Source organism: Hyperolius riggenbachi, chromosome 4 (assembly GCF_040937935.1).
Source record: "Hyperolius riggenbachi isolate aHypRig1 chromosome 4, aHypRig1.pri, whole genome shotgun sequence".
Classification (NCBI taxonomy): Eukaryota; Metazoa; Chordata; class Amphibia; order Anura; family Hyperoliidae; genus Hyperolius; species Hyperolius riggenbachi.
Genome location: NC_090649.1, coordinates 366030074 through 366159324, shown reverse-complemented (window position 1 = coordinate 366159324; position 129251 = coordinate 366030074). Strand labels below are relative to the sequence as shown.

Below are 129251 nucleotides of genomic sequence, written 5' to 3'. Positions count from 1 at the left end.
ACTACTCTGACCTCAACCACAGGAACAGAAAACATTGGCCATGTTTACTAAACATCCACGGTCCTGCATCTGGGTCAAGTGCCTCATCGATTATTAATCGAGTAGGCGGGTATGATGACACCACGAGTGGGTCCACCAATAGACTGATATAGGGGGTGGCGAAGATGATGTCATATTTAACTCTTTCCTAGTCGGTATTAAATCTGGAGCGAGCGATGGGGAACTCACTTCTGCTTCTTCCTTCTGCACTAGCTCGCAAGGCCGACTTGGACCTCTAAGCATGTTCTTCCTTTATGTAATCTGATATAATGTTTGCTGTACATAGGTAGTTAGTGGAACGTAGGTTAGCAAGAAGTGCCTGAGTGACTTCAGTAGGGAGTCTAATCATGAGCTTGTAACGCAACATGAAGATTGGCATGGCTAGGATATGATGAATGTATCTATCTGTATTTCTGTAGTCCTGAATAAATAACGTAAACATTTAAGAAGCCTGAGAAAGTCTATCTACTGTTTGCTGTGTGGAGAGTCAAGTGATCTCACAGTCTGTGAGACGATGGTGTCGAAGCAAGGTGATAAGAACAGTTTATAACAGTGGTGCCTGAAATCCTTCCCTGCCTAGCAATACAGGCAGACGGGGCCGGGGCCGAAGTAAAATGGTTTCAAGATATTCCACAGCAAAACAAGCGGAATAGAAGGACACGGACTGTAAAGCTTATCAAGCTGAGACTGATAAGCTGGTGTGAGTAGTGTGTGGGAGCCGAGCACACACGGGCTGCAATTCGAGAGAACCAGCGGCGACACTCGTGGATGTTAAACTTAGACTGAAAGTGCACATCAGTCCTAGCCTAAACCGGATCGCAGGTGTCTGGAAGCTCCGAGGCCGGCTGGCAGCTGCCGCTGGAGATTGATCCGCTGAGCCAGTGTGGGTACACAGAGCTGACGCTCAGTAGTTCCAGAGATCCACTCAGTGTCGTGGAAAGTTGCCAAAAGCTGGTCGAATTCGCAGGCTTACAAAGTCTTCTGCTCAGGCAAGTATGTTTTACGTTGTTATATGGCGTTATCTGTGTTAATGTGTACATTCTGTGTTAATTGCAGAGTGGAGGCTGCGGGCTTCTCATTTCTCCTGTGCGTGAAGGGAGGGGTGAGGAGAGGTGTAGCTCCGATGTAAATACAGAACGTGTTTTCAGAGTTTATGCGCTTTGATTGTTTCTTAGGATTCGATGTTCCTGTGTGGCAGATGTTTTGTTTTCTCTCTCTCTCTGGGTTTTGTTTTGTTTTTCTCTCCCTGTCCAGAGACTGGGCAGGATGATAGATAAGGGGGGGGGGGGGGTCCCCCGCGGCAGAGGGAAACCAACAGTGTTAGTGGTGGACAGGGGGGAGAGGTAGCAGAGTAGACAGGAGAGAACAGTTGTAAAACTTAGAAGTAAGTTTTTCTCGGGGAGCTGGGTGGACAGCCCTTGTCTCTGGGTAGCTGTGGAAGTTCGCAGAGGGACAGCTGAGATAATGGGTGAGGTTTTTGTTTGTCTTTCCTCCGCGCGGTTCCAGTCAGAGTTGCTAACATGCTTGTAAATATCTGCATCTGTTATGTTGTTCAGCCAGCTCGTCTGTTGTTCGTCTCAGTAATGGCGCTGTAATAGTTCTGAGTTATGGCTGAGATAAGCTGCAGATGAGTTGTGGAGAGAGGGGATAGAGGGAGAGAGGAGGAAAGCGAGTGTCTTTCTGTTTGTGAGATGTTCTGCACGTTTCTCGCATTTCCAGTCGGTGCTGCTGCTAACATGTTTTTTCAATGTCTGTATTGTGTTGAAGTTCGAGCTGGGATGTTAACAGTTAAAACAGTTACAGTGGTTTGGAGTCGTATAGCTCGCTCGGGCGGTTCTTAGTTATGTCTGTGATAGAGTGAGAAAGATTCCTACGTCTCTGGGGATCCGTATGTCTGATTGCAGTTCGGATTACAGCTGAGACGTGAAGGAATGCTGAGGCTGATTTTTGTGCACTGTGGATAGATGCTGTGTGTAACTATGCATAAAAAAAAAAATGTATGTTCTATTTGATTTTGTTCTTTCCTAAGGTATAGGAACGAGAGGCTGTTATGGGAGCAGCCATCTTAGCTGGCAGTCCAGGACTCAAAATGGCGGCAGTGGAGAGAGCCCGCCCCCGAGAGTCATGGCCCCCACACGTCATGGCAGGGGGGGAGGAGGGGCTGGGGGGATCCACGTCACGTCAGGCTGTGCTCGCGGCTCCGGGCAGAGCAGCTGAAAGGGAGGGGGGTAGAAATACAGAGACATTCTCCTGTGTGTCTCGGTTCTCAAAGTATTTCCCCAGAGCTTTTCCCTGGGTCCATGGACAGGAATGCCAGAATAGGAAGTGTTTCCCAGCTGGGTGCAGGGACACACGTAGCAGTACAGATCAGAAATGGATCTGTACTGTGTTGCTTATGGGATTATTCCTGTAAGTGGGGCACCTTAATGGGTGGTGCAGCATGAGTTCCCAATAGAAGGAAAGGGGGACAGCGCATCAAGGGGGGTGCCGGAGTTGGAAAAAAAGGGAGTTGACCAATCCGGGTTTCCGGTTTTTGTCGTGGACAGGGCCAGAGCTGGACTGAGAGGTCTATGCTGGGCTGGGGCTGTTTTTTTTGTGTGTTTTTTTTTTCGTCCACTGATTGGTCAAATATGTTTTTTCCAGCTCCTATCAATTGTAGCACAAAGAACAAGGACTGACAACAGTTCATGGGGCAATTATACAGATGATAAAATTGCCGTTTACAGAGTGACCGTGTATCAGTCCGCTGTTTGCCATGTGACTACCTTCCATGTGGGCATTCAGGGATCTGCATACAGGCATGTGACGCTGGTATGCTTAGCCCTGCACCCTGTGTAGTTTAAGTGTAAAGTGCTCCTTCCTACAGGGAGGCAGCCGTTTTTTTTGTGAAGTCTGGGGGTAGTGGCACGGCAAACATGGATCAGAGGGTACAACACACAGAACTTCTAGCAGAGCTGGTATCGCGATGAAGTTCTAGATAAATAAATGCGATAATGAGTAAGAGCATTGCAGGCTCACCTGCAAAGCAGCATCAGGTGTGGCATCCGTAATCTGTGCATGCGACGGCCGCGCATGGACAGATAAGGGGGGATGTAGAGTGAACTGCAATGGGGTGAGAGCTTCCAAAGGTGAAGCGAGCTTCCAAAGGTGAAGTCCGCGGGAGCATATTTAAAACAGGTAAGTACTGAGGATAGTACTGAGGTAGGGGGGTGAAGTTTAACTCCAATCTACCAATAAGAGTAAACAGAGTTCATGAGAACCATAAAGCAACGAGATCAATTACGATATATATTGATCAATCTAAAGTGTAAAGAGTACAAGCCGCAGGGCGAATCCCAAATCATTAATAAGAATTGATTTGTTTGTATTTCGATTTCAGGTGTTTGGCAATATGGATTTGAGACAGATGCAGTGCTGGCAGCAAAGATGGAGATGTCAGTCAGATAAGCGAAAGGTTCCAGATGCCGATCTAAGCTTGGAGGAACACGAGATTCCTGAAATCGGAAAGAGACTAAAACACGAGATTCCTGAAATTGGAAAGAGACTAAAACACGAGATTCCTGAAATCGGAAAGAGACTAAAACACGAGATTTCGGAGATCGGAAAGAGACTAACAAAACTGTCGGAGCAAAGCATAATGCAAAGTGCTAATGTTTTTCTTTCCCAGGGTGGTGCTTTTATAATGAAGAGTACCATGCTGATGGTGATCCTAGGTTGCCATTCCGTCCTAGGAGAACGAAGAGAGGACATTCTCATGTATAATAAGGGGTTAATAAGGGGTTAATGAGAATGCAAGGCCCAAGCATGTTAATGTTGGGTGACAAAGGTACTGATCCTTTCACACCTCCCTCCGCTTGGCACAGATGGACCATGCAGGGACGGAGGAAAAGAGCACTTGTGCCAGGAGAAAGCAAATTTCATGGCACAAGGTGGGTGAAAGGTCTGAAGGGTCAAGTGTGCGGGCAGTGGGAATTTAATGGCAGTGTAAATCTGCTATTGAATGCCACACTCCCAGAATCGATGCACCGATCCAAAGGTTTGTTAAAAGGTACATTGCAGTACAATGGGTACATGCAAAAGGTGGAGTGTGTGATTCAGGGGTACCTTGTCTTGGTTATGCAGAGTGAGATGGGTCCAGATTGGAGAGGAACGAGCAGGAGGTGTCAATTCTCTTACCAGAGAGACGCAGGGGACCACATCACACTCTGGAGCTACCAACAGAGAGTGCCTCTGAAACAACTATACACACGTAAAGGCTGGAAAGCCAAGGGTGGGTGGTTCTCGAAACAAGAAGTAACAATCGAGATCAAGCCACATTTCCAGGTGACAAAGAGGGTGGGGAGAGCGGTCCCGGGGGAGGGAAAGCCCACACAGGGAACCCCATTCACACCACACGGGTCACAACAGGGGACGATATTACACAGTCCATATGCAGCAGCTTATCCTCAGGATAGTTGGGTAAGTGAAGAGGTACTCTTAATCGAAAGATTGCAGAGAGTACAGTCTTCCCGACCTCAGGTACATATTGTGCCTCAGGACGTAAGGGGGGAAGAGGTCCAATCAGGACAGCTGGGGACATATTATATATATATAACAGAGATTGGACAAGGGGAGGTATATTAATTTTTCTGGAGAAGGATCTTTTGCATGGCAGCTTCGAGATGTTTGGGTGAACAAATGGAAACGGTGCAACATTCCTTTAGGCACCGCTACTTCCTTAGTTCCCACCTCAACCCGTGTCTTACACCAGGACCTGAGAGGTCAACCTTTTTGGTGCGAGACGGGGAGGTGAAGCAAGTAGAGTTGTCCTCATGTGGGCAATTCTTGCAGAAGTATCTGCGTTGGCCGGGGCAAGCCAAATTTAGTGAAGAAGCCTGCAGGCTCAATAACGCAGAATGCGAGGCTACCATTTAAAAGATCCACCCTGAAGCCAAACCAATAGTTCCGGTGGCTGAAGGAAAGGTTTGGTTTTTTAACATAAGGTCTAGTGATACATTCAAGGTATATTCTCATAATTGTTCCGATAAGGGGGAGTTTCCAAGGGGAACATATTGTGTGAGTGGAGATCCCATATGGATCCTGTCATCCAGGTTTGATGACGTTGTTTCTCAAATTGTTAAGAGAACTCTAAAGGTCAAAGTTTCACGGGTAGTTCCCGTCCTGAAAGAGAACCCGACATGGGACAAAGGGGAACAGGGTGTGATCCAAGACGACCACATTTTGTTACAAAGGTTAAACAAACAGTACACTAAGTTAGAGGTAAGATTTCACCATGATACAGGTGATCTTAACGAGGTAGAACACAAAAATGAGCAGGTGAGTTCCAGTCTGCCCTGGTGGACAAAGGTTCCGGTGATGTTCCAGGGACACTCGGACGGGGCATCTGCAGTTCCAAAGTTATTTCTACACCCACTGGTCGTCTGGATGGGGATGACAACTTTAGGCATCATTGTCCAGGTGAGGTTGTGGGTTAAAATTACATAAAATAAATTAACCTGGTCCAGAGATTGGTGCCTCATAAACAATCTACTGAACCAATAGTTTAAATTAAGGGATCTACAGGGTTACGGGTATAGGTTTAGTAGTACCTGTGATGGAGCTGATTGTATAAAGGCGCTCTTTTAGAAGGCACCTGGCACTGCTCCATCGAGTAACAAACAAACGAGTTTCACTTTTCTGTGGTCATGCAAGTTTGTGAGTGATACGCAAGTGACGCAAATGCTGAGCATGTGGTATTGAGGGACTTAGAAGTAGGGCCTCCCCAGAGAGCCTGGTTACAGGAAGACCAAGAGGTCTTGCTCTCTCTCTTCCAGGGGTAACCGCCTAGAGCAGAGAAGTTGTGTGAGCACGAACATCGAAAAGTGAAACATACAAGAAAGAAACCAGGTACTGGGAGGTTCAGACGCTGGGATCTGCGGGTCAAGCCGTTTTAGGGGGGATTGTTATAATTTAAGTAGGCCTCAGTTACTTGGCCTGAGTTTTATGTAAAAGGCTTGTCCGCAGTGTATGCCTTTAAAATAGATAGAGGTTTGGTGATGCAGGCAGAGGCATCTCAGGGTCTGCGTGTAGCAGAAGATACACGCAGATACTGAGAACATGTTCCTAAAGAAGGCCATCGGACTACTCTGACCTCAACCACAGGAACAGAAAACATTGGCCATGTTTACTAAACATCCACGGTCCTGCATCTGGGTCAAGTGCCTCATCGATTATTAATCGAGTAGGCGGGTATGATGACACCACGAGTGGGTCCACCAATAGACTGATATAGGGGGTGGCGAAGATGATGTCATATTTAACTCTTTCCTAGTCGGTATTAAATCTGGAGCGAGCGATGGGGAACTCACTTCTGCTTCTTCCTTCTGCACTAGCTCGCAAGGCCGACTTGGACCTCTAAGCATGTTCTTCCTTTATGTAATCTGATATAATGTTTGCTGTACATAGGTAGTTAGTGGAACGTAGGTTAGCAAGAAGTGCCTGAGTGACTTCAGTAGGGAGTCTAATCATGAGCTTGTAACGCAACATGAAGATTGACATGGCTAGGATATGATGAATGTATCTATCTGTATTTCTGTAGTCCTGAATAAATAACGTAAACATTTAAGAAGCCTGAGAAAGTCTATCTACTGTTTGCTGTGTGGAGAGTCAAGTGATCTCACAGTCTGTGAGACGATGGTGTCGAAGCAAGGTGATAAGAACAGTTTATAACACCCAACACCTTAATATCTAGTTATCTGGCTTGCAGTCACTGCTATGTACCCCTTTTCTAGGGATGGGACGAATCCACAATTTCTTCGAATCCGGATCCGAATCTAAAAAGGTTCTCGAATATCTCGAACCTTTCGAATCCCGAATGTAACGAATCCTGCACATAAGAATTGTGTGATCCGTGGTATAGTTGCCCGCAGTATAGGTACCCAGGCATAGGTGCCCGCAGTATAGGTACCCAGGCATAGGTGCCCGCAGTATAGGTAGCTAGGTATGGGTGCCTTCAATATTGGTAGCTTTCAGTATAGGTAGCAAGGTATATGGGCCTTCAGTATAGGTAGCAGGGTATATGGGCCTTCAGTATAGGTAGCAGGGTATATGGGCCTTCAGTATAGGTAGTAAGGTACATGTGGCTTCAGTATAGGTAGGTAGGTAAAGGGACCTTCAGTATAGGTAGCAGGGTATAGTGCCTTAATTATAGGTAGGTATGTAGGTAGGTAGGTAGGTATAGGGGCCTTTAGGTAGGTATAGGGGCCTTTAGGTAGGTAGATAAAGGGACCTTCAGTATAGGTAGCAGGGTATAGGGCCTTAAGTATAGGTAGGTATGTAGGTAGGTATAGGGGCATTTAGGTAGGTAGGTAAAGGGACCTTCAGTATAGGTAGCAGGGTATAGGGCCTTAAGTATAGGTAGGTATGTAGGTAGGTATGTAGGTAGGTAGGTATAGGGGCCTTTAGGTAGGTATAGGGGCCTTTAGGTAGGTAGATAAAGGGACCTTCAGTATAGGTAGCAGGGTATAGGGCCTTAAGTATAGGTAGGTATGTAGGTAGTTTTAGGGGCATTTAGGTAGGTAGGTAAAGGGACCTTCAGTATAGGTAGCAGGGTATAGGGCCTTAAGTATAGGTAGGTATGTAGGTAGGTATGTAGGTAGGTAGGTATAGGGGCCTTTAGGTAGGTAGGTACGTATAGGGGGGGCCTTTAGGTAGGTGGGTAGGTAGGTAGGTAGAGGGACCTTCAGTATAGGTAGCAGGGTATAGGGCCTTATGTATAGGTAGGTATGTAGGTAGGTAGAGGGGCCTTTAGGTAGGTAGTCTAGTGCCCCCCAGCAGCATAGGTAGGTAGTCTAGTGCCCCCCAGCATAGGTAGGTAGTCTAGTGCCCCCCAGCAGCATAGGTAGGTAGTCTAGTGCCCCCCAGCAGCATAGGTAGGTAGTCTAGTGCCCCCCAGCATAGGTAGGTAGTCTAGTGCCCCCCAGCATAGGTAGGTAGTCTAGTGCCCCCCAGCATAGGTAGGTAATCTAGTGCCCCCCAGCATAGGTAGGTAATCTAGTGCCCCCCAGCATAGGTAGGTAATCTAGTGCCCCCCAGCATAGGTAGGTAATCTAGTGCCCCCCAGCATAGGTAGGTAATCTAGTGCCCCCCAGGATAGTTAGTTTAGTGCCCCCCCCACCTGCATAGGTAGTTTAGTGCCCCCCAGCAGCATAGGTAGTTTAGTGGCGCATAGGTAGTTCAGTGCCCGAGCCCCCCCCCCTGCCCCCATACTGTACCTGTCTGTTGTTCTCTCTCCCTCAGTCCGTCCGTCCGTCTTCAGTCTCAGCCAGGTCTTCTACGCGAGAGCGACGTCCACACCGTCCACACCTCGGGCCTTCACTGAACTATAGGCGGAGCGGCGTCAACGTCATCACGCGGCGACGGAACGCGAGGTCGTCAGTGGTCACGATGACGTGTTGGCGCATCACACTGCGATGGAACGCGAGGTCGGCGGAGGTCGCGATGACGTCACAAGCGGCGCAGGTAATGTATACACAGCGATCGCGGCGGTGAAACGTTGCGGCGGATGCGGCGGATTCGTCGGATTCGTATGCCCTAAAATGGCATGGGGATTTGAATCCACGAATCTCGAATCTTTCTTAAGATTCGAGGGATTCATGGATTCGCCAGATTCGAGGTCCCATCCCTACCCTTTTCTTATCTCTTTCTGCTTCAAACACAATTAGGAATGACAGCTGAATGAATTGTGCGCCCCCTCCTACACTGCGCCCTGAGGCTGGAGCCTCTCCAGCCTATGCCTCGGCCCGGCCCTGCGTTCCCGTATTCGGCCTAAAGCGCAAAGCTGACCCGAATACGAAAACGAGGATTGCGCGCTAAGGACTCGACAGCAGAGTGGAAGTGTCTAGCGACAGCTAGTGGTCGCAGTGAGAAGTGTTCTGAGGGGTCCCAGCCTTGTTTTAGCTTGACTAAGGCTGCTTCCCCTCTTGATCTGGTCAAACCCGCAGTCAGGAACTGTATATGCAGGTGTGCCGCGGGCCGGTTCCTGACATAATTGGCTGGCAGTGGTGGGAACGTTTAGTACATTAGTACGCAGTTTAGCTCGCTATTCTGAGTACTTAAGGCTGGAAGCTTGCTAGAAGCGACTAGCCTACAGAAGTCTACTCAGTGCAGAATCTATATACTTTTTTTTTTCAAAGATACACACTTGGTGTTTTGCTTTCCCTCCCCCCCTTTTTTCTTTTTCTTTTGCAACACGATGGCTCAGAAAGCATCCAGCTATGCAAGGCAAAGCAAAGAGATACTACTCAACCTGTGTGAGCACAAAGGCATCAAGACGGCGAGCGGCCAGACTAAGGAGCAGTTAGTTTGTGCCCTCAAGGAGTATGAGGCAGAGCAAGCCCGTGCTACAACGCCAGCGGATGCAGCTCACGACACGCCAGAGGAGGAATCGCTCCCGCCACAGAATGCGAGTGGAGACGATGTCCTGGACGATCCACAGAGCAGGGAGATACCATCTCTGGAAGCTGATCTACAGCTACTGAACTCGGCTGATCCCGAACTGCGCCTAAAGCTGATCCTACTGCACCGACAGGCAGAGGAGGGGAGAGCTGAACGGCAACACCAGGCCGAGAGGGAAAGTGCTGAACGGCTACACCAGCTGGAGATGGCTAAACTTCAGCAGCAAAACCGGTCTGCTGGACCCGCAGAACGCGAAGGTGAGCGAGTCCACAGAATCCCCCTGGATAAGTTCCCCGCTATGGACAAAGACTCTGACATAGACACTTTCCTACAGGGGTTTGAAAGGACTTGTCGTCAGTATGGGGTGCCCCGTGAGCAGTGGGCAAGATACCTCACACCAGGGCTGAGAGGCAAGGCCCTGGAGGCGTTTGTGAGTCTCCCCCAGGAGGAAGAAACAGACTTTGAGGCAATTAAGAAAGCCATCATTGCACAATACCACCTCACGCCAGAGGTGTATCGCAAACGTTTCAGGACAGTGCAGCGAGGTCCTAATGACAGCTACCTGGATCATGCGTGCAACCTGCGCACTGCCTTCCAGCAGTGGGTAAAAGGACTGGCGGTTGAAACCTTTGATGCCCTGCAGGAACTGATAGTAAAAGACCAGTTCCTCCACACTTGTCCTGTTGAGGTCCGGCAGTTTGTACGGGACCAAGAGCCGAAGACCGTGGATGAGGCCGCGAAAGTCTCTGATTCCTACACGTCCAATCGTGCATCGGATTTTCGGAGGACTACGGTGCCCAGCTGGAAGGGAGAAAAGCCCGCGAGACTTTCTCCTCTGAGCACCCAGTGAAGCCAAGCACCGCAGCCTCCTGGAGGTAGAACAGCCACCGTTGACACTCGGAAATGTTTTGCCTGTAACAAACCGGGTCACATCATTGCTACGTGCCCAGAAAAGAAGAAGGAAGCCCCAAACTCTGACGGGGCCCGGAATGCATTGTGTGCCACCAGGAATGCAGGTAGCTATGCAGAGAATCTGCAACCTGTCACGGTTGGGGATACGGGTACCACCGGTCTAAGAGACGCTGGAGCAGAGGTGACTCTAGTGCACCCCCAGCTTGTGAACCCCGAGGAGTACATTCCTGGCAAGACTATGGCTGTCAAAGGAGTTGGGGGTGTCAACCCTGCCATACCCACTGCCTTGGTCCACCTGGATTGGGGGGCCGGCAGCGGAATGAAAGAAGTGAGGGTAACGGATGCCATCCCCACGAACGTTTTGTTGGGTACTGACCTGGGATGGTTAGTGGCCCGATATGAGCCTACTCCAAACCCCGTGGAGCCTGCATCCCCAGCAGAAGTTCAAGACTCTTGCAAGGTACTGTTTGATAATGCTGTGCAAGTGGGGAGCACTGGTGAGGCCCCAGGGGCTACGGACTGTGTACTAGGAGCCAGCCCTAGTGAGTCTCTAGTGCCCAGGCCTGGAGGGGGACACGTTGTTACCATGAATGCAGATAATGTTGATGTAATATGTGATGTGTTGCATAATGACATGGCCAGGCTCTGAAGTGGAAGAGCCCGACCCAGTGACATCAGCCCCTTCAGTGAACGCTCCGTCACTGCAGTGGTGACCCGCAGTGCTCACCGGGCTGCAGCAGACGAATTGTCCACTGAAGGGGCTGATGTCACTGGGTCGGGCTCTTCCACTTCAGAGCCTGGCTCTGAGGACCCAGAGGCCTCTCAGTTTGCCACCTCCCTGGTGCCTGTGGCCGACAGCGCTGAGTTCTCCGAGGCTGTACAACTTAATAGCAGCCTGGAAGAGCTCAGGAGTCTGGTGGACAGGGCACCGGTGGAGGGCGACAGAGTGAGGGTGTACTGGGAGCAAGGCAGACTGTACAGAGAGGTTATTCCCTCTGAGCCGTCTGAAGTGGAGGAGGCAGACCGGCAGTTGATTGTTTCCCACAGGTACAGGGAGCAGCTATTAAGAATAGCACATGAGGTGCCCCTGGCTGGTCACTTGGGGATCCGCAAGACCAAATCCCGGCTTGCCCACAATTTTTATTGGCCCCACATGGGGACAGATATTGCCGATTTCTGCCGGTCTTGTGTTGCATGTCAGCGGGTCGGCAAAGCAGGTGACACAGACAAAGCCCCACTGAGGCCCTTACCCATAATAGAGGAGCCCTTCCAAAGGGTTGCTGTTGACATAATTGGGCCTCTAGCAATACCCAGCAGCACAGGGAAACGTTTCATTCTTACAGTGGTAGATTATGCCACTCGCTACCCTGAAGCTGTAGCCCTGAGCTCCATACGGGCAGACAAGGTTGCGGACACATTGGTGCGCATTTTCTCACGGGTCGGTTTTCCCCACGAAATGCTCACCGATCATGGCCCACAATTCATGTCACGCCTAATGGAATGCCTCTGTAAGCAAATGCAGGTAGAACACATCATGGCCAGCCCTTACCACCCCCAGACAAATAGGTTATGTGAGCGGTTCAATGGTACTCTGAAACAGATGCTAAGGGTGTTTGTTGAATCACAAGGGAGAGACTGGGAGCGATACCTGCCCCACTTGCTTATCGTGAGGTGCCCCAGGCATCCACTGGGTTCTCGCCCTTTTAGAGGAGGGTACGCGAACCCCTCGATCTCATTCGAGAGGCCTGGGAGGGGCAGGATATGGGTCCCGGGGTCTCCATAGTGGAATACGTTCTAAAGTTCCGGGAAAAGATGGACACCCTGGTGGGGTTAGTGCGAGAGAATCTTACTCAAGCCCAGGCCACCCAGAAGCAGTGGTATGACCACGGGGCTAGGGAGAGAGTTTATGAGGTAGGTCACAAGGTATGGGTCCTAAACCCGATGCGACAGAATAAGCTGCAGGCCACTTGGGATGGGCCCTATACCATACATAGGAAGATTAATGATGTGACCTATGTGGTCGCGCTGGATGACCGAGGTAAGCAGCTGAAAACGTACCATGTCAATATGTTAAAGGAACATCATGATAGAACCACTTGCGCTCTCCCTGTCTGCAGTTTGCTACCGGACGGTGAAGCAGAGGCCCTGGTTGACATCCTGGCCTCCACCCAGGAAACCGACTCTGTTACCGAGGTGCAGATCAATCCGGAGTTGACAGCAGAGCAGCAGGCTGGGCTATCTGATGTGCTGACCCTTTACCGTGGTACCTTTACAGCCCGCCCTGGTCTGACCAGCCTGGCTGTACACCATGTTGACACCGGAAATAACAAGCCGGTTAGACAGTCAGCATATAGAGTCTCCCCTGAGGTTCAGGCCCACATTAGCAAGGAGATTGAGGAAATGCTGTCACTAGGGGTGATCCAATGGTCGCACAGCGCATGGGCATCACCTGTAGTGCTAGTACCCAAACGGGACCAGACCACTCGGTTCTGTGTAGATTATCGAAAACTAAATTTGATAACTGCATCAGATGCTTGCCCAATGCCGAGGGTCGACGAATTGTTAGATAAGCTAGCTGGCGCGCAATATCTAACAATCGTGGATTTGAGTCGGGGATACTGGCAGGTCCCTCTAACAGCTGAGGCACAGGAGAGGTCTGCCTTTATCAACCCCTCAGGTCTGTTTGAATTTAATGTAATGCCTTTTGGAATGAAAAACGCCCCAGCCACCTTCCAAAGGGTTGTAAATGGTCTCCTGGAAGGTTTGGAACACTGCGCTGTCGCCTACCTAGATGACATCGCCGTGTTTAGCGCCAACTGGGAAGACCACTTAGCGCAGCTGTCACAGGTTTTGGGACGCATCACTGCAGCAGGACTAACAGTCAAGCCTAGCAAGTGTCAGATAGGTATGAAACAGGTACAGTACCTGGGACATGTGGTGTGGGGGGGGGGGGGGGAGCTTCGTCCAGATACTGGGAAGGTAGATGCCATTGTGTCCTGGCCCACCGCCCAAATGAAGAAACAGATTCAGTCCTTCTTAGGAACTGCTGGGTACTATAGAAAGTTTGTCCCCAACTACAGTGCCCTCGCCAAGCCATTGACAGATCTCACCAAAAAGAAGCTTCCCAAGCAGATTCTCTGGATGCCAGAATGTGAACAATCATTCACAGCTCTGAAAAGGACCCTAGCCAGCCCTCCTGTGTTGCAAGCGCCAGACTTCAGCCGACGGTTTGTAGTCCAGACGGACGCCTCAGCCTTTAGCCTAGGTGCTGTGTTAAGCCAGGTAAACCAAACTGGGGAAGAACATCCGATTCTGTATTTAAGTCGGAAGCTGCTACCCCGGGAGGTAGCTTACGCCACCATAGAGAAGGAGTGCTTGGCAATTGTATGGGCCCTACAAAAGCTGCAGCACTATCTCTACGGTCGCGTATTCACGGTCGTCACCGACCGCAACCCTCTTCGTTGGTTACAGGGTTTCTGGTGACAATGTCACATTGCTGAGATGGAGCTTAGTTCTCCAACAATATAGCTTCACTATTCAACACAGGAAAGGGAGCAATCATGGGAATGCTGATGGGCTGTCCCGTCAAGCAGAACCAACAAGGTAGGCGCTGGCAGGATAATCTGGGAAGATCATCTGCCTTGCCCCATTCTAAAGAGGGGAGGTGTGGTGATATATTGGGGTGCTGATAATGTTAAGGATAATAACAGAACATATTTCTGTCCTGTTTCTGTCTACTGGGTAAAACCTCAGATGTGTATTGTGCTTGGGAGTAATTGGTCACCTGGCCAGAGTAAACTGAAGGCTAATGTGAGTCTGCATGTAAATATACATTACCTCTGCCCTCATTGTCCAGCAGGGGAAACTGTGTCTACTGCTAATTAGCTGCCAATTGAGGAAGAATAGGCTGGTCAGCATGGCTTTTGAACTCTGGAGTCAGCCATTGTCCCATTATACAAAGCAAGCCTACCAGAGTCTTGGGGACAGGGGAAGCTGACACCTGAAGGTTTGAAATTTACATGACAGCCGGCTGGAAGGGGTTGGAAATCTCTGCAGACTTTAAAAACGGAGACAGGAAAGCTTTGATGCTAGGAAATAATGTTGAGGAAGCCTTTTGATGTCTGTTAGGATACAATCTTACCTGTTGAATTCTGCAACCTTTAAAAAGCTAAAACAGGAACCCTTTAAAGTTCGCATATCACAGGAAGACTATGACAAGCGTTCGGTGATGTCACAATCTAGGAGATTGCATTAGTTCCTGGGGGCTGGACATTAAATGCCCCACACTTCGGACTATTTAAGTTGGTCCAGGACAGTCACAGGGCATCTTCTCCTGGAGATAGCGCATTTTTTCGACTCCTGGTCGAAAAAATGGTGTGCTCCCGCCAACAACGTTTAGACCTTCAAGTTGGTAACGTTTTAACCCCCATTTTTATTTTTACGCAAATATCCTTGTGTGTATTTTTGTAACTTTTACCTTGTAACTTTTTTGCTTTGTTTTTTGTACATCTGTTGTATATATTACTTTCTGCATTGTTCCACTTTTTTCCTGGAATATTAAATTGTTATTTAATAAGCTTGGCTTCTGCTGTACTAAACTAACACTCACAGCCTAGAAGAGACTGCAGTGTAACTGTGTATAAGTCCATGCCTAATTGTATGCTTGAGCAACACTACCATATGAAATTGTAATTGCATTGTGTGTATGGGGCACTTCTGCGCTTGACAGCAGAGTAGGAGTGGCTAACAGTATCGTTCGGAACGACTGTTAGTGGTTTTGCTGCACGACAGTGTAACTTGCATTACAAGTCAGTTTCTGATTGTGCTGTGTGTTACTGTACAACTGTACTGTGTGTGTGGGTGCGAGTCGTTCCCGTATTCGGCCTAAAGCGCAAAGCTGACCCGAATACGAAAACACGGATTTCGCGCTGAGGACTGGAAAGCAGAGTGGAAGTGTCTAGCGACAGCTAGTGGTGGCAGTGAGAAGTGTTTTGAGGGGTCCCAGCCTTGTTTTAGCTTGACTAAGGCTGCTTCCCCTCTCGATCTGGTCAAACCCGCAGTCGGGAACCATATACGCAGGCGTGCCGCGGGCCAGTTCCTGACACTTACACTTTTTAAAATCTCTCCCAAAAGCACCGGAAAACGCTCATGAAATTGCTTACAAAACTCTGAATTAAAACGCAAGCGATTGCGATAGCGTTTTGAGATTTGTAGTGGGTTCCAGGCCTTAGAGGCTGCTATCAATAACATGTGGATGCTACAAATAATAGGCAGATATTAATGACTAAAAATGATCAATGAGATGCAAATGATTCTGAGTTAATGCAGGATTATGTAAATTTGTATGCAAAATTATGCAGCATGAAAAAGCAGGCCAAACAAATTCCACCTTGCCAGGATTTAATTAGACCTTTTTCAGGCTGGGTTCACATATGGCATAGCGTGAAAAAGTAGCATTTTAGGATGGTGCTTTGCCATTTGCTATTGCGTTTACTGCATTTTTGGTGCGTTTTGAGTTTGCGGTTTTTTTTACGCAGATGAGTTTTTCATGCATTTTGTGTACATGTTAATGCGTTTGCGGTTCGCTAATGGAAAATGCATATGCATTTTGTATGCGTTTCTATTTTTAATTTATGCAAATTAGAGGCCTGCAGCGTGTCGGGTAGCCACGGGTACCCACAGGTTACCCAAAATGCGGGTTGGGTGCGGGTACCCGAATTGCGGGTACTGCGGGCGCGGGTTGGGTCGTGGGTAGAGAGTTGCGGGCGCAGTTCGGGTGCGGGTAGCGGGTCTGCGGGTGCGGGTAGTCAAAACAAGCATAAAATGCTGACACCAGAATACTTTCTTGCTGACTTTTTTACTGCTTCTCATCTTTAATGCCAGCAGACTCCTTCCTGCTCTTAAGTTGAGACCTCCCCTCCCCACATACTAGTGCATATACAGTGGAGGAAACAATTATTTGACTCCTCACTGATTTTGTAAGTTTGTCCAATGACAAAGAAATGAAAAGTCTCAGAACAGTATCATTTCAATGGTAGGTTTATTTTAACAGTGGCAGATAGCACATCAAAAGGAAAATCGAAAAAATAACCTTAAATAAAAGATAGCAACTGATTTGCATTTCATTGAGTGAAATAAGTTTTTGAACCCCTACCAACCATTAAGAGTTCTGGCTCCCACAGAGTGGTTAGACACTTCTACTCAATTAGTCACCCTCATTAAGGACACCTGTCTTAACTAGTCACCTGTATAAAAGACACCTGTCTACGGAATCAATCAATCAAGCAGACTCCAAACTCTCCAACATGGGAAAGACCAAAGAGCTGTCCAAGGATGTCAGAGACAAAATTGTAGACCTGCACAAGGCTGGAATGGGCTACAAAACCATTAGCAAGAAGCTGGGAGAGAAGGTGACAACTGTTGGTGCGATTGTTCGAAAATGGAAGGAGCACAAAATGACCATCAATCGACCTCGCTCTGGGGCTCCACGCAAGATCTCACCTCGTGGGGTGTCAATGGTTCTGAGAAAGGTGAAAAATCATCCTAGAACTACACGGGAGGAGTTAGTGAATGACCTCAAATTAGCAGGGACTACAGTCACCAAGAAAACCATCGGAAACACATTACACCGCAATGGATTAAAATCCTGCAGGGCTCGCAAGGTCCCCCTGCTCAAGAAGGCACATGTGCAGGCCCGTCTGAAGTTTGCCAATAAACACCTGAATGATTCTGTGAGTGACTGGGAGAAGGTGCTGTGGTCTGATGAGACCAAAATAGAGCTCTGTGGCATTAACTCAACTCGCTGTGTTTGGAGGAAGAAAAATGCTGCCTATGACCCCCAAAACACCGTCCCCACCGTCAAGCATGGGGGTGGAAACAGTTTGCTTTTGGGGTGTTTTTCTGCTTAGGGCACAGGACAACTTAATCGCAATAACTGGAAAATGGACGGAGCCATGTATCGTGAAATCCTGAACGACAACCTCCTTCCCTCTGCCAGGAAACTGAAAATGGGTCGTGGATGGGTGTTCCAGCACGACAATGACCCAAAACATACAGCAAAGGCAACAAAGGAGTGGCTCAAGAAGAAGTACATTAAGGTCATGGAGTGGCCTAGTCAGTCTCCGGACCTTAATCCAATAGAAAACCTATGGAGGGAGCTCAAGCTCAGAGTTGCACAGAGACAGTCTCGAAACATTAGGGATTTAGAGATGATCTGCAAAGAGGAGTGGACCAACATTCCTCCTAAAATGTGTGCAAACTTGGTCATCAATTACAAGAAACGTTTGACCTCTGTGCTTGCAAACAAGGGTTTTTCCACTAAGTATTAAGTCTTTTATTGTTAGAGGGTTCAAAAACGTATTTCACTCAATGAAATGCAAATCAGTTGCTATCTTTTATTTAAGGTTATTTTTTCGATTTTCCTTTTGATGTGCTATCTGCCACTGTTAAAATAAACCTACCATTGAAATGATACTGTTCTGAGACTTTTCATTTCTTTGTCATTGGACAAACTTACAAAATCAGTGAGGGGTCAAATAATTATTTCCTCCACTGTAACTGGGAACGTGCCAGTGTGAGATTAAAGATGTGTTTTTCATAGATGGCCAGAAATCACTGGGGTATGCTCTGTTAGAGGAAAAAGGTGTGACAGGAAAGCTCTGTCTGTTAGTGACTGGGGATATTTGAAAGAACAGGAGCTAGAGAATGTTCTGGCATGTTCTCTAAAGCTGGAGGGAGGAGGCAGAGAAGCACATGGCAGATAGAGAAGCACATGCCTCATGTGACAAGATCTGCAGACAGTGTAGCTGCATCCACAGCCATCTAACACACACACAGTGGCGTAACAATAGGCCCTACAGCCCCTGCGCCCGCGGGGGGGGGGGGGGGGTTATGCAGCCCCCCCCCCCGGGGCAAGCTTGGGGCCGTTTTGTGGGGGCTGGAGGGGTGGCAGCATGGGGGAAAGCCTTAGCCACAGTCGGCGGGGAGAGGAGAAGTTCCCCCCCTCTCCCTCACCTCGGGGCTCTCCCCTCTGCGCTCCCCTCCAGCTAGCTACAGTGTGCGGGCAGCGGCGGGCAGATACATACCTTCTTCCGTGCGTTCCATTGCAGACTTCTCGCTCTAGTGGCTGACATCACTTCCGGAAGTGACGTCAGCCGCTAGAGCGAGAAGTCTGCGATGGAACGCACGGAAAAAGGTATGTATCTGCCCGCCGCTGCCCACACACTGTAGCTAGCTGGAGGGGAGCGCCTCGAGGTGAGGGAGAGGGGGGGAACTTCCCCTCTCCCCGCCGACTGTGGCCAAGGCTTTCCCTTCATGCTGCCACCCCTCCAGCCCACAAAACGGCCACGAGCGGGCCCCTGAAATTCTGCAGGGGGGCCCGGTGGGGACTAGTTACGCCCCTGCACACACAGGTATGTTTTTGCTGCATATGACAATAATAATTAAATACAGGATTTTATCAGACAGATACAAGACAATGAGGCAGATTTATCAACACAAGTGCATGCAAAATGGAGGGAAATCTATTGCAAAAGTTATACAATTGATGTGTTCTGGTTTTTATTTTCTTTTGGTTGTGATATATCTGTTCCAGTTAACTTTGATTCTGACTGGTAAGTCCTGAGTAGGTGTGCACATACAGTATATTTGTTCTTCCTTCCTGCTTTAAAGCCTTGTTGTACTCTTATGTAGAGTGACCAGATTTTTGTCTGTTCAACCTGGGACAGGGGTGGGGGGGAGCGCACCGAAAAATGGGGGGGATGCACAGCGCGCCAAAAAAACGGTGTAATAGCGAGGCATAAGAAAGCAGTGTGTACACCATGATGTGGTCAAACGAGGTTTCGCATCATGGGTGTGCAGAAACTGTGTGATGCTATTTAATAGTATACCGTAACCCCAAAGCAGCAAACATAGCCAACTATGACCATTAAATAATAATGCAGCAACAGTTACCCCAGACACCAGAAAATAAACGCAATGTGGGCAACATGTCAGCACAAAATAAACGCAATGTTGGCAACATGTCAGTACAAAATAAACACAATGTGGGCAACATGTCAGTACAAAATAAACGCAATGTGGGCAACATGTCAGTACAAAATAAACGCAATGGGGGCAACATGTCAGTACAAAATAAATGCAATGTGGGCAACATGTAAGTACATAATAAACGCAATGTGGGCAACATGTCAGTACAAAATAAACGCAATGTGGGCAACATGTCAGTACAAAATAAATGCAATTTACTCACCTGACAGAAGTCTCCGGCCTCTGGCGCGCTGCTCCCCGGACCATCTTGCTCCTCCTGCAGTCTCCCGCACTGGAATGTAATAGCAGGGCTACAGGAAGATGGCGCCCGAAGCCCTGTACTGGAGACACAAATAGTCTCCAGTACAGGGCTTCGGCAGCCATCTTCCCATAGCCCTGCTCTGCCTGCCGGAGACTATGCAGGCTGGAGCGGGGCTACAGGCTATGAACTGTCGCAGCGCCTATCAGACACTGCGGCCAGTTCATTCAGACCGGTGGGCAGAGTCCCGAGGCCGGGACGTTTCCCGGGACCTCATGCAGCCTGGGACAGCGGACCCCGAAGGCGGGATGCATCCCAGGTAAAGCGGGACGTATGGTCACTGTATCTTATGCAATCCTGATTTTCTTAATGAGGTACCGTTTATTTTACTGTTGAGCTACTGTAATAAAGAAAAGATAATTTAGGGTGTATATACACATTCAATTTGGATTGGCCAATTGTCTTTCGATATTACATCTCCCATGTAGTATGAGAGATTACCTACTCAATTTGCTCATAGTCGTTACAGCTGCACGATGCAAAGCGATCCCACATACTCATATCCTAGTTGACAAGTTAATTTTGGCACATAACAATATTTCTTCTCAATCCTACACGTTTTTGCACAGGTAGATCTGCCAAGCACCTTCATTCAGCAGTAGTTCATCATTAACAAATAAAGGTTCTAATAGAAGTAATTGCACTTTGGGTGCATACACATACACACACACACAATTTTGATTGGCCCTCATACTACATGGAAGATCAAGATTCTGTGTGTATATTCACTCTTAAATATGAAAATTATTTATATGAGCCTGGACGCAGTGACTATTACTTGCAACTCATAGCTGCAGTGGTGAAAGTGTCACCCTGGCCACCACAATGCATGCTGGGAGATGTAGTACATTAATGTGCCTACATCTCCTGTGATTACATTAATGTATTGCATTTCCCAGTGTGCATCGCAGTGACCGGGGGGGCACTTCCTCTAGATGTAGTGTAGATGGGGAACAGCATACAGGGACAAGGATATGGGTGCTCTGCTAAGCTATTTGTTGTTTGAGCAGGGCTGTTACTTCTCGGTTTTTATTGATTTAAATAAGAGTATAAAAAAAAAATCTTTAAAGCACTTCTTTGGCTTTGGTTTGTGTATAAAAAAAAAGGTTTTATTTACTTTACAGCTCCCCAATGTTGCTTTAAATGTGTACTTTAAACGAAAATGGAAAAAGTGGGTTGCGGGTCGGGTAGCGGGTCGGGTGCTGGTAGAGGGTGTGCGGGTCGGGTGTGGGTATTAACCACTTAAGCCTATCTGGACAGATATATCCATCCAGATAGACTCTGCTGCTGCCACTGTGCCTTGCTCGCGATCGCGCACGCTCCCACCACCTGCCGTTAGCCCCAAGATCAATGAATGGGAATATAGTTCCCATTCATTGATCTAAGTCCCCTGCAGAAAAACAGACGGCCTCTTATCAGCGGCCGCGGTCTTTGTACAGAAAAAAAATTCCCGTGCTTCTAATGCTTCCTGGAAGTGAGATTGTTCGCTCCTAGGACTTTTTGACCGTGGTCATCTTGTGGCCAAATAGTAAAACTACACCCACATACTTTTTTTTATTAAATAAATACATTATATTACATTTAAAATTAGCTGTTTACCTCCCACACCAAAAATTACCCAAATAATTTTTTTTTCAATTTCTTTCTTAATCTTCCTGTTAAAATGGATTCAGAATAAAATAATTCTTAGCAAAATGTACCACCCAAAGAAAGCCTAAATGGTGGCGGAAAAAACAAGATATAGATCATTTCAGTGTGATAAGTAGTGATAAAGTTATTGGCGAATGAATGGGAGATGAAAGCTGCTCGGATGCACAAGGTGAACAACACTGTAGGCTGAAGTGGTTAAATTCAGCAGAAAAGCGGGTTGCGGGTCAGGTGTGGGTAGCGGATCTGCGGGTCGGGTGTGAAAAATTGGATCCGCGCAGAAGACAACAGGAAGCGGAAACACATCAGAGATCTTTATTTTTTAATTAAAAATGCATTAAAAAATGCATATGCGTTACCATAGACGTTCATTATGTGCGTTTTGGCAGCCAACCTGCATATTATGCAACACTACGGCCCCATTCACACTTGAGTGGGAATCGTGCGATTCCCACTCAGCGCAAAACGCTAGCGCTTTTTTAAAAACTGCTAGCCCATGTAAGCCTATGGCTAGCGTTAACCACAAACGCGTAATATGCAGCATTTTGCCGGCGATTCGCGATTAGCATGCATAGCATCGCTAATCGCGATCGCTCCCAAAACGCTGCAGTGTCCAGTGATTTTTCAGAAAAGCATAAGTAGTCCCGTTTGCAGTTTGCCACAAGCCATGTGGGGGACACAGCAAACATGTGGAAGAAGGTGCTCTGGTCAGATGAGACCAAAATGGAACTTTTTGGCCAAAATGCAAAACGCTATGTGTGGTGGAAAAGTTTACACTGCACATCACTTTGAACACACCAGCCCCACTGTCAAATATGGTAGTGGCAGCATCATGCTCTGGGGGTGCTTCTCTTCAGCAGGGACGGGGAAGCTGGTCAGAGTTGATGGGAAGATGGATGGAGCCAAATACAGGACAATCTTGGAAGAAAACCTCTTGAAGTTTGCAAAAGACTTGAGACTGGGGCAGAGGTTCACCTTCCAGCAGGACAACAACCCTAAACATAAAGCCAGGGCAACAATGGAATGGGTTAAACAAGACATATCCATGTGTTAGACTGGCCCAGTCAAAGTCCAGATCTAAATCCAATAGAGAATCGGTGGCAAGAGCTGAAAACTGCTGTTCACAAACACTGTCCATCTAATCTGACTGAGGTGGAGCTGTTTTGCAAAGCAGAATGGACAAGGATTACTGTCTCTAGATGTGCAAAGCTGGTAGAGACATACCCTAAAAGACTAGCAGCTGTAATTGCAGCAAAAGGTACAAAGATACAAAGTATTGACTCAGGGGGCTGAATAATTACGCACACCCCACTTTGCAGTTATTGATTTGTAAAAAATGTTTGGAATCGTGTATGATTTTCGTTCCACTTCTCACGTGTACACCACTTTGTATTGGTCTTTCACGTGGAATTCCAATTAAATTAATTCATGTTTGTGGCAGTAATGGAAAACTTCAAGGGGGCCGAGTACTTTTGCAAGCAACTATATATATATATATATATATATATATATATATATATATATATATATATAATTTTAGCAGCACATATCAGTCCACCTGGTCAGTCTCAGCTGGGCATGCTCACAGGTATACATCTTGCATCGCACGAGAGACTGAATAATGACTTTATTTTATACAAGCATTTAAGACATTCAAAATGAAATAGGGAACCATCTAATACTAACTAATATGTGCAGTATTTTGCATAGTTTATCATCTTTCCCAGTTTTGTTCCAGCAAGACACTCTTCAAACTTTGCATCCACCTCTTTGCTCTGTTCTTTAGTAAAAAGGCTCTTCCAATCCCCAACTTCACCTGCAAAAAATAAATAATTAGATACATTTAATAAAATGTTAAAGTACAACTGTTTGGGGCTCGGCTCAGTCGTGGACTCTGCACATGTGCAGTCCCGGCAACTCAGCTGTAACAAAAAGGCGGTTTTGGCGCTTGGCGCAGAGTGCCGAGAGCCTGAGCTGGGCGCTGCTATAGCACTGATTAGTGATGGGCGAACAGTGTTCGCCACTGTTCGGGTTCGCCCGGATTTTGGCCTGTTCAGGTTCGGTTCGGCACCCCCCGAACACCTCATGGTGTTCGGGAGGGTGCTCGGGCACGCTGCCCGAACCCGAATAGGCCTTCTTTGTTCGGCCGAACACAGCCGTGTCCGGCCGAACATAGCCCCCTATAGGGTCCCAGCATAAAGGGAGAGCATGCCCCGAGCGCGGGGGGGGGGGTCGGAAATGCCCCCCACCCCTCCCCGCTAAGCTCTCCCTTCTGCCGGTACCCTATAATTAAATTTAAGTGCCCAAAAGTACCTGAGGAGGAGGAGGGCAGGAAGAGGGAAGCCGGAGTTCTTGGGCGCTAGTACCATCTGGTACTTCCGCCCTCTCTTGACGCACTTCCTGTTTACATTTGAAGTCGCGTCAAGAGTGCGCAGAAGTACCGCGATGACGCGTACTAGGGTACGTGTCATCATGTTAAATGCAAACAGGAAGTGCGTCAAGAGAGGGCGGAAGCACCAGATGGTACTAGTGCCCAAGAACTCCGGCGAAATATGGAGCTAGTGTGTGCCCCTAAATAGCGATCAGGCCCCCGCAGTCTGAACTCGGCTGCTCCCGTTGAAAACACTGTAGTGGAGATAGAAAGAGAAGAGGGGCGCTCTAAGTCCGCTGCACCACTATACTATGCATCAATAGGACAGGTCTCACCTGTTTACGATGGGGCTGGCACAGCGTACACAGCCCGGATTCGCCTTGTCCCTCTTAGCCGAGCCGGGGACTGAGCTCTAGCGCGGGGCGGAAGTGACGTCACTCGCTCCAGGAAGTGGTGGATCAATAGCCAGACGACGCTAGGCAGCTCTATACAGAGCTTCTGGTGCTGGAAAGCGTGTGTCACCGAGTTATAAACTTCACAGGAGTGAAGATATATGGACAGGGAAGTAGTTGGGATAGAAAATTTTATTAAAACAACGCGTTTCGCGGAGATACAGTCTCCGCTTTTTCAAGTTAATGCTTAAATGACAAAAAGTGCTCTCAGAAATAAATACCCTCCCCTCCCTACAAAAATCCAAATTGACCAATCCGCACTGCAGTAGGTGTGGTCCAGAAGTTCATATTACCTCTAAACAAGGAGAAAGGTGCCGTAAGGTACCTAAGGTATGAACTTCTGGACCACACCTACTGCAGTGCGGATTGGTCAATTTGGATTTTTGTAGGGAGGGGAGGGTATTTATTTCTGAGAGCACTTTTTGTCATTTAAGCATTAACTTGAAAAAGCGGAGACTGTATCTCCACGAAACGTGTTGTTTTAATAAAATTTTCTATCCCAACTACTTCCCTGTCCATATATTTTCACTCCTGTGAAGTTTATAACTCGGTGACACACGCTTTCCAGCACCAGAAGCTCTGTATAGAGCTGCCTAGCGTCGTCTGGCTATTGATCCACCACTTCCTGGAGCGAGTGACGTCACTTCCGCCCCGCGCTAGAGCTCAGTCCCCGGCTCGGCTAAGAGGGACAAGGCGAATCCGGGCTGTGTACGCTGTGCCAGCCCCATCGTAAACAGGTGAGACCTGTCCTATTGATGCATAGTATAGTGGTGCAGCGGACTTAGAGCGCCCCTCTTCTCTTTCTATCTCAAGAACTCCGGCTTCCCTCTTCCTGCCCTCCTCCTCCTCAGGTACTTTTGGGCACTTAAATTTAATTATAGGGTACCGGCAGAAGGGAGAGCTTAGCAGGGAGGGGTGGGGGCATTTCAGACTCCCCCCCCCCCCGCGCTCGGGGCATGCTCTCCTTTTATGCTGGGACCCTATAGGGGCCCCAAAGGGACATGTTCGGGTTGGGTTCGGGGTTTGGCTCGAACATGCCGAACATCAGGGGCATGTTCGGCCGAACTACACTGAACCCGAACATCCAGATGTTCGCCCAACACTAGCACTGATCACTGGACCCCAAATTACTTCTTCCTCTGAGTTAGCCACTAGGAATTTGAGCAGCAGCAGGGTGAGCCATCATTCAGCTCACCCTGCTCTCAAGTCACCGGTGGCAGTATAATATGTATGCAGCTGTAACTGCGCTTGTGCAGAATTCTCCTGGTCACGGGAGTGCAATGGAGGAGGCATATGACCTGTAGTGATGGTCATATCTAGGAGAACTCATGGAGAAGCATGTGATCAGTTTGGTCAGGTGATAGATATGCAAGCCTCTAATTTGGTAGTCATGACCATGTGCTAAAGCAGGAAGTGATCACAGAAAATCTAGAGTCTTGCAAATTTATCATGTAATCAAACAAATCACATGCTTCTCCAATGGGAGTGCTGTAAAAACAGTGCTGCCGCTGCCATAGCATAGACCTTAATAGGAATTACGGCTATAGCGGTGCTCAGTGAGTAATTTGAGTGCCGACAGATGACAGAGCAATAATTACAATAAAAACACTGTAATTCGACAACCCGCCAGCAATACCTGGAAGCCGAATTACATCTTTCCCCACTATCCACGGTGACTTGGAGAGGGAATAGTAAATAACGCCGCCGGGACTTTTGCAGGAGCAGGGTGAGCCGTTTTTCAACTTTTCAACTATCCAGTTCATCTCTGGTTTACTTTAAAGTTGTGTAACCAAAATGAACAGCATTGAGAGCCTGCTCACATAGGCAGCACTGCTGAGTGGTGCACAGTAGCTTGACACTGCTGCTGGCTATTGTAGGGCAAAAAGCCACATGGCCCCATTCTCTAGTGAATGCAGGGGCAAACCCAGGATTTTCAAGGGGGTATTCCTGAAGGTCTCCCTCAATATAGTATAATATTATGGTAGGACATCATGCTAGGTACACATAATGCAATTTCCCATCCGACTGACAGGATCTGACAATTATTTCCTAAATGTCTGATCTGCTCCCTATTGACAGCAGGATCGACCAGGAGCAGTTTGGATACAAATAATAATGAGGACATCTGACATTGCTAATGAAGGGGAAAGTGAAGCACTCACACAGCAGGGCACAGGGTTGTGCTCATACCTGACTCTGTCAAGTTCCCCAGAGCTGCTGCATGCTCTGTACACATGCCGCTGCTCCATGCTCTGTACACACTGCTGCTCCATGCTCTGTATAAACACTGCTGCTACATCCAAAGTCAACTGTAGCAGGTAAAGAAAGGGGGCGGAACATAGTACAGAAAGCAGCATGGTACTGAGAGCTGCAGGATGCCTAAAGATACTCTGGTATCTCAAATTATGCCTGTCCCCAGACACTGCACCATCCCTGGTCTGAGGGGGGATTCTTGGCAGCTGTAATCCCCCCTCTGTTTGCCAATGAATGGAACTTCTAGACACCACCACTTCAAAGTGATCTCAAATACATTTTTGTATTGTATGTCGCCACACTGCATAACTTGCATCATCTCAGTGAAGGACTCTCCGAATCCCTGGGCACCAGAAGTGATGAAGTGGTGCAGAACAAGGTTAACAGGAGCTAATACTAGTATTAGAGCCAGTAATCTTTTAGAAAAAAATTCTTGCTTTCTTCAAATATCATTGACCGAGAGCACGCAATTATCATAGTAGAAGCCCTTTTTTCCACTGCTGCATTTATATTTTTTAATTGGATTTAGGTTAGGTAGCATGGAGGCAAGTCATTCGTATTGATACCTTCATCCTCCAAGAACTACCTGCGTACTCTCGCCACAGGAGGATGGGCAGGAAGAGCCCAGAGTCCACTGTGTAGTGGATAGCCCTCATCTTGCAGCACTGGGTCCCCGGTTCAAATCCCAGCCAGGGCCCACTGCACAACCAGTTTGGTGGTGTAGTGGATAGAATTCTCGCCTTGCAGCACTGTGTCCCGGCTCACATCCCGGCCAGGACACTATCTTCATGGAGTTTGTACATTCTCACCCTGTCTGTGTGGTTTACCTCTGGGCACTCCAATTTCCTCCTACACCCACAGTGTCCTTCCCCTAAAATTGGCTCTAGACTGTGATGGACATATGGCTATGGTAGGGATTAGATTGTGAGCACCTTTGAGGAACAGTTAAATGACAAGACTATATACTCTGTACAGAGCTGCAAAAGATGTTGGTGCTAAATAATAATAAAAGTGGGGTCTGGTAATTTTTTCTGCATCTGCAGTCAGTCAATATTGCCAACCCAGTCCCACAGTGTGAAAGTCAGATATGTGCAATAATCACACGTGCAGTGTATAAAAAATGAATTACGATCCCACTGCATTTGCAATGCTGCTCACACATGATTATTGGTGGAAAAGAGCCCTTTGGCATCCATGCCATTTAATGCAATCCAATATATATATTATATATATTTTATATATATTTTCTAAGCCCGTGCAGACAGTGCGACTGGCTGCTTTGAGCGCCGTGCGGAGCGATAGGTGGGGGGGGGGGGGGGACGCAGCGGCGGGAGAGTGGGTATAGTGCTACAACTCACCTTCCTTGATCCTTGCATGCACACAGCCTCTATCTTCTTCCTGTTCTGGCATCTGTCGCGTTGGTAACAGCGCCCCCCTGTGATGAAGTGACCACATGTCATCACAGGGGGCGCTCTTACCAATGCAATGGACACTGGGACAAGAAGAAGTTAGAGGCTGTGTGTGGGAATCGAAGAAGGTGAGTTGTAGCACTTTACCTGCTTTCCCCTGCCCCTACGCTAGAGGCACCTACCTATCTAACCTATACTGCGGGCAGTGGCGGACACAGGCAGCAGTGGGCCCCTGTGCAAAATATCAATTGTGGGCCCCCCTGACCTGCGGCGCGCGAAGCGCGCCGCGCCCAAAAATGGGTGCAGCTATAACCTGCGGCGCGCGAAGGGCGTGGATAGAACCTGCGGCGCATAGCGCCGCGGCAAAAAAATGGGCGTGGCAATGACCGGATAAGGGCGGAGCTAACTGTAATTTAAAGTGATCCCGGGGTGAGAGTGATATGGAGGCTGCCATATTTATTTCCTTTTAAACAATACTAGTTGCCTGGCGGCCCTGCTGATCTATTTGGCTGCAGTAATAAACTGAATTACACCAGCAACAAGCATGCAGCTTAATCTTCTCAGTTCTGACAATATTGTCAGAAACCCCTGACCTGCTGCATGCTTGTTCAGGGTCTATGGTTGAAAGAATAAGAGGCAGAGGACCAGAACGGCAACCAGGCAACTGGTATTGCTTAAAAGGAGAGAAATATGGCAGCCTCAATATTATTCTCACCTCAGGTTCCCTTGAAAAGTGCAACGCAAAGACAGTGGGCCCAAGTTTTGGTGACCCTTTCCCCAGAAAATTCACATAATTGTGCAGGTTTTCTCAAGAAAATACACATAATGTGAGCAGATTTGCCCAGAAAATACATTCAATCATGTCGGCAGATTTGCCCAGAAAATACGTGCAATGATGTCGGCAGATATGCCCAGAAAATACGTGCAATGATGTCGGCAGATATGCCCAGAAAATACGTGCAATCATGTCGGCAGATATGCCCAGAAAATACGTGCAATCATGTCGGCAGATATGCCCAGAAAATACGTGCAATCATGTCGGCAGATATGCCCAGAAAATACGTGCAATCATGTCGGCAGATATGCCCAGAAAATACGTGCAATCATGTCGGCAGATATGCCCAGAAAATACGTGCAATCATGTCGGCAGATATGCCCAGAAAATACGTGCAATCATGTCGGCAGATATGCCCAGAAAATACGTGCAATCATGTCGGCAGATATGCCCAGAAAATACCTGCAATCATGTCGGCAGATATGCCCAGAAAATACGTGCAATCATGTCGGCAGATTTGCCCAGAAAACACATGCAATCATGTAGCAAATTTGCCCAGAACATACATGCAATCATGTGGCAGACCTGCCCAGAACATACACGCAATCATGTGGCAGACCTGCCCAGAACATACACGCAATCATGTGGCAGACCTGCCCAGAACATACACCTGCTAAAATAAATAATAAAAAAAAAACATTTACTCACCTGCAGCAGCAGACCTCCTGTCCCAGCCTCCATCCGGCGCGCAGCTCCCATGGGTGGTTGGGTGGATAGGTAGCCTGGTGGGTAGGTAGGCAGCCGGGTGGGTAGGTAGGTAGCCCTTAGCCGGGTGGGTAAGTAGCCTGGTGGGTGGCTGGGTAGCCGGGTGGGTAGCCTGGTGGGTGGCTGGGTAGGCGGGTGGGTAGGTAGCCTGGTGGGTGGGTAGGTGGGTGGTTAGGTAGCTGGGTGGGTGGGTAGGTAGCCTGGTGGGTTGGTAGGTAGCCGGGTGGGTAGGTAGGTAGGTAGCCTGGTGGGTAGGTAGGTAGCCGGGTGGGTGTGTAGGTAGCCGGGTGGGTGGTTAGGTAGCCGGGTGGGTGGTTAGGTAGCCGGGTGGGTGGGTAGGTAGCCGGGTAGGTAGGTATCCGGGTGGGTAGGTAGCCGGGTGGGTGGGTAGGTAGCCGGGTGGGTAGGTAGCCAGGTAGATAGCCGGCAGGGTGGTTAGGTAGCCGGGTGGGTAGGTAGCCAGGTAGATAGCCGGCAGGGTGGTTAGGTAGCCGGGTGGGTAGCTAGGTAGCCGGGTGGGTAGGTAGCCGGGTGGGTAGGTAGCCAGGTAGATAGCCGGCAGGGTGGTTAGGTAGCCGGGTGGGTAGGTAGCCGGGTGGGTGGGTAGGTAGCCGGGTGGGTAGGTAGGTATCCGGGTGGGTAGGTAGCCGGGTGGGTAGGTAGCCGGGTGGGTGGGTAGGTAGCCGGGTGGGTAGGTAGCCAGCAGGGTGGGTAGGTAGCCGGGTGGGTAGGTAGCCAGGTAGATAGCCGGCAGGGTGGTTAGGTAGCCGGGTGGGTAGCTAGGTAGCCGGGTGGGTAGGTAGCCAGGTAGATAGCCGGCAGGGTGGTTAGGTAGCCGGGTGGGTAGCTAGGTAGCCGGGTGGGTAGGTAGCCGGCAGGGTGGTTAGGTAGCCGGGTGGGTAGCTAGGTAGCCGGGTGGGTAGGTAGCCAGGTAGATAGCCGGCAGGGTGGTTAGGTAGCCGGGTGGGTAGCTAGGTAGCCGGGTGGGTAGGTAGCCAGGTAGATAGCCGGCAGGGTGGTTAGGTAGCCGGGTGGGTAGCTAGGTAGCCGGGTGGGTAGGTAGCCAGGTAGATAGCCGGCAGGGTGGTCAGGTAGCCGGGTGGGTAGCTAGGTAGCCGGGTGGGTAGGTAGCCAGGTAGGTAGCCGGCAGGGTGGTTAGGTAGCTAGGTAGCCGGGTGGGTAGGTAGCCGGGTGGGTAGGTAGCCAGGTAGATAGCCGGCAGGGTGGTTAGGTAGCCGGGTGGGTAGGTAGCCAGGTAGATAGCCGGCAGGGTGGTTAGGTAGCCGGGTGGGTAGCTAGGTAGCCGGGTGGGTGGGTAGGTAGCCTGGTTAGGTAGCCGGGTAGGTAGCCGGGTGGATGGTTAGGTAGCGGGGTAGGTAGCCGGGTGGGTGGGTAAGGTAGCCGGGTGGGTAGCTATCCGGGTGGGGGGCCCGACTCCTATCCTCCCTCACTCACCTCGGGGCCCCCCTCCCGGTATGCGCTGCAGCCGGCGGGAGAGCAGAAAATACAGGAAGTCTCCGGCCGGGGCTGCAGCAGACGCTAGAGGCAGCTGCTGCTTAGTTTCCGATATGTCTCCAAAGTTGGAGACCAAGCGGCAGCTGCCGCCCCGGCCGGAGACTTCTTGTATTTTCCGCTCTCCCGCCGCATGAGGGGGGGGGGGGCGAGGTGAGGGGGGAGGACAGGAGTTGGGCCCCCCAGGTTAAAAAAAAAATAAATAAAAAAAAAAAAAAAAAAAAAAAAAAAACCTGCAATACTTAATGGGCCCCTGAAGCAGCAGAACTTCAGGGGCCCTCGTGCGGCGGCACGGCCTGCACGGCCGTATGTCCGCCACTGACTGCGGGTACCTAACAATCTAACCTATACTGTGGGCACCTACCTATCTAACCTATACTGGAGGCACCTACCTATCTATCCTATATGGGGGCACCTACCTATCTAACCTATACTGGGGCAACTATACTGGCTACCTATGCTGGAGGCACCTACCTAGCTAATCTATACTAAGGGCACCTACCTATCTAACCTATATGGGGGCACCTACCTATCTAACCTATACTGGAGGCACCTACCTATCTAACCTATACTGCGAGCACCTTACCTATCTAACCTATACTGTGGGCACCTACCTATCTGATCTATACTGTGGGTACCTACCTATCTAACCTATACTGCCGGCACCTACCTATCTATCCTATATTGGGGCACCTACCTAGCTAACCTATACTGGGGCAACTATACTGGCTACCTATGCTGGAGGCACCCACCTATCTAACCTATACTATGGGCAACTATACTGGCTACCTATGCTGGAGGCACCTACCTATCTAACCTATACTGGAAGCAATTATATGGGCTACCTATACTGGGGTGGGGGCCTATAGCCGGCTACCTATACTGGGGGCAACTAGACAACTAGACCTGTCTACACTATACTGTGGGCAACTATACCTGTCTCCACTTGGGGGTGGGGACTTTTACACCCTCGCCTTCGTTGCAATTTAGCCCAGAAACTGCCCAGCATACGTGTGACCCAAGGGTCAATGTTTTTATTTCATTTTTGTTGTGCAACAGGGCACTGTTTGCTCACTAGTCCATAGTGATCTATGGAAGTAAGGAAAACCTCAGAGGTTCTGGGATTTTCATAATATGTGGGAGAGCATATTTTTAGCACGAGGGGATAGGTGGTCGAACAAAACAAGAAATAGATGAACAATAGACAGAAATGTATCTCTATGATGAATACACATGAATCACTTTCTTAAAGGATTCATCAGCCAAAATAAGCTTACCGCCATCTACTTACCTGGGGCTTCCTCCAGCCCCTTGCCGCCGATACGTCCAGCGCCACAGCTCCGCTCCCAGCATCCGGCCCGGGGTCCCTGCCGGTGCAGATGCCGGCACGCACCTACTGCGCCTGCGCGACAGCCTTTGTCAATCACTCGCACATGGTGTGTACTGTGCAGGCACAGTAGTTCTACTGGTACACTCCACACCATGTGCGAGTGATTGATATTGTTTGTGCAGGCACACTAGAGGACGACCTCAAAGTCGGCCTGTGCACCGGTAGAGACCCCGGGCCGGCAGCTGGGAGCAGGGAAGCAGGAGATTTGGGCGCATGAGACAAGTGGACAAAAAGGGCGCCCCATTCACTCCCATTATAAATATCGTTTTATGGGCGCCGAACAGGGAAAAAAAGGCGCCGGAGATTATTAACGTTTTACAAACGGCGCCCGGAGATTTTTAAGGTTTTATAACTGTGCTTGTGATTATTTAACTTTACAAAATGAGCCTGTGACGAATAACGTTTATAAAGATACTAAATCACTATTTGTAAAACATTTCTAAAACATTATTATCCACCCCAAAAAATTATTTACATTTTTTTATTAAATTTTTTTATTTATTAATGTTTGTAAAACATTATTATCCATAGGGGGTCTTAGGTTTAGGCACCACCAGGGGGGTCTTAGGTTTAGGCACCACCAGGGGGTCTTAGGTTTAGGCACCACCAGTGGGGTCTTAGGTTTAGGTACCACCAGGGGGGTCTTAGGTTTAGGCACCACCAGGGGGGTCTTAGGTTTAGGCACCCCCAGGGGGTCTAGGGGTTAGGGATAGGTACAGGGAGGGCTTTGGGGTGGTTAGTTTTAGGCACCAACAGGGGGGTCTTAGGTTTAGGCACCACCAGGGGGGTCTTAGGTTTAGGCACCACCAGGGGGGTCTTAGGTTTAGGCACCACCAGGGGGGTCTTAGGTTTAGGCACAACCAGGGGGTCTAGGGGTTAGGGATAGGTACAGGGAGGGTTTTTAACAAACGAAATTATAAGTTTCAGTTTAGAAACAGGGAAGATTAATGTTTTAAGAATTGCCGATTTCATACACATTATTTAATGATTTATAAATTCTTAAAACACTATTTGTAAATGAAATTCTACACAATATTTTTTATAAACGATAATACTGCTTATCGTTTAGACCACGCGCCCTTTTTTCCCGACGCCCTTTTTTGATGTACGCTGGGAGCAGAGGTGCGGTACTGGATGTATCAGCGGCTAGAGGCAGGAGGAAGCCCCAGGTAAGTAGATTGGGGGGTAGCATATTTTGGCTGATTATTCCTTTTAGGCCTCTTCCACACCAGGACGTTGCGTTTATAGGACGTTATAGGGTGCATAACGTGCCCCTAACGCAACGCCTGGTGGTGTTGGAGCAGGACGCTACCAAGAGCCGCGTTAAAAGCAGCTCTTGGTGCGCCTGCACTGTCGGATTCGCTGCTGAGACCACGTGAGCCGAGCTCTCCGCATCACGTGGTCCCGCCAGCCAATCAGCGGCCGCTCCTCGAAGTAAACACTGCAAGTGCAGTGAATATAAAGTAGCCATGTGCCTGGCTATGTAGCGGCCTCTCCCCGCCTCCTCTCCACCCACAAAATAAAAAAACACCCATACTGAGCATGTGCAAACAGTCTAATGCGGCTTAAGCCGCTAGAACGCACAGTATGCTGCACTTCAAACGAACGTGCAGCGTTACTGTGTAACGCAACGTGGGCACTGTGAACAGCCCATTGATTTTTCATTGCTGTGTGGTGGGGTGCGTTACAGGCTGCACTAACGTGCGCCTGTAACGTCCCACTGTGAAAGCAGTCTAAGATAGAGTGACCAGACGTCCCGGGTTGCCCGGGACACGTCCCGGATTCGGGGTCCGCTGTCCCAGGCTGCATGAGGTCCCGGGAAACGTCCCGCTTTCAGCAGCGGGACGTCCCGGCCTCGGGACTCTGGCCACTCTCCTCATGAACTGGCAGCGGCGTCTATAGACGCCATGCCAGTTCATTGCCCACAGCCCCGCTCCAGCCTCGTCTTCCGGTGTCTGTTCCGACACCGGCAGGCGAGCAGGGCTACGGCAAGATGGCTGCCGAAGCCCTGTACTGGAGACTATTTGTGTCTCCAGTACAGGGCTTCGGGCGCCATCTTGCCGTAGCCCTGCTCTGCCAGGCTGTCAGCGCGGGAGTGGGAGACGAGCAGGAGAAGGAAGGAGGTCCCGGGAGCAGCGCGCCAGAGGCCGGAGACTTCTGCCAGGTGAGTAAATGCTTTCTTTCCCAGGTGAAATGTTTGCCCGCATTGTGTTTCTTTTTCAGGTGAAATGTTTGCCCGCATTGCGTTTCTTTTCTGGGGAAATGTTTGCCCGCATTGCGTTTCTTTTCTGGTGAAATGTTTTCCCGCATTGCGTTTTTTTTCTGGTGAAATGTTTGCCCGCATTGCGTTTCTTTTCTGGTGAAATGTTTGCCCGCATTGCGTTTTCTTTTCTGGTGAAATGTTTGCCCGCATTGCGTTTTCTTTTCTGGTGAAATGTTTGCCCGCATTGCGTTTCTTTTCTGGTGAAATGTTTGCCCGCATTGCGTTTACTTTCTAGTGAAATGTTTGCCCGCATTGCGTTTCTTTTCTGGGGAAATGTTTGCCCGCATTGCGTTTCTTTTCTGGGGAAATGCTTGCCCGCATTGCGTTTCTTTTCTGGGGAAATGTTTGCCCGCATTGCGTTAATTTTCTGGGGAAATGTTTGCCCGCATTGCAGTAATTTTCTGGGGAAATGTTTGCCCGCATTGCAGTAATTTTCTGGTGAAATGTTTGCCCGCATTGCAGTAATTATCTGGGGAAATGTTTGCCCGCATTGCAGTAATTTTCTGGTGAAATGTTTGCCCGCATTGCGTTTATTTTGTACTGACATGTTGCCCGCATTGCATTTATTTTGTACTGACATGTTTGCCCGCATTGCGTTTATTTTGTACTGACATGTTGCCCACATTGCGTTTATTTTGTACTGACATGGTTGCCCGCATTGCGTTTATTTTGTACTAAAATGTTGCCCGCATTGCGTTTATTTTGTACTGACATGTTGCCTGCATTGCATTTATTTTATACTGACATGTTGCCCGCATTGCGTTTATTTTGTGCTGACATGTTGCCCATTGCATTTAGTTTCTGGTGTCCGGGGTAACTGTTACTGCATTTATTATTTAATGGTCATAGATGGCTATGTTTGCTGCTTTGTGGTTACGGTATACTATTAGCATCACACAGTTTCTGCACACCCATGATGCAAAGTCTCGTTTGTCCACATCATGGCGTAAACACTGCTTTCTTATGCCTCGCTGTTACATCATTACGTTAGCTCCGCCCATACAATGTCATGGTCACGCCCATTTTTCGTCGCGGCGCCCCCCCCTCTGGTCTTCATCGCTGTGGGCTCCTCAGTCCTCCCCACTTTTCGCTGCGGGGCGCTGCGCGCGCCGCCCCCCTCCCCGCGCCCACCCTCCCTGTCCCAGGTTGGACCCACAAAAATCTGATCACTCTATCTAAGACTAAATTTATATATTTCAGTCCATATGAATTTATTTTCATAGTGCAAATCAATACCCCTTGATAACGTACCTTTTCGGAAGAAAACATCTCCCAAATTTCCATGTGTGGTGGAGGATTTCTCCTTCATAGATGTGAAAGTGGATTTTTCCTGCACCAGACTTATCTGCTCCTCTGTCAGAGTTAATCCATAAAAATTGCATATTTTTCTCAGCTGTGCTGGAAGGTCCTTTAGAGAATAATTCAGAAATAAAAAAATGTTTATTTTAGTTATCAGCGAACAAGCCAGGATTTTATACAAAAGTTTCCCCTTTATTTTTACATTTTAGGCCAGTTTTCCACGTAATATCAGTGGTGTGATGCGGTGCAAGCACTGCATCATGCCACAAAAAACAGCCTTCATGTGAACATGCGCCACGGTGCAACAGGGTCATATGCAATGCACTGCCCCCTGGCTAGTGATGTACTCCTTGCAGGAAGTGTGTCTCTGAGATTCCAGTCAGTCCGCACATGCGTGCTGCATTGCACCGCTCTGCCGACATTAACACTCGCTGTGTCACCCATTGAGTTCCATGGCTGCATAATCTGTGCAGCAGTGCTCTGCAGACTTTGCGTTGGGTATGTGCCGATTTGGATACGTCCGGCACATTGTGTCGCATCGCGTTAAATGTGCAAGTTTCCATAGACTTGTGTGGCCTTTGCAACGGAGATGTGGTGGGGAAGCGTAACGTCGGGCGACGCAGTCAGCAGTTGAAAAGGGGCCTCAAGAAGAATTAAATTATAGTATTCTTATATACATTTCTTCCTTACAGCATTTTGAGTTACTTGAACTCCCCCACCCCCACCAACATTGTGTGCATGATTATCGCATGGTAAAGTCCACTAAAATTGGATTTCCAAGAACAGTCACTCCTTCAAAGAAGTGTAAACAGAGGAAAGGAAATACCAGTAGTTTAATTATTAACACTGTTCAAAATCATACCTCTAAAGTAAATTAAAGCAACTAAAGATCCAATGCAACAACTGGAGTAAGGCCTCTTTTCCACAGACTGTTGATAGCCTTTGAAATGCCTCTCAAACTCTTGCTGCTGCCTGGTAACTGCTCACTGCTGCCTGGTAACTGCTTGCTGAGCACACAGTTCAATCAGCAGTCTGTGGAAAAGAGACCTAAGTCCTCATGCCCAGGAGCCCTGGTGCTAGCTCAGCCTCTGCATCCCCTATTGATGCCTGTGCCAGTGCTCTGCAAATAGTCATTTTATTGTAGTAAAGCTTGTAAATACCCAATTATTCACATGAATATTTCAGTCAGATGACCGCAACATTTAGGCCTCTTTTCCACAGGCAGATGAACTGTGTGCTCAGCAAGCAGTTGCCATGCAGCAGTGAACACAGGGGCGTAGCAATCGCCATAGCAACCATAGCGGTTGCTATGGGGCCTGCCCGAGCCCTACGTCACACGGGGCCCGCAGCAGGATGCCCCCTAGGACCTGGAGGGGTTGCAGCATGAGGGGAGAGCTTGGTGGCATGTCGGTGGGGAGGGGGGATGCCCCCCCTCTTTCTATTTCAATATTTTTATTGAGCATTAACAAAGTATAAGCAGACATACAAACCGATAAATTGGGCATGCTTAATGTTACATCTCTTTGGTGCAAGTACATAGAATGTTGAGCTATACATCTTAAGAGCATGTACAACATATTTGGTGCGGTAGCTAGTATTAGTTTGTATCTCGAATTTAACTTAACAGCTTATCTTATTGTGAACGAGCTAGAAACTATGAGAAACATATTGAAAGGCTATGCAACTTTATAAACATTAATCTTTAACCTTGTTTCCACCTACGATGTCATTCCACGGGTCTAGAATGAGTCTTCTTAACTTGGATTAAGTTACTCTAGTGACCCATCGTGCGACCTTGTATTGTGAACCCACACAGTGCCTTAAATTCCCGAACCGAGCACTCAGGTGTCAGAATGACTCCTGAATGAAGTTGGCAAGAGGTGACAAGCTAGACCTTAGAGTGTCATGGAGGGTGGTGATCCGTTTAGTTTAGTTTAGTACCTAGTGTGGCCTAGGAGTGTTATTGTGTGTGTGTAATTAATCTGCATTACCAGTTGCTGCTCTAATCTTATAGTGTCTGATATGTTAGCCAGTCATTTGTTTGGGTGAAATCTATCCATCTGTCCCATATTTGGTGAAATGTATCCATTGAATATTGGGTACTGTGTATCAGTTCCTCCATTTTTTGGATTTTGCTCACTTTTTGTAGCCAGCCTTGACTAGTGGGTGCTGCTTTTTGCTTCCAGAGGGCAGGTATCTGAGATCTAGCTGCATTTATCAAGTGTGGCAGAATTGAGTTTTTATACGCCTTGTGGTATGTATTACTGTTGTGTAGTAGGAATGTGTCGGGCTCAAATGGGATAGGTGAACCGTTTATTTTTTGCGTTATGTTGTGGATATTGGTCCAGTACGTTTGTAGGGCCGGGCATTGGCAAGTTAAGTGGATGAAGGACCCATCGTTCATTCCGCATCTCCAGCAGCTGTTTGGTGTCTCAGGGGCAAATCTATGAATAGCCTCAGGTGTTTTGTACCATAAGGACTGGAATTTGAAATTCTGCTCCTGCGCCCAGGTGCTTCTGGAGGATTTGTGAGTGTTAGCAGCTATAGTCTCCCATTGTTCTGGTGTAATGTTCTTTTTTAGGGCCAGATTCCACTTTTTTTGATAGTGTAGGAGTTCGTTACTTTTGTTATTGTTTAAGATAGCGTATGCCCAGGCTAGTAGATGTTTTTGTATTTTATCGGAGAGAATCTTCTCTTCGAAGGCTGTGGTAGTGCTTTTTAGTATTTTCTTGGATTTTAGGGAATTTATATAATGCCTTATTAGAAAATATTGCCATTTTAGAATGCTGTTTGGAGTGGTGTAGTCTTTAATTTGTAGATAGGGTAGGACCTCACCTTTGTATATGAAATCCGCTATTCTCGGAGCTGAATTTTTATTCCAACCTGTTAAGAAGTTCTTCTCTAGTCCAGGAGGAAAGTCACTGTTGTTGAGTAAGGGAGTCAAAAGGCTTCCCTTACCTGTTAAGTTGTATTTTTTGTTACATACCCAGAAGGCTTTCAGCGTTGGCTCTATTAGAGGGTGGTATTGGGTGGCCTTGGAGCGGGAGGGGATGGATTCCCACAAGAGGGATTGTATATTTCGAATCTGGGGTTGGATGCTAGTATTTTCTATTTGTACCCAGTCCTTTTTAGAGTTAAGTTCTGCCTAACCCAGGGTCCTGACTAGATGTGTGGCCAAGTAGTATTTAAATAGATCTGGGAGGCCTGTTCCTCCAGAGAGCTTAGGTCTTGTGAGGATGTCAAACCTTAATCTGGGTCTTTGTTTGTTCCATATGAACTCAGTGAGTTTCCTTTGCATGTTGGTTAAATACGCTTTGGGGATCTTGATTGGGAGGTTTTAAAATATGTACAAAAATCTGGGCAGAATGTTCATTTTTATTATTGACATTTTCCCAAACCATGAAATTCCTTGCATTTTCCCCCATAGTTCCAGGTCGGCCGTTATTTTTGTTTCTAGGGGGGTGTAGTTTAGGGCGAATATTTTTTGTAAATCTGAGGGGATTTTGATTCCCAGATAAGTGATGGCTATCAACTCCCACCTTAGGGGGAAGGATATTTGACATTGATGCAATGTGGCCTGAGGTAAGGAGATGTTGTTTAGTAGGGAGATGGGTCTATAGCTTGCGCAATTTGAAGGGTCTTTGCCCGGTTTGTGGAGAATTGTGATATGAGCTTCTAGAAGCTGTCGAGATGGGTTGGGGTTAGGCCCTATTGAGTTGAAAGCTGCCAAGAAGGGGTCTGCTAGTGTTGTCGCAAAAGTTTTATAGTATAGGTCGGTCAGTCCGTCTGGACCTGGACTTTTCCCTGCCTTTAATTTGCTAACAGTGTTAGTGAACTCTTCTTTTGTGATTGGTGCATCTAGATTCTCCGCTTTGATCTTTTCTAGAGGGTTGGGGCCATATTTGGAGAGGAATTTTTGAATTTTGTGTTGTCTGATAGTTTTTTGTTGGGCAGGCAGGTTTCCCTGGTCTATATTGTATAGATCCTCGTAATATTGTCTAAATGTTTTTAATATGGATTTGGAGATTGTATGTTTCTGGCCTTTTTTATCTATTATCATGTCTATCTGTTGCTGGGCTTGTCTCTTCCTGAGTTTCCTAGCCAAGAACGCACCTGCTTTATTGGACCATTCATAGATTGTTTTTTCAGCCCTCAGTATTCTCTTTTTTGCTGATATATGTAATAAATGTTCAATTTCCTCTCTAGTGGTAGTAAGTTCAGTGAGAATTTGTGCCGCTTGTTTCATTTTATGTTTTTTCTCAAGTTGTTGGAGTTTTAAGAGTAGGGAGGTTAGTTTTGCTTCTTTTTCTATCTTCTTCTCTTTTCCCAATCTAATGAATTCTCCTCTAACTACTGGTTTATGTGCTTCCCAGGTCAGTAATGGTGAACTGTCTGGGGTCGAGTTGTTTTGTAGGTATTCCTTTAGCGAGTCATTTATCCTTGCCTGGGACTTTTCTGTGTCTAGCAAATCTGGATTAAGTATCCATATGAATTGATTTGATCTGACTGTGGGGAATTGCAATGTTAGATATACTGGCGCATGGTCGGACAGTAATTGTTGTCCTATTGTAATGATCGCTGCTGCAGCAGCTATTACTGGAAGTATTAGTGCTGCAGCTCAGGCAGTTCTGATCTATTTCCATGCAAGTTGCATAGCTTTGTCTGTCTTTCCCTGCTGTCAGCTTGTGACTGATTATCATTCACCTGTGTGGGAATCTGCATGTCTGCTCCCATTGGATGACCTCAGTATAAAGATCTGCTTCCTGCAGGGTTTCCTTGGGTTTTCATAGCTTCAGCTTAGCCTGTCTTGCTGTCGCTTTAGCCCCCGATCGTGTTTCTTGTTAAAGATACTTTGCTGGTCTTTGCATCATATATTGGTTCATTGCCAATATATATGCATACCAGCACGTTTATTATTTTCCTTGTATTTGTGTTACGTTGATATATCAGTGTTGCTGATATATACGTACACGAACTGTTTATTTCCTGTGTTCAGTTAGTCAGTTTTCCAGCACGTTTTGGTAGTTTGCGCGTACCGTGAACACCCGTGCTGAGCTAGTTATCCTGTTCCTGTTCCTGTTTGTGGATTGCGTTCATCTCTGCGAAGAGATAACGAATCCTTCTGAATCCTGTTCTGTTACTGTTTGTGGATTGCGTTCATCTCTGCGAAGAGATAGCGAATCCTTCTGAGTCCTGTTCCCTGTATTACTCCAGTCCTAGTCAGCGTTCCTGCTTATGTCATATATCGGTTCATTGCCGATATATACATATGTTAGTCAGAAGTTACAAATAGTTTAATTGATAGCTGTAATTGTAATACGCTAGGAAAACATACTTATTGTATATTTATCTGTGTTACGTTCATCTATCTTAATCCTGCTATTTTCTGACTGTCCTGTCCTGTCTTTGTGAGGCACGCCATCGCCGCAGCGCATTGGCTGCCTCATTCCAGTCTGTCTGGTTTTGGACGCTTGCTGTCGCTAAGTAGCCGCTAGCTAGCAAGCGTTCATTCTGTCTACCTGTTCTGATCTCCTCAGTTCTGGTTTATGCGCTCAGCGCTACTTTGCGCTGAGACGTTATAACGAAAGCATTGTTTGTGGCTGTCAGATCTGCACCGGCTCTGTGCGCCACAATCTCCTATTGGAGTCAGTCCTCCCCTCCACTATACTAGGGATAGCCTGTTTCCTGGTGCTAGTGTGTGTACCTCCTCCACGCCAGCTCATGCGTTGCATGCTGACTGTGGAGAATACACCACCAAGCGTTACACCTATGTTGGTGTCAGTTGCCCACTCCAGGTCTGCTTGTGTTAGGAATAGATAATCTATTCTGGAGTACTTGGCGTGGGGGTCTGAGTAATGAGTGTAGTCTTTTGTTTTTTTGTGCTGGAGTCTCTAAACATCCATGAGTCTTAGAGAGAGTAGGTTTTGCTTGATGTTTTTAATGGCTCTGAAGGGTAGGGAGGATTTGCCATTTGATGTGTCTATGCTGGGGTTTAGTGGTGTATTCATGTCTGCGCCTAGAATTATCATGCCCTGTGCAAAATCATGTAGTAGATTGGAGGTTCTGTTTATGAAAGCTTCTTGTTTTTCATTTGGGGCGTATAAAGCTGCTATGGTAATTACTCTATTTCCGTAGTTACCTTTAATGAGAAGATACCTGCCCTCTGGATCCTTTTTGCAGTCTGTGACTGTGAGTGAGCAGTTATTGTGAATTAAAATGGAAACCCCTTTGTTTTTACCCTCCTTGGAAGTGGCATGGTAACACTGCGTAAAGTTCCTGTCTCTCAGGACTGGGACTTTGTTTTCCCTAAAGTGCGTTTCTTGGAGGATAGCAATGGAAGTTTTTTGTTTTTGTAGGAATTTTAATAGGGTAGAGCGTTTTTCTGGTGTATTTAGGCCATCTATGTTCCAGGATGTCACCTTCCATTTTACTCCCTTCCCCCCAACGTGGGAGCCCCCCTGTTTGGTTGTCATTATCCCCCAAAAAGTTTGGTGAGTTGATTAACTTTGGTTCGGTCGGTCAGGCTTTACTGCAAGGGTTCACTATCGCACGATAAGTATCAGTACAAAGTATCTGTACGGTGGATGAAAGTAGAATCCCCTTTGAGAGGTAGTTTGAGGCGGGCAACCAGTACCCACCCCTAAATACCAGCTCAAATTCAATTAGGGGTGTTGTCAGAGAGCTTGTAATACAGGCTCTCTGGTGTGGGGTGGTGATGGTATATTTTTGGCACTTCAAAAGTGAGAGGTGGAAAATCTTTTATAATAAGAGCATCTGACTATTGGACCCTTATTTGAACAGGGTACTTTGGACCCAATATGTATGCTGCAATCTCCTAACCCCTGGCTGTGTAATTGCTATAACAAAGTGGAGTGACCTGCTGTTATGTATATTGAGCAGGTGGATGATGTGACTCAATGATGGGAATGGCCCCTCTTGTTTCTGTAACACGGGGCTTGTTGGTACCTGGAGTTCCTTACCAAATGTAAGAGTGTTGATAGATGAATGTGTACTGATCATTCTAAGCAGGCACTAAATTCTCTTTCTACTGAATCGCTTTCGTGGAGCGGTGTTGGAGGTGGTCCCGGTCCCCGCAGAAGGCGGGTTCCGGGAGTGCAGCGATCCAGGACTATCAGTATTGATTTAGTGTAGTTAATATTTATTTTCTGAGGTGCTCTGCCAGCAAGGCAGAGGTAGCTTAATAGGCATTGCCTAGTATAATCATTGCTTAGTATAATCTGCCCACACTGCATCCCGGTTCCCCTCCCCTCCCCCATCAGCAACCAAAACACAGATATCATACAGTAATCCTTCTAATGCACTTTTGTGTTAATATCCACTAGGAATAAAGTTAATGAGAAAAACCGTTACATCAGAAAATGTGTTAGTAGCGGTGCATGCATAGGGGTAAGCACGGGATAGGGACCTCGCTCAGAGTGTCCATGCGTGGATGGATGGCTCGCATTCAATGATTAGATTGTGAGAGGAAAGAGGTTAGGCTGCAGTATGAGAAGGGGCAGTGGTCTGTTCGATCCTATTGGTACGTTTGAGGGAAAACAGTGGAAGTAAAGGTCAGGTCACATCATCTCTGCATACTTATGTGTCCGAGTTCTATCGCTTTCTTTTCATATATACTTTCCCTCTATCGCAAGGCCATATTGAACCCAATAGGTATCTGTCACTTCTTGCCACGGGATTTATGGCTTGCAGTCTGTTGTGGAACTGAAGCCTCAGCCGCATATTGGCCTCTTTGCGGAGTAAGAGAATCGTCTCCTTGTATTGGTTGTTTCCGCGTGTCTGTATCTCAAAAGTACAGGGAACAGTGGGAGGTGGTCATTATGTCCCAATGGTTTGCGTAGGGGAAAGCACATAGAGCAAAACTTATTGCTATATTTTAGGGGACCGAAATGAGGATAAAGCCTCTGCGGGTGAGAGAACGGGCTAAATAGCTTGAGCGATAAAACTTACAGTTCGCAAGTCCTGTTAGGCCGCGTCTCCTTCTTCTGAGCCCGAACGGCTTGCCTCGTTGTGAGGAAGTGATCCCATGCTCCTGTGTGACATAGCCGGGGATTGAGGCATTTCTTCATTTCCCTCTGCGTTCGCGGGCTTGGGATCTGCAAGACGGTATTCCTCGTACCAGTCGGGCAAGGCGACTCTAGGCAGACCTAAGATCTTCAGGAAGCCCGTCAGGTCGTGTGGAGTGCGCAAGATGGCAGTGCGGCCTTTGTGTAGAACAGTCAGGGCGAAGGGGAAGCACCATCTGTACTGGAAGCCTTTCTCCTGCAGTACCTTTGTGAGGGGTTTTAAAGCCTTTCGGTTCGTGAGGGTAATTAAAGATAGGTCTTGGTAGAGAGAAATGGAAGTATCGTTGAAGAAGATCTCGTCCTGCGCCCTGGCTGTCTTCATTATGTTTTCCTTTAGTTGGAACGAGGTGAGGCAGCAGACCACATCTTTCGGGGGGTCTCCGTCGGGGCCGCATGGTTTTAAGGCTCTGTGAGCTGCCTCTGACGAACTCTATTGGTGTCTCTTTAGCTCTGTCAAGAAGTTCATTGAAGATTGCAGTAAGGGCGGCCACGAGGGAGTCCGCAGTAACGGTTTCTGGTAAGCCCTTTACTCTTATGTTTGATCTTCTCCCCCTGTTATCCAGATCTTCCAGGTGCCTGCAGTGGTCAATTAGTCGTCTGTTGTGAACAACCGCTGTATTGTGCAGCCATTTTAGCTTAGTGTCTCTCTTCCTCCCGGCCTGCTCTATGTCCTGAATCCTGATGTTGATGGCGGCTACCTCCTCTCTTACTCCTGCTACGGCCGTTGTTATAGTGGCTTTGATTTCTTCTGCTAGTGCCCTCATATCATCCATAGTGGGGAGATCTGCTCTAGTTGTCTGTATAGCGTTGGGCGAGCCCTTACTTTTGTCTGGAGAGCCTCCCGAGGATGCCGGAGAGGAGGCTGTTGTTTCGCTGCGGGACTGCGCCATCTTGCCGGCCGCGTTACTCTGGCTCCGAGATTGATGCGACTTGAATAACTCAGGAACCGTCTTGCCCGCTGAGCCGAAATTGTCCCTTTGAACCCCGCTGTTGGTTCTGATGCGGGTCTGCATGCCCAGGTATTAGGGTGCGAGCTGTATTTTTCGTCCTGCTTGTTTAGTTTAGCTCTGGGTCCGGAGCGCAGCTCTTAAGCGTCCATCTTCACTGCGTGCCTAGCCACGCCCCCCCCCCCTCTTTCACCTCGGGCTCTCCCCTCTGCACTCCCCTCCAGCATTAAATAGTGTGGTTATGCAGGCGGCAGGCAGCGGCAGATACATTCCTTCCGTGCGCTCCAGCGCGGATGTTTCTACCTCTAGTGTCTGACGCTACTTCCTGTTTATACAGGAAGTCGCGTCAGACGCTAGAGAGAGGAGCATCCGTGCCACCAAGCTCTCCCCTCATGCTGCAACCCCTCCAGGTCCTAGGGGGGACATCCTGCTGCGGGCCCCCTGTGACGTAGGGATCAGGCGGGCCCCATAGCTTTCCCCTCATGCTGCAACCCCTCCAGCCCCCAAAAACGGCCCTGAGCGGGAGAGGGGCGGGTTAACCTAACCTGGGGGGGCCGCCTTTCACTCACTACCTAACCTGGGGGTCCCTGTCACTCACAACCTAACCTGGGGGGCGCCTGTCACTCACTACCTAACCAGGGGGTTCCTGTCACTCACTACCTGACCTGGAGGTCGCTGTCACTCACTTCCTAACTGGGGGTCCCTGTCACTCACAACCTAACCTGGGGGGTGCCTGTCACTCACTACCTAACCTGGGGGTCCCTGTCACTCACTACCTAACCTGGGGGTCCCTGTCACTACCTAACTGGGGGTCCCTGTCACTCACTACCTAACCTGGGGGCTACTGTCACTACATACACTGGGGGGGTCCCTGTCACTACCTGAACTGGGGGGGCCCTGTCACTACATGACCTGGGGGGCACCTGTCACTACTTACACTGGGAGGGCTCCTGTCACTGCCTGAACTTGGGGGCTCCTGTCACTGTCTGAACTTGGGGGCTCCTGTCACTGCTTGAACTGGGAGGCTCCTATCACTACCTGAACTGGGGGGCTCCTGTCACTACCTAAACTGGGGGACTCGTGGCGCTACCTTAACTAGGGGGGAACCTGTCACTACCTAAACTATCCAGGCCAGCCAGCCCAGCATCACCACCAGCCAACCAGCCCAGAATCACTGTCAAAAAGGCCACAGCATCACCACCAGTCAGGCCAGCATTTACTTCAACCAGCCAAGCACAGCCCAGCATTACCGCTAGCCAGCCCGGCCACAGCATCACCGCCAACCCAGCCACAGCATTGGCCACAGCATCACCGCCACCCAACCCGGCCACAGCATCACCGCCAGACAGGCCACAGCATCACTGCCAGGCCTTTTAGCCCACACATCATCCCCAATCCAGTCAAAAACAGTATTGCTAGGCACAGCAGCCAGTGCAGGAGAATTCAGAAGCCAGGTGAGAGGTGTCTACCATGTTAAGGGGGCATTCTGCCTATTTATATGAAATGCTGTCTATTTATGTGCCTCATGACTGCTGAATTTGTCTTGTTGGGGGCCTCATGATTGCTGAATTTGTCTTGTTGGGGGCCTCATGATTGCTGATTTTGTCTTGTTGGGGGCCTCATGATTGCTGAGTTTGTCTTGATAGGGGCCTCATGATTGCTAAATTTGTCTTGTTGGGGGTCACATGATTGCTAACTGCAGGACTATGGGAAAAGCTGAATCATCATCATATGAGACAATAACATTAAACCTACTTTTTTAGCTTTTTAAAACAGAAAATAAAATTGGGAGGTTCTAAAAAAAATGAATATATTTTTCAGAAGTAGGATGGATGAAATTGTTTATCTTCACAGTTTATTTTCAACTTGGATTTTCCATAATGTTCATGTATGAGTTAAAACGTTTGTACAGTATTTAGTTTAAATTGCTGTTGCCACAAGGGGGCCCAGTGATTTCTAGTTATGCCCCTGACTATTACCCAAACTGGGGACACCTATAGACCTGGCTACTTATACTGTACTTAGAGGGGTGTGGGAATGTTGGGGTGGAGGGTCCTGGATGAATGTTTGGGTGGGAGTTCCGAGGTCCGTGGGGTTGGAAGGTCGTGGTGGGGGGGCCATAAAACTTTTTTGCTATGGGGCCCAGTCATTTCTAGTTACGCCCCTGAGTGAACAGTTACCAGGCAGCAGCCAGCAATTGTGAGAGATTGAGAGACATTTCACTGCCTATGAACTGCCCATGGAAATGAGGCCTGATTCCTATTCTGGATTGCTAGGCAGTACTAAGTTTTTGCAGTTCAGGAAACATTCCCTCCCATAGTTGCCAGACAGCAGCAAGCAGTTGTAAGAGTTTGACAGTAAGAACTGAGAGGGATATGGCCATAGCTTCCAACTGTCCCTCTTCCAAATAAAATATTGTCGCCATACATTGTACTAGGGACATAATTTCAAAGTAATAACTGGGAAAATGGGCAAACAAAATATGTGGGTTTCAATTACAGTAGTACTTATTTTATTTTTTTATTTGAAAACCTGAGAAATAATGATTTTTTTCTTATTATTACATTTTAAAATGCATATAAAAATTAAATAATTCGTAGCGAAAAGTACCACTCAAAGAAAGCCTAATTGGTGGCAAAAAAAAACAAGATATAGATCTTTTTGATGTGATAAGTAGTGATAAAATTATTGGCAAATGAAAAGGAGGAGCGTTGAAATGTGAAAATTGCTCTGGTCCATAAGGGGGAAACCTCCTTAGTGGTGAAGGAGGCCATTCACAGTGAGTCCGTTGCATTGTGATCAATTCACAAGGCAATGTAGCCAAGATATGGCACCGCATGTTACCACTACAGTGCAGCCATACAGGCATACAGTGTAATAAAAGTATACCTCACTTCCAATGTAAACATTATCCGGTTAACACACAGCATGCAGTGCAGTACTATGCTGGAACCCGCCGCGCCGCACCACATTTGATGTGTTAGGGCTCATTTCCATATAGGGCGCTTACAGGGGCGCTTAGGGAAACACAGTTGTAGAGACAGCAGACAGTGCATAGACTGCACTGTTTGACGTTACCATTCATGTACGGAGATTCACCACTGAATCACCACCCATGTTTTTCTGCATTTAAGGGTGATTTAGCCCGCGGTCCCATTCAGTGTAATGAATGGGATCGCTAGCTCCCACTCCTGGCGTATAACGCGCAATGCAGTGCTGCATGGCTCTGCGTTAAAGTGGAAACTAGCCATCAAACACCATAGGAAAATCATTGCATTGTGATGCAGTATGGTGGTATTGTCTTTTGCAATGCAACACAGCAGACTCAATGTGGAAGGACCCTTATCCTTCTGGATGGATAGTGTAATGGTTAAGGGCTCTGCCTCTGACATGGGAGACCAGGGTTCGAATCTTGGCTCTGCCTGTTCAGTAAGCCAGCACCTATTTCAGCAGGAGACCTTGGGCAAGTCTCCCTAACACTGCTACTGCCTATAGAGCGCGTCCTAGTGGCTGCAGCTCTGGCGCTTTGAGTCCGCCAGGAGAAAAGCGCAATATAAATGTTTGTCTTTGTCTTTTGTCTTTTTATCCTGACATATTGAAAGTCAAAAGGGATCACAAAGGTTCAAGCCCCCTGTGGTTTTCCTCAAGTGCATACCTGGGTGAAGCCAGCTGAAGCAGGGATAGGGGACATTTCCATGTTATTGTTTTACTAATAAAAAAGCCTCACCCATTAAATAGGGCCCCCCTACCCCCCCCCCCCCCCCCCAGCAATGCGAGCACAGATGTGTCCCGCTCGCCCATCCTCCACTGCTGTCTGCAGTATCTGCACACAGGGAGATGTTTCTTGCTTGGCAGTTGGAAAAAGATGTTATTTCCCACAATGCAATGAGGTTCACATACAGCAAATTGTAAGGTCTGAAAGCATGGACACACACACACGCACACACACACAGGGACAGGACGCAGAAACACCCGAATTTTATTATATAGGATTACACATCATTTTAGGTGAATGAGAAACAGATGAGCGAAAATGCCAATATACTTTTTGCCTAATTTTCACGAAAATAACAAGCGACTTTTGTGGTTAATAGCAAAGCCCCCTTACCAGATAGAATCACCAAATTTGCAGGGTATGTTAAAGAGAAAAGTGGGTACAAGAAGAAAATCGATTTTAAAGTCACGATAGGAAAAAAAGTGTACATTTACTGTAAATGACAGATAATGTAGCAACCTAATGGTAGTGTAAATTTACATATATCAAAAGAAAGAGCAATGAATTTCATGATGGGGTTTCCGAGGGGGTCCATACGCAGTGCGTGCGGACCCCTTGGAAACCCTGTAGAAGTGGCAACGCTTTGGCCAGGGAACGCTATACTGCCGCAATAAGGCTGTGTAAGGATTCCTGGCAACTTTACCTATTTTGTAAAACATTTTTTGTTCATGGTGTGAGAAATGAATAAAAAATAAACAAAGGGTCCTCCCCAAGCCTCTTCCCCCATGCAGGCTGGGATAGCCAGAATGCAGAGCGTGGGGCTTCATACCCTGAGCTATACCAGCCTGCACAGTCCATGGTATGGCAAAGCCTCCTACTCTCCACCGGAGCCCTTGTCCAATTCATGGACCAGTGACTTTTCCCCACCTCCAGAGCCCCAAAAGGAGGTGGGGCGACGACACCCTGGAGATTTCATGGTGGCATCTGGGTGTCCCATTTAAGAAGGGGACCCTCAGATGCCCGCCCCTCCACAAGAGAATTGAGTATAGGGGTACATAGTACCCAGTAACAATTTCCACAAAGGGTTAAATGAAATAAAAACACAACCACAAAAAAGTATTTTAATATTCTTTTAATTAACCAGAAATACTTACCTGTACCTTTAAAAAAAAATATTTCCATTTCAATATCTTCGGAACTGTCCCACTCCAATATCCTCTAATGATAATACTAGTTATACTTAGTATACCTAGACCTCCGTCCGTCCCTCTTTCATGGCTTTTCGCTCTCCTCCCCCCCCCCCCACCACACCTATCGCGCTCACCCAAGCAGGCACCTTGGAGCAGAAGGATCCCCACTGGTCTGTTTATAGACCAATGGGAAGCTTTGGAGCCAAATTCAAAGATGCTTTGGCTCTAGCTATACTTAGTATAGCTAGAGCTGTGCAGGGAGCGGCAGTGTGTGGCGGCAGATGTGCAGAGATCTTCAATCGAGATTGCAATATTAGAGGATATTGGCGGGGGAAATTTCCGAGGGTATTGGCGTGGGAACATTTTTTTTTTTTAAAGGTAAATGTAACATTTTTTTTTTAAAGGTAGAGGAAAGTATTTATGGTTAATTAAGAATAATAAAGGGGTATTTTGTACCTCTGTACTTCATTTCTCCTGGGTTGGGGGCTAGTATCTGGGGGTCTCCTTCTTAAAGGGGACTTTTAAATGCCACCATGAACCCCTCCCCTGGGCGGCGGCGCTCCTACCTCCTCTTGGGGCACCGGAGGTTGGGAAGATCGCCTTGTCCATGGATTGGACATGGGCTCTGGGGGAGAGGGGGAGGCTTGTCAGCCCCTCTCCTTCAGAGCCCCCACATACGGGCTGGTATAGCTCAGGGTGCGAAGCCCCATGTGGCCGGGGCTCCGCATCCTGGCTATCCCACCCAGCATGGGGGACAAGGGGTTAAAAAGGCTTGGGAGGGGGAACCCCATGTCATTTTTTTTTATTTCCCACACTCAAACAAATAAATGTTTAGAAAAGTAGGTAAAGTTGCCAGGGATCCTTGTGCAGCCTTATTGTGGCTGTATAGCGTTCCCTGGCCAAAGCATTGCCACTTCCACAGAGTTTCCAGGCAGTCTGGACACCCTGTCTTGAAATTCATTGCTCTTTCTTTTGATATATGTAAATTTACACTACCACTAGGTTGCTACATTATCTGTCATTTACCACATTCAAATGTATATTTTTTTCCTATCATAATTTAAAATCTCCAAAACTATAAGGTTTTTTTCCTCTTGTACCCACTTTTCTCCTTAACATATCCTGTGAAAACATGAAAATTTTAGCGTATTTACATGGAAAATCTCAAACGAAAATGGCATTTTCGAAGCAGAAATGCCTTTGGCAAAAATTCTCAAGAAACACTTGTGAGAAATATTCACTTGACAGTCAAGATCTGAGATATTAACCATTTATGTCACGTGGAGGGTGAGCCTCACGTCTGCAGCGGCAGCTGCTACAGCCACAGGGACGCGCTAGTTATGTCCCTGCAGTTTTTTTTTTGGGGGGGGGGGTTGCATGCGTTCGTGCAGGCAAATGCCCAGGATCACGATGTTGCTAATAGCAGGGCGGATTGGCTGCAGGGGACAAATGTCCCCTGTGCCAATCCGTACATGTCCGCCAAGAATAAACACTGTTTTTTTTCAAAAACAGTGTTTATTCTTAAATAGATCCGCCCCGCTTCCTTCCGCGGCCAATTTCAACCGATTTCCACCACTGATCATTAGATTTATGATGGTAACTTCCCATTCATTAATCTCCCCGCAGGCCACCCGTGATGCAGGCTTCCGTTGAAGCCTGCGTCACTTCCCTAGTTATAATGTAGCAACACATTGTTTCTTATGTAGCGTACTTGTACTCTACATAGGGATTTGCTCAGCGGGGACATCTTGTGGCCAAATAGTAAAATCACACCCACTGACTTTAGGGATTAAATTTTTCCCAGAACGTCTCAGGACAGCAACCCTGAGACTTGTCTCCTTCCACACACACTGGACAGGAAGCTAGTTAAAAGATTTACATAATTGATTAGTCAGGGATTAGACAGGTATATAACATCATGTGCCCTTACCCCATCAGTTGTTTTTCCTGTCCACGCAGGATGCTAGGTGGAGGGAGGTCTGGCCACCCATGCTTTCTGCAGGAGCCGCGGCTCGTGTGTTCCCCTTGGTAGGCGCTGACTAGTAGCTTTAGCGCGGGGACACGCTGCGCGCAATAGCCTCCCTCTCGTCGGACTAAATGCGGAAGTGCGCGTATGCGGAAGTCCCGCCCGCGGGTCACGTGACTGGCGCCTCACGTGACAGGAAGCCGGAAGCAGGAAGGTCCTGGCCCGGCGTGCGCTCCAGCGGCGGTATGCAGCATGGTGCAGCGTGGTATCAGCAGAGGCTGCCCGGGATGAGCTGCTGCAGAGACCGTTGATTGGGGCAATTAAAGGTATGTGCATTAGGGTATGCTGTGGGCGGAGTTGTTTCGACTGGAAAACCTATTTAAATGAATTTCATAGTCAGAATCGGTGACTGACTATGGAGGCTGCCACTGGATCTTCCTCCCAGGGCTCTGTGGAGTGTCGCTCCGTTCCCTCTCTGGTATGATCATATAACATATATGAGGCATATTAGTTGTTGTTGAAGGGTTCTCAGGCTGATGGCTGGTTTTGTCTGTATTTTATTGCAGCCTGAAGCTATTACTATGGAAGCCAAATCAGATTCTAGATCTGACAGGACGGACAGACCAGACAAGCCTGCTAACCCTGTGAAAACTGATACATCCGCTAGAGCTAGTAGATCAGCTGGATCTTCTGGAACTAAAACTACTCAGAAGTCAGTGAAAAAGTGTGCAGTATGTCATGAGAAATTGTCATCATCTTCAAATAAATTACTATGCCAGTCATGTACTGAAAAAGTGGTGAGGGAAGAATCTCCATCTATGTTTAAAGACTTAAGGGGATGGATTAAGTCAGAGATAACCTCTGCTATGGAGTTAATGAGATGTAATCCTGTTAATACTACTCCTGAAGCTGATACTGAGCTGATGGCTGCAGCATCTACTAGTGCTCCACCGGTTGAGTTACCTAAATCTGTTTCTGTACCGATTCCTCCCCAGAGGGAAGGAAAGGCAAAAAAGAGGAGACTAGAGGAAGATGCTGAGGAATCAGATAAATCGGAGGGAGAACTAGAGATCTCTTCATTTGAAGAAATATCTTCTGAATCTGAACAGACGGGGGAAAAAGGTGTTAAAGAGCAGAAATTTGCCTTTTCCACTGAGTTTATGAAGGAGTTGTTAGAACACATGCATAAAGCAATGGGGATTACTACAGAGAAGAAATCATTAACACCACTAGATCAGATGTATGAGACTTTAGCAGACCCTCAGACTTCCTTTATTCCAGTACATGGTACTCTCAAATATTTAATTCAAAGAGAGTGGGAGGTCCCAGAGAAAAGAGCGTTTTGGCCTAAATCTCTGTCCAAAAGATATCCATATAGTTCTGAAGATCAAAAGTACTGAGGGGTTGCTCCAAAACTGGACCCCTCCTTGTCTAAAGTTTCCAGAAAAACGGATCTTCAATTTGAGGACTTTGGTTGCCTGAGGGATCCGATTGATAAAAAGATCGATAATATCCTGAGAAGAGCTTGGGAAGCTGCTTCATTGAACTTTAAACCATCCATAGCTTCTACAGCAGTAGCTAGATCCCTACAACTGTGGTTGGTAGATGTACAATCACAAATTGCTTCAGGGGTTCCCAGGGAAGAGATATTGAATTTATTTCCTAAGATTATGCATGCTTCTAATTATCTTTCTGATGCAGCAGATGATTCAGTCCGGCTTACAGCAAGGACAACGGCCTTGGTCAACTCGGCTAGGAGAGGAGTCTGGGTGAAGACCTGGCAAGGGGACACCTCTTCCAAATCAAAGCTATGTGGGTTACCCTGTGAAGGCAATATGTTGTTTGGATCCAAGCTGGAGGAAACATTAGAGAGAACGGCTGATAAGAAAAAGAATTTTCCCCTGAAAAGAAGGAATTTTCGAGTCAATCGGTCCTTTCGTCCGCAAGGGAAGACAGAGTCAGAAAATAGAGGACAGAAAAGGAGGTGGATACCGAATAAGACCCAAAGACCAAGGGGTAATCCTTCATACTCCTCTACAACACAGCCTCCAAAACAATGACGCCAGTCTTCCAGTGGGCGGAAGGTTAGCCCACTTCTTCGAGGAATGGCAATCAAAGTTTCAAAACAAGTGGCTATTGGACATAATCCTTCAGGGATACAGAATAGAATTTGTCTCTCACCCACCAAATCAGTTCTTCATCACCCCGTCTCCAAGAGCTCAAGGTCAAGCACAGGCTCTAGAAAGCGAAGTGAATATTCTGCTGGAGAAAAGAGTCATTCGTCAGGTCCCAAGATGTCAAGAAGGTCTGTGGTTTTACTCTCCGGTCTTCTTAATAAAGAAACCTCAGGGAAGTTACAGGTTTATCCTAAACTTAAGGAAATTAAACAAAGCAGTCAGATACAGGAAATTTCGAATGGACAATATTCGCTCAGTTCTGAATCTGCTTCAAGAGAGTTGCTGGCTGGCTTCACTGGATCTAAGGGATGCATATCTCCATCTTCCCATACATCTGGAGTCGCAACAGTACCTGAGGTTTGCAGTGTATCTTCAGGGAGAGGTAAGGCATTTTCAATTTAACGCTCTCCCTTTTGGGTTGTCATCCGCCCCTTGGTTGTTTACAAAAGTTATGGCAGAAGTACTGGCTTCTCTAAGATTGAATTCTATCCAGATTATCGCCTACCTAGATGATTTACTTATTTGGGGTCCCTCTGTGAACTCAGTAAATCTTCAACTGGAATTTGCACTGAATTTCCTCCAATCCCTGGGGTGGTTGATTAACTGGGGGAAATCTTCCGTAATTCCTCAACAATGTATGGAATTTTTAGGGTTTGAAATTTCTTCCTCCAGTAAAAGACTGTTTCTACCAGAAAGAAAATCTGCTGTGTTACTGAAATCTGTTCTTTCTTTTCAGAAATTCAAGACTATATCATTAAGGAAAGCCATGGCATTACTGGGGTTACTGACTTCATCCTTTCCAGCAGTGCAGTGGGGTCAGCTTCACTCCAGGACCCTACAGTCCTGGATCCTTTCCAAATGGGACAAACGGCTATCTTCCCTAGACAAGAGATTCTCCATTCCTTGGAACATAAAACACTCTCTGCTATGGTGGTTGGAACCAACACGGTTATCCAAAGGAAATCTATGGGAGCTTCCAACAGAAGTCATAATAACGACAGATGCGAGCTCTTGAGGATGGGGAGCCCACTTGGATACTCTTCTGGCACAAGGTCAGTGGTCACCACTAGTGAGCAGAAGTTCATCGAACAACAGGGAGTTGCAAGCAGTGGGGCAAGCTCTACGGGCCTTCGAATCACAGATTCTTCATTCCCATGTAACAGTGCGGACAGACAACAAGACGGTAGTCGCTTATTTGAACCGCCAGGGAGGAACCAAGAGCAGGACTTTGTGGTGCCAAGCCTCAAAGATCCTTCACTGGGCCGAAAACGAACTAAATTCTCTAAGGGCGGTGCACTTAAAGGGAACCTTGAATTGTCTAGCGGACTACCTGAGCAGACGTCATCTGTTACAGGACGAATGGAGTCTGAACAATCAAGTGTTTCTACAGATCTCAGAGCTATTTGGAATTCCACAAGTAGATCTTTTTGCAACAAGAGCAAATGCAAAATGTCCTCTGTTTTGTTCTCTGAATCCTCAGGACAAGCCTTGGAAGATAGACGCATTCTCAATCAGTTGGAGTCACCACAAGATGTACATTTTTCCTCCGTTTCATCTGATTTCAAGGGTGGTGAACAAGATTTGTCAGGACAAGGCTCAGGCTATCCTGATAGTACCTTACTGGCCCAAAAGACCGTGGTTTGCGCCACTTCAGAGATCTGCTTCCAGTTATCTCCTTCTACCGAGCAATCAGGATCTGCTGACCCAGGGCCCAGCTCGTCATCCCAATTTACACCTTCTACAGCTTTCTGCATGGAGCCTGAGTGGGCAATACTGAAGAGCAAAGGTTTCTCTAATAAGCTATCAGAGACACTCATACAAAGTAGGAAGAAGGTTACCAGACAGATCTATTATAAAGTATGGAAAGTCTACAATAACTGGTGTTTGCAGAATTCGGTGGATACATCAAGATCTACATCAGTACTGGAGTTCTTGCAAGAAGGTTTCCAGAAGGGGTTGAGCATTAGCACCCTGAAGGGTCAGGTCTCGGCATTAAGTGTCTTCCTGGAAAGGAGGTTGGCGGAAGAACAATATGTAATTCGTTTCTTTAAAGCTCTGAAAAGACTTCGACCTATAGCTCGGTCTAAAGTACCTGCATGGGATCTTAATACAGTGTTACAAGGGTTATGCGAACCCCCCTTTGAACCAATTGAGGACAGTTCAGATAAACACCTGACGATAAAAACAGCCTTTCTTTTGGCAATAACATCAGCCAGAAGGATTGGGGAGTTACAGGCGCTTTCGATCAATGAGCCTTATTGTATAATCAGCGAAGATAGAATTACTCTCCGGCTAGATGTAGCCTTCCTGCCTAAAGTGGTTTCTAAATTCCACAGGTCCCAGGAGATTTACTTACCATCCTTCTGTAAGAATCCATCAAACCAGAAAGAAGAGAAATTACACTGCTTAGATGTTAGAAGATGTGTGTTGGAATATCTACAACGTTCTAAACCTTGGAGGAAGTCCAATGCTTTATTGGTGCTCTTTGCTGGAAAATTCAGAGGCAATCAAGCCTCTAGAGCAACCATAGCAAGATGGATCAAACAGGCCATTGCATTAGCATACTTTCAGCAAGGAAAATCACTTCTTTCTTCAGTTAAGGCACACTCAACCAGAGCAGTTGCTACTTCCTGGGCAGAGAGGGCTGGAGCTACAATTGAGCAAATCTGCAAGGCAGCCACATGGTCAAACCACAATACGTTTGTTAAACATTATAAACTTGATGTATTATCTTGTTCTGATTTGTCTTTTGGCAGAAAAGTGTTGCAAGCGGTGGTCCCTCCCTAATAAAGTCTTGTATATCATCTCAGGGTTGCTGTCCTGAGACGTTCTGGGAAAGACAGGAATTACTTACGGTAATGTCTTTTCCAGAAGTCGAAAGGACAGCACCCTATTTACCCACCCGAATGTTTGTTATTAAAAGATTTGAAGCATCATTCTGTGTGGAGTCTTTTTTATTACTGATGGGGTAAGGGCACATGATGTTATATACCTGTCTAATCCCTGACTAATCAATTATGTAAATCTTTTAACTAGCTTCCTGTCCAGTGTGTGTGGAAGGAGACAAGTCTCAGGGTTGCTGTCCTTTCGACTTCTGGAAAAGACATTACCGTAAGTAATTCCTGTCTTTTTTTTATATGTATGTTAAAAGGGCATATTAATATACATTTATGGGCTAAACATTAGCTATGGATGTACAACTAAAAAAATTTACCTTTATTTCCAAATAAAATATTGTTACCATATATTATACTAGGGATATCATTTTAACGTTGCGATAACCGGGACACATGGGCAAATAAAATGTGTGGATTTTAATTACGGTAGCATGTGGTATTTTAAAACTATAATGGCCGAAAACTGTGAAATAATGATTTTTTCATTTTTTTTATTAATTATTCCTATCAAAATGCATTTAGAATAAAAGAATTCTAAACATACAGTAATGTACCACCCAAAGAAAGCCTATTTAGTGGCGTAAAAAACAAGGTATAGATCATTTCTTTGTGATAAGTAGTGATAAAGTTAATGGGGAATGAAAGGGAGGAGCGCTGAAGTGGGAAAATTCCTCTCGTCCATAAGGTGCAAAATACCCGTGGGCTGAAATGGTTAAATATGATGAAGAATCACTCACCTCTTTCATTTCTTCAAATGTCAGTACCAGTAAATTCCCATCATCAATATGTTTGTCCCATTCAAGATGGTAGTCAAAGTATGATCCATACAATACTAAAGCAGAAAATATATGATGCATACATTACTAAAGCAGAAAATACATGCAACACTTGCAAATTAAAAAATCAGTTTTCCCTGAGGATCCCCAGTCAACATTCCATAAGTGACCCAGCAAATTTGGACTGTTTTTTTGTTTTTGAAAGGCACCTGAATTGACCCAAAATCTAATCAGAGGACCTGTGAGTATCTGGACCTCATAATGAACATACTGACTAGTTTATGTTAGCCTCTCCTCTGTTTTACAATTTTTTCCCATGTTCGTTGAATGGAAGCGAAGGAACTCTCCTCCTTTTGCACATGATCTGTCCTACTCCACCCTCCCTAATTTTCCATGTCCCCGCATGGCTGTGTGCAGCGTCCTAGTAGCCACAGGAGTGCAGACAATCAGGGAGTGTGAAGTAGGCCAGATCATGCACCAAAGCCAAAGTGCCTACGGCTTATGGCTATAGTCAGACCCACAAATAGGGGCAACAACACCCCCCACACACACAGACAAACACACACACACTTCCTTCCTTTTGCATTTAATTAATTTTATTAGCATAGCTAAGTTCATAAAGGATTTTTTTTGTATCATTGCGTTAATTATTGCATGGTTCCTTTCTGTTTTGAAGTCTTATTTTGTAGTATAGTGAGTAATATTACTAAGAATAAAACATATTTTATGAATTAAGAAGTTCTGTCTTAAAGGACAACTGAGGTGACATGTGACACGATGAGCTAGAAATGTGTATGTACAGTGTCAAGCACACAAATAACTAGACTGTCTTCCTTTTTTTTTTTTTTTTTTTCTTTCTCTGCCTGAAAAAGTTAAAATCAGGTATTGAAGTGACAGTTTCTGCCTGGGTTTGGACCGGGTCAGACTGGGTCAGACTATAGCATAACCCTCACTGATAAGTAATTACAGCCATAAAACAATTTCCTGCAAATGGCTTCTGGAAGCAGGAAAGAGATAAAAAGGGTCAATAATAATTATTTATAGATTGTGCTCTAACATACTTCAATGGTAGTGTCATCTAGCAGAAACAGTGAAACAGTGATTGAGCAGAAACAGTGAAACAGTAAAAACTTAAAATATAGATTAAAATATAAAATAAAACTGTGGGATATCTAAAAAAAAGTCATTTTTAGAAGACTGAAGATAATTACAATTGTTTTGCTCACCAGTTTATTCTCACCCCGGTTGTCCTTTAACCTTTTGGGGACCAAGTACATTGAATCAACATCCAGCATGTGGTGCTACCGTTCTGACTGGACGTTGATTCAACGTCCACGCTAACGAACCGTCCCGACGCGATCGTGGGCACCGGAGAGGGGAGATTAAGCTGTCATATGACAGCTGACATCTCCACTCAGTGATCAGCAGCCATCGCGTATGGCTGCTGATCCTGTGATCACTACGATCGCTGCCGGATCGTAGTGATCACTTTGACAGCTGCGGCGGCAGGGGGGAAAGAAGAGGATCCACTCACCTCCCTGCCGTTCCCGCGACGATCGACGCCCTCCACCACTCTTACCGGCATCTCTGCTCCTTCTAATGTCAGCACCGGGTCCTGGCTTGATGACGTCATCAAACCGCGACCTGGAACTGAGTGGCAGTAGGAGCAGAGATGCCGGCCGGAGCGGAGGGGTCCGCTGCGGCTCGTCGCTGGAGCTTGGAAGGTGAGAGATTGCTGCTGACAAGGGGGGACACTTGGCCACACAGGGGGAAGACAGCCCAGCAAGACCCTGCAGGGATCCGGCTGCCTGACCCCCTAAATGCGCCCCCCCCACCCCTTCTGCAAAAATGCCTGGTCCTGAAGGGGGGTTAGGCGGCCGGTCCCCAAAAGGTTAATGCTTTGATGGTGGAATTAGTTAAAGAGGCAAGTGTGAAAAAAATGCATAACATGTAAAGATTCTGCAGTGCTGTGCAATACATGAGCCGAAGTTCGGGTACACAACATCAGATACTTACTCAAAGAGAGGGAAACCTCAGGATCCTATCGAGGTTTCCCTCCCTGCTGTGTTGTCCCCCGTCACTGAGTGCAACCCCCCAGAAGATTAGGGACAATTAATTGTTGTTAATCCTAATGATGCCACACAGCTCCTCCTTCTCCTGCGTGGCCACGCAATAGCCGACCCAGCCCGCGCACATGCGCAGTAAGCTAAAGCAGCAGGCTCCGTGATACAGCTCATGCGCGGCTACTGCGTGACCCATCAGGAAGAAGAGCTGAGCAGCCCCGATGTGGAGAGGGGCTGCATTCAAAACTGGGGGTTGTAGATCAGTGAGGGAAGCCTCAGTAAGATTCTGAGGCTTCCCTCTCTTAGGGTATGTATGCGATTTTGATCCCGAGCGTCGGCTCGGGATCACTTTAAAGGGCTTAGATTACAAAATAAATACAGCAATGATAATTTAGTGGTGGCATAGTCTAAGACATTGAAATTAAGAGTGTAAAAAAACCTGGAAGAAGGGGAAAAGGGCAAATAAGGCTAATGGACAAAAAGGGCGTGCCATAGGCTGCAATGCAAAATATTGGCTATTGGATGCTAGTGAAGAAATTAGGGCGCCCGAGAAACAGCTGTTGCAGGGATCGTGATAACAAAACTTTTCCTTTACAGAATAAGGTTTATGACAAATATTGTTTATAAATTCTTACAAAACTTATTTTATCGTTTTTAAATTTCCTTTTCAGGAGTGTAATAAACAAATTTTCATTTTCAATTATTTTATCACTTTAAAATTTGTTTTCATAAGTATAATGCTTAAATATCATTTTAAAGCATTTTTGTATTACAAATATATAACTTTTGGTATTAAAGTTGTTTTCAGTCTTATAATGCGTAAATTATAGTTTTCAAATTTATTATGTTACAAATATATTGCTTTTAACATTACTGTTATTTTAAGAATTTTAATGCGTATGTGATTGTAAGGCTATTTATTCTATTATAAATATATAACTTTTTCTATTTATAAGATTTTGAATACGTACGTGATTGTAAGACTATTTATTCTATTACAAATACAGTATAAAACTTTTACTATTCACAATATTTTTAACGTGTACGTGATTGTAAGGCTATTTATTCTATTAAAAATATATAAATTATTCTTTTCATGTTATTTGCAGGGAAGTATTTTACGGTATCAAATCTATTATTGTTTTTATGTGTGTAAGGGTGTTTGTGCAGGGCGGATGGTTAGGGTTAGGCACCACCAGGGGGTGGTTAGGGTTAGGCACCACCAGTGGGATGGTTAGGGTTATGAACCACGTGTGTGGGGGGGTGGTTAGGGTTAGGCATCACCAGGGGGATGGTTAGGTTTAGGCACCACCAGGGGGGTGGTTAGGGTCAGGCACCACCAGGGGAGTGGTTAGGGTTAGGCATCACTGGCGGGGTGGCGGTTAGGGTTAGGAACCACCAGGGGGGTTTTAGGGTTAGGCACCACCAGGGGGGTCTAGGGGTTAGGGATAGGTACAGGGAAGGTTCTGTGTGAGAGTAGGCTTAGGTATAGTTCCAGTACAATATTTGTAATATATACACTTCATTAAACTATGCTTATTACCACCAAGGGGGGTCTAGAGGTCAGGAATAGGTATAGGGAGAGTTCTGTGTGAAAGTACAGTTAGGCATAGTTGCACTAAAATACTTGTAATATCTACAATTGTATTCCTATGCTTAATACAAGTGTAAATATCGTTTTTTGTTATAGACGGTATTTTGCTATTTCATTACCGTTCATTCAACATATTTAGCCCTTGATTTTCAATTATAATATAGTGTGAGAGAACATGGAAAAGCCGCCGCGTGTGCTGCTGAGGAGGCGGCTGATTCCGCGTCCAATGCGGCGGTTTGCACGCGGAAGCGTGCGTCTGGTAACAGGGCAGAACGCGGAAAAGCCGCCGCATGTAATAACAGTAAGGCGGCTGGTTCCGCGTCCAGCGCGGCGGTTTGCACGCGGCAGCGTGTGTCTGGTGTGGCTGAGTCTGTTAGTGCACACAGGCTTAGGAATACACGCACGCGCGCTGAGAGGCAGAACTCTTATACTGGGCATGGAGAGATCAGCTGATCACGCCGATCAGCTGACTCCAGAGCAGGATACTATTGGTTGATCAATTAGGGGTGGTGCTGGAGAGCACTACTCCATATATAGTTACTGCTGGCCAGTTGCAAGTTGTCTGCCGTTGCGAACACTACGTGGAAGCACTCAGATCTTAGTCAGATTCAACAGTGTGTTTGAACCAGGTGGACCTGGGAATTCACACTGAGCCAGATTACTTATACTTATTCTGTTTATGCTTAGGCTAGTTCCAGGGTGTAGAGACCACGGACCTCACACCCAGACTAGGGAACTGTATTATCATTTGTGTTATACTCCAGACTAGTTCCAGGGTGTAGAGACCACGGACCTCGCACCCAAGACTAGGGAACTGTATTATCATTTGTGTTATACTTCAGACTAGTTCCCGGGTACTGAGACCACGGACCTCGCACCCAAGACTAGGGAACTTGTACGATCATTCTGTTATACTTCAGACTAGTTCCAGGGTGTAGAGACCACGGACCTCACACCCAGACTAGGCATTGTTTGATATCTGTTATGACTTATTGCTTTCCTGACTACTCCTCTGTCCTCTGATTCTGTACCTCGCATATCTGATACTCCGTTGCCGAACCCTGCATGCCCTGGATACCGAATCAGTCTTCTGTCTTTGTACTTTATCTGTCCGTGTGTTACCGACCAGGCATGCCCGACCTCGAGAGCTATCTCTCCTCTTAAGAGATAGTCTCCAGATCAGATAGTGAAATCCACCTTCAGGTGTCACTCACTTTCTGGTCCTTCCTATCTCCAGCCTGACTCCACCCCTTGGAGAGTCTCAGGCTGCTGGAAGGTTCCTGTGTCCTCAAGTGCAGTATTCCTTTACTGCCTATGATCACCTGCTCAGCAGGTGCATTACTCAAAGTACTACTGTTACACCAAACTCTCTTATATACATAGGTGTCCAGAGGTTAGTAATATATCTGTATTGTCGGTGATTCTGCAGATCATCAATAATCAGGTATATATCTGTATTCTTGGTGATACTGCAGATCACCAATAATCAGATTCTCTCTGCGTGCTGACACCGATCTTTACATATAGAAATGAAAAATATTGTTTTAGATAAAAACTTATAATTTCATCTATATCCCACGCAGGGCCGGATTTCTGGAAAGGACACAAAGGTCAAGGCCTAGGGCGATAAAATTCAGCAGGGCGCAGGACTTGGAGAGATAAGAGGTCACATGTCAAAGTAAATCACTTCTGCTTTGCTCTATTCTGCCTGAATTCCAGAGATCCCTGCATCTCTCTCACTGTAGAGTGTGTGTGATGACAGTCAGCATCTGTTGTCATCTGAGGATCTTGTCCTTAGTATAATGAGTGGGGACATACAAGCTGCTGTGAGAAGAAAAATATATGGGCTCAAGTAGTAGAACTTTTGAGTTCAGATTAGTTTCTTTATGCAGCACGCATTCACGGACAGGAATTATCAGCTCTCCTCTCCCCCTGACTGATGTTTTATTACTTGGTCAGAGCTGTTAAAGACCTGAGACCTGTTGAATTTATGGTTTGTTTTCTTTCCTGACAGCAACATTCTCTTTGCTACAGTTTAACTCTTTCCTGACATGTTTTAGAAGCAGCAAAGCATTGTTCTGTGTTAGCCATCAGTGAAAGCAGGATGTTTTGAAACAGAATGACAACTGTATTACATTTATTTATATTTACAAAACAATGTATGCATCTCCTGCTGACTTTATATATATCTGGGTTCCCCAACAGCTTACATCTTGTATACAGGAACAAAGTCTGAAGATGACTCATTAGCCAAAGGCTCACTATTTTCTTTTGGTTAGCCAATAAATATTATCATTCTATTACAAAACGTAAAAACTTCCTGCTGACTGATTAAGATCTGTCTTAACTTGCCCCAAGTGCTAAATTGTCACTGTGTAAAGTACACCTGAGCTTATGCTAGATACACATGATGCAATTTTCTGACAGATTTACTGTCAGATCGACTATTTCCAACATGTCCCATCTGCTATCCGATAGATTTTCTGAATGATTTTTTTCATAGAAATGAACGGAAAATCGATTGAAAAATTGATCGGAAATCAGATCAGACATTGGAAATAATCGATCTGACAGTAAATCTGTCAGAATTGCATCGTGTGTACCTAGCATTACACTACATCTATGCCAGCGTGTGTAGTGTTGGATCCTTCTACTTACCTGTTCTGCTTTGGATGGGTTTCTCTCCTTTGTGCTGCACCATCACCTGTTTGTGACTCTGACTGAAGCAAGTCGCACAAAGGGCAAAGAAGCAGCGCATTTTCTGTCCTCTCTGGCTTCTTGTTATTACGCACTCCTGTACTGATGTGCACAGCAGCCGAGGCTGGGAGTGATATGGGTATGTGTACTTGACAAGTGCTGCTCATATATGAGCATCATTTCTGAATTATGCAAGCCCAGAACACTATCGGCTGCTGTGCATCCAGGCTGGAGTGCAAAATTACATGGAGTGGACAGAGCTTGCACTGCTTCTTTGAACGGGGGGGGGGGGGGCAAAGCAGCAAAACAGACAGGAGCCCATGTAACCCAGTGATCACTAGTCAAAGTTGGACAGAATGGGGGGGGGGGGGGGCGGTTGGTGACAGCCGGCCTAGGGCGCTGGAAAGTACAAATCCGGCCCTGATCCCATGCCCTTTTTTCCAGACACCCTTTTTGCAGGTACGCAAAAAAAACCCAAACCTTCAAAACATTTAGAGTGGGTTTTTAAGTGTCTTGCACATATGGGGCCATGAAAGCGGGTCACATAAAGTACATGAAAACTCATGTACTGATTAGTTGATTTTATTTTTGTGTTCATTTTAAAACACAAACGATCCACTATTACAATACCATTTCCAGTTATAAAGTCCTTGAAGAACAAGTCCCAGGATTCATATGTAGGAAGCACCGGATTTTTGTTAGTGAAATGGAAAAAAGATACAGCTGTGTCCTTTGGATTCCTTAAGATCACCAAAATCTGAAACAAAAACAGAATCTGTTTTATGAATATAATTGACTTGTCCAGTTTAAATAATTCAATCACAAATTCACCAATGTATATAGAATAGTGCGGTCATCACTGTGACTGGCAATCTGCAAAAAAGATTTCTCATTTTTTTTGTCCACTAATTGTAGTGTTGGTAAAAGTGGCAAAAAAAGGTGTTAGACACAAACTCCAATGGCCTCCACGATTTCCTATGGTGACTGCCATTATGAGAATGGACCCATAAAGTGGGGAATTGGTTTCTTTACTTTTTTATGGACATGGTGTCATACTATATTATGGTACTATAGTATGAATAACTAATGTTTTTTTAGAAGTGAATATCACTCTAAATAATCATAATATTTGAATCTTAATGTGCCCATCGACAGTTCAAGTGTCTCACCTAATCGATGGAATAGGAGGGTAAACTAAATACAACTTTTAACTAATATTTTAGGTAGTCCTTCTTATTACTTAGATGTTGTAATATTGTACAATCAAGATTGTATCATCTACGACATACATGTCAAACTCTGGCCCCCGGGTCAAATTTAGCCCTCGGAGCCATACAATTTGGCCCTCAAGTGGTTTACCCACTTTGCATTATGTTTGGCCCACTCTAGACCACCAGGGAAGCTATATTGGAGGTGAAGCCCTAGAACACCAGGGAAGACATATGGAGGAGGTAGGGAGCACTAAACACCAGGGAACTGTATAGAGGAGGGAGGACCACTAGACACCAGGAAACTGAATAGGGGAGGGAGGAGGATCACTAGACACCAGGAACTGTATAGGGGAGAGAGGGAGGAAGGAGGTCCACTAAGCCACCAGGGAACTGTATAGGGGTTGGAGGGGGCTATTAGACACCAGGGAACTTTAAGGGAGGAAGGTGGCCAGTAGACATTGAGGTTGGCCCGCGACCAGACTGGACCCCAGGGCAATATGGGCACAAGCTCATACAAATGTGCCTCTTGGCTACAGTCGAGTGGCACATCCTATTAATGTGGGGAGGGGAGGAGGGATGATGGTTCAGCACATCATGGAGCAGCTTCTGGTGGGCTGGGCAAGGAGGGAAACAATGCATTCAGCAGTTGTCATACCTGAAAGAGAGCCCGAGGTGAAAATAAACTGATGAGATAAACAATTGTATTTATCCTCCTACTACTAAAAAGTGACCTTTTTTAGATGTTTCATGATTTTATGTTACATTTAAACATTTACAAAGTAGAGTGAGGCAGGATTCACACTGCTAACCTGTGGTTGTGGTGCAATCGGCTGAACGCACTGCAACACTAAAAAAAAGCCTTTGGAGATTACTGTGGCAGTGTGCAGTAATCTGCATTGTGGCTGCAGGCCAAGCAAGGACTGAGGCTCTCTAGTACTCACTTCCTGTGGACAAAATAAGAATTGCATGGAAGTGTATTGAAAAAATATGCATCTTCACATGTATTCTGCAATGTGAAAAATTGCAAAAAAACCTCCATTGCTGTAGACTTACATGACTTCTGGTTTGCCACACGCCACCACACAAGTTGCCTAACAACATGCTGTTGCTCTCGCATTGAGTCGGGCATTTCCGGCAGAACACATCACACCACACTAGGTAAGAAATGCCCCATAGAATTTCACTGGCATAGCGTTGGCCTACTGCCACATTATATATAGAAATACATACATATTTATAATTTGTTAACCCCTTACTGACGTCATTTAAAAAAAATAAATACATAGTTACCTTTTGGACTTTTTAATAGGTATGTCATGAGGGTATATTACTGTTCATTTTGCAAATAAAGGCTTGTAATTAGTGATATAGTATTGAAAATCACTAAATGGGAAAAAAAAATCACCTTTATTTCCAGATAAAATATTATCACCATACATTGTACTAGGGACAAATGGTGGTTCGCGATCGCGGCGAACCGGGAACTTTTCCGGAAGTTTGGTTCGCCCCCATAGTGCATCATGGGGGCCAACTTTGACCCTCTACATAACAGTCAGCAGGCACATTGTAGCCAATTAGGCTACACTCCCTCCTGGAGCCCCCCTCCCCCTTATAAAAGGCAGGCAGCATCAGGCAGTGGACTCACTCGTGTGCCTGCAGTAATTAGTGAAGGGATAGCTGCTGCAGACTCTCATAGGTAAAGCTTAGTTAGGTTCTTGTAGGCTTGTTAGCTTGCTCCTGGCTAATTGTTAATGCTAAAAAAAGCACCCCTCAACAGCTCTTTTGAGAGCTAATTTTGTTCTTGTGATCTATTTTTTGTTTTTTGTGTGTGGCCCACTTGCATTATATACAGCCCTGTCAGTCAGTGTCACTGTGCCTGTCTGTGTGTGACAGGTGCACATGTAATACGCATCACTGCATATACCTACCTGTTGTTCACTTCAGTGCACCCACCTACCTGCGTGAGCGCACGCAGTGTCACTGTGCCTATCCAGTACCTGTCTGTGTGTGACAGGTGCTCATGTAATACCCATCACTGCAAATACCTACTACCTGTTGTTCACTTCAGTGCACCCACCTACCTACGTGAGCGCACGCAGTGTGATATACCACTCCGTGCATACCTGTTAACTGCATCTGTGTGACTGACTGCACATTGTATTAGTCAAGTCAGTGCATACCTTTCACTTCATCCCCCCCAATATGGACAAAAAAAAGGCAGAGGCAGGCCACCTGGCAGGTCTGTTCGAGGTCGCACTTTCGTGATTTTGTGCGGCCCGCGACCAAAGTACAGTGTTCAGAAGAAGGCACGTGCCATCAACCCCCAATATTGACTATTTAACACAGAACACCTCATCTTTCTCAGCTTCCGCACGGAAGCGTGACATATCTTCCTCCTCCTGCTCTAATTCTGGCACCCCACTTAACACTCAGTCGGCCTCCACCACCAAAGTGCCATAATCCCAGGGCACAGCGGTGTGGAAATGTTTTTGTGTGTCTGCCTCAGATGAGAGCAATGCCATGTACTCTCTGCCACTGTAAATTGAGCCGTGGAAAGACCAAGACCCGCGTAGGGACTACTACCTTACGAAGGCACATGATTACAAAGCACAAACTGCAATGGGATGACCACCTGAGGGAAAGCAGCACACAAAAGCAAATCCACACACCACAGTGGAAGATATGCAATTATTTCTCAAAAAAGGCGATACCCAAACTGTACCGTGATGTTGAAAGGCAAGTGGTGTCATCTCTGGCACACAGCGTTGGGTCAAGGGTCCATCTGACCACGGATGCCTGGTCTGCAAAGCACTGTCTGGCCTGCCCGAAGACTAAGTCAGTCCCCACACACAGCATCTTCCTGCACGCCGGGTGACTGCCTGCCCCAAGACTAAGTTGGTACCCATTCCCCACACAGCATCACTGCCTGCAGGCTGCTTGACTGCCTTCTCCGCCACCACCAACAGGGTCCAGGACTCCAGGCGGATTCCTGAATTTTTAAGGCCGCTGCTAGCAGCGGCCGCTATAATAATTTTTCTGGTGCTTGTACATGCCTGCCTAATTTTTCTGGCTGCACTGCGGCTGCAACAACAAAACAAAAGGCATGTACATGTGCCAATTCCCCTTCGTGATCATTACCTTGCCGCGGTGAAGGGGCTTGCGTATCACAATGAAGCAATGACCGCCGGCTATATGAGTGTCTCGGGGGGGGGGGGGGGGGAGGAGGGCACACTCAAGATAATAAGGTCATTGCTTCATTGTGGACAGACCAAATTTGATCAGCTGGACAGTCACTGTTCTGTCATTCAGCTACTTCAGCCCGGCGACCATATGGGCTTCGAAACCGCCACGGCCTGCACTTTGGCCATGGTGTGCACCAGTCCAGCACAGCCATCACTACACAAACAGCTGTTTGCGGTGCATTACACAGTGAGTTTGGTGTGTCAGTGTGAAGCAGTACTCTAATTACTCTCCCTGGTTGATGTATACACATGCAAGATGTTTTAAAGCACTTTAGGCCTGCAATTTAGCATTCAATGTGATTTCGGCCCTTAAAACGCTGCTTTGCATCAAATCCAGATTTTTCCCCTGGACTTTTGGTGTCTATCCCACTCCGCCATGCCCCCCTCCAGGTGTTAGACCCCTTGAAACATCTTTTCCATCACTTTTGTGACCAGCATAAATTTTTCTAGTTTTCCAAGATCTACTCAGAAGTTGTATTATTAGGAAAGCTGTTATGGCTGTAATTTGCTTATCAGTGATGTGTATTATATTTCTGACAAGGTACAGACAAGACAGAAGTTGTTACTTGCATGCCTTAAAATGAACTCTTTCAGACAGCAAAATAAAAAAGTCAAAACAACCTGGTTATAAATATGTTTTGCACTGTACATACATGTTTATCTCATCATGTCACATACCGCTTCGGGTATAACTTAAAGATTTGGCATGCCGAATCTTTATGTGACCTTGCGGCCACCTGTGCACATGCTAGATTCCCCAAATGGCTGCCTTAGCTAAATTACATCTAGTTGTGGATGAGGCTTCATAGACGTGCTGTGAAATAAAGTGATGATAATTTAGTTCAAATATCTGCATTTTCCTATCGAACAGCAGGGGCGTTCCTAGGGTCCTTGGAGATCGGTGGCATCTGGGGGCACTAGGTGGGGGCTATGTGCGGCGCGCAAAAAAATGGGTGTGGTCATGCAGTGAGTGGGCATGGCCATGGGTGGGGCCATTCGTACATTAGATTAGGACAGTGGTGGCGAACTTTTTGGAGGCCCAAACTGCAACCCACAAGTGACTTATTTATCGCAAAGTGGCAACAGCAATGTAAAGTAAATACTATACAAACGTTTTAACACATACATGAACATTATGAAAAATCCAAGTTGAAAAACTGAAAAGATAAACAATTTCATCCATCCTACTCCTGAAAAAATATATTCATTTTTTTTAGAACCTCCCAGTTTTATTTTCTCTTTTAAAAAGCTAAAAAAGTAGGTTTAATGCTATTGTCTCATATGATGATGATTCAGCTTTTCCAATAGTCTCGCAGTTAGCAATCATGTGACCCCCAACAAGACAAATTCAGCAATCATGAGGCCTCTATCAAGACAAATTCAGAAATCATGAGGCCCCCAACAAGACAAATTCAGCAATCATGAGGCCCCCAACATGACAAAGTCAGCAAGCGTGAGGCCCCCCAACAAGACAAATTCAGCAATCATGAGGCCCCCAACAAATCATGAGGCACCCAACAAGACAAATTCAGCAATCTTGAGGCCCTCAACAAGACAAATCCAGCAATCATGAGGCCCCCAACAAGACAAATTCAGCAGTCATGAGGCACATAAATAGACAGCATTTCACATAAATAGGCAGAATGCCCCCTTAAAGCGGAATATAACCCTGCATTTCAACTTTGCTCTAAAACATTATTTACAGCATATTATATGCAAAAAGCATTTTTTTTTACTAGACCAGCATTGGAAGGGTTAAACACAGAGGTTTTAAGTTCCGTGCAGACGTTCAGATAGTTACATTCTATTTAGTTAGATGTATCTATTGATAAACAGTTACACACTCTTTGGCTGTCCTCCAAGCTCCTTCTCAGTGAGAGAGATGAGTCACAATAAACACTTAAAAGATACATATTTGTAAACAAAAAGTATCTAACTGAAGTTCGGATGCGTCTGCAGAAATCTCTAGGGACTTTAAAGCCCTGTGTAACCCTTCCAATGCTGGTCTAGTAAAAAAAAAAAATGCCGGTTGCATATAATATACTGTAAATAATGTTTTAGAGCAAAGTTGAAATGCAGGGTTATATTCCGCTTTATATGGTAGACACCTCTCACCTGGCTTCTGAATTCTCCTCTACTGGCTGCTGTACCTGGCAACCAAGGTTTAGGTGGAGGGTTTCCTTATATCTTAGTAGAATCCAATCAGCATCTGTATATTTTTGCTTTGCGGTAGGCAGAAACCTCAGCTGACCAATTATTGCATATAGGTCCGTTTGAGGGTCAAGTATAGTTAGACTGCCCAGCAAAGTATTAGAAAGGAATTAAAGGAAAAAAGACTAAAGTTAAACAAATGTAATAAAGAATTTAGTATTAAACTGATATTTTATAAGAGATGAATTAAAAGTTATATTTTATTGTTTCATAGTCTCAAACAGGGTCAAAAATTGTGTTTATAGTTTAGGTAGCGACAGGTGCCCCTTAGTTAAGGTAGCGCCAGGAGTACCCCAGTTTAGGTAGTGACAGGCACCCCCCAGTTAGGTAGTGACAGGCACCCCCCAGTTAGGTAGTGAGTGACAGGGACCCCCAGTTGGGTAGTGAGTGACAGCAGGGACCCCCAGTTGGGTAGTGAGTGACAGCAGGGACCCCCAGTTGGGTAGTGAGTGACAGCAGGGACCCCAGTTAGATAGTGAGTGACAGCAGGGACCCCCAGTTAGATAGTGAGTGACAGCAGGGACCCCCAGTTAGATAGTGAGTGAAAGCAGGGACCCCCAGTTAAATAGTGAGTGACAGCAGGGACCCCCAGTTAAATAGTGAGTGACAGCAGGGGCCCCTGTTTAGATAGTGACAGTAGGGACCCCCAGTTAAATAGTGAGTGACAGCAGGGACCCCCAGTTAAATAGTGAGTGACAGCAGGGACCCCCGTTTAGATAGTGAGTGACAGCAGGGATCCCCGTTTAGATAGTGAGTGACAGCAGGGACCCCAGTTAGGTAGTGAGTGACAGCAGGGACTCCCGTTAGGTAGTGAGTGACAGCAGGGACCCCCGTTAGGTAGTGAGTGACAGCAGGGACCCCCGTTAGGTAGTGAGTGACAGCAGGGACCCCCAGTTAAATAGTGAGTGACAGCAGGGACCCCCGTTAGGTAGTGAGTGACAGCAGGGACCCCTGTTAGGTAGTGAGTGACAGCAGGGACCCCCAGTTAAATAGTGAGTGACAGCAGGGACCCCCGTTAGGTAGTGAGTGGCAGCAGGGACCCCCGTTAGGTAGTGAGTGACAGCAGGGACCCCAGTTAGGTAGTGAGTGACAGCAGGGACCCCTGTTAGGTAGTGAGTGAGTGACAGGGGCGCTCCCCACCCCACCTACCTTGCCGCGTCAGACCTCAGGATCAGCGGGCGACCCGATCAGATAGAGCGGGCGCCCGGCACAAATATGCGGAAGTGATGTCCCTTCCGCATATCAGCGGTGTCCGCTAGGTCCTAGCGCCCGCTCTATCTGGTCGCCCGGCGCTGATCGAGGTCTGAATGGCAGCGGGGACAGCGGAGCAGGGCAGAGCGGGGCAGCGGCGGCCGGGAGATCCGTGGCACCCCAGGACAGATTGGGGGCACGGGCCTCCCCAAAATAGGGCTAGCGACGCATGCTTTTTCTTTTTATAAATGGTCCTCATGCTCCAACAACAATCAACGTCATTTCATCACATACATATAACCTAGTATTGAGCCTTCTCAAGGGGACTCATTGTCTACTCACACAAGCTCTGGACCACACTGAGCTGATTCTGCCTCCATCACTGGGCCAATCTATCTTCCTACAAGAAAGTATCAGGATGAGTGGCCAACTGTGCCCTTTCCCCATAGACCCTTTAAGTGCATACCAGAAACCAACCTTTTTATTTCTGTGTCACGTAGACTCTGTAGTTTCAGCTTTACCTTAGCCCCCCTCTGGGAATGGGAAGGTTAGTGGCTTTAACAGCTATGACCATCCCATTCAATAGCTGACAAGGAAAAAGATGTGTTGTATCACACCTCTCCCAAAAGCTGACAATGGCATGGACACATGAGCAGGGTGGAGTTTTTATAAATAACGCTGAGGGAGAAGGAAGCTTTACCTAAAAAGAAGGGGGGTCTTTTTAAGATGGGAGGGTAGTGATGGACGAACGTCTTGAAAATCAGTTCCCAGATGGTTTGTAACCAATTCCGTGTCCGTTTGCAAACCAGTGAACCTCCATAGACTTAAATGACGCTAACATCTATAAGCAGGGGTCTCAAACTCAATTTCCCTGGGGGCCGCATAAGGCATTTCACAAAAAAAGTCAATCAGCAGCTCCCTCCCCCCCCCCCCATCCCTTGCATTGATTTTTATTTCAAAATCAAATTCACTCCAAAGCGCACTATTTTGCCTATTTTACCTTATAGTTCGGCGATTGACGTCAGGAGGGGAAGAGCTGAAGCTGAAATTTCATTCCAGGAAATGCTGGCGGATTACCCCCCGCGCGATTTGGGGGCTCTGCAGCCCTCGTTTAGCGGCGGGGATGCGGCGGATTACTTGGGAGCACTGAAGCGAACTATAAGAAAGCTTTTGCCGGCGCGGGCCACAAAATATTGTATCGAGGGCCGCAAACGGCCCACGGGCCGCGAGTTTGAAACCCCTGATCTATAGGGACTATTTCTGGTCAGAAAACTGATGCAAAAGATATTTAAAGGGTCCTAACACCTGGACAGTGGTATGTCGGAGGGGGATACGTGTCAAAATTTCCATGAAAAAATATGTATTTTACGCTTTTTTTATTAATCTCAAAAGGGCAGAAATAACAGTGCATTTCTAAATTTGTGGAATAAAGTGCTTTCAAACGTCCGGTGTGTACACGCTGATCAGGTAGTGTAAGGGTTAGACCCAGTTCATACTGACAGACGAAATGCCACGTTTACTACAGCACAAACAACCGCAAAGAGCATTAGTAATAATATCACATGAGTGAATAATTGTTTTTACTAGTTGACACTAGTTGAATTTTGAAAAATACACTTTTTGTTGCAGCCGCTGTAGCAAAGGCCAGAAGATTTTAGCATATACATGTACATTTTCAAAAATGTATTTTTGTTGTACCCACTGTAGCAGAGGCGAGAAGAATTTGACAAATTGGCATATATATATTTTTTTTGCATCTTGTTCACAAGATTCAGTTTAATAAACCCTGAAAATGTGGTGTTTCTAGGGCTTACGGGGGCTTTGCTATTAACCGCTAAATTTGGCGGATTTTTACTGTAATGTAAAATGCAGAAAATCTGCATCTAGTTTGACAAAGCGGCAAGAGAAGGATGGATATCAGTTAGGAAATGTATAATAAACGAGGAATGGAGAGAAATGTATTTTAAGTATGTTCATAGGGCTTATATACCTATAAAGGGACCGTATAGACACGACACGCTGATGTCTTCCTCCAAATGCCCCAAATGTTTAGATACTTCTCCTGATCTGAATCATATGATGTGGTTGTGCCCATCTGTTCAATCGTTCTGAGACCAAGTATTGGCTTTTTCGAGCTCTGTAGCTGTATCCAAAAGGAAAAAAGATCCTCTACTGTGTCTATTTCATAGCACCTCTCTATCTGAAGCAGACAAAGTGTTGCCACTATCTAAATTTGAACATTTTTTGTTATTAGCAGCTAAAAAACTGTGTTAAACAGTGGTTGGAAGAAAAACCTCCGTCCCTTCCTTTGTTACATAACATTTTAAATCATCTTCTTCATATGGAGAGGCTAAATTTAGACAAATTTTCTTACAAATCCATACAGGGATTTTTCAAGATATGGAGAAAATATGTTGAAAAAGTTTTTACTAGAGATCAAATTATTGACTTAATGAAGCCATTGGAAGGAACGGAATGGTATCTAAAACAAAAAATTGGGGGGTATCTGGGTTCCCTGGAGATTTGAGGGATGTAGGAGGTGAATGGGTGACGGGTAAACGGCATAAAAGGGCAGGTAGTGTATTAGGTTGTTAGTATTAAACAATGTTTCTTTATTCTTAGTGCATTAATGCACAAACTTTCTTCTCGTTATGTATGCAGTTGGAATTGGCAAAAAATGATCATCGAAATAATTATTGGTATATTATAGATAGGGTTATTCATCACTATTGTTCTTCTGTTAACGTGGATCAACAAAAAGGACACTATACACAAGAATGCTATGTAATCCAGATGTTTATTGAAGAAAATTGTGCATGACTCATTAGTATGAGAAGCAATGACAAAACAATGATAGTTGTAATTTTTCTCTTTGTTGTACATCTCTCATTGCATATATGTTTAATCATCTATAAAATATGTTTAAAAAAAAAAAAATCTGCATCTGCCTATTTTCTGCATTTTACATTACAGTAAAAATCCGCCGAATTTAGCAGTTATTAGTAAAGCCCTCGTAAGTCCTAGAAACACCAAATTTCTAGGGTTTATTAAACAGAATCTTGTGAACAAGATGCAAAAAAAGTTTTCAAAAAGACCTTATAGTTTTTGAGAAAATCAATGTTAAAATCGGGCGGAATTTCCACGATTTCCGGGGGGAAATTCCGCATCGGAATGCGGAAATTGGTAGCGGAAAGCGGAACCGGTAATTGGCAATGGCGGAATGCGGATTTACCGCGGAATCGGAACTTGCCATTTCCAACCATCCCTATGCAGTCATGTTACACTTAAGGAATCTACTATTTCCACCTTGATCTTTGATTTGTAGCATGGAATGAGAGGGGGTTGAGGACGGGGGAAAAATGAGTTAAGGTATTGCAACATTTGAAGAAAATAAAAGTGGATGTGACCTTGCTGCAGGAGACTTATTTGGGTATTGGTGGAGTTTATTTATATGCAAAAATAATGGGTAGGGGCAGTGATTGGGTCTCCAGCTAAAGCTAGAAAGGTGGGAACCTTTTGATACACAAGTCGCTCCAGTTTTTGATTCTTGATCAGCAAATAGACCAAGAAGAGGGGAGATGGATAAAAGTTACACTAGATGGAAAACAAACTGTTCTGTTTAACCTATATGGCCCGAATACCTCTAATGAGATGTTTCTAAGCAAGGTCACAATCCTTTTGTGAAATGTTGACCAACACACTGTATTATAGGGGGAGATGTAAATGTGGTGGTGAACACCTCAGAGGGAAGACAGACCTCTGTGCGGGATGGGGCAACACAGAGAATTGGTGACAATGATATAAGGTTGGCTGCTTTTGTTGATTCCCTGAATCTGACCGATACATGGTGATTTCTGAACCTCCTTCAGAGGGAATATACTTTCTACTCGCCATCTCACCAATCATTATCGCGACTAGATATCTTTTACACTACCTCTTGCGCTATGTCTTTGGTAAAACAGATAACTATTTCCAATACAACAATTTCTGAACATGCGCCTGTCTTGTTAGAGATTCAGATCATGAGAGCGGCTATATCTTTCTTTAGGCATTGGTGGTTTCCCATTTATTTAATAAATTATCAAGAGTTCCTTGATCAGTTACATTGATGGTGGTTAGACTATGTTAGACTATGTTCTGAGCACACACAGAACATAATATTGTTTTGGGAAACCTCCAAGGCCATCTTATGGTGTGAAATTATAAAATATATTAGCCAGAGGTGGAAAAAAAGCCCTTTCTATGTTGCAAAGTCTAATATTTCCAAAAGAACTTATTTGGAATATGTTGCTAATATGTGTGAAAGTGTAACGATTGTGGAATTCTCTCCGTGAGCAGCGCACAAGACGTGCGCTGACACTGCGGAAATCCTCCACAAGCGTATAATTTGAGGAAACCCAGCAAAAGGTGCAATGCACCTGTAGAGGGAAATTCCTGTCGGCAGGTGGAGCTGTGGAGTGCAGAGGAACAGCTCCTCTGCCCTGCCACACACGCCAGACAGGAATTGCACGAAGGAAGAAACGCAGGGCAAGATAGCCCTGAAAGAGAGAGATCAAAGTGACAGAGGGTATGTGTGTTCACCAATCTAGTCGCCACCCTGTGACGATGAACACACAACCAGGAAGATAAAATGAGAAGGCAATCGCCGGAGATGGCGGTTGCTAACAGCGACACAAGACCGAATAAGCACAGATGAGGAATGTATGTATGTCCACCAATCTAGCCGCCCACCTGCAACGGCGGACACACAACAAAGGAAACCAAGTGAGAATGCAATCACCTGAGAAGCGATTGCGAATGAGATTGAGCAAAGGGACAGATTGTATGTGTGTGCACCAAACTAGTCGCCAACCCGCGACCGTGCATACACAACAGCAGATATGAAGTAGGAACGCAATCGCGAGAGAGGCGATTGCCAGAGGTGACACAAGGCTACAGCAAGGCAGAGCACGAGAGTAGCAAAGGCACAGCAAATATACAATGAGAAGATAAGGAAAATAACAAACGCTAACTAAACGCGAACACCGCACTCATTCGCAACAGTGCACGCGTTTATGCGCAGTCTCCGCGTGTTAAGCACAACAGAGACAAGCACGCCTAACTAACCACCGACAGACAAACATGAAACAGAGGACGCGAGCGCTTGCTTAACGGTTACCTCACCGAGCCTCCAGCAAGCGTTCGTAGCAGACAAGACAGATACACGAAAACAGGAATGAGTGAGAGAGACGGATCCACAGCACTAGTGCAAGGCGAGTGCGATCCAGGCAAGACAGATTAGATGAGATAGCTGGTAGCAACCGCTGCTCCAGCTATACTCCAAGAACAAAGATCAGAACGACTTCCTGTCGACCACCGCTGGGACAGAACAATCGCAACAGACAAACAAAACAGATATGCAATCCTAACTGCACTAGGGAATCTGCCTAGTGCCGTCTCAGGAATTACTCTAAGCTAATCTTTAAACAATGAGCAAGGCTGACACTCTAGGAGTGTTTCACAGGACTAACCCTTATGACCAGCCCAGGTCTGTGATATCACATGGTATTTATAGTACAAACCTCCAGAGGATGTGGCTAGGGAATTTGCATGACAAACGTATGCAAATTCCTCAGCAGCAGCAAGCTGCAAAACTGACAAAAGGTCTCTCTCCCAGAGACCTGCAGAATGCAGACCTGAACAGTGGTCAAAAAACTGCCTGCCTGCGCAGGCAGCTGAGCGGATCATTACAGAAAGTACCAGATAAGCCTGGATGGATGCCAAAGATGCATTGGATTTGGGCTATGATACATATGCTATGTTTTGGAAGGCTAAGTCTGACTGGACCCTTTTTTTTTTTTAACTTTGACAACATAGAAAGAGTTTGCCACCTACCTATCTTCTCTATATAATAAGATTTTGGACAGTGGATCTTAACCCTCAATGGGTCATGAGGCTTATATTAATGTTCTGCCTAAAAGGGATTAGGGTCCTTTGGACCCTGGGTCGTACAGACCAATATCACTATTAAATTGTGACATGAAAATCTTCTCTAAAATCCTAGCTGAATGACTGGCCTTGTTTAATTGAGTATTCGCAGGTGGGGTTTGTGGGGGCCAGAGTGGCGGTGACATACATACGAAGGGTGATGATTGTGTTGGAACAATACAGATCTTGCATGCTGTGCCCTGGTTCACAGACGTAAACCAGTGGCCCAACACTTCTGTGAACCAGGACACAGCATGCAAGATCTGAAAGTACTTATTCTTAAAGGGAGCCTTAACCACCCTGGCGTTCTATTGATTGTGCGAGGGTGGCGGCGCAGCACTATTTTTTTTTTTGTTAAATCATGTAGCTAGCCGAGCGCTAGCTACATGATGGCCGCTGAGCAGTGGCATCCCCCCGACCCTTCCGATCGCCTCCGGCGATCAGAGCAAACAGGAAATCCCGTTCAGAACAGGATTTCCTGTTTGGCTTCCCCCGTCGCCATGGCGACGATCGTGATGACATCACCAACATCATCGACGTCGTGACATCAGAGGGAGTCCCGATCCACCCCTCAGCGCTGCCTGGCACTGATTGGCCAGGCTGCGCAGGGGTCTCGGAGGGGGGGGGGCGCCTGTTATGCGTCAGGTAGCGGTGGATCGGCGGTGAGCAGCGGCGATCGCGTCCAACACGCAGCTAGCAAAGTGCTAGGTGCGTGTTTAAAAAAAAAAGTGAAAATCGGCCCAACAGGGCCTGAGAAATCCACCGCGGCGGTAATGGACGAGCTGAGCTCGTCATTACCGCCAACTGCAGCCAATTTAAAAATGGCTTTTTACCTTTTATTTATGTTAGGCATGTTTGCCCATGTTAAAACGCCGCTATCCCGCAGCAGAACGAGGGTTTTTTTACCCTCCAAATCCTCTGGGGCACATTGCGGGGAGCGCTTCCGTAAGAGGCAGAGCTTTTGGCTTCAGCTCTGCCTCTACACCCGTCTATCAGTGCGAATCGCCGCCTCTCTCGGCCCCTCTCAGTCTTCCTTCACTGAGAGGGGCGGAGGAGAGCCGGAGATACGCGCTGATTGACGCGCATAGAGGCAGAGCTGCAGCCAAAAGTTCTGCTTCCCTGGGCAGCAAAATCCACGACCAAGAAAGTCGTGGATTTTGCACAGGAGATTTGGGGGGTAAAAAATCCTCGTTCTGCCACGGGATAGCGACCGTTTTAACAGGGGCAAACATGCCTAACATAAATAAAAGGTAAAAAGTCGTTTTATAAGTGGCTTTAGAGTCTTTTTAAGCCTGGAATAAAAAAATCAGTTTTACTCACCTGGGACTTCTACCAGCCCCCTGCAGCCATCCGGTGCCCTCGCAGTCACTCGCGGATCCTCCTGTCCCCCACTGCCAGCTAGTTTAGTTTTCGGCCGACAGGCTCGCTGCGCCTGCGCAGGCATGGCCACGCGTCTCCTTCTTCGTGTTCCCGTCTACAATACCATCCTGTGCCGCTATTGCAGACAGAAATGCGAAGAAGGCTACGCGTGGCCAGGCCTGTCAGTGAAACAAAACTAGCTGGCGGCAGGTGAACCGGTGGATGCATGAGTGACTGCGAGGGCACGGGGCGGCTGCAGGGGGCTGGTAGAAGCCCCATGAGTAAAACTCATTTTTTTCTCCCTGACTTAAGTTCCTCTTTAAGAGTAACTTCAAAAATGAACAATCAAAAAGTACAAATTTATGAAAATGTTCAAGACATTAACAGAAGGTTTAAATTGTGGAATGGGTTGCATGACACCTTATTTAACATAATCATAGTCCCCAACCGTCCCGTTTTCGTCGTGATTCTCGCGATTTTGGGGGGCTCTCCCGCTATCCCGGTAAGAGCCCCCCAAGTCCCGTGCGGCTGTCAGTATTGACAGCCGCCTGTAGCAGGAGGAGAGCAGCGCAGTGGAGGGAAAGCGGTGGGCAGCGACGGAGAAGGGGGCCATCTCCCCCCCTTCTCTCACCTTAGGTGCTCTCCGTCCCTCGCTCTCTCCTCCGATGTGTGTGTGGCTGACTGGCGGTGGCGCTTGGCAGCGGGCGGGACTTACCTTCCGTGTCTCTCCAAGCGCTGGCCGGAAGTTCTGGTGCCGCAGCCGCTGCTCTGGTCTGGATCAGGCCAGAGTAGTGGCAAATCATCCCGCGCCGGCGACGAGACCAGACGGAGGACACGGAAGGTAAGTTCCGCCCCTCTGCCAGCCACCGCACTTCGTTCCGGAGGGGACAGCGAGGAAGGAGAGCACCTTAAGGTGAGAGAAGGGGGGAGATGGCCCCCCTTCTCCACCGCTGCCCACCACCCTCCCTCATCTCTGCTCCCCTCCTGGGGGGGGGGGGGGGACACCTGGCTAACTATTCTGGGGACATATACACCCTGGCTACATATACTGGGCAAATATACACCCTGGCTACATATACTGGGCAAATATACACCGTGGCTACATATACTGGGGACATATACACCCTGGCTACATATACTGGGGACATATACCCCTGGCTACATATACTGGGGACATATACACCCTGGCTACATATACTGTGCACATATACACCTGGCTACATATACTGGGGATATATACACCTGGCTACATATACTGGGGACATATACCCCTGGCTACATATACTGGGGACATATACACCCTGTCTACATATACTGTGCACATATACACCTGGCTACATATACTGGGGATATATACACCTGGCTACATATACTGGGGACATATACCCCTGGCTACATATACTGGGGACATATACACCCTGGCTACATATACTGGGGACATTTACCCCTGGCTACATATACTGGGGACATATACCCCTGGCTACATATACTGGGGACATATACACCCTGGCTACATATACTGGGCACATATACACCCTGGCTACATATACTGGGGACATATACCCCTGGCTACATATACTGGGGACATATACACCCTGGCTACATATACTGGGCACATATACACCTGGCTACATATACTGGGGACATATACCCCTGGCTACATATACTAGGGGCATTATACACCCTGGCTACATATACTGGGCACATATACACCTGGCTACATATACTGGGGACATGTACACCTGGCTACATATACTGGGGATATATACACCTGGCTACATATACTGGGGACATATACACCCTGGCTACATATACTGTGCACATATACACCTGGCTACATATACTGGGGACATATACACCTGGCTACATATACTGGGGATATATACACCTGGCTACATATACTGGGGACATATACACCCTGGCTACATATACTGGGCACGTATACACCCTGGCTACATATACTGGGGACATATACCCCTGGCTACATATACTGGGGACATATACCCCTGGCTACATATACTGGGGACATATACACCCTGGCTACATATACTGGGCACATATACACCTGGCTACATATACTGGGGACATATACCCCTGGCTACATATACTGGGGACATATACACCCTGGCTACATATACTGGGCACATATACACCTGGCTACATATACTGGGGGCATATACACCTGGCTACATATACTGGGGATATATACACCTGGCTACATATACTGGGGACATATACACCCTGGCTACATATACTGGGCACATATACACCTGGCTACATATACTGGGGACATATACACCTGGCTACATATACTGGGGATATATACACCTGGCTACATATACTGGGGACATATACACCCTGGCTACATATACTGGGGACATATACACCCTGGCTACATATACTGGGGACATATACCCCTGGCTACATATACTGGGGACATATACCTCTGGCTACATATACTGGGCACATATATCCCTGGCTACATATACTGGGGACAACTGGCTGTCATTATGTGCATTTACTGGTGAAATGCTGTCTCTTATTATGTGCATTTACTGGTGAAAAGCTGTCTCTTATTATGTGCATTTAGTGGTGAAAAGATGTCTCTTATGTGCATTTAGTGGTGAAAAGATGTCTCTTATGTGCATTTAGTGGTGAAAAGTTTTCTCTTATGTGCATTTAGTGGTGAAAAGCTTTCTCTTATGTGCATTTAGTGGTGAAAAGCTGTCTCTTATTATGTGCATTTAGTGGTGAAAAGCTGTCTCTTATTATGTGCATTTACTGGTGAAAAGCTGTCTCTCATGTACATTTACTGGGGAAACACTGTCTCTCATTATGTGCATTTACTTCATATTTTTTTTTATGTAACTACATTTGCTGGTACTACATTACAGTTAGCCCCACCCATGGGCAGGGTATATGAGGGATATATTTATTAAAAAATATAAGGGCATCAATGTTAAAAAAAAAATCTTCAAAAACTTTATAGTAGGCGTGACTTGGGGGTGTGGTTAGGGTGTGTGTTGGGGGTGTGGTTAGGGGTGTGGCCTGTGTCCCGATTTGTAATTTTAAAATGTTGGGAGGTATGCATAATTGACTTGGCTTTATGATCTTCAGAAACCTGCTGGACTTCATATACTCTTGCATGAGCTTGCTGACTCCAGCCTACCATTCACCTGACATCTCACTGCTAAATAGTAACCAGCACAACTGTCATCATTGCTTGCACCAGTGTTTTACTTCTGCTAACATCTGCAAATATGCCTGAAGGGGTCTAGATCCCAGAAAGCTTGCATGATTTAACTTTATCAGTTAGCCATTAAAAGGTATTGATTTTACAAAACTTAGTTTTTTTTTCTTCTACACAGTAAAAAATAGAAATCTGACAGATGGAACAGGTTTTGAACTATCTTCAAGCGGGATTCTCAGTATTCCTTTATTATTTACAAAATCACTCCCTGGAAAGGATCTATACAAAGATGATGGGCGGCTGACCTATTTGTTAGCACACTATTTCCGCAGATGGAATGAGCAACTGCCAATCAGCAAGTGGTTTTAAGAATAAAGAATAACCCTGCGACTCCCCCATGAGGAGATGGACTAGGCGACAGACATTTATAGTGCATTTTGATGCATGTAGATTTTATATGTATGTATACCCGGTTCAGCGCCGCAGTGCCGAAAATCTTATGCATCCGAGCAACGTTCACCTCCCATTCATTCGCCTATAACTTTATTGCTACTTATCACAATGAATTGATCTATATCTTGTTTTTTCCGCCACTAATTAGGCTTTCTTTGGGGGGTACATTTTGCTAAGAGCCACTTTACTGTAAATGCATTTTAACAGGAAGAATAAGAAAAAACGGAAAAAATTCATTATTTCTCAGTTTTTGGCCAATATAGTTTGAAATTAATATACGCTACCGTAATTAAAACGCATGTATTTTATTTGCCCATATGTCCCGGTTCTTACACCGTTTAAACGATGTCCCTATCACAATTTATGGTGCCAATATTTCATTCAGAAATAAAGGTGCATTTTTTCAATTTGCGTCCATCCCTATTTATAAGCTTATAATTTTAAATAATATAATATCATATTCTCTTGACATGCATAATTAAAAAGTTCAGACCCTTGGGTAACTATTTATGTTGTTTTTGTTTTTTTTTAAATTGTATTTATTTTTATTTTTTTTAATAAAAAAAGTGTATGTGGGTAATTTTTGGTGTGGGAGGGAAACTACTAATTTTAAATGTAAAATTATATATTTTTTTAATCAAAAATGTATGTGGGTGCAGTTTACTATTTGGCCAAAAGATGGCCACAGTGAAAAAAGTCCTGGATGCGAACGATCTCGCATCCAGGAACTAAAATGCTGGGGAAAAGTTTCCTGGGGGCAGAAATACCGCGCTCTCTGGAGAGAAAGCGTCGGTATTTCTGCGGGGAAGTTAGATCGGTGAATGGGAATTATATTCCCATTCACTGATCGGGGGGCTAGCGGCGGGCATCGCGCGCACCACGCAGGTAAAGCAGCAGTGCCTATCTGGACGAGGAAACTCGTCCAGATAGGCCGAACTGGATACACATGTATTTTAAATTTTACAATTTTCAAGATACAGTACATGACAAAACAGGAATTAATGGTTCCAAAGACATTCTCTGAATCAACCCCAAATTCTGAAATTCAGTTTACAAACTCAAATATTAATATATAGATAAACTATACCATACCTTGGTCTTCTTTTCAAGAAAACTTTTAGGAAGATTTCCATAGGTAACATGTGATGCGAAGAGTCTTGGTGAAGGCAGTTGTTTCAGTTGCTTTAGAAATGGGAAGTAGACAAATGAATACCTTTATCAATTAGGTTCCTATTAAAAATGTATATTCATTCACTTGCTTCAGGTGCAAAAAACTTGAGAACTTGCTCTAGCAAAACTGGCAGGATGCAGTATACAATACCATAATACATTAGGCTAGTTGGTCCTGCCTACTGAAGCTTATAGTCTAAAGAAATAAATATACTGAAGCTCATGGTAAACAGAGCTGGTAAGTGGTGTATAAGCTGGCAGTAGCACCTTGCTGAAGTAGAATAGGAAAAGATCAATGGCTGCATACAATGTCCTAGGTCAGATTATAAACTTGCCTTGAGGTTGTCAGAGTTTGCCTTTTCCTTATGCGGACTAGTCTAGGAATGGTCAATGACGTGCAAATAATTCCAAGTTGATGCAATTTTTATGAAAATGTATTGTGTTTGAAAATACTATAAATGATTCTGATTCTGAAATAGACCAGTCAAATGTTGCTCTTGCTGTAAAGCTGCAAAAAAAAAGCGAGACAGAGGTTTTCCAGTAAGGATTCTGTCTGATACCCCAAAAAGACAAGCTGAGTGTAGGGGCTAATTCTGATTTCTTCTCAGGAACAGATAACATGCTCAAGCTCTGTTGTTCAAAAAGGACCTTGTGATAAAGCCAGCAGATGGGGGGGGGGGGGGATTGTGTTTTATTGGATAAAAAGGATTATAAGGAAGAAATGGCTAGACTATTAAGTGATAGTTGTACCTACCTACTTCTGAAGAAGGATCCTGGTTTTGGTTTTTATAGTACATCTTGTAAAACAAGGGGAAATAAAAGGTTTTATTGGGACAAACAAGGCGGATTATCTTAATTCCTCATTTATTAGGGCCCAAGTTATATATTATCTTCTAAAGAGCCACAATAATCTTAAGAAACTGCCTGGAAGGTCTATTGTTTGTGGGATCTCTTCCATAGCTTCAAGGCTGGGAGAGTTTGTGGTTTGATTTATCTAGCCCTTAAAGGAATACTTAAGTCATTAAAAAAAAATGACTTTTACTCACCTGGGGCTCCCCTCAGCCCCCTGTAGCTGAACGGTGCCCTCGCCGTGTCCCACCGATGCGGCTGGTCTCGCCGGTGGCCACTTCCGGTTTGGCCGTCACCGGCCGACAGGCTGTGAACGCGGCTGATTATCCGCGTCCCCGGACGCAATAGCGCCTTCTACAATGCTATTGCGTCCGGGGACGCGGCTAATCAGCCGCGTTCACAGCCTGTCGGCCGGTGACGGCCAAACCGGAAGTGGCCGCCGGCGAGACCAGCCGCATCGGAGGGACACGGCGAGGGCACCGTTCAGCTGCAGGGGGCTGAGGGGAGCCCAAGGTGAGTAAAAGTCATTTTTTTTAAATGACTTAAGTATTCCTTTAAAGCTACATCTACATGTGCAGATGACGCGCCGATGTTACTTATCAATCGAGCCACTGATGCGGCTCGATTGATAAGATCCTATTCATAAGCTCTTCAAACCTTTATTGCATTAAAATCGACAAGGCAGCGACAGCCCGCTGTTTCGGCCCAAGATGGCCTTTTTCAAGTTGCCAAAAAAAGTCAAATACTGGTATTTGACTTTTTTTGGCAACTTGAAAAAGGCCATCTTGGGCCGAAACAGCGGGCTGTCGCTGCCTTTTCAATTTTAATGCAATAAAGGTTTGAAGAGCTTATGTATACAACCTTTTGTGTGGTGCCGATCCTTCCAGGAAGTCTTGCAGTTTTTGCCCCTTGTGGTATAGGGGCCAGGATCTTGGCACACACTTTATATCCAGAGCTTGGAGGGTGCTCCCAAGTGTTTGTTTACATCGATTGATAAGATCCGACAGGTTGGATCTTGCCACCGCCGATTCCCTGCTCGTTCCCCGCAAGGGGACAATGGCAGGTAATCGAGCGGAAGATAAGCGGCGCCGGCGGGGACAAGTGGGGAATCAAATCCGACGCACGCGCAGGCGAGTGGGGACGCGGCGGGTACGCGCGGAGATGCGGAAGAGGCGATCCGGCGGACAATCGAGCCGCCGGATCGCCTCATGTAGATGAGACTTTATACGTAAAATGCCCTCTTTTTTTGCGAGATTCTAAGCACCTTATAGATGTACTAAAAGATTTATCTTCGGAATCACCATGTTTATTAATGGCAGCCGACATTTCGTCACCATACACGGTGACTGACCAAAAAGCCGGTATCGATGAAGTCCAAAAGTGTTTAGAAAGGAGTGATACACTTAATTATGGACAAATTAATTTTTGTGTGGAATGTTTACAATTTGCGATGTCTCATAATTAGGGATGGTCGGAATGCCAATTTCCGATTCCGCGGTAAATCCGCATTCCGTCATGTACCGATTACCGATTCCGCTTTCCGCTACCAATTTCCGCATTCTAAGGCGGAATTTCCGCCGGAAATCGCGGAAATTCCGCCCGACTTTAACATAGATTTTCTCAAAAACTATAAGGTCTTTTTGAAAAATTTTTTTTGCATCTTGTTCAGAAGATTCTGGTTAATAAACCCTGATAATTTGGTGTTTCTAGGACTTACGGGGGCTTTGCTATTAACTGCTAAAGTCGGCCGGATTTTTACTGTAATGTAAAATGCAGAAAATAGGCAGATGCAGATTTTCTGCATTTTACATTACAGTAAAAATCCGCCGACTTTAGCAGTTAATAGAAAAGCCCCCTTAAGTCCTAGAAACACCAAATTTTCAGGGTTTATTAAACCGAATCTTGTGAACAAGATGCAAAGAAAAGTTTTCAAAAAGACCTTATAGTTTTTGAGAAAATCGATGTTAAAGTCGGGTGGAATTTCCGCGATTTCCGGCGGAAATTTCCGCGATTTCCAGCGGAAATCCGCCTACGGCACTTGCATTACCGATTTCCGCATTCCGATGCGGAAATGCAATTTCCGATCGGAATTATCCGAATGAGCATCCCTACTCATAATTATTTTTGGTTTCATGAAACGTTTTATTTACAGCAAGTGGGTGTGACTATGGGGGCAAAATATGCCCCTAGCCTTGACAACTTGTTTTTATCCATTTGGGAAGAACATTTTATTGATTACTCCAGATTCCCAGAGTTGAAGCTCTGGAAAAGATATATTGGATGATGTGGTGGTTATTTGGGAAGTGCCCCAAGCCTCCCTACAATTACTGGTTATATCAATACCATCTATGACCACCTAGTCTGTCAGTGATACAGATATTCAGATATTTCTTGACCTGTCCATTATATAGTACTTGAGGAGAATTACCTTATTATAAGGAACTTTTTTAAATAAACAGATAGAAATAGCTTTATTCCCACCAGCAGCTGTCACTATCCCCTTCGCTTAAAGGAGTACCTAAGAGTCAATTCATTAGGCTACATAAAAATTCCACCAGACGCTCTGATTTTGTCGATCAAACTGAACTCCTTATTACTAGGCTCACTGAGCAGGGCCTGCCTAGGAGCCAGACTCCACTTAAAGAGTGCTTTAAAAAAGTTTGTTTAGAGTAGAATATATATTGTGTTATTTTCCCACAGCCATGGGCAACCGCCCCCCTGGCCATCCCCACTGCCTATAATGTAATACAGCAGCCAGTGCCAGACCTCCGATCAGCCAGCGACCTGTGAGTGCAGGCGCTAGGACCTTTTGGACACCGCACTGATATGCGGAGGTACCGTGCGCTCGCTCTCACTGGTTGCCGGCTAATTATGAGGTCTGACGCTGGCTGCTGGGACGACTGACGGTGAGTGAGGTCCCTGTCACTAAACATGGGGGGGGCACCTGTCACTACCTAAACTGGGGGGCAACCTTTCACCACCTAAACTAGGGGGCACCTGTAACTACCTAAACTAGGGGGCACCTGTCACTACCTAACCCGGGGGTTCACCTGTCACCACCTAAACTGGGGGGGTGGAATCCCTGTCACTAAACATGGGGGTCCTTGTCACTACCTAAACCCGGGGGCACCTGTCATCACCTAAGCTAGGGGGGGTTCCTGTCACTAAACATGGGGGGTCCCTGTCACTACACATGGGGGATACCTGTCACTTCCTAAACTGGGAGGCACCTGTGTCGCAGGTGCTCACAATCTAATCCCTACCATAGTCCGAGTCTAATGTCCAACCATTGCACGCGCCACATGTCTTGCCCCCTGCTTTTTTGTCCCCCCTGGAAAATTTTCTGCGGATGCCCATGCCCACAGCCTCTTTTATTCAATGAAAGAACAGTTATATTTACATAAAATTAACTTAAATTATTTTGTACAAACTTGTAATCGTATAAATACTGGTCTTTTCAATCCCCTCCTAACACTGAGGCTAGTTTCAGACTGTCAACCAGTGTTGGGGGAGTGCTGTGGTGTGCCATTTCACTGCAATGTAAAAAATTGCCTCCTAGGATTACCACAGCAATGCACGGTAATCTCTCTTCTGGCTGCAAGACAAGCAGGAAGTGAGTCTCTCTAGTGCTCACTTCCTGTGGCGAATTGCGTGGAAGTGTATTGAAAAAGTACGCTACTGTGCATGCACGCTGCAACGTGAACACATTTTTCTTTTTAAAAAAGCTGCATCGCCATAGACTTACATGTCATCCAGTTCACCACATGTCACTGTGCATGTAGCCCGACAACACGCTGTTGCTTTTGTGGCGAATCGGGAACTTCCATCAGATCGCATTGCACTGCGACGGGTATGAAATGCCCCATAGACTTTCATTGGCATGTGGCAAAACAGGGTAACACACCACACTAGTGTGAAAGGGGCCTCATGGGAGAGGAACTTCAGGGAGTTCCAGACCTTATAACATCCCCCCCATCTCTAGGAAGAAGCATGGCCTGGCCTTCTATGTAGTTGCACCTCACCTGGCTGTCTTTGACTAGGAGGAAGATCTTAATTACATGATTGTTAAGCCCCCTACACATGCTAGAAGAAACTCAACCAAGGCTGCCAATAACAACCTCCTTTGCCGAGAATCCAGTTTGTGCAAGGCAGCCTCCATCCCTCTCCGGACTTACCATAATTTTTCAGACCATAAGACGCTCCTGACCATAAAATGCACATAGGTTTAGAGGGAAAAATAGGGAAAAAATATTCTAAACCCGGTGCATCTCCATCTAAGCTACACTGCCCAGCTACAATAATCCCTGCTGCTGCTCCAACTATAGTAAGATGGGTGTGTAGCTATCTGGTGTCCCATAGGCCAACTAAAGAAGCAGTCATTAATGTCCGGGATAGTGAAAGGAAAGGAGGAATCACCTGTCCCTGCAGCACTGGTGAATCTACACAGAAGCCTACCTCGTCTAGAGATATATCTGGCCCTTATATACGACTCCGAAAAATAAAGGGAACACTTAAAAAACACAATGTAACTCCAAGTCAGTCACACTTCTGTGACATCAAACTGTCCACTTAGGTAGCAACACTGATTGACAATCAGTTTATCATGCTGTTGTGCAAATGGAATAGACAACAGGTAGAAATTATAGGTGCAGGTAATTAGCAAGACAGCCCCAATAAAGAACTAGTTCTGGCTGATGTTTTGGTTACTTTTGAATGCTGGCGGTGCTTTCACACTAGTGGTAGCATGAGATGAAGTCTACAACCCACCCAAGTGGCTCAAGTAGTGCAGCTCATCCAGGATGGCACATCAATCTAAACTGTGCCAAGATTTGCTGTGTCTGTCAGCATAGTGTCTAGAGCATGGAAGTGCTACCAGGAGTCAGGCCAGTACAACAGGAGACGTGGAGGAGGGCAACAACCCAGCAGCAGGTCTGCTACCTCTGCCTTTGTGCAAGGAGGAACAGGAGGTGCACTGCCAAAGCCCTGCAAAATTACCTCCAGCAGGCCACAAATGTGCATGTACCTGCTCAACGGTCAGAAACAGACTCCATGAGAGTGGTATGAGGGCCCGACGTCCACACGTGGGGTAGTGCTTACAGCCTAACACCATGCAGGACGTTTAGCATTTGCCATAGAACACCAGGATTTGCAAATTTGCCACTGGTGCCCTGTGCTCTTCACAGATGAAAGCAGGTTCACACTGAGCACATGTGACAAACGTGACAGAGTCTGGATACGCCTAGGAGAATGTTCTGTTGCATGCAACATCCTCCAGCATGACCGGTTTGGCAGTGGGTCAGTAATAGTGTGTGGTGGCATTTTTTCGGGGGGCCTCACAGCCCTCCATGTGCTCGCCAGAGGTAGCCTGGCTGCCATTAGGTACCGAGATAAGATCCTCAAACCCCTTGTGGGACCATATACTGGTGTGGTTGGCCCTGGGTTCCTTCTAATGCAAGACAATGCTAGACCTCTTGTGGCTGGAGTGTGTCAGCATTTTCTGCAAAACAATGGCATTGATGCTATTGGCTGGCTTGAATCCAGACCTGAATCAAATTGAGCACATCTGGGACATCATGTCTCGCTCCATCCACCACGCCATATTGCACCACAGACCGTCCAGGAGTTGGTGGATGATTTAGTCCAGGTCTGGGGGAGATCCCTCAGGAGACTATCCTCCACCTCATCAGCAGCATGCTCAGGCATTGTAGGGAGGTTATACAGGCATGTGGAGAACCGACAGAACCAACAGGTTTTGGACTAGTCCATCTCCTCATGGGGGATTCTCAGGGTTTTCTTTATTTTCAAAAGTCCTTCGTGAATGGCAGTTGCTCCGTCCAACTCCCAAAAAAGTGTGCAGCGAGCATGAAGCCTGGCCAGTATCTTTGTATAAATCTTTTGTTAAGGAGTGTCTTTATAAAAAATAAAGGCTATGCTGAAAATCCGCTATGGAAAGATGGACTAGCCCAAAACCTGTCGGTAATGTCAGATTCCTACTACCTACTGTAAGTGACAGCAACATAGTGGAAAAGTACTTTATAGCTCATTTTATTCTGTAAGAAACATGCTTCTTATTTGTATGTGTTTACATATATTTTAAATTTTAAGATTTTTGCGACAGTGGTCCTTTAATATATTTTACAACCTGTTTTGTGCAGACTTATAAAACCTACAGAGAATGGATAATTCCTGATATCTTTAACACAAGATAATTATAGTTGGAGATTTATTGGCCGAAACCATAAAAATAACTATTGACAAAAATCCGAACTATCTTTATGACTATTCGATGTAGTATCCCCATGCAGTCACAGTAATAGTAATTTGTACCAACCTGAAATTTCTCTGGTTTTCCGAATTCCAACATTGCAAAATCTTTTGAGGGCGCTTTGTTATGCATTGCAGTTAGCATTTCAGTAAGTATTTGTAATGACCAGTTTGTTCCTAAAAGACAGTAAAACACATTGAGAAGGTAACTAATTAATTTAGAGATTAAAATGGGTTGACTATAAAAGGTGCATACACACACACTACCGCCGGATAAGGCTGTTTCTGAATGATCCGCTGATGCAGGATGTAGTGCGTGTGTACGCACCTTAACATTGCAGAGAGAATCACCTTTCACAGATGTGCTAGTTATTAAAGGAACCCTGAGCAGTGCCAAAAACTGGAAATCTGGACTTTTTATTTTAATTCTCTGTGCATGAGTGCTTCTCTCTACTGAGCATGTGCAGGCTGTACTTGTGCATGCTCAGTACAACTGTGCTCCCGGCTAGAAAAAGCCTATTCAACCCACTGAGTCCAATAGTTAAAGAGGGACCCAAGCCATCACTCGAGGATTACAAGCAAATCGAATTGTTGGCTTAACCTGCGCAATAGCCAAACTTAAAGAGCATCACTCAAGCAAATAATGGCTATTCAATTGAGCATTGCTCCTACATGACGGTGATGGGGAGGTTTTGTGGTGTGGAGCTGTCCTTCAGCACTACTACCTTGCTCCCCGCTTTTAAAAAATTAATTTAAATAAAATTGGCATAATACCCTTCTAACTTTAAACTGTCTTTAACCTCTTTTCACTCATACAGGCTGGTATAGCCAGGATGGACTGGAGACGCTTGTGACAACCCACTGGAACCGCCATCACTGCTGTCCTCCACTTTTTCTTCTAACACTATAGACTGGAGCAACGGTAAAAGCATATTCAAAGAAGAAGCAGAGAAGAGTGGTGCAGCGGCCCCGGCTGGGTCAGCACAATTGGTGGAGAGCAACAGTGTCAGGGGAGCCTGCCAGGTAGTGGCGGACATCAGGTGAACGACAGGGAGCTTTGTGACTCTAGCTGCGGCGAACAACGGAAACAGCGGTCCTCCAGAGGGCGCAAGATAGCAGTGCTGTAGGACAGCTCCACACCACAAAACTTCCCCATCACCATCACATAGAAGCAATGCTCAGGCAAATAGCCTTATGTGACACTCTTTTAATTTGGCCATTGCACGGGTGAAGCCGATAATTGGCTTTGCAGGTAATCCTCGTGCGATGAGCAGGTGGTAAGTAGCTTACACACAGCGAGCTACTTATCACTAGCTAGGGGGAGGTACATCTAGAAAAAAGGGGGGAGGGGAAATTATCAATTTGACCCATTGATCTGATAGGAAATAGCATTGTGTGTGCCAGCCTTTAGGGAAGGAGATAATAATCAAGTCATACTCTAAATCTGAGTAAGTAAGGAACTGCAGAATGACTTTTTTGAGTTAGGATGAATCAACTCACTCTCTAAACCCAATCTGCTTGTTACTAGGGATGATAAATAATATATCCTTGCAGTTAAAATTCATGTAAATGCTATGCAGCTTGAACTTGAACCAATAAAAATTGACAGGAAATAATTCTGATTGGTCCAATTTCAAGCTTCATATAATTGACATTAAATTTGAAAGGAAGGAGAAATTATTTACATCTCATTGTTACCACAGTACCAGCTGCCCTAGCTTGAGTCACTGAAACACACTGGAGCAGAGCCAATTCTGAACATTTTCTGAGGACAGACTACAGTTCATCATGGCCTTCAAGAATGTCTGCCATCTTTATCTTGCCTTGCAATCCCATACCTCCGCAGACCAATCCATCTGGGTAGGTTTTCTTTGTTTCCTTTCCTCAAGGAGAACTTAATTCTTGGGCCCACCAATGGCTGGAACAAAATAGCACACACTAAAGCCTGGTACACAGCTTCAATTTCGATTGGCCAATCACAGACCAAAACCACCTTCATGTAGTATGAGGGTCAACAGATTTTGAATAATATGAACAGATTGTATAAGTAAACCCTCACTCAACATGGAGGTGGTACAATTGGTCAGTGATTGGCCAATAAAAGTTGAAGATGTGTACCAGGTTTTTACCACAACTACCACCTTTTTTGTTTCTATGTCCCATCTCTACGAAGAGTCTGTGTATTGTTATGACTTACTGCTAAAATTTTGGTTTAAAAGATGGAGGGAATAGTGGTAGTAAAATATCAGTAAATTTATTGACATTCTACAACCCAATTCATATAGTGAAATATTGATATTTGCTGATATTTCACTATGACCTTACCTCTCCCTACTCATACATAGAACACCCCGCATAATATCTAACCTAAACTCCCCCGGTCGGCGCATAACCTTAACTCTCCCTGGTGGGAGCTTAACCTTACTCCATCTGGTGGGCAACTAACCTTAATCCTGTGGTCACCTAACCTTAGCCTCCCCCCAAACCTTAAACCCTATGCTAAACTGGGTGCCCACTAAGTAGCACCACTATTAGCTGCTGCAGTTTGCAGGTTGCCCGCTATTTAGTGGGCATCTAAATTTGTTGCGCCATTTGTAGCTGTTGTGCTCTATAGGTTGGTAATAAATCTCCACAGACAATCAATAGAGGAGGATGTTACTGAGTCTTGACAGCTGTAAACTTAAAAAATAAACATGCAGTTTATTAAAAAATAAATTGCTAATATCACTATGGGATCTGTAGTAGGAACGATCAGATACAGTGCCCCTACCTACTGTATCTTCGTGACTGCCATGCTGGAGACTAATTTCAGGGTAAGAGTCAGGGCCTTCAGGTAGAAACAGGAAATTTGGGGGCCCGCTTGCAGCAGAAGTTTGGGGCCCTCCATAGACGCCCATTTAATTATCGTTGAGGGGAAATTGGAGCTCACTAAATATTGGGAGTTTGTTAGCAGTTTGGTTGTCAGCTATCTTGAATGTGGTAGTCAGTCTTTGTTTATTGTCTTTGCTAAGTGGGGTTCAAAAATAAGACAAAAGCAAGGATACTGTATCCCTATTCTGATGGAAGGTCTCTAATTTTAAGTTATGATCTATGCTCCATGTTGAAACAAAATCAATACTGTACATGGCTTTATTATTATGGGGATGGCCAACCGAGGATGATTTCAAAGTAAACAAGCTGCATTCTTGCTGACATCAGCAGTAACTTTACAATCAAGATGGATGGATGATGATAGCTAAAGGGAATCTTAAGTGAAATACATTATTCCAAATAAAATAAACCGTATAAACCTGTATAAACCGAATAATTTTCACTAAAACCACAGCCTTGGACTAATTATTTTTCCTTTTACTGACTTGTTTAAGTTTTATAATTTATTCAAAATATCGATGGTCGCCGGAACTATTTCCGGGACAGCCAGTGCTTTATTTTGTAGTCGCCCGTGCACTGCTTTCTCTGCTTCAGTGCACAAGCAGAATCATTAGAAAGTGCTGCTCCCGAGGGTGCATGTCCCCGGGAGCATGCGCAGTAAAGTCATTCAGTGGCAGGCTGCATTTAGAACCCAGGGAAGGAGGGACCTTTAGCACCTTTCCCTTCCAGGTCATCTGGCGACTGGCACCGACAGGCAGTGATAACGGGGAGAATTGCAGGTCAATGGAGGACTGCATCAGGGATAGAGAACAGACACTGTGTTAAAGTGAATGGGAACCGCATTAAAAAAAATGAAGTAAATAATTACTTAAGGAGAGGGAAGGCTCTGGGTCATATAGAGCCTTCCGTCTCCTCTTTTGGTGCCCTCTATCCTGTGCTGGCTCCCCCCCCCCCCGTTTCAATCCCCCACCGAAAGGGTATTTGGAAGTCTTCGGGAGCCGTGTCCTCCTGAAGACGTGCAGCTCCATACTGCACAGGCGTAAGCGTGCAAGAGAGCGTGCTTGCACAGGTGCAGTACAGGGCCGACCTTCTTCAAGAGCACTTGGGTTCCCTGAAGACTTCTGAAGCCTCCTTCGGCCGGGTAGCACATAGAGGGCGGCTGGCTCTCGCACGCGCGGAGCGTTAGCATCTTCATGGGCTGAGGAGACGTGTCAGCTGACCTGGAGGTCAGCTATTTAGCGTTATAAGTGTTAAAAAATGGCGCAGGCAGTGTGCCTTACACTTATAACGCTAAATAGCGTTATAAGTGTTCAAAAATGCAGCGGGGTCGGGGGAGGAGGGAGGCAGCAGGACACTGGAGGGAATAGGCATTGGGGGAGGATGTGTGCAGAAGCATATGTTACCTTGTCCCGGCCGCCGATCGCTCCTTCCCTCCGCTCCTTCACTTCTTCCATTTGTTTACTGTAGTCCTGCAGCCGGCCAATCACCATGTGGCTTCAGTCTCCGCATGGTGATTGGCCGGCTGCAGGACTACAGCAAACGAATGGAAGGAGCGGAGGGAAGGAGCGATCACCGGCCCAGGATAAGGTAACGTATGCCTCTGCATACATCCGCTGCCTATGCCCTCTAGTGTCCCGCTGCCTCTCTCCCCCAGCCCCCGCTGCCTATACTAGCCCTGCATGTTTATCATGGCGCACCGCTCTGCAATCAATGTAGCATAAAACGAAACTTACCGTTTTATTGTATTTACATTAAAACGGTAAATAGCGTTTTATGATACATTTATCGGCAGAACGGTGCACCATTTTTCTCCCTGCGCCATTTTCAGATGGACCCATCAAACGTATATATCAGGAGGGTTAAGGATTAGGGTTAGGGGAGGGGGAGGGGATAGTAAAGTCTATGGGATGTAGGTTAGTCAATGGTGTAGGTTACATTGTTGAAGCACCGGCACCATGGAAGACTGGACTGGAGGAGGACTGGCAGTGGAAGAGAAAGCATGCCTGTAGGACAGGTGAAACTCTTCTGCTCTTCTCCGTTGACTTTTCTTTTTTTTGGGGGGGGGGGGGGGGGGATATTGGGAGGGTTTTTTAGCTTACCTAATTCTGATATCTGGGAGAAGTGGGGATTTCATCAACGTACCTGATTCTGATATATAGAGGGAAGAGAGGGGTTGGGGTTTTCACCAGCTTTCATAATTTTGATATTTGTAGGGAAGGGAGAGAGAATACAACAACCTGCCTCAATTTGATATCTGTGGGAGGTTATACCGGTCAACTCAGTTCCGATAATTTTTGAGTGGGAGAAGGTTACTCCAGGCTACCTAATTCTGTTGGGGGTGGCGGATTTACACCATGCTTCCCAATTCCGATGTCTATGGGAGGGATACACTATAGGGAGGGATACATGCAACTTAATTCTTAGTTCTATGGGGGGTGGTGATGGTTGCATAAAGCTACCCAGGGGCTCTAGTACATTGCTTTACAATGCAAGCAGCCATGCATTTTACAAAAACGCATGGTCACTACATTGTTCTTTATTGTAGCTTTGCCCCCATTCAATAACACTGAATGGAGCAGTTCTGCGTTGTGCACATAAATGCGTGCAGCAGAGTGTTCTAATTTACAAATGTGTACTACTGTTTATCAGTCAGTGCTGTTTGCACACCCATCCTGAGAGCTATTTAGCCTATAAGCTGCTGTGGATAAAACATTCTTGTTCTTCTGGTCGTAGTGGAGTCTATGGGCCCCATAAGATCTATGGTTACAAAAGAAAATAGGAGATGAACCCTCCTCTGAAATGTCATCCTAATATTTTGATATGTGGAAGTCAATTCTGTTCTCATTCATCTACTGATGGAGACTGCTCCCTAGTTGTCTGTTTGATGCATGATTGGCATAAGTATTTTGTAGGAGTAGAAATCCTGGCAGAACACATTAAAGGGAACCAGAGAGGATGAACTATACATACCTGGGGCTTCCTCCAGCCCCATACGCACGGATCGCTCCCACGCCGCCGTCCCCCGCTGCCTGGATCCGCCGCCACCGGGTCCCGTCATTGCCGCAAGTCGGCAAGTCGGCCGGCGGACGCGGCCAATTCTCCGCATCACAGGGTGCTCTCCCCATACAGATACGCATGTGGCTGCTTACTGCGCACATGTACGGAGCGTACATGTATGGAGGGAGCCCCTGTGATGCGGACAATTGGCCGCCTCTGCCGGAAGTGACGGGCCCGGTACCGGCGGATCCAGGAAGCTGAGGACGGCGGCGTGGGAGCGATTCAGGCTTATGGGGCTGGAAGAAGCCCCAGGTATGTATAAAATCTTTGCCTTTTTTTACCCCTCGTTCCTCTCTGGTTCCCTTTAAGCGACAATCTACATGTTAAAGGGAACTCGAGGTGAGAAAAATATGGAGGTTGACATATTTATTTCCTTTTAAGCAATGCACATTGCCTTGCTGTCCCACTGACCCATTGCCTCTAATACTTTTATACTTTTAGCTATAGACCCTGAACAAGCATGCAGATCAGGTGTTTCTGACAAAAATCTGACAAGATTAGCTGCATGCTTGTTTTAGGATTTAAACCTTACTGCTCAGAAAGAACAGCAGTACTGCCAGGCGCAGGCAACTGGTATTGTTTAAAAGGCAATAAATATGCCTCCATATAAGTCTCTCACCTCAGGTTCCTTTTAAAGTGGATCCGAGATAAACTTTTACTCATTGCATAATGGTGTTCCTTTCATATTGTTTATAGGGCATTCCTCAAGCCAAATACTTTTTTTGTTTTTGTTTTGATACTCTAATTCCCTATAAACTAAACAAGCCTCGCCCATAGCTTTTCAGAGTGCCTTAGCATTTTCAGACAGTAGCAAGGGCTAATGGGAGCTCAGTCTGGGCAGGAGGAGGTGGAGGTATTACTAGCCAGAGATTTCAGAGGCAGAGGTGAGGAGGTAAGAGGAGGGGGAATTAGGTTTTTCACAGGCTGAGTGCTGGAGAAGCAGATCAGCTTGCCTGTGTATAATGTTTACAAACAACATGGCTGCTGTCATTGTATCACAGGAAGAAATAATCATATTCTATTGAAGCTGTTTGCAGCTAGATTTGCTGTGTAAACTATCTAAACTTTAAATAAGATATATAGACAAGTTACTTGTTATAGTTAGTTTTCATCTCGGATCCACTTTAAAGAGTAACTGTCAGGCTGCAGAAGCTAATTTAAACCTCTATTCTCCTGTGTTAAACAGTTTAGAAGGAAGCCCAAAAGCAATTAGTGAAGATAAAAATCTCAGTTACCTTTGAGGTGTGCTTATCAGCAAGTCTGTTATTCTTAAGAAGACGCAAGCCGCATTCCATACTGCAAAGCATTCTGGGGCTCTCCCCTCGGCTGCTAATGAGACGTTACAGCAGCTTGTAATCGCGTAGCACTGATAAATCTCGGGCAGAGTACACTGCAGGAGTCAGCTATTGTTCCTAGCCACATGGCTCATTAATATTCACTGCACACTGTGTTGTTCAAGTAAGAGCTTATCTGTGATCAGGAAGCAGGCAGGACAAGACGACACATTTGACAGAAAAACATGGAGCCTGCCATGAGCTGTCAGGAGCATCTATCTCTGCATATACTATATACAAATTCTGTGAAATCCAAACGTGGACAGTGAAATGCATATGTAATGTAAGTACAGCCAATCTTTAGCTACTGATATATGTGTTTATTTTCTCTGAGACCTTATACCTAACAGCTCCTCTTTAAGGCTTTTGTATTAGTTTGCCTGTACACAGGGGCGTAAGTACAAATCATGGCCCTCCCAGCAAAACTTTTATTGGGCCCCCCAATGTTCATACTCTTTCTCTTGCCTATCTCTGGTGACCGTCACAGCCTGGGTGCCCACCTTTTTCGGTGTGAGTGACTTAGTAGTTGGACCCCCTTACAGCTCTGGGCTCTCCTACAGTCACAGAGGTTGTTCCTTGTAGTTTGTGCGCCGTAATGAAAAATGGATGTGGCCATGACATGATTTGTGCGGAGCCATCTGCTTGATGCTATTATGTCAATATGGACCAAAAATCTGAAGAATGCCATGAAGAAATAAAGCAGTTCTGATGGCAAACAAGAATATACTCAAAACTATACGTAACTCATAGAGTGACTAGAGCGATAGAGGTAGTCCCCGGTTAAGGAATAAGATCGGGACTCTAGGTCCGTTTTTAAAGAGGAACTTTAACCAAGGATTGAACTTTATTCCAATCAGTAGCTGATACCACTTTTCCCACAGGGAATCTTAACCTTTTCTCAAAAAGATCACCAGTGGGGTCTGTGTGCCTGATTGTGGTGAAACCCCTCCCACAGTGTGATGTCATGACCATGGTCCTGACAGTTTGCTGTCTGTGAACCTTGTTTAATTTTGGGGCATAAAGGCTTTTTTTTCCAACTGCCAAGCAAGTAGTATCTCCGTGTGTGGGAGAGCTGGCTGGCACTCGGGGGTAGCTGTGAATGACTGGTATAAAACGTTATGCACCCAGTTAAACTATGTGCTCAAGACAAAAAGCAAGAGGATTGCAAAAATTGGAGAGACAGAGAAAGTCTGGCACTATAGTTTAATGTGCAGCATTACACAGGAGACGTGTTGTCATTGCAAAAAACAACATGGTGGATACATTGCATGTGAACAGCTCAAAGAAAAAAAACACATGATTTGTGAGTGACGTCTTAGCTGTACATGGGTGCAGGGGAGGTGGCTGGTGTGGGCGCCAGGAGGTGCACGGTCCTTACGACCGTTTCGCAAGGCGACTGCCGAGCTTCATCTGAGGTGTGCACTAAGTGTACGGAACAGCGGCGGAACTAGATATGCGTCCGTATCAGGACGCACTTCCGTAACGCTGAAGGGGCCCCACCCTCTTCCTAGTGAGTAGTCCGGAACTTCTGCTCCAATGAAGGTAGAGATGGGTGGCGGCTAGCTGCTAAAGAACGGCCGCGCGCACACGTCGTGATGACGTCGCGAGCGGCGGCCAATCAATAGGCAGCCAGCCGCCAAGCCCCCACCTAATGGCTGCAATTGCCTAGCAACAACGGCGAGCCGCACCGCCCCCATGCAGAGGGGAGGGCAGGCGCGGCGAGCCGCGGCAGGACCAGACTTGGTGATGGGGCAGCAGGCAACCCGGCCAGTGGTCGTGACCTAAAAAACAGTCAAACAACCACATTAGCCGGTAACAAAAAGTGAAAGGAATTCTTTACACTATAAGGCTTATTAGCCTAAATATATGTTGCAGCAAAGGGCAGGAAGTACATCTGGACTAAAGAGCCAGAAGAGGGTAGAAATGTGGGCAAAGGTGTACCAAGATAAGGGTGAAGAGGAACAGGGTGAGAGGAAAGTGATGAAAGGGGAGGGTTGAAGTGAGGGTGGAGATGTGTTGGTACACAAAAGAGGTAACCCGAGAGAGAGGTGAGATGTCTGTGCCTCCAAACAGGCACACCACAGAGGAGGCAAAAAGAAGGGAAGAAGGGAAAGGAAATGATCGCATCATGGCGTTGACCAATGGGCATGAATTCTCACAATATATAAACTTTATTACAAAAATTCTAAAATTAGTAAAAAATATTAAAAAGGTCAAAAAAGCTGCCATTATGCGAAGACATGAGTAGCAAAAAGTGATCCCATAGGGAAGTATATTTAAGAGTAGGGGAGAAGAAGGACATAATGATCCAAAAGCCTAAGGTTCCAAAAAGCATGCAAGGTCCACATAATCATTTAGACCAAGTGCACCCATAGCATTGGTATGCAAGATCCAATGTGCTTCCTGCCTAAGCAGTAATTTCTTTCTGTCACCACCCCTTCGGGGGGTGTTACAGACGTCAATACATGCAAACGACAAAAGGTTTGGATTGTTTTGGTGAGCGAGGGACATGTGTTCGACTATTCTTGGGCAACCTTTGCCCTTTGGTAACAGACGCACATGTTCCAGAATTCGTTCTTTGACCATCCTGGTCGTTTTGCCAATGTAAAAACGTTGGCATGGGCACCAGAGCGCATAAACCATGTATTTGGTCCTACAAGTGGCAAAAAATGGAACTTTACAGAAAACAGGGCCTAACTGGTAAGATCTGCCTGTTTGCATTAAGTGACAAGCTTTGCAAAAGCCACAGCGATGGTTTCCCGTTGATGTAAAATCGTCAAGCCAGGTACGCTGTGGGCTTTGGCGAAAGTCGCTATGAACCAAAGCATCACCGATGGTGGGTGCTCTTTTAAAAGCTATCAATGGTTGGGGAGGTAGGTTGTTCCTTAGGACTGGATCCTCGAGTAGGAGTGACCAGTTTTTACTGAATGCCCACTTCCACAATCTGTTTGGCCATGGGGGAGAAATCAAAGGAGAAAACTCCTGAATTATTAGTGGGTCTACTTAGTTTTCTTCGTTTAATAAGTTCTGATCTACTTCTAATGGTAGCTTTTCTAATGGCTCCATCTAAGGCCACCTCATTGTATCCTCTAGTCAGGAGTCTTTGTTTCAAATCCTCAGCCTGGTTCAAAAAGTCCTCCAAATTGGTGTTGTTAATATATTGTGAGAATTCATGCCCATTGGTCAACGCCATGATGCGATCATTTACTTTCCCTTCTTCCCTTCTTTTTGCCTCCTCTGTGGCGTGCCTGTTTGGAGGCACAGACATCTCACCTCTCTCTCGGGTTACCTCTTTTGTGTACCAACACATCTCCACCCTCACTTCAACCCTCCCCTTTCATCACTTTCCTCTCACCCTGTTCCTCTTCACCCTTATCTTGGTACACCTTTGCCCACATTTCTACCCTCTTCTGGCTCTTTAGTCCAGATGTACTTCCTGCCCTTTGCTGCAACATATATTTAGGCTAATAAGCCTTATAGTGTAAAGAATTCCTTTCACTTTTTGTTACCGGCTAATGTGGTTGTTTGACTGTTTTTTAGGTCACGACCACTGGCCGGGTTGCCTGCTGCCCTATCACCAAGTCTGGTCCTGCCGCGGCTCGCCGCGCCTGCCCTCCCCTCTGCATGGGGGCGGTGCGGCTCACCGCGATAGCCAGCGTGTTGTTGCTAGGCAATTGCAGCCATTAGGTGGGGGCTTGGCGGCTGGCTGCCTATTGATTGGCCGCCGCTCGCGACGTCATCACGACGTGCGCGCGCGGCCGTTCTTTAGCAGCTAGCTGCCTCCCATCTCTACCTTCATTGGAGCAGAAGTTCCGGACTACTCACTAGGAAGAGGGTGGGGCCCCTTCAGCGTTACGGAAGTGCGTCCTGATACGGACGTATATCTAGTTCCGCCGCTGTTCCGTACACTTAGTGCACACCTCAGATGAAGCTCGGCAGTCGCCTTGCGAAACGGTCGTAAGGACCGTGCACCTCCTGGCGCCCACACCAGCCACCTCCCCTGCACCCAGGTACAGCTAAGACGTCACTCACAAATCATGTGTTTTTTTGCTTTGAGCTGTTCACATGCAATGTATCCACCATGTTGTTTTTTGCAATGACAACACGTCTCCTGTGTAATGCTGCACATTAAACTATAGTGCCAGACTTTCTCTGTCTCTCCAATTTTTGCAAGTAGTATCTCCCACAAGCATGTCACCACCAGTATTAAATCTCTAAATGTAAATCAGTAGGAGGAAAGATTTTACAGTGGGCAAATACTGACTAAAAAATCTATAAATTAATATTTTAAAAAATAAGCAATTTATTCATTACATTATTTTCACTTCAGTTCCTCTTTAAGTCGAAACACTGTCACCTCTGTGTTTATTTTGTTCCATTCTGTGTCACATTTGTTCCTTCTGTGCCTCCTGTGTTTCCCCATGTCTCTTTTGTCCCTCTTTGTGTCACTTTATGTCCCCATGTCACCTCTGTTCCCCCTTTACCTCTTTTGTCCCCCTCTGTTCCCCCTGTACCTCTATTGTCCTCCTCTCCAAAGGAAAATTGTTAATAAGCGCTCAGAGGCTAGGATAAAGTTCAGTCTCAAATATCACCAATCCAGTAGTCTTCAATCTACTGTGAAGTAGACCCTCAAAAGTCCAGGACACAAGACCACTTCCACAATATCCAGCCAACACGTCATAAAAAGAGAAAAATAGAGGACATAGCGTAATTCAATAATTCAATAGATGCCCATCACCTCTATAGTGCAAATAACCCAGCACCTGGTGCAGTAACACACTCCCCCTGTGTGTCCGCACTCACCCAGATAGCCTCCAATCGATCCGGAGGTATGGATATACAGGCAATGCGGGGATCAGTGAACCAGTCACGTTGCACATCTAAAACTCAAAGAAGGCTCCAATAGTGTAAAATCATTTAATATAAAAGATTTAAAATTCAAGGATACACTCACAAGGATCCATAGGCCATGCGCACATAACAGGTAACTTGGAGCAGTCCCGGATAGCCGCTACTGAGTATGCCACCTTGCCTCCTTGCGTTTCCTCACTACTGCCGGTCACGTGATGCGTAGCTCCGCCCTACGCGTTTCGTCATAAGCATGACTCATCAGGGGCTGACGCATCACTCCTATGTTGGCCGCTATAAACCACACCACCTCCCTCCCCTAACAAAAAAGACCCGCCTACTTTTAAAAATTGGATACTCGGCTGCAATACACATTAGCGCTTATCGCTGGGGGTTATAAAGTGCATATACATCCTAAACAAATCCATCCACCTACTCAAAATTACAATTTCTTATACCATATCAGTAACCATAGAAAGCTGTAGGATATGATTGTCCCTTAAAAATCCTATCAAGACGGTGTCATAGTTTTAGTAAAGACACACATCAAGTCCTGCCACTAGATGGCAGCAAAACCATAAATGCAAGAATATGAGTTACCTAGGGATAAAAATACATCAGAATTAAAGAAAAGTGCCAATCTTTGCAACAATCATATCCTTTACATAAAACATCAGTCATTAGCAATAAAACAATTAATATCAAGGTCTATGTTCAGACCATTTGGTGTAAATGTATCAAGATTGAAGATCCATTTGGTCTCTTTTTTAGATATTTCCCTAACCCTATTGCAACCTCTCCAGTTAGGTGACAATTTTTCTACCGCACAAAACCGCATAAAGGCAGGTCTGCACTGATGTTTAACCTTAAAGTGGGAAGAAACACTATGTTGTTAGAAACCTTTGGTAATATTAGTAATATGTTCACCAATCCTCTCTTTTAGTGTCCTGGTTGTGCGGCCCACATATTGTAGGCCGCAATCACACCAGATCACATATATCACATAGGTTGAAGCACAGCTCAGGAATTGACTAATCTTAAACGAGCGCCCATTAGAAGATGAAGTAATCTCATTAATCTTTTGACCCTTTGCTAGTCTACAGCACCTACATCCACGACAGGGGAAAAACCCAGGTGTTTGCCACCCTGAGGTGCCCCCGCCGCTAGGTGGGGCCACACAACTCGGTGCACTGATTTACTGCTCTGCATACGGCTTCAGAACTGCTGTAAGTGTATAACGGCAGGTTGCCAAATGGATTAGCAATCTGAGGGGACAGTAGCAGCAGTGCCACTGCTGTTGCTATATTAAATGGTTTAGTTGAGAACTGAAAGCTGGCCACCATGTACTGTATACAGTGTATATGGCTGCTGTTTTCCAATTGGTTAATTGCCTACACAACTGAAGATCTTTGCTCAGCTATTTTCAAACAAGTAGGTGTACCTCTTTCTCAAGTAAAAAAAAAATATATATATTTGCAATCAATGTTATGCTCTATCAGAAATGATCAGTCATGCCCACTATGCAGAGCTGGGACAAGGTTCTCCAGCACCCAAGGCTGAGACACCAAAGTGTGCCCCTCCATCCCTCCCACCCCAGCCGTCACACACTAATTGCTAACTTCAGTGCCCCCAACACTTTAATCTCTAGTTATCTGGCTTGCAGTCACTGCCATGCATCCCTTTTTCTTATTTCTCTCTGCTTCAAACACTAGAGGGGAATGAGAGCTGAGTGAGTTGTGCGCCCCCTCATACACTGTGCCCTGAGGCTGGAGCCTCTCTTGCCTCTGCCTTGGCCCCGGCCCTGCCACTATGTGCCAGTTCACACAGGTTATTGCGGGTCGTTTCCCACTGGCCGCGGCGCTCATCGCCTGTACCGTGGTGTGACTGTGGTTTTGTATAATTTAGGGACAGTTAGCGACATGACTATGGAATCCATAAAATGCTGTAGAAAATTACAGTACTTTATAAATACATAAGAATACAGCTGTAATAGTGGCCAGACTGGAAGTGTGTGAAGTCATCATCATGGCACAAATAATCAGTCATACCTAGAAAACAAAGGTGTGGTGGAGTTAAAGTGTCCATTAATGATTCAATTAAGTAGCTGATCGTTGGTTTTTGATCACCGTTTTTCAGATCGATCTCATGGATCTGATTGGATTGGTAAGCAAAAATGATCGATCAGCTGTGGGATTGCATTGTTAATGGGAACCTTAAGGCTATGTTCACATTATAAATTGCAAGCATGATTGCAAGCGCTGTGCGGGTTGTTTTTTTTTTTTTGCATGATTTTTTTCAAGCAATTCCTGGCGTTTTTCTGAGTGTTGGGTGACTTTGTGTAAGCGCTTTTGATGAGCGGTTGAGATTTTCATTTTCTGACGTCAGTCAGGATGTGAACTCTTTGACCAGGAAAATAATAAATACAATGTATTTATTCTTAAAAGCACTCGGGAAATGGCTATACAAAGCGCTTTTTCAAGCGCTTAGCGATTTCCCTATACCTTCCATTGAGCCAAGGCGCTCAGAAAATGGTAGAGGCAGCACTTTTGGAAGCAGATCATAATCGAAACGCTCATATGAGAACACTCTCATAGGGAATCATTGCACAAGCGCTTTAAGGCGATTTCTAAAATTGCCAGCGCTTAGAAAAAATAAACAAACGCTCATAGTGTGAACAAGCCCTAAGAGAGAGAAAAGAAAAAACAGTTTTTTGTCATAAGGTACAGGGCTACAGAGTAACCAAGCAGCAGGGCCGGGCCGAGGCATAGGCTGGAGAGGCTCCAGCCTCAGGGCACAGTGTAGGAGGGGGGCGCAGAATTCATTCAGCTGTCATTCCTAATTGTGTTTGAAGCAGAAAGAAATAAGAAAAGGGGATACATAGCAGTGACTGCAAGCCAGATAACTAGAGATTAAGGTGTTGGGGAGGTTGTGGGCCCTGTGGCACCTCTTAGTCTAATAGCAATCAGTGTGTGATAGCTGGGGTGGCAGGGTTGGAGGGGCGCACTTTGATGTCTCAGCCTTGGGTGCTGGAGGACCTTGTCCCGGCTCTGCCAAGCAGCTCAGGGTGACCCAAACTACTAGGAATGTATAGGAGGATAAAAGGAACCAAAAAGCCCTCCTACTAAAAAAAGCAAAGCTTGGTGTAATTGCCTTCTTAAAACAGAAGGAAATTTGCAATAATTCAGTTATAAGTGAACATTTGTGGTTACCCACAATGCACTACTACTGAAAATGCAAATTATCCCTTTTCGCCCTTGTGAAGCTAAGCAAGCATCCAGAACTGCTGGTGTATAGCAAGCCTATAGCTTTAAGTTTTACTCAGCCATATCAAACCCACATGTAGACAGCCTGTTTCGGACTTTTGGTCCTCATCAGTACATGGCAGGGATTGATAAGGCTGTATGGTACAGGGCTACAAAAGTGAATATCTGGTTTTACAAACAGCTTATCAACTGGCATCATACAGTACATGCTGCTTAAAGTTGCCATTTCCTCAGCTTACCACATTTGGGGTATGTTATAATCAGCACATCATCTTCTCTGGCTTCCAAAGTCTCCATGGCGTGGAGTCCTTCTTCACTGCACATGAGAGTGGGATACAGAATTCCCTTGTGTCTAAATTGCATTTCTGCTGGAGTCATTTTCTTGGCTCGTTCCTGCACTTCTGCAAAGTGTTGTGCTCGCTTTCTCTTTTCCTCTTCAGAAGCAGACATTTTCCCTGCTGGGTACAGCAACTGGATACTGAGAAAGCCTTCACAAAACAAGAACTTCCTTTATATAGGAGTGTTAGGCTATGGGAGGGGTGTGTTTGCACACCTATCTTGCAAACTATTACACAAGAGTCCAGAACTCATCATGCAACCACTGAAACAAAGCAGTAATACTGTTTCGCTTAGCTTACTCATGCCAGTCAGCAAGGTTGCTGAAGAAAGTTTAATTGGACAGCTTTACAACCAATGTTAGGAGAACTAGCTAGTTGGATGAAAAGTCACTTAAAAATAAAAAATAGTAGAAGTCATAAAAGCAATGTGGGTGTAGCCACTGCTGACCTCCTGAAACTAGTCACCTGGCTGCAATGTTGATCATCTGACTGTCATCTATTCTTAGCAATATGGGATGCAGAGGTTGTGACCATACAGGGGTACCTGGACCAGTTCTTTCACTGCTAGAGATGTCATGAACATTGAATTTTCCGTTCGCAAACGCCAAACGCGAACTTCCGCAAATGTTCACGAACATGCGATCCCGGCGAACCACCATAGACTTCAATAGGCAGGCACATTTTAAAACCGACAAAGACTGTTTCTGGCCACAAAAGTGATGGAAAAGTTGTTTCAAGGAGTCTAACACCTGGACTGTGGTATACCTGAAGGGGATCCATGCCAAAAGTCCCACCAAAAATTACAGAGTTGACGCAAAGTCAGGTTTTAATCCCTTAAGGGCAGAAATCACATTATGCACAGCTCTGGGTGTCAGTGGGCTGTGGAGTGTGACAGACAGAGAAATGCAATAGTACTATCAGAATACAGTGAAATAATAATGTACTGGAGTGGTTCTGTGTGTGCAACTTAATGAGGCAACAACAATAGCACCATTGTGCACATAGCTCTGGGTGTCAGTGGGCTGTGGAGTGTCACACAAAAAAACCCACAGGAGACCGATGTGCTAGCCCTCAAAAGGCGTCCAGTGAAAAATGGCGCCGGCTAAATAATGGTGCCCCCGTCTGCCCGATATATGTTTAAAACGATATTTATCGTTTTAAAGGTTAAAATAGTGCAAACCTTTTGAATGAAATTTATCGTTTTAAAATATTTTTTTTAATCCTGCCTGAACGATATTTATCGTTTTAACCCCTGCTTTGCTGCCGTTTGGAAAATATCTGCCCGCCAGCTTTAATGTTTAATAGCAAAAGCTAAAAACAACGAATTTGCAGGGAATGTTAAGAAGAAAATTTTGAACAAGAGGAAATTTTTTTTTTCAAAAAGACCTTACAGTTTTTGAGAAAATCGATTTTAAATCTTCAAAGAGGAAAATGTATCTATTTAAATCGCGTACTGACATTTCCGCGGCGGAAACAATTCCCGCCGACTTTAGCAGTTAATAGCAAAGTCCCCTTAAATCCTAGCAACACCAAATTTGCAGGATATGTTAAAAAGATACTGGGAAACAATATTTAAAAAAAAATTGAATTTTTTTTTTAATTTAAATTTTTGGGTTATGTTCAGAGTGTGGGAAATTTTTTGAAAAAAATGACGTGGGGTCCCCCCTTCCGAGCCTCTGTAACCCCTTGTCTCCCATGCAGGCTGGGATAGCCAGAATGCGGAGCCCCGGCCGACTGGGGCTTCGCACCCTGAGCTATACCAGCCAGCATGGTCCATGGTATGGGGGGGCTCCGGGGGGGAGGGGTGGCCAAGCCTTCCCCTCCCCCCCAGAGCCCTTGTCCAATCCATGGACAAGGGGCTCTTCCCCACCTCCGGTGCCCCAGGAGGAGGTGGGGGCGACGATTCCCTGGGGGGGGGGGGTTCATGGTGGCATCTGGGAGTCCCCTTTAAGAAGGGGACCCCCAGATGCCCACCCCCCTTCCAGGAGAAATGAGTATAGGGGTACAAGGTACCCCTTACCCATTTCCACAAAGGGTTAAATGAAATAAAAACACAACAACGAGAAAAGTCCTTTAATTTTCTAAATTAACCAGAAATACTTACTTGTACCTTGAAGAAAAAATTGCCATGCCAATTAGGTCCCACGACAGTATCCTCCATCTTGCAATCTTCAGAAATACTTACCTGTACCTTTAAGAAAAAATCCCCACGCCATTATCCTCGGAAAAGGTCCCGCGCAATAATCTGTTATGTCCCACGACGACAGTATCCTCTGTTTTGCGATCTTCAGAAATACTTACCTGTACCTTTAAGAAAAAAATCCCACGTCAATTAGGTCCCACGACAGTATCCTCTATCTTGCGACCTTCTGATAAATCTTGATTGAAGATCTCCACCGCCCCGACGTCACACACGCCGCCTCCGCCGCACTGCTCTCAGCTATACTTAGTATAGCTTAGAACAAAAAGCATCTTTAAATTTTAACTCCAATGGTCCCCATTGGTTCCTTAACAGACCAATGGGGATCAGGAGGATCCCCATTGGTCGATAAGGAACCAATGGGGAGCCTTGGAGCCAAAATTTAAAGATGCTTTTTGTTCTCAGCTATATAGACGCATTAGCGCTAGCTGCCGCTGCCCTCCCTGCCTCTCTCACACCTGTCATCCTCACCCATGCTGGCACCCATGGGTGCATTGGGTGCCAGCATGGGTGAGGGTGACAGGTGGGGGGAGGCAGGGAGGGCAGCGGCAGCTAGCGCTAATGCGTCTGTATAGACGCACTCTCAGCTATACTTAGTATAGCTGAGAGCAGTGTGGCGGAGGCGGCGTGTGTGGCGTCGGGGCGGCGGAGATCTTCAATCAAGATGTATTAGAAGATCGCAAGATAGAGGATACTGTCGTGGGACCTGATTGGAGTGGGATTTTTTTCTTAAAGGTACAGGTAAGTATTTGTGGTTAATTTAGAACATTAAAGGACTTAAACACTGGTTGTGTTTTTATTTCATTTAACCCTTTGTGGAAATGGGTAAGGGGTACTTTGTACCCCTATACTCATTTCTCCTGGGAGGGGGGTGGGCATCTGGGGGTCCCCTTCTTAAAGGGGACTCCCAGATGCCACCATGAACCCCTCCCCCCCAGGGATTCGTAGCCCCCACCTCCTCCTGGGGCACCGGAGGTGGGGAAGAGCCCCTTGCCCATGGATTGGACAAGGGCTCTGGGGGGGATGGGAAGGCTTGGCCGCCCCTCCCCCCCGGAGCCCCTCCATACCATGGACCATGTGGGCTGGTATAGCTCAGGGTGCGAAGCCCCAGTCGGCCGGGGCTCTGCATTCTGGCTATCCCAGCCTGCATGGGAGACAAGGGGTTACAGAGGCTCGGGAGGGGGGACCCCACGTCCTTTTTTTTTTAATTTTGGTATCAATTTTTATTTTTTTTTAATCTTCTGAGTGTGGGAAATAAATAAAAAAAAAAACGACGTGGGGTCCCCCCTTTCTGCCTGTCTTACTTGTATAGTTTCACATTTTTTTTAAATTTATTTATAAATGTAATTATTTCAACATATTTGTGTTCGAGTCTTTTATTTATGTACAGAATGTATATCAGGCTTTTATTCTGATATATTTGGTGAATTATGACTTAAGAATTGGAGGCCTAAAATTCTTTAAAAAAATGTACCGCTTTTGACTCATAATTCCACACAGAAATGCACTGCCAGAGAGGTTAAGTGCTGAAAACTCAGAGGACCCTGATATGCTGCCCGTAACTCTAGGACGTTCATGGGAATCCGGTGACGAGAAGGATTCCACGAGCCCTGAGCTGTCTGATCTTCACAGTGAGCTCCCCAACCCCTCTGGCTGGCGTCTGTAGTAATGATGGTCATTATGCCACTCTGGATTAGATGATATCTTGATAAATTGTCTCGAAGTCCACCAACACAAACTGTTCTTCATTAGAGATGTTAAATATATCATTTGATTCAATCACTTCTTGTTCCATTGGCTGAGGAAGCACCATTGGAATGGTCTTATGTGCCAGTGTGCCCAATATACCATAGGTATGGTTGACGTCATTAGGCCTGTCAGACTGAGACATTGTCTCGCTCGCAATGTTGTCAGTGATAGAGTATGTTGAACATTCTGAATGAATCTGTCCATCTTCTCTATAGGCAAACTTAATGAGTTCTCCTGTGTTTGAAAGAGAGCCCCTAAAAACAATATTTTCTGGGTGGGTTCTTGCTGACTCTTGGCGTAGTTGATCTTCCATCCGAAATATATGAATGTGTCCACCAGAATCTTCCTGTGTTGTAGCAGAGTGTCTCTGTCTGATGCTAGTAGAAGAAGATTGTCTAAGTAGTGAAATAATCTTAGATAGAGATGTCGCGAACCTCCGATTTTCGGTTCGCGAACCGGGTTCGCGAAGTTCCGCGGAAGGTTCGGTTCGCGGAAAAGTTCGCGAACCGCAATAGACTTCAATGGGGATGCGAATTTTCAAAAATAAAAAAAATTATGCTGGCCACAAAAGTGATGGAAAAGATGTTTCAAGGGGTCTAACACCTGGAGGGGGGCATGGTGGAGTGGGATACATGCCCAAAGTCCCGGGGAAAAATCTGGATTTGACGCAAAGCAGCATTTTAAGGGCAGAAATCACATTGAATGGTAAATTGCAGGCCCAAAGTGCTTTAAAACGTCTTGCATGGGTATACATCAATCAGGGAGTGTAATTAGAGTTCTGCTACACACTGACACACCAAACTCACTGTGTAACGCAGCGCAAACAGCTGTTTGCGTAGTGACGGCCGTACTGGACTGGTGTGCACCGTGGCCAGAGTGTAGGCCGTGGCGTTTTTCAAGCCCATATGGTCGCCGGGCTGTGGTAGCTCAATGATAGTAATAATCCGCACCACCTTCAAGTATGTATCTTCATTTATTGGTAGAAAAAGACAAACAAATTAAAAAGAACTGCATGGCAAGACAGTCCGCTGTTTCGGGCTACCTGCCCATCTTCAAGTTGCCCAGTTCTGATTAAAACACATATCAAAAGCACACATATATACAAGTATCATCCAATCACAGAAGGTATACAAATTAGAGGACCTGATGGGGAACTGATCATTTACATATTCCGGCCACACCTACAAGGCCACACAATAAGCTGATTGGCTGGAAAAGAATTTCAAATTCCCAGCACTAAAAACACAATAATGATCATTATTAACATGCCCCATCGATATATGAATATAAGCATATATAAGCATATATAAGCACGAACGGGTGTCAAAAATTAAGAGTAAATACTCACATGGGGAAAAAAATTAGGGACACGAGTGTGTTTCTAAGTGAATTGCAGAAGTTTGATGATGTGGGGGACCAGTGCTTATTGGTTACTTTGGATGTGGAGAGCCTCTACACCTCCATCCCTCATGATGGAGGTGTGGAGGCTGTGGAATATTTCCTCTTCACATCCTCTGACTATGATGACCCTCAGAGATCCTTTTTGCTCTCATTGTTTAACATTATCTTGAGGGAGAACTACTTCCTGTTTAATGACTCTTTTTATCTGCAGTGCAGGGGAACGGCGATGGGGTCGAGTGTGGCCCCCGTATATGCTAACCTCTTCATGGGTCTGTACGAGGAGGCGTTTGTTTATACATCGCCATTATTTAAAAGACATGCGCGATGTTGGTATCGCTATATAGACGATATTTTTTGTTTGTGGGAGGGGCCACCCTCGGCCCTGATTGAGTTTGTCGATTCCCTGCACTGCCGATGTCCTGAGATTAGACTGACTATCAGTAGTGATCTGACAAAAATTTCATATTTGGATACCCTTGTGATTAAGGATAGTGGTAGGCTAGTTACAGATCTGTATCGTAAAGAAACGGATAGAAATGCCATACTCCACTACAGGAGTTTCCATCCACAACATATGATACATAACATTCCTGGTGGGCAATTCAAAAGAATTGACAGGATTGTCAATGTGGATAATCAACGAGATGTTAGAATCTCAGAAATGGTAGGTCGGTTCAGACAGAGGGGGTATCCAGCCAATTTACTTAATGAACAGTTGGACAGGAGTAGGGAGATAAGGAGGGGGTCCAGGAGGAGTGATGGTAGGATTTCGTTTGTTTCTACATATAGCACCATTAGTAGACAAATTGAACGGTGTGTTAAACAACACTGGAGTATACTAACCGATTCACTCCCCTATATCAGGGAATTCCAACATTCTCCCATGTTTTGTTATAAACGCGCTCCTTCATTGCGCACCAATTTGGTGCATTCAGACATCTCAAGGAGGAAAGTTAGACCTAGGCAATGTGGCACTTTTCCCTGTTTGAATTGCCATATATGCAATAGTTTGATTAGGGGAGATCATTTTTTTCATCCAACTAGTGGTAGGAGATACGATATCCATGATAGGTATACATGTGACTCTAGTTGGGTCATTTATTTACTTAAATGCCCCTGCGGTAAGGGTTATGTGGGGCAGACAATGGCCATAACGTTAGCCAGATGAGAGTCTGTGTTATTGATGGAATTAAAGTGGACAGTAGGGGTGGCAATCGACACTCCAAACTGTCTAAAATTGAATCTAAATGGATTAGAGAGTTAGACACAGTTAACACTGGTCTTAATAGGGATTATGACCTTGAACTTGATTGGTAATTTAATTGCTCATTGATGTATATATATTGCCTTTGTATCTACTTTTATTTATGGTATGTTTATATGTTTTTTTCCATAGGGAAGGTAGGATATAATTGTGTTGATTACAAGCACGAGCGGGTGAGTAATTTTTCCATTATAATTTTTTCTTTATTATGTGGAGGGAATGATTCTGCCTCCAGTAGTTTTTGCAGGAAAATGTACATATACAATTTTTCTATATAATTGGTTGCTTTTGAGGCAATTTTGTAGTCCATCATGCCTTATCTGGTTGATATGTTCCCCCTCTTTTTGGACCCTAGTGGTCGGTAGTCTGACCACTGGGGTTTTTTGATTGGTCGACGGATCCTGTATACCTGGGGCGTCTGGTTTCCGTGACGCCTTGCTGTACGGAGCGGTGTTCCGCCTTATACGGAGTACAGGGTCTGCGGGGTAAGGTGATTCCGCCTTGTTACGTAATTTCGCCAAGCTGGTATGAAATTCCTCCTTATTACGGAATTCCTCCTTTTTGTTACGGAATTCCTCCTTTTTGTTACGGAATTCCTCCTGGTTACGGAATTCCTCCTATTTACGTGATTCTGTTTTATACGGAAGTTTTTAGGCGTTCTCTTGGCGTTTTATGGCGTTCTTTCCGGCGGCATGCTAAGAGATTGGCATTCTTTCCATATATAGTGTGTAGTACACGCTCCTTGTTATTTCTATTGGACGGCAGACCTTTCCTATCAATCCTTATCAGTGGGGGTTTATTTATAGGTTTTTTTCCCCATGTGAGTATTTACTCTTAATTTTTGACACCCGTTCGTGCTTATATATGCTTATATATGCTTATATTCATATATCGATGGGGCATGTTAATAATGATCATTATTGTGTTTTTAGTGCTGGGAATTTGAAATTCTTTTCCAGCCAATCAGCTTATTGTGTGGCCTTGTAGGTGTGGCCGGAATATGTAAATGATCAGTTCCCCATCAGGTCCTCTAATTTGTATACCTTCTGTGATTGGATGATACTTGTATATATGTGTGCTTTTGATATGTGTTTTAATCAGAACTGGGCAACTTGAAGATGGGCAGGTAGCCCGAAACAGCGGACTGTCTTGCCATGCAGTTCTTTTTAATTTGTTTGTCTTTTTCTACCAATAAATGAAGATACATACTTGAAGGTGGTGCGGATTATTACGATTGGATACTATTGGATCCTGTGGTGTCCGGGATCTTTCTCCAGCACACCTACCATTCCTTACTGGATGGTTTACCAGAGAGTGCTACTCCATACATAGGAGTAGCTCAATGATAGAACAACAGTGACTGTCCAGCTGATCAAATTTGGTCTGACCACAATGAAGCAACGACCTTATTATCTTTTGTGTGCCACCCCCACCCGAGACACTCAAATAGCCGGCGGTCATTGCTTCATTGTGATGCGCAAGCCCCTTCACCGTGGCAAGGTAATGATCATGAAGGGGGATGGGCACATGTACATGCCTTTTGTTTTGTTGTTGCAGCAGCCCGCAGTGCAGCCAGAAAAATTAGGCAGGCATGTACACGCACCAGAAAAATTAGTGTAGCGGCCGCTGCTAGCAGCGGCCTTAAAAATTCAGGAATCCGCCTAGAGTCCTGGACCCTGTTGGTGGTGGCAGAGAAGGCAGTCAAGCGGCCTGCAGGCAGAGATGCTGTGTGTGGGGACTGACTTAGTCTTCGGTCGTGCAGTAGCCCTCCGGGATCCATTCCTCATTCATCTTGATAAAGGTCAGGTACTGAACACTGTCGTGACTTAGGCGACTTCTCTTCTCAGTAACTATGCCTCCAGCTGCACTGAAGGTCCTTTCTGACAGGACGCTTGCGGCAGGGCAAGAGAGAAGTTGTATGGCAAATTGGGACAGCTCTGGCCACAGGTCAAGCCTGCGCAACCAGTAGTCCAAGGGTTCATCGTCACTTTTCGCAGAGTCTACATCCACACTCAAGGCCAGGTAGTCGGCTACCTGCCGCTCCAGGCGTTGTTGGAGGGTGGATCCGGAAGGATTATGGCGAGGAGTTGGACTGAAGAACGTCCGCATGTCCGACATCACCCTGAGATCGTTGGAGCGTCCTGTCCTTGCCTGCGTGGACTTGGGAGGAGGAGGGTTACTGCCAGTGGTACCTTGATTGCGTTTTGCAGCCACATCACCCTTAAATGCATTGTAAAGCATCATCGACAGCTTGTTCTGCAAGTGCTGCATCCTTTCCGCCTTTTGTTGAGTTGCTAAGAGGTCCGCCACTTTGTGCCTGTACCGAGGGTCTAGTAGCGTGGCCACCCACTACAGGTCATTCATCTTGAGTTTTTTGATACGGGGGTCCCTCAACAGGCTGGACAACATGAAAGAGGACATCTGCACAAAGCTGGATGCAGACGTACTCTCCATCTCCTCTTGCTCTTCCTCAGTGACGGGATGCAACTCCTCTTCCTCCCCCCAGCCACGAACAATACCACGGGAACGTGGAGCAGCAGAAGCCCCCTGTGACGGCTGCCGCGGTTGTTCTTCTTCCGCCGCCTCTTCCTCCTCCACAGAAACACCTTCCTCATCATCACCATCATCAGAGTCTGACTCCTCTCCTTCCCCACACGACTCCTCTTCTTCCTCCTCCTCCTCTTCCTCCCCCCTCTGTGCTGCCGCAGGTGTTGTGGGAACATCGGGTTCGTGTGTAAATGGCTCCCACGACTCCTGCTGCCGTAACGCTTCTCGTTCACGCTCCTCCACAGCTGTATCCACCACTCTACGCACAGCACGCTCCAGGAAGTAGGCGTAGGGGATCAAGTCGCTGATGTTGCCCTCATCGCGACTCACCAGTTTGGTCACCTCCTCAAAGGGCTCCATGACCCTGCATGCATTTCGCATCATTGTCCAGTTGTTGGGCCACAACATCCCCATCCTCCCAGATTGTGTCCTTGTACTGTAATGATACAGGTAGTGGGTGACGGCTTTCTCCTGGTCTAGCAGGCGAGAGAACATCAGCAGGGTGGAATTCCAGCGAGTCGGGCTATCGCAAATCAGGCGTCTCACCGGCAAGTTGTTTCTACGCTGAATCTCCGCAAATCGTGCCATGGCCTTGTAAGAGCGCCTGCAATGCCCACACAACTTCCTGGCCTGCTTCAGGACGTCCTCTAAGCCTGGGTACTTGGAAACAAATCTTTGCACGACCAGATTCAGCATATGTGCCATGCAGGGTATGTGTGTCAGCTTTCCCAAATTCAACGCAGCAATCAGATTGCTGCCGTTGTCACACACCACGTTGCCGATCTCAAGCTTGTGCGGGGTCAGCCACAGTCAGGAGAGCTGCTCCAGTGTGACTCTCCGCTTTCAGGCAAGACATGTCTAACACTGCGTGACACCATCGTACCTGGCATGCAGCATAGGCCCTGGGGTGCTGGGGCTGTGTACCTGGAGAGGAGATCGTGGCACCAGCCAAGGAGAGGGAGGAGGATGACGACAGCGAAGCGGTGGTAGCAGGTGGAGAGGAGGTGGCTGGAGGCCTGCCTGCAAGCCGTGGAGGTGTGACAAGTCGGTCTGCTGCGCAGCCACCTACTCCCTGCTTGCTGCCATCGGTCACCAGGTTGACCCAATGGGCTGTGTATGTAATGTAGTGGCCCTGCCCGTGCTTGGCAGACCAGGCATCCGTGGTCAGGTGGACCCTTGACCCAACGCTGTGTGCCAGAGATGACACCACTTGCCTCTCAACTGCACGGTACAGTTTGGGTATGGCCTTTTGTGAAAAATAATTGCGGCCTGGTATCTTTCACTGCGGTGTACCAATGGCCACAAACTTATGGAAAGCCTCCGACTCCACCAGCTTGTATGGTAATAGCTGGCGAGCTAATAGTTCCACCACGCCAGCTGTCAGACGCCGGGCAAGAGGGTGACTGGCAGACATTTGCTTCTTCCGCTCAAATACTTCCTTCACGGACAGCTGGGTACTGCTGTGGGCAGAGGAGAAGGAACCGCTCAAGAAAAGAGGCGGTGTGGAGGAGGGTGGCTGTGAAGGTGCAAGGGAGAAAGTGGATGAAGACGATGCACCTGAAGGAGGAAGAGGAGAAGGAGGGTGGCTTGTCTTTTGAGGGGTGCTGCTTTTCCTCAGGTGTTCTTGCCATAGCTGTTTGTGCCTTCTCTCCAGGTGCCTTTGTAAGGCACTTGTCCCTACGTGAGAGTTGGCCTTTCCACGGCTCAATTTTTGCTGGCAGAGACAACAGATGGCTTTGCTCCAATCTGAGACACACACGTGAAAAAATTTCCAAACCGCTGAGCCCCCCTGGGCTGATGGCGCTACAGTGGCATCAGCAGCTGATGTTGAAGGGCATGTGTGCTGGCTGGCCATAGCTGGCGATGCATGGCGCCGGACACTGCCCCCAGCTGTTTCTGAGGACGAGCTCCCTCTGCTTCTATCATGGAGTCGTCTCCTCCTACTCCTCTCTGACTCCTCCTCTGAACTGTCCCCCTGGTCATCTCCTCTACCGGGAACATATGTGGTATCCGTATAATCGTCATCATAATCCTCCTGGCCAGCTGTGCTTTCTTCAGACACCTCCTCAAGTGCACCAACTTCAGGTGGTCCACCATCATCCCCATCCACACACGTTACGTCTATATTATCGCCACCTAACTCAGACGTATGTGGTGGTGTACCTGCGCCTTCTTTGACACTCCTGCGAAGTGTCAAATGCAGCGGATGTGGTGCTTGTTGTAGTGCTGGTGGCTGCAGGAGATGAGGTGTTCTGTGTTAAAAACCCAATCACCTCCTCAGGATTATGGGAAGTGATGGCACTTGCCTTCTTCTGAGCACTGTATTTTGGTCCGCACGAAATCAGAGAAACACCACCTCGTACAGACCTGCCGGTGCCTGGTGGCCTTCCTCTGGGCCTGCCTCTACCTCTTCCTCTACCTGGTTTGTCCATTTTGTCCATCTCGGGGGGATGCTAGCTATATGCAGTGAGGTGGGTTCTCACTCAACACAACCGGTAGTTAGATGCAGTGAGGTGGCCAGGTGGGTTCTCACCCAACACAACAGGTATTTAGATGCAGTGAGCTGGGTTCACTCAACACAACGCTAGGTATATGCAGTGATGAAGTGGGTTAAGTATACACAACAGGTACTGGGAAGTTAGATGCAGTGAGCTGGGTTCACTGAACAGTGAAGGTACTTAACCACTTAAACCCCCGTGGTACGAATTTCTCCGTCCCTTTTTTCCCCCCTAAAAAACCAGGGACGGAGAAATCCGTACCTTCCGCGCTACCGCCGCTGTCCGCGCTCCCGCCGCTCGTGCGCGCACACCCGCCGCTCGTGCACTCCGCCGCCTGCTCGCACGGAGATCAATGAACGGGAAAATCCATTCCCGTTCGTTGATCTAAGCCCCCGCAATGATCGCACTGCTTCTATTAGAAACAGCGCGATCATTGTGATTCTCCCAGCCTCCTACTGCTTCCTGTAAGCGTCCGGAAGGACGCTTACAGGTCGCATGTAAACAAACACACTGTGGCCATCTTGTGGCCAAATAGTAAACTACACCCTAAAAGCATTTTCCATAAATAAACATTACATTTACACAATAAATTAACTCATTACCTCCCACACTCCCCAATTTTTTTATTTTTTTTTTTGTAATTAAAAAAAAAAAATACAATAAAAAAAAAAAAACATAAATAGTTACCTTAGGGACTGAACTTTTTAAATATTTATGTCAAGAGGGTATAACACTGTTACTTTATAAACTGCGGGCTTGTAATTAGGGATGGATGCAAAACTGAAAAAAATGCACCTTTATTTCCAAATAAAATATTGTCGCCAAACATTGTGATAGGGACATAATTTAAATGGTTTTATAACAGGGACAAATGGTTAAATACATTTCATGGGTTTTAATTACAGTAGCATGCTTTATTTAAAAACTATAATGGCCGAAAACTGAAAAGTAATAATTTTTTCCCACATTTTTTCCTATTTTCCCATTAAAACACATTGAGAATAAAATAATTGTTGGCATAATGTCCCACCTAAAGAAAGCCTAATTGGTGGCGAAAAAAACAAGATATAGTTCATTTCATTGGGATAAGTAATAATAAAGTTATAGACGAATTAATGGAAGGAGCGCTGAAAGGTGAAAATTGCTCTGGTGTTCAAGGGGTAAAACCCCTCAGTGGTGAAGTGGTTAAGATGCAGTGAGGTGGGTTCTCACTCAAAACAACCGGTAGTTAGATGCAGTGAGGTGGCCAGGTGGGTTCTCACCCAACACAACAGGTATTTAGATGCAGTGAGCTGGGTTCACTCAACACAACGCTAGGTATATGCAGTGATGAGGTGGGTTAAGTATACACAACAGGTACTGGGTAGTTAGATGCAGTGAGCTGGGTCCACTGAACAGTGAAGGTACTTAAGATGCAGTGAGGTGGGTTCTCACTCAACACAACCGGTAGTTAGATGCAGTGAGGTGGCCAGGTGGGTTCTCACCCAACACAACAGGTATTTAGATGCAGTGAGCTGGGTTCATTCAACACAACGCTAGGTATATGCAGTGATGAGGTGGGTTAAGTATACACAACAGGTACTGGGTGTCACAGACCGCTAGGCCGGTCTGCGGATGGGGTAAATCGATCAGCGTCAGAAATCCTCTCACACGGTCATTTGTTCATCACGAAGGGTAACCCGCGTTCGCAATTTGATGAACTGACTCGTGAAGGGAGCGTTCTGATACCAACCGATTCACCACACACATACAATTCAAAGATCTGCCACCAAGCGAGTTACACAGCCCGCTACTGTAATTTTACTAGGACTTCGAGAACGCTCTATTAACCCTTAGCAGTATGCAAGAATCTGGGTCAGATCGTTATGTCTGGGCCGGGTTCTCGCATACGGGTTATAAGTGTATACTTCTATTAAACACAGGGTAGCGATTTCAGGAGAATAGGTACGATTGTGTATGTTCAGCAACAGGTCATAACCGCTAAACGATTTTTAAACGTTTAATAACAAAAATGCATTACATACAGTTATATACACCTATTAACACATAAACACAGAGCTTAAAAATAAAAAGGAATAAACTCAGAAAGTTCTTACTTAGTTAGCTGAGCAGTCCATTTGAAGCATGAAGAAAATAGTCCAGTTTAAAAGTAGGCATTCAGGTTAAGTCTTTGAACACTGCAGGCGCTGGCTCTCCTTAGCGCCTGCATAGACGTTCCGTAGTCGATGGAATTTGGAGAACTCAGGAGGAGTTCCTCGCAAACACTTTTTACTGACCTTCGTTTTGGGGCGGTCACTACCTGGAAAGTAGGTGTGTTTAAGGCAGGGTTACCTCCTGGAAGCCAGGTTGCCACCCTCAGACTTAGAGCAGGAAATGTACCAATTTATTAATCATTTGTGTGACTCGGCCCAAGAGTAGTGTATCGCAAATCCGAGACTATATTCGTAAACGGCTCGCGACCCTCTATTAAACGAGGCTATGCATGCCTAGTCTGTCGCATTCGCTCTACGCAGGCCGGATAAAGTGGTTTCTATATGGATTCCTGATAGCTAGAAACGTGCACTTTAGGTGAACGATAGAACTGTCAGAAAATGTAATTTTGGTCTTGCTGTGCCAAACCTATTTTGAATTATTAATAAAGTACATGTTCCGATTGTGTGAAGCTATGAGCTTGGAGGGAAATTTGAATCTCAACCAGTTTCAGCTGGTTTGGTGGAGATGAGCTAAATGACCAAATGGCTGCTCCCCAGGGAAGCGAGCCACTTGTGAAATTCTTTCCTGACACAGGATGTGGGGGGAAGGTTAGTGTACTCAGTAAGAGAGAGGGAAATTGACCTCTATTGTGCATTTACCCAGGACTGACAGGAACTGTGCACGACCATACGAAAATCGTTCGCGATTTTGCGCACGACTTTCCGTAATGTTCGTCACACTGGGTAGTTAGATGCAGTGAGCTGGGTCCACTGAACAGTGAAGGTACTTAAGATGCAGTGAGGTGGGTTCTCACTCAACACAACCGGTAGTTAGATGCAGTGAGGTGGCCAGATGTGTTCTCACTCAACACAACAGGTATTTAGATGCAGTGAGCTGGGTTCACTCAACACAACGCTAGGTATATGCAGTGATGAGGTGGGTTAAGTATACACACCAGGTACTGGCTAGTTAGATGCAGTGAGCTGGGTTCACTGAACAGTGAAGGTACTTAAGATGCAGTGAGGTGGGTTCTCACTCAACACAACCGGTAGTTAGATGCAGTGAGGTGGCCAGGTGGGTTCTCACCCAACACAACAGGTATTTAGATGCAGTGAGCTGGGTTCACTCAACACAACGCTAGGTATATGCAGTGATGAGGTGAGTTAAGTATACACAACAGGTACTGGGTAGTTAGATGCAGTGAGCTGGGTCCACTGAACAGTGAAGGTACTTAAGATGCAGTGAGGTGGGTTCTCACTCAACACAACCGGTAGTTAGATGCAGTGAGGTGGCCAGGTGGGTTCTCACTCAACACAACAGGTATTTAGATGCAGTGAGCTGGGTTCACTCAACACAAAGCTAGGTATATGCAGTGATGAGGTGGGTTAAGTATACACAACAGGTACTGGGTAAATGCAGTACTGGGTAGTACAATGTGCAGCTCCCTGTCACACACACAGGTAGTTACTGAATGTACTGGGCTGCTGGCAGTGGCACACACACTATCAATTAGCAATGCTGTGCATGCAACAAAAGTGTCAGTTTGACACACAGAAAAAAAAAAAAAAGTACAGGATGAGTTCTGACAAGAGCTGTTGCTGGGTGCTATAAAAGCAATAACAATCAGCCAGGAGCAAGCTAAGCCGCCAAGAACCTAACTAATCTGTCCCTAGAAGAACAAGTCTGCAGCAGCTCTCCCTAGTCTGTCTAATAGCAGGCAGACGAGTGACTGTAATGGCCGCCGGAGGCTGCCTTATATAAGGGGGGGGGGGGTGGGGCTCCAGGGCTTAGTGTAGCCTGAATGGCTACAATGTGCCTGCTGACTGTGATGCAGAGGGTCAAAGTTGACCCTCATAGTGCATTATGGGGCGAATCAAACTTCCGCAAAAGTTCGCCTGGTGCAGGCGAACGCGAACCCCCGAAGTTCGCCTGGAACCGTTCGCCGACGAACTGTTCGCTACACCTCTATTCTTAGACCCTTTTCTCAAAGTAGAGCCACTACCGCTAGAAGAACCTTGGTGAAAGTCCTCAGAGCCGTGCAGATGTCAAATGGAAGGCAAGTGAACTGGAAGTGGTCTTCCGCAACGGCAAACCTCAGATACTTCTAGAACCTTGAGTGTATAAGAATATGCAAATAAGCGTCCTCGAGGTCCACAGAAAGCATCCAGTCTGATGTTCTTATCGCCTGTCTTATTGATTCTAGTGTTTCCAGTTTGATGTCTTTGTTCAATTGTCTTAGATCCAGAACCGGACTCCAGTCGCCTGACTTCTTTAGAACGAAGAATAATGTGGAATACACTCCCCTGCCTCTGTCCTTTTCTGGTGCTGAAATTATAGCGTTCTTCTGCTTGAGTGGATGAATATACTGCTCCAAGATCTATCTATACCTTCTCCAGTTGCGTAGGAATCTTTGTTAACACGAAGCAAGTGCTCGGAATCTTTGAAAAACTCCATCAATGGCCTTGAGACACAGTTCGTATCACCCACGGATTGTCTATGTTCTCTGCCCAAACCTACCTGAAGCAAGACAGTCTTCCTCCCACCAGACAAGTTTGAGCGGGCTTCCCATCAAAACTTTCCCCTCTCTGCGGAGCCTTTAGAGCTTCCTGGAGCTCCCCCTAGTGGCGCTTCCTCTCTAATATCTCCCCTGGAGAGAAGGAGCAGCTGTGACTGTGTCTGCGTTATAGGGAGTTGGGACACACACCAGGCGGCTTTAGCTGCACAACAGGGGTGCACCCCTCCACATACACCACTGCTTACACTTTTTAAAATCGCTACCAAAATTGCTGGTAAACGCTTATGAAATCGCTTACAAAACACTAATTAAAAAAGCTAGCGATTTGTGATTTGTAGTGGGTTCCAGGCCTCAGGTTACGTTCACATCATAGGTATTGCGTTATAATGTAAGATATAATTGCAAGGCAACCTGCCAAGGTATTTAAGCTGAAAGTACCAGTGTTGCTTGCAAACTTTCGAAAAATGCTATTTTTTGATTTCAAGAAAATATTTGAGAAAATACATTGTATTTTCACAATATGGTCAAAGAAAACCAATGTTTCTTTCAGGTGCGAAAATTTGCGAGAAAAACGAAAATCATTTTATTTTTAGTGTGAAAATGTGCAAAAAAATTGAATCCTATTCAATGTTGGGAAAATTGATCTGACTAATTTGGAAACACTTCACTTCAGTTTCATTATTAAACCCTCTGATGTCATTTGTTTTTTATGCTCCAGTGAATTTTTATTAGAAACACAAATACACAAATAATGCAGCATGCAGAGTATTGGGTGGCAGAAAGAGGGTGGATGTTCCCCATGTGCTACGAGCTACCTTGCTTGACCTCCTACTCTATCTTCTTGGCAATGGCAACTGGCAAGCATTGCTACTTATCAGGTTGTTATGATTATAAGTCTCAATAGAGCTGCAGTGCTGGCCAAAAGAAGGTTAATCTTTCACCAACACAGGGTAAGAGGTAGAAAGGTCAAGATATATGCCATAACAGGGAAACACTGCCTAAAGAAGTATATGCTAAAACAGCACTGAGAAATTTGGGTGCAGAGTGAAGCCAGAAAAAATAGCTCACCCTGCGCCTGCAAAAGTTCTGGCGCTGATTATTACAATTCCCCCTCCAGGCCACCATGGACTGAGGGGATAGACGTAATTAGCCAACCAGCTTTTGCTGGCGGCCAAATTACACTGTTTTTAAAGTAATTTGGGCTCCGTTTTTTGATGGTGTCCAAATTACTGTCTGAGCACCGATATAACCGTAATTTACATTACGGCCTATGGCGGCACATTGTGCGCCCAAATTTCCCTGTGCTGTTTTACGCAGTTTGGGCCTAAAGTTCACCATGTGGTGTCCATATAGATTCAATTGTCAATGTGACTTAGCCGCCATCATGCTTGAATCCTACGTCATCACCCTAGGCTTTGCGCAAGCGCAGTGAAAGCTTCTGGTCTCTGAAACAGCTGATCAACAGCTGTTTTTGGAGACATGCACAGTAGGTATATCATATTGCGCTGCCCAGAAGCTCTAACTGGAGGAACTGGAACATTATCATTAAAGAAACTGATAGCACCTTTACAATTTACTACCGCATCAAGCAATAGAAGATAATAAGGATATAGGAATGTCTCGGCTATTGCTTGCTGTAGTAGTAAACTAATGCCGTCTGATCAATGGCCATTATGTCCCACCTCCTCCAGTCTCTCAGCTATTGCTTGATGCAGTAATAAAGTAATGGTGCAGTCCATTTTGGATCTTCATGCAGCATAATATGATACACATACTGCACATGTCTCTGAAAACAGCTGTTTCGGAGACCAGAAGATTTTACTTTTTTAGACCAATGGCCATATCACTGTTCTTGACATTGTTGGCACCTAACTAGCAAAATGAAACACAATTTTGTACTGACTGCACCTTGTGGCAAAACTAATATTATTATGGTATTTCTTGTTCGGTTTAAGGTTTCTAAAAATGTATCATGTTTGTCTTATGGCAACTTTGTAATTAAGTTTTGTTGTTTTTGTTGTCTGTAGAGATGGCTCGAACCTCCGATTTTAGGTTTGCGAACCTCGAACACGAACTTCTGCAAAATTTCGGTTCGCGCAAACTTTCGCGAACCGCAATAGACTTCAATGGGGAGGCGAGCTTTGAAAACTAGAAACATTTATGCTGGTCACGGAAGTGATGGAAAAGATGTTTCAAGGGGTCTAACACCTGGAGGGGAGCATGGCGGAGTGGGATACACGCCAAAAGTCCCGGGGGAAAAAAAATCAGGATTTTACGCACAGCAGTGTTTTAAGGGCAGAAATCACATTGCATGTTAAATTGGAGGCCTAAAGTGCTTTAAAACATCTTGCATGTGTATACATCAATCAGGTAGTGTAATTAGTGTACTGTTTCACACTGACAGACTAAACTCACTGTGTGACGCACCGCAAACAGCTATTTGTGTAGTGACAGCCGTGCTGGACTGGTGTGCACCATGGCGAGAGTGCCCCCCCGAGACACTCATATAGCCGGCGGTCATTGCTTCATTGTGATACGCAAGCCTCTTCACCGCTGCAAGGTAACGATCACGAAGGGGTATTGACACATGTACATGCCTTTTGTTTTGTTGTTGCAGCTGCAATACATACTTTTTGTTTTGTTGTTGCAGCTGCAGTGCAGCCAGAAAAATTAGCAGGCATGTACACGCACCAGAAAAATTCAGGAATCCGCCTGGAGTCCTGAACCCTGTTGGTGGTGGCGGATAAGGCAGTCAAGCGGCCTGCAGGCAGAGATGCTGTGTGGGGACCGACTTGGTCTTGGGGCAGGCAGTCACACGGAGTGCAGGCAGAGATGCTGTGTGTGGGGACTGACTTAGTCTTCGGGCAGGCCTGACTGTGCTTTGCTGACCAGGCATCCATGGTCAGATGGACCCTTGACCCAACGCTGTGTGCCAGAGATGTCACCACTTGCCTTTCAACATCACGGTACAGTTTGGGTATCGCCTTTTTTGAGAAATATTGTGTCCTGGTATCTTCCACTGCGGTGTGTTGCTTTGCTTTTGTGTGCTGCTTTTCCTCAGGTGGTCATCCCATTGCAGTTTGTGCTTTGTAATCATGTGCCTTTGTAAGGTAGTTGTCCCTATGCGGGTCTTGGTCTTTCCACGGCTCAGTTTTCAGTGGCAGAGAATACAGATGGAATTGCTCTCATCTGAGGCAGACACACAAAAAAATTTCCACACCGCTGATCCCTGGGATCATGACATTTTGGTGATGGCTGCCAAAGGAGTGTTAAGTGGGGTGCCAGAATTAGGGCAGGAGGAGGAAGATATGTCACGCTTCCGTGTGGAAGCTGAAGAAGATGAGGTGTTCTGTGTTAAATAGTCGACTATGTCCTGACAATATTGGGGGTTGATGGCACGTGCCTTTTTCTAAACACTGTACTTTTGTCAAGAGCCGCACGAAATCACGACAGCGCGACCTCGAACAGACCTGCCAGGTGGCCTGCCTCTGGCTCTGCCTCTTGTTTTGTCCACATTGGGGGGATGAAATGAAAGGTATGCACTGACTTGACTAATACAATGTGCAGTTACACATGTGCAGTGTAAAGGTTGCAGCGGCTGCTGGCACAACAATGTGCGGTTACACAGGTGCAGTGAACAGGTTTCAGTGACTGCTGGTACAACAATGTGCGGTTACACAGGTGAAGTTAACAGGTATGCATCGACTGGTATATAAAACAGCGTGCGGTCACACAGGTGCAGTGAACAGGTATGCAGTGACTGGTTTTACAAATGTGCAGCTGTCACACACACAGATACCCTGAACAGGTATGCAATGACTAGTATTACAAATGTGCAGCTGTCACACACACACATACGGTGAACAGGTGCAGTGACTGGTATATAATATAACACTGCGTGCGGTCACGTAGGTAGGTGCACTGAACAGATACCCAGGGATTGGTATTACAAATGTGCAGCTGTCACACACACAGGTACCGTGAACAGGTGCAGTGACTGGTATATAACACTGCGGGCTTCTGTCACGCAGCTGCAGTAAACATGAACAGGTAAGCAGTGATTGGTATTACAAATGTGCAGCTGTCACACACACAGGTACCGTGAACAGGTGCAGTGACTGGTATATAATATAACACTGCGTGCGGTCACGTAGGTAGGAGCACTGAACAGATATGCAGTGATTGGTATTACAAATGTGCAGCTGTCACACACACAGGTACCGTGAACAGGTAGTCACTGTATGTGCTGGACCTGGCAGTGGCACAGTAGGAATTACCAAGGGGCCAAGGGCCAGCTGCGACTGACTGACAGGGCTGTATATGCAAGTGTCTGTGGGACACACACACAAAAAAAAAAATACATCACAAGAACAACATTAGCTCTCAAAAGAGCTGTTAAAGGGGTGCTTTTTAGCAATAAGTATCAGCAAGGAGCAAGCTAACAAGCGCCTAACTAAGCTTTTCCTATGTATCTCCCTTCTCTAATTACTGCAGCCACAAGAGTGAGGGAAATGGCCGATGATGCCTGCCTTTTATACGGGGGGGGGGGGCTCCAGAAGGGAGTGTAGCCTGATTGGCTACCATGTGTCTGCTGACTGTGATGTAGAGGGTCAAAGTTAATTCCTTTTCCCTTTTTTTGTATAGCGCCTTTCTCCTGTCAGACTGAAAGCGCTTGCAAGGCAGCCACAAGAGCGCACTCAGTAGGCAGTAGCAGTGTTAGGGAGTCTTGCCAAATGAACTCCTTACTGAATAGGTGCTGGCTTACTGAGTAGGAAGAGCCAGGATTTGAACCCAGGACTCCTACATCAGAGGCAGAGCCCTTAACCATTACACTATCCAGCCACTGGTTGATGTAGTATAGGGGGCGGGTCAAACTCCATATAGTTCGCGGTTCACCGCGAACGTGAACCACCGAAGTTCGCGTGCTCGCTTTCGAATGCGAGCTGTTCTGGCCATCTCTAGTTGTCTGTAGCCTTGTTTACATATTCATTCTATGGTCTCATATAAGACTTGTTGCTGTGCAGACCTGCTGTATTTTCTTAGATGAAGTTTAACTACTGTGCGAGATTGAGTTTGTCTACTGCTTGAGATGGAATAAACAAATTATCATCTGATTGTCAGTCTACTCATGGAGTATGGACTCTCATCCCATCATGAAAACAGGAAAAAAGGGTGTATATGGCTAATGGACAAAAACGGCGCACCATAGGCTGCAATGCAAAATATTGACTATTGGGTGCCAGAAAAGAAATGAGGGCGCCCGATAAATAGCATTTACCGGGACCATGAAAACTAAACTTTTCGTTTACACTTTTCGTAAACTGCTAAAGTCGGCGGGTGATAACCAACCAGAGTTATAGGGGTGCAAAAGTGCTGAATTTTGCCATTGGCTTTTATTGGGCTCCCTATTTCACTTTCAAAAATCTCAAATCTTTTCAAAGGACGATGGCTCAGCAGTGGCAAATTTTCTAGCATTGTAGGGACTTTTAGGGGGCTCAGGACTGGTGAGTTTGGGGCCTCTAGGCCAAAGAGGTCATAGCATAGGGTCACAAAAGCTTGTTTTTTGGCAATGATGCCGGTGACGAACGTAAATCGCCGCCATGTCCGTTAGCAAAGTCTGAAGCTCACGACATGTCGCATGCAGGTAGAAGGCATATTGTTGTACTTGCACTCCAACGTTGGGCTCCCTACATCTCTGCAAACCAGAGTTATGGGGGTGCAAAAGTGCTAAAATCTCCCATAGGCTTTTATTGGGGCCTAGGTTTTGAGAGTACAAAAGCGCAGGTTTCTGCCAAACGGTAAAGTAAGGGCCCGAAACTGACCAGCCCTGAGCCCCCTTAAACTCTGTACCTGAAAATTTGGGGCCGCTCAGCCGTACCGTTTGGCAGAAACCTGCACTTTTGTACGGGGCCGGGGTTCCACATTCTGGCTATCCCAGCCTGCATGGGGGACAAGGGGTTACAAACCGCTTGGTGGGGGGGGATCCCACATCATTTTTTTTCAGATTTCCCACACTCAGCACTTAAAAACAATAAAAAAATATATATTTTTTTTAAAGGACTTCCGAGGCCACTAGTATGAAAAAAGTTAAA

The 129251-nt window shown here is 46.1% G+C and overlaps 1 protein-coding gene across 1 annotated transcript; it reads right to left on the bottom strand.

Annotated features, from left to right (window-relative positions):
* Positions 1–22991: 22991 nt before the first annotated feature.
* LOC137504053 (sulfotransferase 6B1-like) lies at positions 22992–106960 on the bottom strand. The gene is made up of 7 exons (XM_068231977.1): positions 106694–106960; positions 91149–91258; positions 83891–83980; positions 64605–64731; positions 57582–57676; positions 35821–35977; positions 22992–23195 (listed from the first exon to the last, which is right to left on the bottom strand). The coding sequence occupies exons 1-7, from the start codon at positions 106902–106904 to the stop codon at positions 23065–23067; spliced, it is 921 nt and encodes a 306-aa protein (XP_068088078.1). The 5' UTR covers positions 106905–106960; the 3' UTR covers positions 22992–23064.
* Positions 106961–129251: the final 22291 nt, after the last annotated feature.

What these genes read in the sequence shown, in the direction of transcription:
- LOC137504053 (XM_068231977.1), bottom strand. Translation starts at nt 106,904, where the DNA reads ATGTCTGCTTCTGAAGAGGAAAAGAGAAAGCGAGCACAACACTTTGCA. An exon ending in TATAACATACCCCAAATGTG is followed by an intron (nt 91,259 to 106,693) that starts GTAAGCTGAGGA and finishes ACTGTCTTTTAG; the next exon opens with GAACAAACTGGTCATTACAA. An exon ending in GGACTTTATAACTGGAAATG is followed by an intron (nt 57,677 to 64,604) that starts GTATTGTAATAG and finishes TTTCTGCTTTAG; the next exon opens with TATTGTATGGATCATACTTT.